Source organism: Podarcis pityusensis (genome assembly GCF_964106645.2).
Source record: "Podarcis pityusensis genome assembly, chromosome: 2".
In the NCBI taxonomy this organism is placed as follows: Eukaryota; Metazoa; Chordata; class Lepidosauria; order Squamata; family Lacertidae; genus Podarcis; species Podarcis pityusensis.
In genome coordinates, this window is record NC_138029.1 from 4,581,612 (window position 1) to 4,723,870 (window position 142,259).

The 142,259-nt window shown below is 45.6% G+C and overlaps 4 protein-coding genes and 3 long non-coding RNA genes across 13 annotated transcripts; 4 read left to right on the plus strand and 3 right to left on the minus strand.

The window, feature by feature from the left end:
* The first annotated feature begins 1,208 nt into the window (after positions 1–1,208).
* On the plus strand, positions 1,209–13,634 carry IGFBP6 (insulin like growth factor binding protein 6). The gene is made up of 4 exons (XM_080990526.1): positions 1,209–1,651; positions 11,355–11,506; positions 12,181–12,300; positions 12,698–13,634. Exons 1-4 carry the CDS (start codon positions 1,300–1,302, stop codon positions 12,809–12,811), a joined length of 738 nt encoding a protein of 245 aa, XP_080846652.1. The 5' UTR covers positions 1,209–1,299; the 3' UTR covers positions 12,812–13,634.
* Positions 13,635–14,980: 1,346 nt separating this feature from the next.
* On the minus strand, positions 14,981–30,407 carry NEMP1 (nuclear envelope integral membrane protein 1). Of its 3 annotated transcripts, none has more exons than XM_080990225.1 (9): positions 30,095–30,407; positions 27,497–27,612; positions 25,285–25,504; positions 24,020–24,092; positions 23,337–23,430; positions 21,727–21,841; positions 20,072–20,297; positions 18,068–18,244; positions 14,981–17,666 (listed from the first exon to the last, which is right to left on the minus strand). In XM_080990225.1, exons 1-9 carry the CDS (start codon positions 30,195–30,197, stop codon positions 17,474–17,476), a joined length of 1,317 nt encoding a protein of 438 aa, XP_080846351.1. In that variant the 5' UTR covers positions 30,198–30,407; the 3' UTR covers positions 14,981–17,473. The 3 variants fall into 3 exon arrangements, with proteins under 3 accessions (XP_080846351.1, XP_080846353.1, XP_080846352.1); XM_080990227.1 differs by having other exon boundaries at positions 27,497–27,609; positions 30,095–30,406; XM_080990226.1 differs by having other exon boundaries at positions 18,068–18,241; positions 30,095–30,405.
* LOC308468548 lies at positions 18,903–19,986 on the minus strand. The gene is made up of 2 exons (XR_013981709.1): positions 19,682–19,986; positions 18,903–19,648 (listed from the first exon to the last, which is right to left on the minus strand). It is a non-coding gene; the product is annotated as an uncharacterized lncRNA (long non-coding RNA).
* A 14,245-nt stretch (positions 30,408–44,652) lies between the features above and the next one.
* NAB2 (NGFI-A binding protein 2) lies at positions 44,653–61,314 on the plus strand. Of its 3 annotated transcripts, none has more exons than XM_080995548.1 (7): positions 44,653–44,820; positions 47,883–48,648; positions 49,590–49,723; positions 51,727–51,778; positions 53,884–54,010; positions 57,392–57,586; positions 58,733–61,314. In XM_080995548.1, exons 1-7 carry the CDS (start codon positions 44,750–44,752, stop codon positions 58,831–58,833), a joined length of 1,446 nt encoding a protein of 481 aa, XP_080851674.1. In that variant the 5' UTR covers positions 44,653–44,749; the 3' UTR covers positions 58,834–61,314. The 3 variants fall into 3 exon arrangements, with proteins under 3 accessions (XP_080851674.1, XP_080851672.1, XP_080851673.1); XM_080995546.1 differs by having other exon boundaries at positions 44,667–44,820; positions 57,386–57,586; XM_080995547.1 differs by having other exon boundaries at positions 44,667–44,820; positions 53,887–54,010; positions 57,386–57,586.
* Positions 60,290–115,633, minus strand: STAT6 (signal transducer and activator of transcription 6). Of its 3 annotated transcripts, none has more exons than XM_080995544.1 (21): positions 115,431–115,633; positions 90,868–90,998; positions 88,843–88,981; positions 87,959–88,039; positions 87,590–87,728; positions 85,987–86,039; positions 84,947–85,104; positions 83,789–83,908; positions 82,631–82,816; positions 81,107–81,194; positions 78,614–78,736; positions 77,034–77,126; positions 74,744–74,950; positions 74,552–74,646; positions 73,860–73,996; positions 69,198–69,335; positions 67,590–67,650; positions 66,113–66,208; positions 65,395–65,472; positions 63,131–63,298; positions 60,290–62,526 (listed from the first exon to the last, which is right to left on the minus strand). In XM_080995544.1, exons 2-21 carry the CDS (start codon positions 90,996–90,998, stop codon positions 62,430–62,432), a joined length of 2,388 nt encoding a protein of 795 aa, XP_080851670.1. In that variant the 5' UTR covers positions 115,431–115,633; the 3' UTR covers positions 60,290–62,429. The 3 variants fall into 3 exon arrangements, with proteins under 3 accessions (XP_080851670.1, XP_080851669.1, XP_080851671.1); XM_080995543.1 differs by lacking the exon at positions 115,431–115,633 and adding an exon at positions 106,802–106,864; XM_080995545.1 differs by lacking the exon at positions 115,431–115,633 and adding an exon at positions 97,129–97,151.
* Positions 115,634–120,298: 4,665 nt separating this feature from the next.
* Positions 120,299–121,598, plus strand: LOC308468654. The gene is made up of 2 exons (XR_013981779.1): positions 120,299–120,360; positions 121,456–121,598. It is a non-coding gene; the product is annotated as an uncharacterized lncRNA (long non-coding RNA).
* A 4,716-nt stretch (positions 121,599–126,314) lies between these two features.
* LOC308472124 lies at positions 126,315–140,099 on the plus strand. The gene is made up of 3 exons (XR_013983310.1): positions 126,315–126,772; positions 129,585–129,700; positions 138,096–140,099. It is a non-coding gene; the product is annotated as an uncharacterized lncRNA (long non-coding RNA).
* The last annotated feature ends 2,160 nt before the right edge of the window (positions 140,100–142,259 follow it).

The following is a 142,259-nucleotide window of genomic DNA, read 5'->3' on the forward strand; positions in this document are numbered from 1 at the left end:
ACTTCTATTGCATTTACCGATGATTAATTGAACAGAATGGGACTTTCCTGTGAACATGGGCGTAGCCAGTGTTTATTTAAAGGGGAGAAGGCTTTATGTTGGGGGGGGGGGGAAGAACCCAGACATCTGCAATGCAATCGGTCAGTTAAGTATTTCTAATTATTTACTTAATTTAAGGAGAGGCAGCTGCCCTCCTTGCACCCCCTTGGCTACGCCCATGCGTGTGAACGTGCAGGCACGTGGCGTCTCCGTGCTGCCTAGGTTCAGAAGTTGAGAAGTGTGCAGCAAGATTCGTGTCCATGTTTACTACTTCGAAATAAGTTCCTGAAAGTGGGGCAGGCGACCTTCCTCCGAAGCAAGTGTGCAGAAGGATGCTGCTTTGCAGGCCCATCCTAAACACGGTTCCTTCTGATTTAACCATTCCATCCCCTCTTCCCGCTCCCCGCGAGGTGGGCTGGGTCGAGAAAGAGCGCTTCGCGGCGTGTATAGGCAGGGGCGCAGCGAGCCGCTTGGGCGCCCTCGGGGCTGGACGGGCCACAATCACGGGGCCCGAGCCGCGCTCCGCTGCAGGCCCGCGTTGCTTTTTCGAGCGGCCAGGAGCCTGCAGGGAGTCCGCTCAGCTGTAGGGGCGCAGCGAGCCGCTTGGGCGCCCTCGGGGCTGGACGGGCCACAATCACGGGGCCCGAGCCGCGCTCCGCTGCAGGCCCGCGTTGCTTTTTCGAGCGGCCAGGAGCCTGCAGGGAGTCCGCTCAGCTGTAGGGCGGCAGCCGGAGGGAGAGGCGGCGGGCAGACGCCGGCGCCATGGTGCCCTCTCGGGCCGCGCGGAGCCTGCAGGCGCCTCCGGGTGCGGTAAGCGCCCCCCCCCCCCCCGCTACGCCTCTGTCTACGGGATTCTGAAACCGGGGTCTTTCCTCCAGTTCCTAATTGCGAGCCCTCCGCCGCGCAGGTTTTCCGCGGCTTGCTGGGAAGGCAGTTCCCAAGACGAGAAGCGGGCGCTTGGCGCTTGGCGCGCTTCCTGGGCCGGCCGTTGGACGGGGCTCCCGCGCCGCGCAGGGCGCCTGGCAGCCTCCCGCCTTGGAGCGGCGGGGCGCGGGGCCCCAGCTGCCCGCCAGCTCGCGGTCGCCCGCAGCCCCACCCCGCGGGCTGGCGCCCTTCCAGCCGGGCAGGCTGCGCACCTGGCGCGGAAGGAGGCCGGCAGCTCGGGGGCTGGCGCTGCGCGCTGCACGCATTTAAGGGCTGCCGCGCGGCGCTCCAGCCACTCTGTCCGCGGCTCCGGCACCGGGCGCCCTGCGCACCATCATGCTCCCGGCTTGCTGCTCGGAGACGGCGCTGCTGCTGCTCCTCTTGCTGAGCGAGGCGGCGGCGGCGGGTGGAGGGCGGCCAGGAGGCGGCGGCGGCGGCGCCCCTTGCGCTTCCCCGGCGGCCGGCCGCGCATCCTCCGCCCGGGACGCGCAGGCTCTCCGCGACGAGCAGGGCTGCGACGCGCGGGCGCTGGGCGAGCCGTGCGGCGTCTACACCCCGAGCTGCGCGCCCGGCTTGCGCTGCGTCCCCCGGCCCGACGAGCGCACTCCGCTGCACGCCTTGCTGCACGGCCGGGGGGTCTGCGTGGCCGGAGGCGGCCGGAACCGGACTGAGGCGGCGCCCGCGGCAGGTGAGCCCGGAGCAGAAACATGGAAGCGAGGGGGCGCGGAAGGCGGGAGAGAGTCCCGCATGGGGGGTTGGACTAGATGAGCCTGCGGGGTCCCTTGCAACTCTACAATTCTATCCTTCCATGAAATATCGCGGGGCCAAGATTGCCATGCAAGTGATCATAAAGTATGGAGGGTGAGGAAGTATAAAGGGGGGTTGGGAGCATATTGGATGCAGGAGATGACTGAACCTCCTTAGCCTTTCATCAAGATTCACATGTAAGATCCTCAGCGCAAAGGGAGCAAAACCCTATTGAACACGGTGGGATTTACTCCCAAGTAAAGAGCCATAGGATTGCTGGCAGTGATTCAAGTGTTCTTTCTTTACATTTCTTTAATTTTGTAAATACAGTAAAGACAAAAGAAGAAACATCACCAGCTCACATTAAGAATGAAAATAATCCGCACAGTCTGATTTAAACTTATATATTAATATAAGCAGTCCCTATGCCCCAAACAAAATTGAAGATTGTGAAGATGTACAATCAAGGGCAGAAAGGGAAGAGAAGTCTTTCGGGTGCTGGGTAGCGAATGCTGGCTGCTTCTTTTTCTAGCCTCGAAGCATAAAAGCCATAAGGGCTCATAGATTTTTTCCCCTGTGCTTAAACTACAAAATTTGAATCTGAATTAGTTACTTGATTTGGAATCATGTTTGTGCAGGGGGAGTAGGTACTTTGGAAATGCGTGTGCTTTGAGTTCTTTGCTCAGCCGTTCATGTTTTGTTCCAACTTTGGAAACATTTAATGCCTCTCTGGTAACTCGGACCTAACTATATGCATCCTGAGGACCAGAAGCCTCCATAGCCCCTCCAACCCAGATATAAACACCAGGGATGACCCCTGAAATGGTTAGGTCAAAAGGGTGTGAAAGGGCTGTTGTGAAAGCAGCTCCTCCGGTTTGGGAATGAATACCTTAAGAGCAGAGAGGAGATAAGTGTTTGCTGTCAGGAATGTTTTGGGATGGGATGGGGAGAATCTGCAGTATCTTCTTCTGTCCCTAGACTTGTGTGTGAGCTGAACAGACGCCACGGCCACCCTTGATCTCTCATGCCAGGCCTGAGTCCCCTTTTGCTCAGACTAGTAGTGGGTGCAGTGCCAAACCTTGTCTTGCAGGGAGAAGACTGCAAAATCATCTCTGCCTACCTGGAGCTGCACCTTCTCCTGTTCTCTCTGGGGAGGGTTCGTAAACAGTTCTTTACGGCTTCCCTTTGTAGACTGCAAGAATCCACTAGTTTGTGTGGTGGAGAGAGGAACCCTGGGAAGAAGAGCTTGGGCTTCAACTCTATAAAACTAATATACTGTACTGTGCAAGTAAAGTTTGGATCTGGCAGCTCCTTGTCATGAACCTTTATGAGTTGGATTTATGATTATGATTTATGATTAGACTTGTGATTTAAGGACACTGTGCCTCAGAACCCTTGAAATGCTAGTACTGGTCTGTGGCAACAGGAGAGGAGGGGATGTGAGCATGTCTGGCAGCGTGTCTGACTCTGCACAGGAGCACAACTCCTGAAAACACGTTTTTGCTTGCTTCCTGGGCACTTGCTGACAACAGTCTGTTTTCTTTGATTGCATGAAATGAGCCACAATCTGCAAACTGGATTACTTGCAAGTGTCCTTGGTTTTGCTTTTCCTCTCCAGCAAGCTGAAAGGAGCCATTCTGCCAGATGATGGAAAGATGCTGGGCAACTCACATGGGTACTTATTTTCACCAGCAAAATTTGGCTCTTATCCTTTGTGTTGTGACACAGAGCAGTGGACAAAGGGAGAAGCTGGCCCTGCATTTCCTTTTTCAAAAATCTTGGTTATGCTTGGCTAGACCTTCTTGCTCTTTTTGCCAAGACCAGTTGGGGTCTATAACTAGCCAGAGCAGAATCCAGATTTTGGTCTGCTATCCAACTCCCAGTCTCCCTGGGACAACAAGTAAAGAGTTAATCTGGATCCTGAAAGTGCAACAGGGACTGTTTCTTTTGACCAGGGATTTGACTTGGTTCTAGTACATAAGCCTGGCCTGGCCAGTCCAGAGGCTGATATTGTGCATTCTTAGTTCCTTCTGTTCCTGATGCTCTCTGAAGTTGAACACATCCAGTCCATGGAAACAGCCAAGGCTAAGTGTTAACATCAGGCCATGAGATTCCTGGCTTCTGTTGGCATCCATCTGTCTCGAGAGATGAAATCAACCGCTGCATTAGCAGCACGGATGTGACCTCAGGGTGCAAGCCTGGGCAGTGTGTCTGGAGGTCCTGGGCAAACTCCCTCTCTGCCTCACTGATGTGGTCCAAAGAAAAGCAGAGCAATATGTTTGGCACCAGCTGGGCTGCAGGAGTTGCCAGAAGGCATACAAGGCACCATCCAAATGTGGATTTCTGTAGGGGTACTCCATAGCCTTTTCTTCTGAGGATATCTCACAAGCGGGGGCAGAGCGTATGCCTGCACTGCATGGGGTGTGCTCCCAGTGGGGCTGGAGGGTGCCCTCCCGGGTGCCACAGTCCAGGGGAGAAGGGGGGGAGCTGCTGCCCACTCTCCTTCTGCTCTCCTCCTCTGGGTCAGACCTGACCCGGTGGCACAGCTGCTGGGGCTGGGCACAAGGCGCACCGTGGCCAAGGAAGGTGGGCCAGCAGCATTGCTGCCCATTCTCCTGCTCTCCTCCTCTGGGTCAGGTCTGACCCAGGGCTGAGCTGCAGACAGGCAAGAGCGCCACAGCCAAGGCACAGCTGCTTCTTGATCAGAGTCAGGCTCTGATGAAGGAGCCTGCTGTAGGGTGCCTGTTGGTGCCCCCTCACAAAATTGTGCCCAGAGCCACAGACACCCCCCCATGCCTCTGCTCAAAAGGCAGCAGAGCTTTAGGATCAGAGTTTTCCTTCTTCTAGATGGGCTCCCTTCCAGGTTTGACAAACCTCATCTGCCCCTCACTTCCCTCTTCAGCACTTGCAGAAACTGCCTCCTTGACCATTGGACCCACTGTCGGTCTCGTTCATTCAATCCACCAGAGCCTGTTTTCCCATGCAGGGGAAGTCCCTAAATCGCCAAGGGTCTGAGACCCATTGGCTCCCCTCACCTGGTTTAGCTGGCCAATCGAAGCCGTTCCCTGGGTGTGGCTGCTGTCACATGCTGACAGCTTCTAGGAGCCACAGGCGAGAGCTGAGTGCAGGGTGGGGACCAAAAGTGGGCAAACTAACTCAGAAGGAGCACGATGTGTCCCCCACCAGAGGTGCTATCCCTCTCCTAACATCCCATACACCCTGATTCCTGGCATATGGCCCTGACATTGCCTCCGCCCCCCACCCTGTGGTCTTATTTATTAAAACATGTATTTGCTGCCATTCAACTCATCTGGATTTCAGAGTGGTATACAATCGGTTTATAGCATAAAATGATAATAAAACAAAATTTTAAAATGCCTGTGTGAATAAAAATGTTGGTTGGCACTGGAAAGACTGCAGTGTTGGTGGAAACCGAGCCTCTATAGGGAGGGCATTCCATAACTGGGGTGCCACTGCTGAGAAGGTCCTTTCCCTTACTGTTGAATAGCAAATCTCTGATGAAGGAGGCATCTGGAGAATGAACATCAGCAGAAGATTTTAAAGCACAGACAAGTTAATATGGGAAGCCATGGTCTTTAACATTAAAAAGAATTAAGCATTGCAGATTAAAATCCTGCCATTCAGCTGTTTGGCAGGAAAAATAGCAGGTCTGAATCTATTCTATTTTGCTCTCCTGAACAGGTGATATGCAGAATTCTCACCTTTTTCAATAGAGCTCCATAGATGCAGGGGCAATAATGGTGGCAGAGCAACCAAGAAATACAGAACGGTTGGGGCTTGCCAGCCTTAGCAACAGCTGCCTCATGGACCACTCCTCTGTGCTGGTTGAGTTGAGGCTAGCACTAGGATTGTACTAAAAGTCAGACAATTTGCAGTGAACTAGGCCTATAAAGTCAAAAGGACAACGGCGAGAACACTGGAACAGAATTATGTCATACCAACATCATCTGGATTCTCCAACATTCCCAAGTGAGCAAGTTATGTCACTTCTGGAGAAAATAGCTATCTTGGTAGCCCTTCCAGTGCAATGGATTTCCAATGTAATGTCTAGTTGCTTTGTCATCATTTTGTAGAAGGTATGCAGATTTGAGCTTAGCTTGGCTCTGAACATGCAAAACAGGTGCCCCAGTTACGCTGGCTGATATAAAAATAAAAAGATCTCTTAGTTTGTTAATATGGAGAAGATGAAAACCACAGTTGGCAGCAAGGAATTGTGGTCAGCATGTCCCTCAAATGGCTTGTGCAATAAATTGTCATTCTCTTCTCAAAATAAAATCCAGAGGTAAGAAGGGATATTGGAGATGTGGAGATCATGCCAAATCCTTCCCTCTGCTGAGGGATTGTGGTTGGAGAACTACTTGTGTTGAGCTTGTAAAATTCACTCTGCTCCTGATGACTAAGAAGCGCTGAATGCCACTGCCCTGATGATTAAGAAGCACTGAGTGCATCTTCCTCCACCTCCTACTTTAAAATATTTTAAATGGCAACCTTATTCAGGCCTCTTGGAGTGAATTCAAGTATGTGCATGCATGCAGTTCAACAAACCCAAAAATGAGACATCAGTTTTTTACATTACAAATGTAGCACTGAACATTGTTTCATGAATTTATGACAGCTTTCTGTCCTTGTAATACACTTGTAGCCTGACATTGTAAGGAGGAGCAGCATCAAACCTTGCTCAGAAACATTTACTACAGCCAACATTGTGTGGAAATCAGAATAAACCTGCATTTGAAGCTGCAATCCTATGCACGCTTATTTGGGGAATAAAGTGTTCAAGGATGCTTATGTCCAAGTAAACATGCAGAGGATTACACAAGTGGTCAAAACCTAGGAACACTGGGGGATGCTGGTGGCGCTGTGGTCTAAACCACAGAGCCTAGGGCTTGCTGATCAGAAGGTCGGCGGTTCGAATCCCCACGACGGGGTGAGCTCCCGTTGCTCGGTCCCTGCTCCTGCCAACCTAGCAGTTTGAAAGCACATCAAAGTGCATGTAGATAATAGGGAAGGTAAATGGTGTTTCTGTGCACTGCTCTGCTTTGCCAGAAGTGGCTTAGTCATGATGGCCACATGACCCAGAAGCTGTCTGCGGACAAGCGCCGGTTCCCTCGGCCAGTAAAGTAAGATGAGCGCCGCAACCCCAGAGCTGTTCGCGACTGGACTTAACAGTCAGGGGTCCCCTTTACCCTTTACATGAGTTGTAGAAGCTGGCTTAGAGACAGCAATATCCAACAAATTCTTTGGAATACTAAAAAAAATTCAGCTTTTTAATATCAAACTTTTAGACACTATTAATGCAGAAGTAGTTTTTGAAAGATGAAAGCAGTGTAGAGTCTAGGCCAGTTGTGATCTGGATGGGATCTTCAGTAACTCATGCATACATCTCTCTTCCTATTTTGCCATTTTACCCATGCCTTGTTTTTGCAGTTAGGAAAACACTTAACCAACATCTGCCTGCTGTTTATGCTAGGCTAAGTGGGGCTTTGTATCTAATCGATTGAACCTTGATTCCATTTGATCAAATGACCTGGGTAAAGGTATAATTTATCATGTGGATAACTTGCAGATTGTCAGGGACCATCCTGAAAAGAGGTGCACTGAGGAGGAATGGTGGGAGCCGCCATCCCTCTCCTGATCCTGAATCTTCCCAGGAGCAGGAGGACAGTATAGCTTTGGAACGGTGGTTTGCAGAGGGGCATAGTTCAGAAGGCAGAAGCTGGGAAATACTGGATGGGGAACAGCTAGCAGATCTAACACTAGAAGAGAGAGAGTTAACAGATTCACAGTCTCTGGGTACTATCCACCCCCCTTCCCCAAAGTCCCAGATTGCTCAGAAAGTGGCAGAACAGAAAGCACAGAGGCTACAATCTCAGATTACAAAACATAGGAGTGACGTAGATTAATAGGGACGGAGGGGGGAGTGACCTTAATTGGGAGCACCGCCATTCTGGTTAGATGCTTTCTTTTGACCTTCACTGTGTTTATTAAAGAAACTAACTGGTAAGAATTCCCTTTCGTTTGATCTGCTCATTTACGGCCACGGGGGAGGAAGCCGATCCCCCAAAGCCTGACATCGGGTGCAGGATCCTGGATTTATCCATCACTGGTGAAAATGGTCCAGCATTTCACAGCCAGGAAGCCCCTGGAGTTTTCCAGGATAAGACTGCAGTTCTACTCATCCTTAGATAAGAAGGCAAGTCCCACTAATCACACTGTGAATTGCTTCTGAGTTAAACATGTAGGGCAGCCTACAAGCACCCCGAGTTTTTAGATTCATCATGCTCTCTAATAAATATGTATGTAGCCTCCAAAAACATGCTAATCTTTTATGGCTGGAACCTGTTCTGTCTTTTGGTACTGCATGGAACTTGTCATTATGGCCTACTAAGTAGGCTTTGCCCATCGTTCTTCCTGCTGCTACCATTTCAACAGCTTTAAATGGTCTCCACTGAGCCAGGGTGCTATATGTACAATCCAGACTGAATTGGAGCTACAGTGGTACCTCGGGTTACAGACGCTTCAGGTTACAGACACTTCAGGTTACAGACTCCACTAACCCAGAAATAATAATAATAATTTATTATTTATACCCCACCCATCTGGCTGGGCTTCCCCAGCCGCTCTGGGTGGCTTCCAAAAAAATATTAAAATACTGTAATACATCAAACATTAAAAGCTTCCCTAAACAGGGCTGCCTTCCGATGTCTTCTAAAAGTCTGGTAGTAGTTGTTCCTTTGACATCTGGTGGGAGGGCGTTCCACAGGGCAGGTGCCACCACTGAGAAGGCCCTCTGCCTGGTTCCCTGTAACTTGGCTTCTCATAGTGAGGGAACCACCAGAAGGCCCTCGGTGCTGGACCTCAGTGAAATAGTACCCCGGGTTAAGAACTTTGCTTCAGGATGAGAACAGAAATCTCGCAGCGGTGTCGCAGCAGCGGGAGGCCCCATTAGCTAAAGTGGTGCTTCAGGTTAAGAACAGTTTCAGGTTAAGAACAGACCTCCGGAACGAATTAAGTTCTTAACCCGAGGTACCACTGTACTAGTAGTACAGGACCTCACAGGAAATGGGTTGATGCAAGGAAGCTCTGCTTCCCCCTTGAGGAGCTGTGTGGAAAATGCAGAAGTCTCATGTGAGAGCTGAGCCAGTGGTCAGCTGTGGAGCAAATCCACAGGTTGTCACTGATCACAATCTGTAACATGCTCCACATGTGTCTATAGACGTAACCAGTGATAATCTTCAGGTCCTCTGTGTGCTGCTGTAAGGGGTAATAGGTATATGATTGTGTTTTACCCACATCATTCATGTGCAGAAATTTTTAGCAGAGCTAATTTTACATCTTCATTATTGACTACTAGAAGCTGTCTATTTCACTTGGGTCTCATGGATGGTGGAGCGAAACAGTTTTTTCAACTAAACCTGCCCACTGAGCTTTCCTTTAAGTCTGAAGTAGAAGCTGGGAAACCTAGAAGTTCCTGCCCACCCTCAATGCCATGTTGGTGGTGGTTGGGGGTGCATTAAGGTAAAGGGACCCCTGACCATTAGGTCCAGTCGTGACCGACTCTGGGGTTGCCGCGCTCATCTCGCTTTATTGGCCGAGGGAGCCGGCATACAGCTTCCAGGTCATGTGGCCAGCATTATTAAGCTGCTTCTGGCGAACCAGAGCAGCGCACAGAAACGCCGTTTACCTTCCTGCCGGAGTGGTACCTATTTATCTGCTTGCACTTTGACGTGCTTTCGAACTGCGAGGTTGGCAGAAGCAGGGACCAAGCAACGGGAGCTCACCCCATTGTGGGGATTCGAACCGCCGACCTTCTGATCGGCAAGTCCTAGGCTCTGTGGTTTAACCCACAGCAGTGAATTAAACATCTTTAAAAAGGGACTAACTTGCACAGATGTTCCAAACAAAGCCATGCATGCTGTGTCAGAAGGGCACTTAAGCCTGCTTCCTGGATCTGCCTTTTGGGGTTTTGTTTCTTTAAGTGTTTTCATTTTCAATTAACCAAAGCCTCAGGACAAATACATAGATCAACATGAAGTCAATGCAACAGCATAGTCACATTTGTCACCAAAGAGTGTCTTTCTGGAAGTATCCCTTTGTTGCTGGTGGGAAAAATCCATGTTCCTTCATGACTGCATAATTATTAAAACTGCCCCAAATGATACTAAAATCATCTGTCATTACTTTGCCACGCCTGGACTTGGTGAGTTTCTCCATTATTCCAGACTTGCTGATGCCAGTCAGTTATTAAATGAGCATGCAAAATTCTGCAGTTCCTGGGTCAGCTTTTGTTCGAAAAACCCAATGGGACTTTTTTAACCTTCTTCTTTCCCAATACGTTAAAACTGCCTGGAAGAAAAAGTCCCCCAACAAAAACAGCAAAAATATACTTCTTGGGTTGGTTGGTTTGCTGTTGATTTTTGTCTCGGGTGCTTTTTGTGTACAGAAATGCTCACTTAAATGGTAAGTGGCTGGAATTTGGGGACAGAAAGGCTGCATTATACATCTATTTCTTCTCTAAATTCTACAGTAAAAAGCACAACTGGGCTAAGGTCCTGAACACACCCACCCACCCACCCGGAAAAGCATAACTTGACAACAATATATATGGGCGTGAATTCAGCTAGCCTCCATTCTGGTTGAGGTCACAAAGGGAGAACTGAAGTGTTCAACACTTATTGTCCCAAGTGACAACATTATGGGGCTGGAGGAGATAGGGATAACTAGATTAGGATTTTTTTATATATTAAAAAAATGGGAAATGCATCTGGAGAATATTAGCTTTAAAAATTGTCCTTTGGACACTGCTAGTTCTTGGCTGGAGATGGACAAATGGTTATTTGAAATAGCTGTTGGGCGAAACAGGGCTTTCCAGTCTACATTTCTTTCCTACATTTTTATCCTACGTGCCTTTCAGGGCAGTGTAGCTTCATGGCTGAGGGTTTTTCTGGATGAGTTGCTTCTAATGTCTTTCTAGCGCTTTGAGTATGTCCCAGTAGCTGCATCCGGCAAAATACCAGGCAAGGGTAAGATTATCTGAAATGTCAAGGAGGAGAAACTAACCAAAGTCTTTAGCTGTATTGCAAATCCCACCATCTTTAGAGAGGTATTGCTCACTGATCACAACTTCCGATACCTGGCATAGAGGCACGTTTACTTTGCAGTTAATGCTAGATGGGTTTCACACATGTATTTTCGTGATCAGCTTCCAGAACAATGGGCAGATATGTTTCTTTCAACTGCAGGGCAGTTTAGTTAACATCCCTACTGTGTCCTGCTTCCCTTTTGCCCAGTTACAGGACTCGAGGCAGGGCTGGACTTCTCGGATCCCTCAGACCCCGCCAGCTGCAGCTCATGCAAGTGCATCCTTAATCACACCCCCTGCACAGGGTGGGTGGGTGGTGGTAAATGTTACCAGTTATATTGATAGAAATAACAGAGGCTGACTGTTCCATTCATCTTCTGTTTTCATGTTCTGTTTGGAAGAGAATGTGGATGCACCCAATATTTCAACATTGTTCTCTGTAGAGTTTGGGAACTGCCGTCCTGCAGCTGGTCCTCCCCCCCTCCCCTTGTCTTCCTTAAGAAGGTGACTGAAAGGCTGAAGCCTGTTTCCATCTCTCTAGGTGATGGTTGGGAGGAGAATCACCATGCTGGTCCATCAACAGCAGAGCCTCTCCTGTTACAGAGCCAGGATCCACTGCAAGAGGTCACCGTTGGCAAAACCCAACTACAGCAGCTCTCCCTGAGCAGTGATGCCAAAGTGGAGCGTGATATGGTACGTGGAGCAAGCAGCCTGTACTTTCCCACCCAGAGAAAGACTAGAAGGGACTGTGCTTCCCTGCTGGCATTCTGGCTTCCTGCTCTGTACAGACCTTGCTGCACAGGAAAGCGATGCTATAAGAACTGAGAAACCTGCACATTATTGCTCTTAACTGTCTGCTTCTATTTTTTTCTCTCTCCTTTTCACACCACCAAATTCCTACTTACAGAAAAGCATGAGGTATAATCTTTCTGGGATTGCATATTTTCAGTAAGCCAGAGAAGGATCTCGTAATTGAACACTTCCTCATGGTTTAACACATACTCACAGCCTTCCTCCCTATATGGGAAGCCAGCGTATCGCTCCCTGCCATGCTAGCACTTCGGTGCCTTCTGTATAAAACCCTTGACTTGTAAATCAGACCCAAACACTTGTATTTAAAGTACTGTTAAACCCAGGCTGAAATATACTGCTTGACTCTTCTGGCTTCTGTCCACCTATGGGTATCATAGCTCTTTTGTCAATCCAATAGCAGGGAACCTGTGGCTCTCCAGATGATGTTAGACTACAACTTCCATCATCCCTCACCATTGGCCATGCTGGCTGTGGCTGATGGAGTGATCTAATAACATCTGAGAGGCCACAGGTTCCCACCACAACTTAACTACTGTCCTATTTCTGTTTGGCAGGCTCCTTGCCGCAGGCACCTGGCAACCATCTTGCAGGAGTTGAAGGCCCCACTCTACCAGAATGGTCAAGACATCTTCATTCCCAACTGTGACACCAAAGGGTTCTACAGGCGTAAGCAGGTATACTGAAAAGTTGCTTACAGAGGCAAAGTGAGCTACTCTTGGGCTTTTATAGCAAGCCATAACTCTGAGTAATAAGCGGAGTAATTTCTCAGTTGGTTTAGTGTTCTGGTTCTTTTGGCTTCAACTTTCCTACCAGAATCTTATGTTAAAAATATCCAGTCTCTCCCACTGTGTATACAGGCAACTCCCCATATACAGAGAGGTTGTGCTTTGAGGCACTGTGTGTCAGTGGGATGCATGTAAGCCCACCCTACCCTGTCCAGCCCCATTGCAGAGCCGAAGTGGCTTGCGCATGCCGATCATGCACAAATGGGGAATTGCCTGGATCCATGGGCTAGAGAAGCTGCTGTTTCACAGTAGTCTTATCTTCCACTAACATCATTGCCCCCTACAGTGTCAGGCATCCAAGGGACAGAAGAGAGGCCAGTGCTGGTGTGTGGATAAGAGAGGCCGCCGGTTGGAGGGCATGGAAGAAAAACCCCTTTGCCTGCTTCCCAATGTCGACTGAGCGGTTGGGAGTGCTCCAGCAGCAGAGATGCTTGTCCAGGAAGAATCTCTCTACTAGAACTGTTGCAAATATTTGCTTTTAACTTATTGTGCTGTTGCTGCCTTGCTGGGACCTTGCATTCCCTGGAATAACCTTGGAGCAGCTGTTGCATCTGATAATTTACAGAAGGGTGGAGGAGCCTGGACTGGCTGCATCACAACACGGGCCAAGAGGAGGCTTCTGACTACATGACTAAAGATGTTTTCTTGGATAAGCTATCAGTGGTTGCACTGCAAAGATAAGCCGGCACCTAAGCCAGCTTTACATTTAGTAGATGTTGCGTGCATCCTATGTTCTAAGCCGGTAGGGAGACATGAGTAGCCAGATACTGGGTGTGGGGAGGAGAACCAGGGCTGATCTAAAGCTTTTTACCAAGCTAGAAGTAATAGGAAAAATGGGAAAGGAGACAACTTTGTAAAAACAGGTGACCATAGAGAGCCCGCAAGGGCACTATGAAATGGGAAAGGATGAGAACAGCAACCTCACACCATTACCAACACCTAGAATTATAATGAGATAGTGTGGAAGGGATAAATGGTACGGGGCACTGGGACACTTGTGGTTGTTCTTTTCCCACTAACACCTGCTTGGTCCTTAGCCTGCCCTCTGTATCATGTTGCCTTACAGCTTCCTCTCAAGCAGATTGTGGGGAGAGCTACATGGAGGGGGTCTGTGGTTGCCTGGGTTTTCCCTATTCTCTGCCATGTGCTTTAATTGGGCGGGGGGTGGATTCTGTATGTTTCACTGGCACTGGATTCAATAAATCTGAGGACTATATAACATGCTTGCTATTAGTCCTTAAGACTGGTTTTTCTTTGGCTTCTGAAAATCTCTTGGCACCAACAATGAAAAGGATTCAGCTAAAGAAATAAACCTTGTCCCTAAGAAATGCTTGGAAAAGATGAAAAGGTCATAATTGCATCTGGTAATTAGAACTACACCAGCATTTTTGTGGAGGATTTTAACCGTTATTATTGTTTGCACCTAAGCATAACCTGCCACATTGTTTACTCAGGAAACCTGTCTGCTAAACAATTAGTAGCAAATAAAGTAAGTGTGGAGGCTACCATCAGTTCTGAGAGGTCCAAGTTCTACAAGGAGGAGCCCTGTGGATGCTACTTTACATAATAGCATGCTCTGTTCCTTCATGCATTTGTGGCATCAGTCTCCAGTGAACTCACCGAAAAGGAAGCTGAAGTCAGGTAGGGCTATCCCAAGAGCTACTATGGTTACATGCCTTTCCTCTTCTCAGTAGTGACCACCCTTCTGCGTGTGACAAGACAGAAGGGTGTGGGATAGAGCTGGGCTGCTATCTACTCTTTTTCTCCCCCCCCCCCATGTGCTTTCTGATGAATGTGATTACTCTATATTACCTCACTTGTATGTTTTTTAAAGGAATCAAATTCAACAAGTGAACACTTGTGCCTGGCCTTCTGTTAGAACTGCATCTTGTCTCTAAGCTGAGTTGTTTAGAAGTTCTTTGTAGTCAATCTCTTCACCATGCTCTGAAAGCAGGGAAACTAGTCTGGGGCACAGAGTTCAGTCACCCAAGTTCAGTCTTGGGCTTGTGTGTGTTTTTTAAAAAGCAAGTTTCTCACCCTTAAGGTGACTAGAGGGTTGCTATTGCTACCCTTCCTTGGACACTAGTTGTGTGGGTGCCATTACTATTCTGCAAAACCCCTATGGCCTTGCATGCCTGAGGCACATTATTAACACCGTAACATAACTCCAGAAATTACAGCTTGACCAGTGCCTTCAGCCCTTGGCTAAAAAATAATGTGTAGAAGTTAGATCCACATAAATTGCAGGCTTGCTGTATAAGGAAGCATCAACCAGGCCTTTCTGATCAAGCAATAACAGCAATCACCACCGTCAAAATAAAAAAAATCCTTCCAGTAGCACCTTTAAGACCAACTAAGTTAGTTCTTGGTATGAGCTTTCGTGTGCAAGCACACTTCTTCAGATACAGATGTGGTATCTGAAGAAGTGTGCTTGCACACGAAAGCTCATACCAAGAACTAACTTAGTTGGTCTTAAAGGTGCTACTGGAAGGATTTTTTTTATTTTAGCAATCACCACCTGCAAGAAGATTCTCATGTTTGGGGGCAGGTTGTTGTTCTTCAATAAAGCTTCCAACTCACAAGTGGTTTATTGTACATAATGCTAGAGAGCAGTCCAACAAGCAAATAGCTGCTTGGAACAATCAAGAGGCAATTTTAGACAAAAAACAAAGCAGAGGTTTCTACTAAACCTTCCATAAGAAGGTGGAAAGGTTTATCTACCCCTCACACCATCACAAGTTTCATTTTCTACCAAAAAAGACTTTATTAAAAATCTTAACCTTCACTACACAACTGAGAAAGCATTGATATGGCATATCAGTACATTCACAGTCAAAAGTAACTTTTTTAAAAATACTGACCACCTCCTAGAAATAAAAGAGAAACACACACTTACTGAAACCTGTCTGTAGGCAGTTTGACCACAGTTAGGAGGTATTCCCCTCCACCACTACCCCAGAAATACGTAATGGCTTATATCCCCAATTTGCATAGATCAAGTATTTTGCTTTTGTGACAAAGTGAACTCAGCATTTTGTATTGACTGTAACACTTGGAGGAAGACATTTTACACATAATGTTTCATAGAATGTAGAGCAAAAACTCTTGTTTTGAGTTTTGAACAAGTGAACTTTGCAATATACAAGGTCAGGTGCTTCTGTCTGATCAGATCTGTTCAACTCTCAATATGGGGAAAGGGCACCAGCAATTTACTCCCCAGCCCTGAATTTGGAACTGAAAAAACTTAAGGCAGTGGCCAAGGCCAGCCCCATGACATTTCTTCTCTCCTGCTCTTCTAGTACAACTTGCTCTGGTCCCATTATCGTAATACTTTCTCATTTCCTCTCTGTGTTCCACATCACTAGCTGCAGCTAGTGGAGAAAGTACGGCAAAGTACATCAGGGCATGGGATAATTTGTACCATTTTGGATGCAGACAGGGGGTTGTGATTTTCAGTAGTCCCATGTTTCTTGTAACACTAAATTCACTCAAAATGTATACCAACAGCATGGAGTTCTCCCCATTTTCTGATCAACTAAATTGTTTTTATGATCTCTGAATATGGAGAAAAGGAAGAATTTCGATCCCAAAAATCCTGCTGACCAGGTACTGCCAAATATACTGGGCAGCATTTGCACAAGTATCAGGCTACAGAGAAGAAACAGAATAGCCAGAACACAGGACATGATAGCTCTTATCACCTTTTTGTGTTTGCTCATGTTGCTCCAAGACTAGGTAAATAAGGCACATATAACCAGTCAAATTCTCTGTCATATGCTGTCAACTATTTTGCGGGAGTTATTCCTGAACTTCATGGCGCCTCATGCCACCCACGCTTGGAAGATACAATTCAACTGATCTCTGGAAAAACAACCACTTTGAAAATGTAGGCCTTTGCTACATTTTTCTGTAGAAACTAATTTGAAAAAAGGCTCAAGAAATATGGTAATAAGGACCTACACCTAAGTGAATCAGGCTGCCATTATGTCTGTAATTCTTGATTTAGGAACTATCCCTGAAGTTAAAAAGGTGGTAGAATTTGATAGGCTTAGTCGCCTATAACATTTAACAGCTCTTTATTAGATTGTGCCAAGCTGCATCTGCTAAAAGGAACAAACCCCCAAAGATCCAACTTGGCTGTCAGAATTTTTAAAGCCAGGTGGTAAAGAGAGGGCCAAACAGGTGCTTGAAAGTAGCAAGGCATAAGTTAAATCCTGTTATAGTACCTGTATCAGTTAGTTGGTCTTTTCTGACACCAAACAGCAGCTTCAGAGTTTGCTATACAGGCAAACTTATGTTGGGAGGAAACTAGTTCAAAACAAACAAAAACATAGAAAGCAGCAGAAGGCCACCCCAAAAAATTGGTTGCATCTTCTTTGCAAGCAGACAAAATCCTGTTTGAGCTGAAACATGCATAATGTGGGTCATCTGTTGTTCATTAAAGAACTGTGCCAAGCACAGGATCAAGCCTGATAGCATAAGAAAGAGTTGCCTAACAACTGATAAGCACAGGAGCCACCAAGGGGGCAGTATCTCTACCAACCACCACAGACACCATGAAAAGTCAGACCTCGGACGACAGCATTCTGGGCTTCCAAGAAACAAAGTATGACACCAATTAAGGTACTTACGGCAAAGCCTAACTCGGCTGGACATTACACATTGGTGTAAGCCCTTCCTCTGGAGCCCCTGCCTAATCAAGGCAAAATAATTCATTACCGGCAGGTTTTAAATAGATTGTCACAACTCCACCTTGCTCCCCAGTTGCCTAGCCTCATTCACTCACAGCCCACAAGATACTGAGTCCAGGACTCTGCCCCACGTGTAGCTCACTGCACGTTCGGTTCACTGTTTAGTGTAGGCAGCAGGGCTTTAATAGAACCCCAGCCCATTTGCGCAGTCTGCCAAGCATATACACCTTGTTCTGTATGTGCCATCCACAGTAGACTAGGTATACATGTACTCACTCTAAGATGAGAGCAGCAACGCTGCAACTCCTACCCCATGTCAACAAGGGGCATTATCAACCAATCTATTTGCATGAATACTAGCCGGCTTTGTTTCAGAAAATTAGATGTCTCTGGGCCCTAAAGGTGTCCACACGTTCCTCTTCTTCAAAGCTGTAGTCTCGCTCTCCATCTTCCTCTTCAAAGAGCTGATCCTCCAGAAAAGAACCTCCCAGCCCATATTCCTGCTCATGGACAGAGACCTCATTGGGGACCACATGCGAAGCACCTTCTACAAAATCAGCAAATCTGGGGAAAAACCAGCAGAGAGCAGTGAGAGTACTGCAGCAACCAGCAGATGTCTGACTTTTATTTAATGGCCTGCCATGAAATGCATGTAACATGGGCCAATTAAACATTTGTCAGTCCAAACTGCAGGCATGGCCAGGGGAATAGCCCCCATGTATAGCATGCACTCAATAAAGCAATGCACACTTGGTAGTTTTTCCTGGCGTGTGGCACTAGCAGAGAAGCCACCTTCAAACCTGCATCTCATTCCCCCCCCCTTCCCTTAACTACCCCAGATCCCACTTCCCTCCTATAGCTGAGTTTGTAACCAGGCTGCCCTTTTGAAGGCTCCCAAAGGGTATAAGGATCCCATAGCACCATGCAGCTTTCCCCTCCCATCTTCTAATCATCTTGGACAGTACCTCTTGGGAGACTGGATGCGGGAGACTGCTTTCCAGGCAGAGAATTCTGGGCTGCTGCAGTACTCCCGCAATTCCTCCAGGGCTCTGCGTGTCTCCACCTCCCCCTGTATCCGGTACTCCTCCTCAGTTAGCAGACGTGGTGGGCTGGGCTTTTCTGGGGCTGTGGAGACCTTCCTGCTAGGATAGCAATGACATTAGTGGCAGCTGCAAGTCTGAACATCAAAGCCTGGTGCCTTCCAAGAACCCTTGAGCAGCTCAGGAAACAGTGTTTACTCTTGAGCTTCACTAGAATAGGTGCAACTGGGAGTCTGTACCAAAAGGGCACAAGACTGTGATTTTTGACTAGGACTAGACCTTCTTCAGAAAGATTCTATCCCACTAGTCTTACTGCATTATCTTGATGGTTCTTCCCAAGCCAGTCTTGTGATGCACAACAACTAAACACAAATTGGCAGTAATCTGAGTAGGGTATTCTTTGAGTTAATGAACACTAGGTAGACATTTGAACAGACCTCAGACCTGTGTGTCATTTTCTTACATCAGACCCAAAGAGAGACCTTTTACAGACCGATTGTCTTTTTAGGGCGATTCGCTCCCAGCCTCAAATTTTATGCCTTGAGCAGTCTTACGTCTCTTGTGTCTTACTGCTGTAAAGTTCAATTGAAAAGAGGTTTGCCAGGTATTGTAAATATATATGTTCTCATATGCTATGCTCATAGGCCCACCTGACAGAAGAAAAGACACAGAGAGCAGGAGGACCCAGGCATCTAAACATGATGCTGGTCTTTAGAGGGAGATAGAGCTTGCAAAAATCTCTGAAGGCACCATCTAGTGGTATGTTTCAATCCAGCAACTGAAATCCCAATTTTAATGGTTTCAACACAATATCCATTTGACCATATTTGCCACTCAACATCCAGAACAAGCTCACCAACAATTCAACCCAGCTTCCACCATACAGGCTACATGGATCAAAAGCATACCCATTAATTGGGGGTTAAAGCATTGGGTTAGCTATTCCCCCTCCCACAACCTGTTTCCATTAGCTACCCTTTCACCTGGCTTCACCTGAGGGAGGAAAAAAGAGATAATGGGTATGTTCAAACATCACTGTAAACCATAAGTAATGGCTTACTGTAAATATGTCTGCTTCATTCCTCCCCACTAGTATGCAAAGGAAACAAACCACAATCCCTGGCTTGGCATCACATCTGAACTGGAGATCATGTTTTGTTTTATTCAAACAAACCATGATGAGAAAGCAAACTTTGGAGTAAAACAAACCATAATCCTTGTTTGGATTCAGCAGTAAGCCAGGATCATGGTTTGTTTCTGTCCCACCTTACGAAGGAGGAGAGAATCAGGGAGGAGTAAAACGATGGTTTACAGTGGCACATGAATGCTGCGATTGAGGTCTGACTGAGCTGGCTGGGATCCAGTCAATGGGTCCTCCTTTTTGAACAGTGTCCCCATAGCACCTATTTCAACTGGTCATTAAAAGAAACTTTACCCAATTACATAACTTGCTATAACTTTTAACAACTGGTACGTGAATTTGCCTGCTTTCCTCTTTCCTTTCCTCTCCATTCCTTTACACTAGTATATTAAAGAAACAATATAGTTTTGCAATCTAATATGCTGCACAGCAGTTTGCTGCACAGTGCCCCAGAATTTTAAGTGTTTAAATGATTAACAACAATCATCTCATTCTGAGCAACTATCCTCTACAGGAGTGTCCAGACACTCCCTGTATATATATATGCAAAAGTATTCATTCTCCTTCTGATTATCCAGATATAAACTACAGACTTGGCCAACACTGAATGAAATATAGTAAATGATCTTTGAATAGGCAATCCTTGTTCTCTCGTACGTTAGAAATTTCACTGTGTTTTGAGTACATACACACAAACACAAGCACACACCTTATCTTACTAGTCTATTAATGTCTATTATTGGATTGTGCCTTCTAGGATGAGTAATGCCCTGCTTCCCATCCGTCACCTGTAGATAGCATAGGCCCACATGACTGGGTACTCCAGGTTTTTAGTGCAGAATGCAATTACGATCAGTGCGATGGCGATCTGCCGTATCTGGATGCCTGCGTAGAGGAAAAGCAAGCCAAGAACCTGCAAACCCCAAGTGAGAAGATTGATGCTGCGTTCGTTCTCCAAGGGCCCATATTTGTAGCACACTGCAAAGCTGATACACCCTACAACGAGCAAGTAACCTGCAAAGAAAGGAAAGGAAATAAAGGAAGAAACATAAAGAGATACTCCAAGAATTGTTTTTAATCTGGAGCCTAAACTATCCTCATGGTGAGTGACTTAATGAATGAAGCATCACCCCAGGAAGCAAAACAATGTGCTAAATCAGCCAGAAATAGATAGAAAACACTGACTATTCCCTAACAGCAAGAGAATTAAAACATGTTGCCAACAGCAGATTCCAGAAGGCAACAAAAGCCAAGAACTCAGGTCTTTTACACAGTCTGCTCTAGGAAGACTGGACCAAAAAGCCTTAAAATGAATGGGATGCTTATCTAGAAAGGTTGTATCATACCAAGTGTAATTAAATCAATGACTCCTGTGCTCACAGTGTGTGCTTCTCACATGGGATATTAAAAGGAAAAACCTCTCAAGATCAAAACCAAGTCAGGGTTTGGTACGGTCGAGAAGGACTGCATAACTAGAAGCCTGAAACATGCAATACAGTGGTACCTCGGGTTAAGTACTTAATTTGTTCCAGAGGCCCGTTTTTAACCTGAAACTGTTCTTAACCTGAAGCACCACTTTAGCTAATGGGGCCTCCCACTGCCGCCATGTGATTTCTGTCTCATCCTGAAGCAAATTTCTTAACCTGAGGTACTATTTCTGGGTTAGCAGAGACTGTAACCTGAAGCGTATGTAACCCAAGGTACCACTGTAACCAGTAGTATAGCTGATGCCATTATTTCCTCCATAACTCCCACCCCAGTGCCTCATCCCAGTAGGAGTCACCATCCAAATACCAGTTTCACTTAAATTTCTGTTTAAGTGACTCCAAATCATACTTGAGCAGAATTTGCTGAACACTTTTTAGCTGTCATTTTGGTGTGAACAAATATCAATGCAGCTAAATTCGCCTTAATTAGATCTCTAGTGTGGTGTAGTGGTTAAGAGCGGTAGTCTCGTAATCTGGAGAACCGGGTTCGCGTCTCCGCTCCTCCACATGCAGCTGCTGGGTGACCTTGGGCCAGTCACACTTCTTTGAAGTCTCTCAGCCCCACTCACCTCACAGAGTGTTTGTTGTGGGGGAGGAAGGGAAAGGAGAATGTTAGCCGCTTTGAGACTCCTTAAAGGGAGTGAAAGGCGGGATATCAAATCCAAACTCTTCTTCTTCTTCTTCTTCTTCTTCTTCTTCTTCTTCTTCTTCTCTAGGTACTCTTTACTCAAGCTAATTGGGAGCTGAGGATGAAGTGTGGAGGCTAAGCATTTCCCAAGTGTGAAGGCAATGGATTTCCCTGCATTACAGGGGATTGGACTAGATGACCCTTGGTGCTACTTCCAATTCTAAAATTCTATGATTCTATAATTCTAGAAACACTCAAAAATATGAAGATTAGCCTAAGGCACAGGCTTTGATGAAAAAGAAAGCACAGAAAGTCAAGAAATACTCACCCAGCAGATATTCCCAGTACAATTTACAGATCTCCTGCAGGTTTCTGAAGACCAGCTGAATAAGGTAAACAGAAAAAGACCAGCCTCCCACTAGCATGAGGTAGATGGGACTTTTCTAGGGTACAAAAAGAACAAGAAAGCTATTTTTGCATTCTTGACAGAGCAGACAATCCAGCTTGCCCTAAATTAGGCATACAACACTACTAGGTTGTTACCATATGCAAACTGCACAATTTAAATTCTATGGCTGGGTTCTGGCAGGCAGGCATATTTCAGCATAGCCTGGCAAGATAAAGTTAGGCCAGATTCTTTGGTTGGGACTGATGAGAAGCATTTGGCCTAGTTCTCACAACAGCAAGCAGAGTGGCAAACCTGTATGTAGACTGTACTATGCAGGTTGCAGGTGGGGGCTCACACAACACAACATGCCCTACTAGAACCCTTCTTCCCAGCACTCTACATGCAGGGAGAGGGTCTTTTTTTTTAATGGAAGAGGATTAAATCATTTGATGCATACCACTGAGACACAGGTTTACCCATTTTACCCACTTATGAGAACCAGGTCTTAGACTACAGTGGCCAATTTCGGTGCTGAATGAGGGATTGCAGGGGGCGGGGCAGCCATGGCCCTCTACTTAAACCCCACTGAACTGTGTATCTGCACTTGACTTGGTCCAAACGCTTTCACAAAGGACACACAAACACTTTTCACAACTCCACAATATGAAATATGAAACACAATAAGAAACAGGCAATTTCAATTCAAGCAGCTATTTAACTATCAGATGACTAGACTTGTCCAAAGATGGGCATTTTCATTTGCTGAATGCCATTTTTTTCTCATAGGGAAAAATACCATTTGAACTGTGAGGTTGATGCCATGGGTTTTCCTACATTGCAAAATACCACAACAGGGATTTTTAAAAGTAGTTGCACAACCACTAACATTTGAATTTGCATATGGTAAGCTGGCGGAATGTAGTCAAGCAAAAATGGAATATACCCACTAACACATATACACACACTGCCAAAAATTATTTAACTTTTTTCTAGTATATATGGCAACCACAGTAGTAAAGTATTTATCATATTAAGTTAGTCCAGATTCCAACAAAAACGTGCACTAAAGTGCTTCTGAGCTACTATATATCAGGCAAGAGCCATATATTGAGAAGGGTGCAATAAAAATCCCACTCTGCCATGTTCATCTGCCCACAGCAAGCAAATGTTTCTCTTTCCCCTATTTTCAATTATTCCCCTCTCTAGGGTCAATGATTATTACGTCTGTCAGTTCCTCATTTGCAAGGGAAAGAGCACCGCTGTACATCCTGCTTCCTCTCCTCTTGCTGCTGCCATCTCACTCATTCCTCTTGCTAACTTAAAACAGTGAAAGGAGGAATATGGACAACAAAGCTGTGTGGAAGACAATCCCTCTAGCCAAGACTGGGTGGTGAATGTGTCCTGCGTGTTCTTTAAGCCATGGACAGTCTGAATAAGGCACTTGAAATTAAAGCTTAAACATTTGGAAAGATGAACTCTGAACTCATGGCTTTCTGGATGCTTGTTGTCAAAGAGTCTAGTATTGTCAATAGAACAGTACTTTCACTCACCTTGGGCACCATTCTGGACATTACATAGATGACAATTAGCAATGAACTTAGCACACCAATGCTTATTCCAGCCGAATAGAAGAAAAGTGGACTTCTGCAAAAACAATTGTTATTTCAGTTGCTGTGCAGGAATAACATCTATACGTCCACAAAGGTTGTCAGGAGCAGCAAATATTCAACACAAGCCACAAGAACAAGGGAAAATGGCTGGAATACACCAAGAGCCAAAACCTTTGGCTGGCCTTTGGGTAAAAAGCCGGAGTTTACAGTTGCCATGTGGAGGTGGAGATTGTTCTCTCTGTTGCTTCTGGCAAAGCCTGCAAAGCCATGAGTCCACAGAGACACTGGGGGCAGCATAGCCATGATTTAGCAGAGCAAAAGGCAACTTTCTGTGGAACAAAGAAGCAGCATGTCCTTTGCTAGCCATGGCACAGCTGGAGACAGGCAGTCCTGAGTCCCGGGTCTCAAAGGCCAGACAGAGAGCCCTGGGATGGGGGAGAATATTTTGCTCCTGAGTCTGAGGTTCCCAACCCCTGCATTAGCCTTTCATTATTAAAACAAAAACCATATAACCTACTACCATTGCTTTAGACAGGAAAGATCAATCTGGTAGCTGTTACAGGCCAAGCAGATGGCTGCAGTAGATTATGTCTGGCATTTCTGCCGCCCATTACAGTGCTCACCTGCTCATCAAGTCAGCACAGAAAAACAGCAGAAGGCCCAGAAATGTAACCACGAAGAGCTTGGGATCAAATGCTGCAAGAAAATGAAACAGTTCATCCGTTGTGTTGAACTGACCTTTGAGCTGCTACATCTTTTGGATTAGGGTGTAAGGTGACCTCAAATGCTGTCAGACCAAGTGCCCATTTATGATGAGGCTTCATATAGCAATACTGCCAGACACACAACACTTGTGATGACCGCTTCCTGTCTTTCATAGGGCATCGCATCATCCCAAACTACCCTATACGCTTTGTGCAAATCTAGAATTAATTCAAAGGGCAGAGTACAAAGTTCCTGTGCAGCAACATAAGAATGCTGATCTACTGTAGGAACAAGCAGACTACATCCTAATGAAGGGACAGGTTACCTGGGTTTGGGTAACCTGTCCCTTCACTAACTTACCAAGAAGAAACAACACAGCATAGCACATAACTCATTCAAGCAGTTAATACTTTCCCTTAAAATAGTAGTTCTCACCATCAACATCCCTCCCAAATAAAATACAAAAATGAATTGAACAAATTTTGACTTTACTCAAACTTTGGTACTGTGAGATAATACACACACAGCAGTTCACTAATTGCAAAAGGTGCATGCATACTGAAATGGCCAAGCTCCTGTGCAATATATACAGGATCAGTGCATATGTGTCATTCACAAGTGATGGGTATTTGCACCCAAGTATAGAAGAATGAACCATTAATTGAAATTTCACACTAAGCAATAGGATCTACTTTTAAAAAACATTTGGGATACGAGTGTCATGTCTCCATTTTGCAATAGAAAATATTCTGGACACATAGGTTTTTACAAGGAATGGTAAGAGATCACCAAAACCAGAAGAATACCATATAAGTCAAGCTTACATCTCATTAAAAAGATAAAAAGAACTTTGGGTCACTGCGACTTATTTGACCCTCCCAAAATGAATCAACTTCTCCATTAACCTGACATAGTGAAGCCTCTGACATCAGCATGAAATCCTAGTATTCATCCTACTTATGGCACCACATGTAGTACAAAGCATCTAGATTACATAACTCACTTGCCAGCTAGTGTCCTGATATTCCTGCCCTCGCATCACTACTACATTTCTGTGCAACCAGAAGGCCTGCAGTTCACAGTATCAGGAAGTAAGCAGCTTAATCTAATTCATTTAGCAGTACTAGATGCACAACTGACAGCTTCCCCAGTAAGCCAGCAACTAAGGTAAAAGAGGACATACTACGAGCAACGATGATGGTGTAATTGGAGCCTTCTTCAAGCACATCAACTTTCAAGCAAGTTTTATTACTGTAGAGACCTACAGTAACATAGGTGTCATTGAGTTTCTCTTTGAAGAAGAAGCCAATGTAGTTCCACACATTGAATCCCTCCAGTTCCTTAAGCTTTTCCTCATTTTCCACCTGGATGACTCGGATCATCTTGCTGCTTTTTACTCGTATCTGCAAAAGACAGAGGTAGGAAAGGGTTAGCCACAAGGGAGATTCCAACATTAAAATACAGAAAAATCAGAATATCACCACTCAAGTGGTATCTAAATAAACGACACAAAACTTATGTGCCATTATGAAATGCACGCTACAAAGATGAATGACAGGCTGGTTCAGAGGAAAGTACCAAGGAAGAGAAAGGGGCTTTTGGAAAGCGTGCCAACAAAGGAAGCTAGTAAGATTGGTATAATGTACAATTATTATAAAGGAAAAGTATAAGCATTCACTTGAAGGAACAGGATCAGAAAGGGAAAAATCAGGATCAGGATGGGGGTGGGGGCGGGGGCGGGGGCAGGGAGAGAGAATGAGGAGACAGATAGCCAAAGTTCCAGTGCTGAACTTCATTATGCAAACAACTGAGCAGCAAAACAAGTTTACAAGAGACTGTGTCAGTATTCCATTCAATCAAGGCTGAGAGCCTTTCCAGACATGGTGGCTCAAGTGGGTGGGCAGGAGCAACAGTCATCACTAAATTATTGATCCTGTTATGGAGAAACTGCTGTTTCCCAGGACACAAGCAGTTAAGCACCGGTGATAGTAACTGCAATCATTGCTGCAACAAGTATGAATCTCCATTGTTCAAAGTGATGCGAGCACTTACTTGACCTTGCCTATGACATCACAAGTCCCTTCCCCTGGCTATCGTGCCATTTTCAACCAATCTTTTCTATTTTCCAACTTCTCTTCTTCAGTAGCTGCATAGTCAACCCTCTCCCACAAATAACAAAGGCACCCAGCAAGGAAGAAAGATTAACAGCATAATCCTAACCTTGTCTACTCAGAAGTAAATTCTACTGAATTCAACAGAGTTTACTCCCAGCTAAGTGGGGTTAGGATTGGAGCTCAAATATGCAACATTCCATTACCTGGGTATAAGAATACTACTCAGTTTATGTAATGCTGGTAAATACTGTGAAATGAATAGGGAAAGCACAGACATCTGCCAACCATTACTGTAGTTGGGTAAATCACAAATAGTGTATGGAGAGTTTGCATTACCCATAGAGATAGATAAGTAACTAACTAACTAACTAAGGGATAGGAAATCTGTGGCCCTCTAGATGTTGATGCACTCCATATGCCATCAACCACAGCCAGCATAGTCAATGGTCAGGGATGATGGGAGATATCATCCAACAGTATCTGGAGGACTACAGGTTCCCTATTTGTCAGCTACATCAATCTGCAGCATAACTGGGGCTCCAAGAGATGACCTTGTCTTTGACTTTCATCTCCAACCATGATAACAATCTATTTTTCTCAAAGCCTGAACCTATGAACATCATTCTATAACACAGAATGCTCTTTTGAATAAAAGTTTATTTTAACGACTGTATAATACAACTTGAAACAGAATGAGAAGGCACAGAGAAAACATTTGACTATACTGTACAGTGGTACCTCTGGTTGCGAACGGGAACCGTTCCACAGGCCCGTTCGCAACCTGAAAAGAACGCAACCCGCTTCTGTGCACGTGTGGGTCGCGATTCGCCACTTCTGCGCATGCGAGTGACGTCATTTTGCGCGTCTGCACATGCGCGAGCAGCGAAACCCGGAAGTAACCCGTTCCAGTACTTCCGGGTTGCCGCAGGATGCAACCTGAAAACGCTCAACCTGAAGCAAACGTAACATGAGGTATGACTGTATAAAAAACTAGCTTCACAGTAACACAGTAGAGCACTTCAACAGTAATCATGGCTCCAATTCTGAGCCTTGAGAAATGCATTACACAGCACCACATATCGTTCATCCACCACACACTCCCAACCAGTATGCTGAAAAACAAAAGACAATGGAGGTTTTTATGAAAGCTACATGTAGCTACTTAACAGAGATTTACATAATCTAGGATTAGTTCCCTTGATTTTTGTTAGCAAGTATGCAGACAGAAAGTTCGGCTGAGGTTCATCAACTGCCTGAAACTTAAAGGACTCAATTTCTTACCTGAATTCTGGTCCATATGTCATGCCATTTTGGGGTCACCTTGTTTGTGTAGCAAAACTGCTTAGAGGAATTCTCTTTTTGCATGCGATGATCTTCAAGAGGCAACACTCGATCTACTGAGTTCAAACAATAACCAAGGACTGCGTTAAAGACATTTGCAAGATCTTTGCCTGAAATCAGAGTTGCTGCCTGAGAATTGAGGGAACTGGATTAAGGCTTTCTGGGAGATGATTTATAATGAAATGAAAAGGGTATTTAAATATACCTTTCTGAAGAAACCAGAGGCCTTTCTCCTGGGCATGGTCGGCCAAATGGTGCCAAAGAAGGACAGAACTTTCTTTATGTATGCCACAACAGCAGCAAGAATACTCATTGCAAAGTATTGGAAGACACAAGACCTACCCACTCTGGAAGAATGGCAGATGAAGGTGATGGACTACATGGAATTGGCGGAAATGACTGGCAGAATCCGAGACCAGGGAGAAGAGTCGGTGGAAGAAGATTGGAAGAAATTTAAAGACTATTTACAGAAATATTGTAAAATTAATGAATGTTAGAATGAAGTTGGAATGAAGCTAGGTGGTTTAAGCAGTAATGTTATAAAGGTGTAGGTAAAAAAGGACTGATAACAGATGAAAATTTAAAGTTATAGTATATTAAGTTAAAGAATCATGAGAAAACAAAGAGGGAAAGAAATTGCTGACTTAACTAATTGAACTGGAATACAAAAAAGGGAGGTATGAGGAGGTCAGGGAAACAAGGATATGAATGTAAGTTATGGAAAGATTGATCCATTTTTCTTTTTCTTTTTTTCTTTTTAAGTGTCTTTTACTTTTTTTGTATTTTGTATTTTCTTGTATTTTTACTTTTTGTTTTTGTGTAATTCTTGTATTCTCTGAAATTTTAATAAATATCATTTTTAAAAAAAGAGAGAATTGAGGGAACTGGGTTGTTTTATACAAAATGTAGATCAGGATTAGTCTATTCGTAAGGTGCTGGAATGATGCTCTCTAGCCTACACCAAGAAAGCACTATTTCCGAGAGCAGTATTAGCAAGAGGACACAAAAAATTCCAAAACATCACTATTCATTTTCACACAAGTTATACCCCACCAATGAACTGCAATAGGCAACTTAAAAGCAGCCACTAACACAGGGTTTGGTGCCCCAAAATCTACACGTAGTGGACAATGAGAGGGAGCCTGCACATTCATGGACATGCATGTACACACGCACCTTCTACACATACCACCATGTTTTTTTCTCCTACGTTGAATTTGAAATTTTAAGATCCTCAGGGCAAGCACCTGATTGTGTAGATTCTGCAAAGCGCTATAAAAAGTACGTATGTGTGCTTGGCAAAGAGGAAATTTCAAACAATTCACAAGCATGCAAAAAGTAACTTGTGAATCCTGGGGGGGGGAGAATACTTTTATGAATATAGCACCCAACCTGGTGTCCTCCAGAAATTTTTGACTACAGTGCCCATCATCCCTCACCAATAGCCATGCAGGTTGAGGTTGATGGAGTTGTAGTCCAACAGCATGTGGATGGCACCAGGTTAGAGAAGGCTGCTTTGCAGAATAACTAAAAAGGTTCCTGTCTCAGGAAGTTAGAAACTAAATTTCACTATGGAGTGTGTGCATGCATGAAGGAAAGTGCAAGGATTAGCAAGGGACAAACAAGCACAATACAGTTAAATATACTTAGGTTTTAGAGCCACTGGAGATGCGGATAAAGCTATTGTTTTCAATTGTTTAAAATCATACTCTGTGCTGATTTCCTGCGCCTCCAGGAAATGGCACTGCTGGGGGGAAGCCTTATCAAATTCAGCTGGACTTTCTTCCAAGTTAGCAGGCACAGGACTGCGCTGTCAGTGTCAGAAGTTTAGTGAATCCTGCCTTTTACCAACAATTTTCACCTGGGCTGTTCAAATCTGACACTTGCCAGTAAACGAGTGCCATCATTTTCAGCTAAAGGAAACTTAATATACCCCAAATTCATAGCCAAGCATTTCTGGCATTTCCAGTTTGCTCTCTTGAGATTTGCTGGTAAATAACAGAAACGTAGTGCCTGATAACATTTATGTTTTTATATACAGTACATTGGAAGCCTCCCAGAGTGGCCGGGGCAATCAAGTCGGATGAGCAGGATACAATTAGTAGTAGTACCTTACCATATATAACAATTGTCATAAAGTTGTCTCACATAGAGCTAGGTCCCTCAGTTCCAATTCTTTGGTCAATTAATTATGAACATTTTGGGAAACACCAAACGAAAGCCTCTTATGTCAAAGCCCAGGAACAAATCACGTCGCCTTTCTGCCTTCACTTCCCAAACAAGACCACGGATAAATTATGCTGTCTAGTTTTGGGTGGCATTTGCAGCATTTTAACGAAACTGTACATTTCGTGTGAATTATTTTTATTAGTAGTAATGTTCTATGGTGCCCTTCATCCCAAGATCACGGGGCGCTTCAGGCTAGAAATGCAAAACCTGCCTTGGGAAGGGAAGGCAGCTCAGTCGAGACTCTGGCACCGTCCCTCGCAGCTCGGCGCCCCTGCGATTCTCGAGCCCGCCCTCCTCCCGCCCGCTTACCTGAGCCGCCCACCGGCACCGCGAGGACCACGGCCCCGAGGAGGAGGAGGAAGCGGCGCCAAAGCCGAGGCCGCCCCGAGGCCGCGTTCGTCCCTCCCGCCATGGCCGCTCCGCCAGCCCTTCACCCGCCGCCCATCCCGAAAGGTCGCTTTCTCGCCGCGGGTCCTCTCGCAACCTATCGGAGAGCAGGACTCGCCGCGACGCGCATGACCGAAAGGGATATTAGCCAATGGCAGGATGCTCGAGCGCGGCCGCTGTCGGGAGTTCCAACTCTCGAGGCCGCCTTGCCTGACGGTAGCGCTGAATGATTTGCCAGCAAGCCTATCGCTGCGGCGGCCTCTGTGAGGTAACGCCTCTCGGCAAAACGGCACATTAACTCTCTGGCCAACGACAAAGTCAAATCGCCAGACATTGAGCCCGCCCCCAGACTCGTATTGGGCTGCGGACGTCCCTTGTCAGCCAATCAGAGGAACGGTTTTTAAAGCTAAGCCCCCGCCGCCGTTTTCAAGCGGCAACAAGGGGGAAGGTCTGACGTAGATCGAAGCGACTTTCGCTTCAGGCGCGCGCTGCGCAGGCAGCTGTTGAACCTCGTTACTGAGCAACCGCCTGAGTGACAGGTGGCAGTTTCAGCTCTCGCTTTAGATTTCAGCTGTTTGAATTCAATATCTCCAAGTGGAGGGAAAGAAAACGACTCCACCTTGTGGGAATGTTCAGGGATGCAGGAGAGGATATATTGTTTGATATATTGTGTTAACTTGTGTTAACAAGTTCCACAATTTAGCAGAGTAACATTCCCCTTTTTAAACTTGCACAGCGGATGTGTTTGCTCAGGCTCACTAAAGCCTCTAAAATACGTTTTCCTTTTGGTAATTTCCCATTTAGTCCCTCATAAAAAGATAGACACGACACAGTCATCTATAAAAGTATAAAAAGAGTTTACTCACACATTCTGTTCACAGATGGATCCCAGAAGGCAGGCTTTAAATTACAAAAGTAATATACACCTGGAAACTGTCCCATAAGGAGACAGCCCCTTTGTAAACCAAGAAAATCTTTAATAAAAATTAAGTTGTATAAAACTCTGTAAAGTATAATTACCACAAGATCTAGATCAGGAAAAAGAGAGGGAATAAAGATCTGCATCAGAATCTGCTGTCCCTGTGGATCCTGCCGCCTGAGGTACACTCACCCAACTTGTGATTCCCAACAATGGCACAATGTCTTTCAATTGCAGAGAACATGGCATCATGCTTATCTTCCAAGAATTTATCTAATCCTCTTTCAAAGTTAGTGGCCATCACCCATCTTTTGAGAGCGAAGCTATGCGAAGAACAGATAAAGGAGCTCACTGTGTACCTGGTTTCTCTCAGCTGTACGCCAAGTGTGTTGCCTGTCAGCTCCCTCCTAACATGTACACATGATGGGCAGGATTAATATAAGGGACTCATCAGTGGAAGCCCTGCTTAAGAATATATGTATGTGCAAGAAGACTTGCCCCTTTTTCTTACCCCATGCCCCCTGAAATTAGGTCTAGAACAATATACCCATACATAGTGTATAAAGTACACATTTTCAAATGTGTTTGTTAAGGGCTGCTGGGATTGTAATTTCATGAGGGATACTACAATGCCCAGAATTCTTTGAGGGGGGAAATGTGCTTTGAATGTGCTTTGAATGTGCTTTAAAGGTCCAGTATAGTGTGTATGCAACCAACAAGTAGGTGAAACTGATGCATATGTTTGTGCAGGAGCATGACTTCCCTTTATACCACAGCTTTTCAAACTTTTCATATTGGTGACAGACTTTTTAGACATGCATCATTTCATGACCCAGTAATTCAGTTTTACTAGCAAACTGGAGGTTAAACTAACCCCTTTCCAGCCCTGGGAGGAGTGCAGGAAGCGTTTGCATGACACACTTACACACTGCAGCTGACACACTAATGTGTTGTGACACACAGTTTTGAAAGCTCTGCTTTATACTATAGACAAACAAGGAGAGTCCATATTTTTTCCAATGGCTGTGAAATATACTCAGAGTCGCAAAGTGATTTCATGCTCTTTATTCAGCTCATAGTGGTGAGGAGGAATGAATGAAAGTCCCCTCAAAGTATCTGCTTTATATACATTATTTACACAATGGGCTGCACATGATTGGCTAATTCTGGAATTCTACTGTAAGCCAATCAGGTTGTGGATTCACTTCTATCTGGAGCATGATTGGGTGGTTCCTGCCAACCAATCATACTGCTGCATTGTTCTAGGACCAATCAGACTGCTGCATTCTGAATCCTATTGTTCTAGGACCAATCAGAGTGCTGCAATTTGGATCCTATTGTTCTAGGACCAATCAGACTGCTGCAGTTTGGATCCTATTCAACTCAGTACATAACAGGCTGGATGTCTCCAATGTAGCTCTTAATATAACAGAACCCTCTATACATGTTTTGATGGGGAAGTTAGCTCACATCACAAAGGTTTCAGTTCTCATTTGTCAGCCAAGGCTGACACTACCCATTTCAACCCCCCAAACTCAATCAATATCTCACTTCCCTGTAGCTGTAACTGCCAGAGGAAATAAAAATGAGCACACTAAACTTAGAAAAAAGAAAGTTCAAAATACAACAGAACATTGTTACCTAAAAGTGTGGTTTGGGGTCATAGGCACCTGGTCTTGAGTTCTCCAGCTCCCATCACATTCCGTCAGCACTCCTGCAGCAAGTGCGTCCAATATCAGCATGCCCCGCTGACGTCGCACATGCACATCAGTGGGTATACTGACGTCAGACGCATGTGCGCATGTCGTGTGTGTAGCCCCAGGCACCCACTGACCCAGGGCCTGGTTCAGGGTCATTTAACACAAATGCTTCTGCTAGCCAGAGGTTATATCCAGGATTGTTCTTTTTATAGTTTGGGTACACTTTATTGTTTTTCCAAAAATATAAAGAGTGGTGGTATACTCCCTCCAGTGAAGTCAAAAATATGGATGCATGATTGAATGGGGAAATTCCAGTGTTTCCTGCAGTAGGAGGATGGAAAACACTAAAACAAATTCTGGAAATACTTAACCTGAAAGTGGGGAGTAAAAATGACATTATATTAAACCATTAAATGCTAATCGGCTTTGTTTCCTATTGCTTTTGTAATCATTTACAATTGTAGAAAGAAATTAATAATTTTCTGATGTAATGCATTGTCATATTGTCAGAAGCTAGGGCAATAAAAAGACAAGGTGAGGAGTGGAGCAAAACAGTAACTGTTGCAATGTAGAAATACTAGCTTTGCTGCTGTCTCTAGTGCAAAGGTGGGCTACCTTTATTTTGTGGGGGACCACGTTCCCCTGGTGGTGGCAATGGCAGGAGGGGGCAGTAATCTCTGTGGGGCTGCATGCCAATGGTGGGGAGAATCAGAGACAAAAGTGTTCTGGATTGACTAATCAGGAATAAAGATTGCCCTATTCCAATTTTCACCAGATTCTCAGATTAGAATTCCTGTTCTTATGCAAGTCTATTCAGAAGTAAGCTCAAATGGGCTTCATAAGAAACCCAAGAATTACTAACAGTAGAAGAATGGCAGATGAAGATGATGGATTTTTCGGGGCTAGCCGACCTAACCGAAAGAGTCTGTGACCAGAAGGAGGAGGAATATCAGGAAGAATGGGATAAATTTAATGATGATTTAGTTAAATTTGTTAAGTTAAATTAACTGGAAATAGCTTGCAGATACTTAATAGGCTTAGGATTTTGTTTATGTTAAGTGATGAATTAATATGTTTAATTATATAAGGTGAAGATTTAAGGATGTTAATGTTTAAGTTAAATTTCATAAAAATTGGGATTTGGAAAACCGTTAAAAGGATATGTAATGAAATTCAACTAAGGGGAAGCGAGGAAGTCACTTAACAAAGTTAATAACTGTAATTTTCAATAAGGCTATGATTTATGTTTGTTTGTCTTGTGTGTGTGTGTGTGTGTGTGTGTGTGTGTTTGTTTGTTTATAATATTGTGAAAGCCAATAAAATTTGGGGGGGGGACACAAATGGGCTTCATAAGACAAGCAGCACATGGTATTGATCACACAGAATTAATGCATGATATTGATTAAGGCTCTATCTTACACAACTTAAGAACATGATAGGATACAATAGTTATTTATTTATTTATTTATTTAGTAAGCCGTTCTCCAATTTTCATGCTGCTTATCAGTTTGCAGGCCATTATTTAAGGGACTGAGTGCAATTCTTGTTGTTGTTTAGTCGCGTCTGACTCTTTGTGACCCTATGGACCAGAGCACGCCAGGCACTCCCGTCTTCCAGTGCCTCCCACAATTTGGTCAAACTCATGCTGGTAGCTTCGAGAACACTGTCCAACCATCTTGTCCTCTGCCGTCCCCTTCTCCTTGTGCCCTCAATCTTTCCCAACTTCAGGGTCTTTTCCAGGGAGTCTTCTCTTCTCATGAGGTGGCCAAAGTATTGGAGCCTCAGCTTCACGATCTGTCCTTCCAGTGAGCACCCAGGGCTGATCTCCTTAAGAATGGATAGGTTTGATCTTCCTGCTGTCCATGGGACTCTCAAGAGTCTCCTCCAGCACCATAATTCAGAAGCATCAATTCTTCGGAGATCAGCCTTCTTTATGGTCCAGCTCTCACTTCCATACATCACTACTGGGTAAACCATAGCTTTAACTATACAGATCTTGTTTCAGGACTTTTTGGTGTAGGATGTGGGTCATAAATTTAATAAATCTAACCTGAGCTAAGCTACTCAGAAGTAAACCCCATTTGATTCAGTGGAACAGGCTGCCAAGTAATTATGCAGCTTTTCAGTGAAATCCTATGTTTATCTACTCAGTACACCCCAGTGACTTCAATGGGTCTTACTTCTCCTAGGTAATTGGCTCTAGGAGTGCAATCTCAGTCTCTTTCATTTGAAAGGGAATTATCAAGAGAGAGTGCATGAACTGTTCAGAGGCATAACTAACTTACTCACTTCAGGGTGAAATCTTCTCTTTTGCTTTGTTATGTTCATTGTCCTATTTTCATACCCTGTAAGTCTCCCCAGCAGGGATAATGACTTTCAAGGCTCTGTGAGAACAGCATGCTCACACTCACACTATCTAAAATATATGTCTATGGATCACCCTTGTTCCCGTGCCAAGGTCACATTGCCATCCTACCAGTCCAGCAGTCCAGCAGTCCAGAAAGAGAGAGACCCTGGCCTCAGAGGAACGAAACAGGATGGAAGTCAGATTAAGAGAGAAAAAGAGACCTTGACCAAAAAAAAGTGCTAGGGTAAGAGATGGGGATTCTTCCTTATTTTTTGTTTGCTTTGGAGCACAACAGACCTCACAAGAATTAAGGAGCACATTCTAGCTGAGAAAGGAGCCATTCAACCTGTTTTGATAGTCCAGCCTGATGTAATTCAAGATGGCTTTCTCAGAAATCCCTATCTATAACTGGTTTGCTGGTTGAGTTTATTGCTGCAAAAACTGACTTGACGAAAAAGGAGCTTGAGGTGCTCAGTCTGGCACGTCATGAAACAGATACCTGCACTGATAATGATCAGTGGCTACTGTTACCTGAACTTTCTGCTGGTGCATCCCTTTTCCAACAAGAACATACAGTATGTACTGTAAAAGCAAATCTCTTCTTCAAAGAAGAACCTTCAAAGGTTGCTATATAAGTGCAGGTGCTCAGGGAATAAAAAGGAACCAGGCAAGATTAACATCCTACAGTTAAGTGTGCAGTGATGGCTGAGACACCTTAAGCAAGGACAGTTGTGCAGCTCAGGGAGGCCTGCAGTCGAGTATCAGTGCTCCTGCTTTAAATGCAAAATGTAGCTGAGTGTCAGCGCTTGGAATGCATCTCTTGATACAGCAGAGGTCTGAAACACAGGAGAGCTGCTGTCAGTGTTGACAATACTGAGGTAGAAGGGCTAGTGATCTGACTCAATACGTATAAGGCTATATATGATGTTTTTTAACACTGCCAGCATCCAAAGTCCCAAGGTTTTCCTCTGGGCAGCTGGAGATTTCATGCAATGCTCATAACTGAGAGGCATAGGTACTCTATGGTGGGATGTAGTGCCACCAAGGCATCACAATGTAGCATGCCTAGATGGATATCTGACTTGGTTCTTTTGCAAAAAAGGTAGGCCTTTGTAGCAAGAGGAATAGCCTAAAGTGTGCCTGTGTGTGTAAAATTCATCAAAGCCAGAAAAGGCTTCTTTGTCTTTGGCTTCAGAGTGTGAGAAATTAAGCAAGTGCCTAAGAGCCTTTGTAAGGAAAGAAAGCAACAACCCTACTTCAGAACGGATCTCAATTGCTTTTCCTTTTTGATTCTCTCCGGGAGGCTCATATTAGTGGGAAGGAAAGGCTCAGGGGGTGGACGGCAGCCTTTTCAACAAGCCTATGTGGGATGCAAATGCTTCACAATCCCATCCTTTCAACCCACGTGACCCGGCTCTTTAATGCCAAATATTTTCTTAATAGCATAATTGTCAAGGCCCTTCCCACGTGCTGCCCACTGCTCTGCACTCGGCTTGCTGCACCTGGGTAGGGAATTTCACACTCACGGCGATAGTGGGAGAGGAGGGATAGCTTGTAAACTGAGCTGATGTGAAGTGCTAGGACAGTCCTATTGCACACCCCACGATTGGCCAGCTCTCACAAGAAACCATGAGCTTCTCCAACCTCAGTCTGACCTCAGTCTCTGAGCTCATCCACTTCTCTGTGTTATTCCGACTTGAGTTGCCATATACTCAAGCTTGTGGAAATGTGGCTGAAGTTGGTTCCTAGCTCCTTATTCAACACGGAGCTACGTGCATGAACAGCCCAAATGAAGAACTGATGTTTATATGCCCCTTCATCCTCAAAATAAACTTTAGTCTACCTACCGTATTTTTTGCTCTATAAAACGCGCCAGACCACAAGACGCACCTAGTTTTTGGAGGAGGAAAACAAAAAAAATATTCTGAATCTCAGAAGCCAGAACAGCAAGAGGGATCGCTGCACAGTGAAAGCAGCAATCCCTCTTGCTGTTCTGGCTTCAGGGATAGCTGCGCAGCCTGCATTCGCTCCATAAGACGCACACACATTTCCCCTTACTTTTTAGGAGGGAAAAAGTGGATCTTATAGAGCAAAAAATACGGTACATCTTGGGTGCATCTCAAAAGGAACAGTTTCTCAGTAGCAGAGATCAATGGCTGGCACTCTAAATTATCACTCTAATTATCAGCTCTAAAGAGTTGATAATTTCGGGGATAACTAACTGGAAACTAGTAATCAGATTAGTTGCTTTCATGATACAGTATTCTCAGGAAAGTCTTCATCTGACGGCTGGCCATTCAGATTAGTTTAGCTTCAGATGGGAACAGATCAGTTGGCATTACCTTAGCAAAGTTAACTGATTAAGTAGTTGGAGAAAGTACCTGCAAAACATTAAAGTAGGCTATCCGTGCAATCCTACACATTTACCCAGAAGAAAGACCCACTGTTCAATGAGATGCATGGGATAGCAGCTCTAATACATTGCCAAGTTGTACAAATTAATGTCCAAAACTCTTTGTCTGTAATTGTAGGATTGCTGCCCATATACTGTACATAACTACAATATGTGACACGTATGACTCTCTGGTGCCACATATACACTGCACCTATTTATTCCATATTCATCCAGAATAGTATGTCAATCCACTTCTACCACTTCCTTCCCCTCCCCCACATTCTATATGAGTGCACGGGGGTGGGGAAGAACTAGCCACTTCTGATTGTGGGTAACTACCGGTAATCCATGGTTGGTCATCTTGAGTGGGGCAGAGAACACAGAAGCCCTGCATTCCAGCTGTAAGCATGAGGCATTTCTTCCTCAGTTAGAACTGGCAAAAGAGCCCAAGGGTTCCTACATCACCCCCCCCCTCTGCTATAATGGAGTAGGTGATGCTTCTTCAGAAGAGCATAGGAACTGCTTTATCCTGAACAGGCTTTATAACAGGATTGGGAACCTTTTTTGGCCAGATCCTTCTCTCTCCTCACCTCCCTGGGCCAACTCTAACAAGTGGGTGGGAAAAACCACCTGCCAATCACCCGACACCAAATGATTGACAGGTAGGTTCTCCCACTCACCTGTCAAAGCTTGTTGCGCAGCTCTTCCCAAGTGCCCAATAGCCACATGGATGCTGGGTGCCTGGGAACCACAGCACAAGGGATTTTGCTGGCCGTGTGCTTGGTGTTTCCCAAGCACCAAAAACAGGGTTGGTAAAGTTGTTTTTTGCAGTGATCAGCTGCACAGCCAAGCCAGCCGTGCCTCTTTCTGTCCCACAAGATGTCAGGTATGGGGAGGAAGAGCATGGTTTGGCAAAAAATAAATAAATAAAGGCCTCACATGCCAAATTGGGATCTGTACCAGGGCCAACTCTGGCCCACAGGTCAGAAGTTCCCATCTCTGGTCTATACTGACCAGGATGACGATGACGATTTATTGAATTTATATACAGCCCTATACCTGGAGGTCTCAGGGCAGTTCACAGGATTTCAGGAAGGAGCTAACTAGCTCCTAACTAGATTTGCTAGCTAAGGAGCCCGGGACCTTCTGCATGCAAAGCAGGCGCTCTGCCACTTAGTAACTAGGGGGGCGGACTGCTCTGCTGGCACTTTTGGGGGGGGGCAGCACCGTGCAGCTCCACCTCCAGGTCCAGCTTGACCCGGGGGTGGGGAGAGGAGAGCGGGCAGCAAGTTGGCCGTCCCTCTCCTGGGCTGCGTGGCGCCACGCGAGGATGCTGCCAAGGCAACTTTCTCCGGGTCAGGCGTGAGCAGAGGGCGCAGGGGGCTCCATCCGCGCCCCGCCCCGGGCGGCAGGAGCAGAAGGGATTCCAGGGCCGCCCTCAAAGCCTGCCTGCCTTCCTCTTAGAAGAACTAGATGGTGAGCCTTCAGGAGCGGGGGGGGGGGGTTAAAAACCTCTCCTTTCTGCTGCTACTGCAGCTCCCCCAACCTGCAGAAATCGGGGAGGGGGGTCTGCAGGCCGCCTGCTATTACTTCCTTGCTCCCCGCCTCGGGGCTCTTTTCTTGAGCGTGGGCGTGGGGGTCTCTTTCGCGCCCGCTCCGCCCCGCGCCAACTTCCCTGCAGCGCCAGGAGGGGCGGCGAGGCCGCGCGTGGGCGCGCTCCTTTCTGCCAGCCCCGCGAGCAAAGCGCGCCGCGCGCCACTGGCCGCGTGGGAGGCAGGATGTGCGTCAGTCCCGCGCGGGGGAGGCCGACACGTGGAAGCGAGTCCGACCGCAGCGCTGGTGGGGAGGGAGGCGAGGGCCGGAGCCGGTCCTTTAGGGAGGCGAAAGACAGGATTTCTCGGCTTCCTTTTCAAAAGCCCTCAACTTACCTGTCGCTGGCGAGAGCGGCCCATCGGAGGCGATAGAATGGGAAAGCCAGACCCCCCCCCCCAATGGCGAGTGGCTGAGTTTATAGTTGTTTGTTTTTCTAGTTGCACTGGAATTGGAGAATTCCTCTCCCTAATATGATCGCCCTCCTGTATCGCGTGGAAGGCGCAGACTGAGAAACGTCGGGCCGATGGAAGGCTGATTGTAGCTTACAACAACCCTGTAGTGTCAGCCGAAGGAGGACGCTTTTTACCATCGCTGTCTTGCTCAGTTAGACATTGAACCTCGATTTAAGGTTCTCTTAAGTTAAAGCTGAGTTTCTGCCGTCTCATTTAATTATGGGACTCTTCAGTTTACCACAACATTTTCCAACCTCCATGTTCGCTGATCATCTACAAGTTGAAAGAAAGAATAACCGGGGAGCTAAAATTATTTCAGGACAGTACTTTTAGAAATGCAGCAACTGCTAAGTGTTACTTACTCAATGATATTAAAAAGAAAGAGCCCCCCCCAGGGTTATTGTGCTCCTGCTGCCTGTGCTCGTGCACACACCTGCCTTGGGGGGGGGGGAGGTGCTAGTCATTACAACCCCAACCTGTATTCCACCCACAGCAAAGTGCATCCCACACCACTAAAGGGAGCTTTCTCTGCCGCTGCTTTTCAAACAGAAACAGTGGCAACAGCAGGCTGTCCTTTAAGTGCTTCTGTAGTTGCAAGTCAAACCCCGTGGAATAAATACAGCCAGCGAGGGGCAGTTGCCAGAGTGATGGTCTTGGACCTGGAAGACCAGGGTTCAAATCCCTACTCCACTCTCAAGCTCACAGGCTGGATCTAGACATGTCAAAGAAGTGATTCAGTTAAACTCCTTGTAAGCTCATGCAGGGAAACCTGATAGGAAAAGATGGGACTCCACAGCACCAACTGGTGTCAGTGTTATATTATATATGCAGCACATATAAAATGCTTTTTCTTTACCAATCTAGACTGTGGTCTCTCTCAGACTAACTTACTTCACAGGGTTGTTGTGAGTATAAAATGGAGAATGGGAGAACCACGTATGGCATCTTGTGGTCCTTGGAGGAAAGGGGGGGGGATATAAACCTACAAATAAATAAGCAGCTACCTTCCAGAGTCTTGTTTCCACCCAGAACACGGCCAGCTGCAAAGCTTTGGTACTTGGCTGAGTCACTGATTCATAATGATGCCACTTAGGTTGTTGAACTGGCACTGTTGCACACCACCCCAGTCTCTGAGCAGTGTAAGATTCCAGGGGTTCCAGGCACATTTACCCAGGGCCTGTGTTTCCTTTTGGAAATGAGGCACAACAGAGTCTATGGTGTCTTTACGACATATGGTTTATATATTACACATATTATACAACCTGAGCCTACAATGGAGGGGCTCACAGCATTCACACGCCAAGAGGGTCCTGCTTCTCCCACAGCTGCAGCCCTGGATTCAGGCAGACATCAGCCATGGCTCTGACCCTCTCTCTAGCTTGCTGCATTTTACTGACTGCTGCCTTTACCAGACTGAAACCGTCTACTCCTGTCTTCCATCATGGCCAATGTTGAAAACCCAATCCTAAACACTACTCTACTTCAAACTCTGACCTTGGTCTTTCTAACTAACTCAGAGCTGGAGGAGGGTCTCTTCTCCTTGGCTTACTTAAAGGTCCATTACTTTCCCTTAGTTCTTGGTTAATGGCTCATCTCCCAGGTGATTACCTCATAAGGAAACTGGTGTGGCTCATATTTTACTGCAAACTGAATCCAGGAATTCATTGTCCAGCACTCAGTTTAATAACAAGCATTAAATTCTAAATCTTACTGGGCCCAGGAATTTAGGGGAGTCTGGAACCCCCTGAACTCATATTGGTATGTTAACGCAAATGCAGGTCCTCCACTGTCCTAGGGATGTGTGCATAGAATTGCAACCCAAATCCTGTTTCCCCCCCAAACACCTGCTTGTATGAATACGGCTTGCAGTTCTGACCTGCAGCCTAGCTCTGTAGCATTATTCACAACTGGTTAAAGAAATGAAGCTGGTGTTAGTTCAGCCCTGGTGGCAGATGGGGATTCAGAGCCCCTGCAGAGGTTGTGGGACTCAAGGATGGGATAGCTTGTGGGCCATCTTGAGGAGCATTAGCACTTTGAATCTGCCCCCACCTGGGTAGATGCTGTCACCATGCCCGTGGGAGGTTGCACAGTAGGAACCATATGTTACTGCTCAGGCCTCTCTGAATAGAAACCTTTTCTCAGCAGCTAAAGCTGGTCAGGAGGATCCGGCCTCCACAGAGGCAGCTCCCTGCCTACGCCTTCCTTTGCATGCAGGGAATAGCTCTGACTTCCCGGGGCCTCTCTTGCTTAGAAGCTGGGAGGTTTCTCTGGGCCTGGACACTGCGGAAGGAAGGCAGAAGGGGAGGGGCCCCCAAAATGCAGTGAAAGGGTGGCACAAAAAGTTGCTGAACTTCCGTTGCTACAAAACCCACAATGGACATTTCCTGGGCTGCAAAGAAGATGCAAAAATAAACCCACAATCAATTCCCAGCTGCATGAGGAAAATATAAATTTAGCTTTGGAGGGAGGTGGGAGTTAGAGCTGAGAGGCCAAAGCATGAGGGAGCTTATAGCTGGGGTGGCAGAATAGGGGAGGGGTGGCACAGCATTGGCCTTGCATGCAGGAGGTCCTCAGTTAAGCCCCAGGTAAGGCTGGGAGAGACCCCTGTCTAAAATCCTGGAGAGCCACTGCTAGTCAACTTGCTGAGTTAGATGGACCAACAAACATATTGCGCAGAAGACAGCTTCCTATGTTCCTATAATACTGTTGGTGGGGTATTTTATTCTGATCATCCTTTAGATGCAACTTTTGGGTCTTCAAGTTGTTTCTCTCCTTTTGATTCTCGGGGTCATCTCTATTGCCAAGTTCTCCCCCAGAACCTCTGTACTGTACATGCTCACCCAATTCAACTGAGCTATATTTACACAAATGCACATTCTTTTCATGCCATGTGGAACAGGCTGAGATGTTGAAGTGAAAGGGCAGGATTTGGCAACTGGCCAATCCCACCCACATATGGCTACACTTTAGGTACAGCGTTCCTCTTTTTGGTGTGAGTACATCTGCAGTGTAAAGATGCAGTCTGCAGGAATGGGGGCCTATTAAAGTGGCATTTATGCACTAAACGCATGTGGATATACAACCCATCCCTCTATGTTCTATGGACATTTCCTCTATTTCTGAACCCAATACACTGACTACTCATAAGTGTGAGTAGTCAAAGGGTCAACATTATAGCCCCTTTTACTACAGCCCCTCCATCCTAGGCCACGAACCTCCAGCAGTTCCCCTTGGGTTTTCAAGTCTGCAATAGCAGAAACTCTCCTTACCTGTAGTGAAGATGCTTGCTTTGCTCATTTAATTTTCATTTAGTATTTAATTTAGTATTTTCACTTTGCCCTGTGAAATGAAGCCCTAAATAGGTCCAAGTGTACAAGATCAAAAACGATTCAGGTACCTTTTCTATTGCTTTGGATTTGCTACAAGCTGAGTAGCAAGTTTCAGAATGGCTCAGAAAGAAAACTCACCAGAGTGATTGCTGAAATTCTGCACCTTGCAAGTGGAGAATGCATTTGTGCTATTCTATGGGGCAAAATATGAATTTTGAAGTGTACATCTTTACAAGACTCTGACGCTAGTCATCTGTCAATCCATGGAATCTCCAGGTAAAATGAAAGGCTTCAGTCAAAGACTCTTAAAGAGCTGTTGCCAGTCAGATTAGATAACACTGTGCTAGATGGACAAAAAGCCTATTCCTAATGGGCTAGCTATCCAATGTCTAATAATAACTAGATATTATTTATCAGATTCTGGTATCAAAGTCTCCACTGCAAATTTTCAGTGGAGTCATCCCCACTCTCCCAGTGTAATTCTTTGGTCACGATCAGGTCATTTTAAAAATAATAAAAACTTTTAAGGCATTGAATTTTGCTTTTAAAAAGGCAATCCAAAAAAAAATTGGAATGAAAGAATAATCCATTAAGCTTGTTTCCAGGAGAGTGGAAATTTGAATATATTCAACTATGGGCATAGTGGGGGGGGGCAGGACTTTGTTAGGGGGCAGAAACGACGTGATTGGTCAGTTAGTTAAGTATTTCTATTGTTTTACTGGATGGGGGGGGGCAGATGCCCTCCCTTGCCCATGTATTCAACTACAATGACACCACCACGGGGAGGCATTTTTAAACTAGAGGAGCATGTATCTCAACGCTATTCCCATTTCAGTTACCAAACCCTGGCTCTGGCCACTAAAATATTTGTAAAATCATCCAGCAGGATTTTGACAACGAATAATTTTATAATACGCCTCTAAACTCCCCCCCCCCCCCCGCCTCAGCACCCTTCAGTTAACCTTGGAAGCTTGTTCCCCATGTTTACACGGTCACAGGCACACTTCACCCCCGGACGTCCAGTTCACACAATAGCCGGCAGCACGCCCACCTCACCAGCACTTACATGCGGGACCATGCGCGTCACTTGCACTTCCAAACACAACATCGCACACGTGAATCCCAAGCACTCACGCAAACGCAAAGCCGTGCACGCCTGGCACGAAGGGCGGGCGGATGCGGGATACTGAGCACGCACATCCACCCACGAAACCCCGACCAGGCACCTCTCCCTTTCTCTTTGCCAGGTACTCCGAAGTCCTGCACACCAATTTCTCCCAGGCGGGGCGTAACGCACAACGCCCAGAAAAGGGAGCCGGGGCGAAGCTGCCTCGGCGCCGCCGGATCCTAAGCCTGGCCTCGGGAGGCGCGCGGAGGAGGCCGGGGACAGCCATGCGGCGAGGCAGCGGCAGCGGCAGCCCGGCGCGCTCGGCCCCGGCCCGGCCCGCGCGTGGGCAGAGCGGAGGGGCGCGCGCGCGAGGAGGAGGCGGCGTTTTCCTTCGCCGCTGCCGCTTTTCTGGTCCGAGGCAAGAGCCGCCTGCCGCCCCCGACGCCTCCCACGCGCCTCGGCACCAGCAGCAGCAGCAGCAGCTCCGAGCCGCCGCCGCCGCGGCTCCATTGTAAATCCGGCGGCGTGGGAGGCGATTCCGCGCCAGAGGCCCCGCGCCGAGGCGAGGAGGAGGAGGAGGCGGAGGAGGAAGGAGAAGAAGGGGGAAGGGGCCGAGGCGCGGCCGGGGACGGGCGGACAGGCGCCACCCGACGCCCGGCGCGCACTCGCCTCTCGCCCAGAAGAGGAGGAAGGCGCCGCCGCCGCCGCCAGCGAGGCTCGAAGGCCCGGGGTCCATGCCCCACCCGCCCGTCCCCCGGGACGCCTGCGAAGGAAGCCAGCAGCCCCTCGAGGAGCGCGCGCAAAAGTAAGCGGGAAGGGTCGTCTCCCTCCGTTCTCGCCTCTGCCCCGAACTCCGCTCCCGCATCTAGTCAGGGAATTGCCCGCTTGGGAGGCCGGAGGGGGGGGGCGTAGATCGAAGGGATCGGGGGCGCGGCGGAGAGAGGAGAGCTGCTGGGACTCCGGGCTTTCGCGAAGGCGCACCTCCCGACACGAGCCGCTCGGGCTCCCAAGTGGGAGATGCGCGGCCCGGTGCTTCTTCCGTGCATTCTGCACACGCTCAGAGACGCTTCTGCCTGTCATTTTTCTGCCCCTGTTCGCGGGCTAATATTGCCCTTTCGGGTCCATCAGAAAGGATCTTCCCCAGCACCCCCGCCCTCAAATCCCTGATCTCAAATTATGCCCAGGGGTATTTTTAGGTTGTGTTGTAGCATCCTGAATGCACCTAACCAGGGTTTGGACTGTGAGTATCTGGGGAGGGGCAGGCAGGGCGAATCGTGGAGCTAAATGTCTTTGGGAGATGGGGAAAGTGTCTCCTAGGCGCTTCAAAAAGGACTTGGAAGCCTTCCTGGTCAGCTGGAGACAGCAGAACGTCCCCATAAACTCCCAGTCCGAAATCCTCCTTCCCGAAGAGTATTGGCAGGAAGCATGATGTGGGAGGAGGGCAAGGAAGTTTGGAGCTAGCAGTGCCTTCTCCCACCCTGCCTGCAAGCTTCATTACCCAGCTCCCTTACACCCCCCCCCCAATCACTCACATTTCCACATTCCAGCACTTCCCTGTAGCGTTGCTCCAGGGAAAAGACACACATAAACACATATGGGGAGGGGGGAGTATGGTAGTTTACAGAACTATCCTAAGTGCCCCAATGCCTTTCATTTTGACCAAGAGGGGACAAGGAGTGGGTGTCTGCGGAGTGTGGGTGGGTGTGTTTTAGGGGAGACAAAGAGCATGTGTTTGTGTGTGGCCTCTTCCTAGTTTGCAGAGAAGATCCAAGTAATGTGAGTTTGTTTGAAATGCCCTTGGCTTTAGTGCAGACAGAAGGTCCCATTTCAGCTATTGGTAGTGCATCAGTGGTGGGGGGGTGGGGAGAGCTATAGGTGCGTTTTGTACCTTCCTTTTGAGTAATTCAGGGCAGGGACAGAGGACTCTCCCTGCATGCCATGGTCTGAGTGGAAAGTGGGTAAAGGGGTAAAGTAGATGCACTTTGCTGCATGGGGTGAAGAACAAGACAACACCCCCACCACCCATTTCCCATTCCATGCCAATTTTGAACAGGCTCATACCTGAGCCTTCCTTCCACACCAGGCTTTGCCCCACGACTGAGGGGGCCGCGGCCGCGTGACACCACCATGCTGTGCATGCATGAGCTTGGAGGGTGGCCCCTTAATTGAAAAGCCTTGGCTCCCTTGGCCCGCATAGATGGCGCACGTGTTCCACACTGTGCAGTGGGACAGCATTCTTCACCGCTCCTGAGGGCAACAGACATAGGGCAGGCCGCATGGCACACCTAGCATTGCCACCCAGTGTTTCAGCTGCAACTCCCCGCTCACCAGCACCTGCTCCCTGAGGCGTGTGCCCTCAAGCTTGTCTGGCCCTCAAGCTTAGGACTGTCTACATGGACTAGTCGTGGTTCTCTGGAGTTTTAGGCAGGGGGTGTGCCCAGCCCCACCTGGAGATGCCAGGAATTGAACCTGGGACGTTCTGCACACCCAGCAGTTGCTCTACCAGTGAGCTGCGACGCTTCCCCAGTTTCAGCGTGCATTTCGTGTAGATCTCACTGAATAGGTTCAATGACAGAGGAAAAAGTGACGTGGGGGGGCGAGCTCTTTGCTTTGATGGGAAGATGGCTGTGTGTTACGGTTGGAGGTTGTTGTGTAGGATGTGGGTACGCAAGATGACACTCACTTATTCCAGGCGAATTCATCCAGAGAAAATACCACCCTCTGGCCTCGGGCTCACAATCACTAATGATGATCCGAATCACAGTCACAATGTTTTACAGGGTGGCAAGGAGGTGGGAGGTAAACCTCTGGAGTGGGTGGGAGGGGGGGTCTCTTCCACCCCCTTCCACCCCCCTCACAGAATTGTAGAGTTCGAAGGGATCCCGAGGGTCATCCAGTCCAATCCTCTGCGATGCAGGAATCTCAGCTAAAGTATCCCTGACAGATGCCCAGCAACCTCTTCTTTAAAACCTCCAAGGATGGAGAGTCCACCATCTCCTGAGGGAGTCTGCTAACAGCACTTAGCATCACAAAGTTCTTCCTGATGTTTAGTTGGAATCTCCTTCCTTGAAACTTGAATCGATTGGTTCGGGTCCTACCCTCCAGAGAAAGAGAAAACAAGCTTGCTCCCTCTTCCATGTGACAACCCTTAAGATATCTGAAGATGGCTTTCCTATCTCCTCTCAGTCTCCTCTTATCCGGGCTAAGCATACCCAACTCCCTCAACCGTTCCTCATAAGGATTGGCTTCCAGGCCTTTGATCATCTCGGTCCCCCTCCTCTGTGCAAGTTCCTTGCTTAGGACCAGTTCACACAGATAAGTGGTGCTTGTTTCCTCTGCACAATTGTCTTCTGTGGTATGTTAACCACATGGAAAGACTTCAGTGTGAATTAATAGCTTACATGGGGACAGTCTAATCAAGGGAAAAGCCGCAGCTGCCTCCGTGTTAGCAGAGTACATAACCATTCACTTGCAGAAAACAAGCACCCCCCTTTTAGGGGCGAATCAGGCCTCGAACCAAACGGATTGTGAGTACAGGTTAAATTATCCATGTTTGTAGAGCATAAGACCCTTCATTTCAGGGTCGTAGGTTTGAGCCCCATGTTAGGCAAAAGATTTCTGCAATCCAAAGGGGTTGGACTAGATGACCCTCTGCGTCCCTTCCAATTCTACAGTTTTATGATTCTATCATTCCAAACCTGGTTGTGGGGTAATAAGCCCCAGCACATGCTCTCCATTTGTCCACCAATCCCATGCCTGCCTTCTCTCCCCCATCAACCATGGGGGCAAGACAAGAGGGTGAGACTTCATCTCTCCGTTTCGCCCACCCTTTCTGCCGGCTGACCGCGCGCTCTGTCCCTGCTGCAGGCCTCTGGCTATGGCCCTGTCCCTGCCTCGTACCCTGGGCGAACTCCAGCTGTATCGTGTTCTGCAGAGAGCCAACCTCCTCTCCTACTATGAGACCTTCATCCAGCAGGGCGGCGACGATGTGCAGCAGCTGTGTGAGGCAGGCGAGGAGGAGTTCCTGGAGATCATGGCCCTGGTTGGCATGGCAACCAAGCCGCTCCATGTCCGGCGCCTGCAGAAGGCCTTGCGGGAGTGGGCCACCAACCCAGGGCTCTTCAACCAGCCGGTGCCTTCCATACCTGTGAGCAGCATCCCTCTGTTCAAGATCTCTGAGTCTGGGGGCCGCAAGTCCCTGACCAACGGGCACACCAGCCCCGGAGAGACCCTCAGCAAAGCCAGCGCTACCTCCCCCGCCAAGAGCCCCTCGGATCCAAGAGAGAAGCTGTCCCCCTTGCCAGCAATTCAGTGGGGCAATCCAGAATCGGAAGAGGAAGGGGGGGCCTCCTCGCCCAGCGAGCACCCCTCATCCGCAGAGCACCTGGATCCAGAGCTGGCCCAGGCGGTGTCGGAGGGTGTGGACCGACTGCTGCGCAGCTGCCCCCGTGGCGGCGAGACCGAGCTGAGGACCCTCATGAAGCTGAACAAGAAACTGGCCAAAGCAGTGGGGCACATCTTCCGGATGGACAGCGGGGACCCTCGCAAAGAGGAAGAGATACGGCGCCACAGCGCCATCTACGGACGAGGCGAGACCCGGCGATGCGAGGGCAAGCAGCTCACGCTTCATGAGGTGAGCCAAGGAGGCTGGCTGAGGAGGCAGGATTGCTCACCATCAGGGGACTCCTCTAGGCCCAAGCAGAGCTGGCTCAGATCCAGAGTTTGCAGTGGAGCAGTGCCCCATGCAGTGCACTTGGGGCATAACACTTTATGGCAAGGGGAGTGCATGTCTGCTGGTTCGTATTGTTTTGTTTTTAAAATGGGGTTTGGGCACTCCAACTCTAAAGGGAGCTAAATTAGCTTAGAGCCAGGCTTCCTTTTCCCTGAACGAAAGGAGCTTTGATCCGGCAGACACTGCCAGTGGTGGAAGGGTTGTGGGAAGGAATTTCTCCCAGTCCCCTGCAGCTTTCAGGGTAGGTTTTCAGGGGGCTGAAATTGCTTCCTTCACCTTTCCACCCACTGGGAATATTGCATGAACAGAGTTCTACCTGGTGATCTGTATATCACAGGCATTTTTTATCCAAGAAACTGGTAATAAAATATTGATTCTGGGTTGTTACAGAAGAGGGGAGTTAGACTTGCTGTTGTTCTTTGTCTGCCCCCTTCACCCCTCAAGCGTCCCTCCAGTCTTCCCCACAGCATTGTTACAATGGGGAGCTTTCCTTTAAAAGAGACCTCAAACTGGCAAGCGATTGTGTGGGGTGTGTGCCTGGCACTCCTCACCAACGTTGCCCAGTGGTAAGCCATGCGCTGCTCTCCAGATGCCAGTGATTGGCTGCTCTTTGCTCATGAGTTCCCCAAGAACCACAGGGGTAGACAACATGGTGCTCTGTAGGTGTTTTTGTACTCCAGGTCCCACCTTCCGTGCTCCTGGGCCAGGCTGGGTAGGGTCGATGGGAGCTGGAGTCCAGCATCGTCCAACGTTGCCTCCCCTTGCTGTACCGCAAGAGCCCTGTGGACTCAGTATCCTCATCGCTTCCCCAGAGACTCACTCTGCCCTCTCCATCCTCCCAGCTCACCATCAACGAGGCTGCCGCCCAGTTCTGCTTGCGGGACAATTCCCTGCTGCTGCGAAGGGTGGAACTCTTCTCACTGTCACGCCAGGTGGCCCGGGAGAGCAGCTACCTGTCCTCACTTAAGGGATCCAGGTGAGAACCAAACCCTCTCGTTCTTGCTAGTGGTAGAGCCTGGGGGGGGGGTTACCTGAAAGTGAGGCTGCGGCCTCCTGCTGTAATGCTACTGTGGGTCAGGGGCGCCAGCTCCTGGGGACTGAGCCCTTCTCCTCCCCCCATCCCAGAAGGCAGAGGCGAACCGCAGAGCAGTGCACAGTGCAGCTCGTGGCTGGCTCTTCCTCCTCATCCTCCTCCTGCTGTGAAGCAGCCTTCTGCTGGTGGCAGTGCCAAGAGGAGGTGGATCAGGAGCCGCCAGCCACTGAAGTGACGTTGCCCCCCCCCATTGCCCTCGCAAGCTGGCACCTCTGCTGTGAGGCGGGGTGGGGAGATGGTTCAGCAAGCAGCCTAAAGATTCTCTGCCTGGTAGGGTGGGGAGCCTTTGCTTCTCTTTGAACCCTCCCCAGCTGTCCTTCCAGATTGGCAAGAAGGGAGGCGTCAGTGCCTACTTTAGTTAAAAGTAAATACAACCAAAACTGTTGTTTATCTGGAAACACAGATTTCTGATCTAGAAGCCCTGTCCCCTAATTCCTGATAGGTGAGGATGCTTTGCCATTGCTCAGTGACAGAAGAATGTTTCTAATTATTATTTTTCCTGATATTTTTGTGCCCCAACATCACAGAGACCTGGACTGAGCTTTGCTGGGTCCTGGGACAAAGTGAGTTCTGCCGAGGGATGTCCACCTGGCCTGTTTATCTCACCCCCTGGCAGGGCCTTTTCTGCAGTGACACCCCAATTTTGAAATACCCTGACTAGTGATGTCAACATTAGAATATTTTCAGTGCCAGATTAAGACTTCCTTGTTTGCCCAGATAGAGCAGTGCCTAGTGGGTGGCGCAGGTGGGCCTCCAATGCTCTCCCAGCTTCCCGAAACCTTAACCCGTCCCCCTCTTGGCAGGTGGTAGTGACTGAGTATTGGGAAGCCATGAGAGCAACAGAGCCCCCCCCCCCCCCCCCGTGCCTCCACACTGGCTGCTACTGCCCAGATATTTTACAAGGTCTATATTTGTATTTTATCTGCTTTTTGCCTGTTAGTTTGTTTTATGGTGGATTATGCTTTGCTTCAGTTGTATTTTGTTGTTGTTGTTAGTATTATATACTGCCTCGGGACCTGTTTGGATGAAGGGCAGAAACTTTAAAAATGAAGAGCTGCTTCCCCACTGCTCCAAATAGTAGTTTGGGCACCCAGTAAATGGGCTTGGCCCTCTTTGGCAACTGGAGCTGACCCAGCTGTGACTGCAGTACATGCACATTCTGCCACCCTTTCTGCTTATGGCCCTTGCTGCTGCTCTCACTCATGGAATGGCCTGGTTCAAATGTAAGAGGAATCCATTGTTTGGCACTGAAGGTCAGGGCCTTGCATGAGCCTCTGGTTTGCAAGCACTCCCTCCACACCCCTCTCCTCCTTCTGTGCATGTGCAAAGATATCAAAAGCTTCAGCGTTCACTTTTGAACTACAGTTCGCAGTTCGCAAACTTGAGGACCCATGGTTTGTTCTAATTGTGGCAAGTTATCAAACCAGAGCATCAAACTACAGATCACAGATTCCCAATGTAACAGAGAACTGAGATTAGTTCAAAAGGGAAAGGGGAGGGCACAAATCCAACACGTTCTTGTGGTTTCCCATTACAGTGGAATCAATGTGGCAGTTAATGGGCAAAAAGAGTTTATCTGTGTGATATTGTAGGTGCCCAGCGTCTCACTTAAACAGGCCCTCAGCTGCTGTGCCTGCAACATTAATATGCCTGCAGCGTCCCAGGCTGCAGAATCCTGTATGCGCTAAACTGGCATGTTAAGGTGAGGGGCTCAGTTTAAATGTAGGAAGGCATGCAACGTTATATGGCTGAGTTCCTCACTACCTGGCAGTATGTTTAAATCATTCTTGATACCTTTTTGACTTCTTCAGTGCCCAGGCCAGGGACGAAATCCTGGCCCGTTACCTAGCAGAGTGTTCTGACTCCATTGTGTCTTTTGTCCTCAGGCTGCATCCGGATGAGAGCGGTTCTGGGCAAGCCAAACGCTTCAAGCAGGAGGTAAGCTGCAGAGCCAGCCCAGTTGCGCCTGCATGAGATTGCAAAGATAATGAATGGGAAGCCCTGTGGATCCACAGAGAAACTGCTACATAAATGGTGGTGGTGATTCACGTGTTCACACACATAGAAACTGGCAAGTATATGGTACGATGGACCAGGGGAAAGCACTCACTTTGCATGCAGGAGATCCCCAGCTGAATCGCCAGCATGGAGGTCTCTTGCCAGTCAGAGCAGAGACAGTGCTCAGCTAGATCAGGGGTCAGCAAACTTTTTTTGGAGGAGGCCGGTTCATCGTCCCCCAGACCTTGTGGCGGGTTGGACCTCGCGTGCAGGCGCACACGCGTCAAAGGGAGCTTCTCTCCCCCAGCCCCTCCCCTCCCCCTGCTTACCTATGCTGCTGCCATCGGCACTGCGCTCTCCCAACCGCGGCTCCTGTGCCTGCCCTTGTGAGCGGTGGAGGGACGAGCAGCCCGAAAGGGCTGGCTGGCTCCGGAGAGGTGCTGCCCAAAATGGCGCTCAGCCAGCTCAGCCTAGCCCCCTTCCTGCACTACAAAAATGTGAGTCATTTTGGACTCCCAGCTGTCCATAGAGGCACAGGTTAATTCTGTGTCCAGGGCAGCTCTCTACCAGCTCCATCTGGTACGCAGGCTGAGACTCTACCTGCCCGCAGACTGTCTCGCCAGTGGTGCATGCTCTAGTTATCTCCCGCATGGATTACTGCAATGTGCTCTGTGTGGGGCTACCTTTGAAGGTGACTCAGAAACTATAACTAATACAGAATATGGCAGCTAGACTGGTAACTGGGAGTGGCCGCCGAGACCATATAAAACCAGCCCTAAAGGATCTTCACTGACTCCCAATATGTTTCCGAGCACAATTCAAAATGTTGGTGCTGGCCTTTAAAGCCCTAAACAGCCTCGGCCATGAATACCTGAAGGAGTGTCTCCACCCCCATTGCTCAGCCTGGACACTGAGGTCCTCCTCTGAGGGTCTTCTGCTCACTGCAAGAAGCCAAGTTACAGGGAACCAGGCAGAGGGCCTTATCGGTGGTGGCACCCTCCCTGTGGAACGCCCTCCCAGCAGATGTCAAACAGATAAACAGTTATGTGATTTTAAAAAGACACCTGAAGGCGTCTTTAGGGAAGTTTTTAGTTTTTAGTGTGATGTTGTATTGTACTTTTACAATTTTTTCTTGGGAGCTGCCCAGAGTGGTTGGGGCAACCCAGTCAGATGGGAGACATGTAAGTAAGTAAGTAAGTAAATTAGTAGTAGTAGTAGTAGTAGTAGTAGTAGCTTAGAGTTCATTTCATCAGATCTCTGAAATATTATCCTCAGTTGTAACATAAGCTGCAGCTGCAGGTATACATGTGGGGGTGGAATCATAAGCAGTGGGATTAGAGGATAATTAAATGCAAAAAGTACTGGTCATAGTGACAATTCAATTAAAGCTGGAGCCTCTGCCGAAATAAGCTTCCTGGCTCTAACTGACTTTTCCCTGGCAAGGTTCGAAGCTAGAGAGCATCCACCCGCCTTTAAACCTCCCCAGTTGGCCTCTCCTGCCCTGTCCCATCCTGGGCCTGCCTTCCAACACCCCTTCCCCAATCTGATTCAGGGCTCTGGGGGACACACAGGAGACAGTGGAGACGCTGTGACTGCCGTATCTCTTGCAACATCAGGAGATTAGGGGCCAAACTAAATGGGTCATTAAATATGTACAGGGGTCTAATGTGCATTTTTATCTTTCAATAGCAGCTGCAGTGTGGGGGGGGCGGGGGGCGGGCGGTTAACCCTTTCCATGCATCCATCTCTTCCCGTGAAGCCATTAGTCTCACGTGGGACGATTCCATTGTGTCAACTTTTGGTTGAGCATTAATTCCCTTCCCCAGACAGTCCCATTTCTGCTTGAGCATGGGGTATAGCTGACATTTGCAGATAAAATAAAGTGCACATTGAACAGTTGCATGCATTTCAAGTCACTTTTGAGTGAATGGTCTCCAGCATTGAATCTGACAAACCTAGTGGGGGATGTGTTTACGGTGGAGGCAAAGTCTTTTGCCAAAGGACTATACGCCCAGCTTTAATGCCTGCCTCCCTTGTCCTTCCAGCAGGTTGCTGAGCACAGCCGTCCTGAACTTCCCTTGGTCTGCGAACCCTTCCTTCCTCAGTACCGGTCCAGCGTAGAGGAAGACACAGCCAGCTTGTCAGGGGAAAGCTTAGATGGACACCCACAGGGTGAGTGGACTGAGCTCCAATTAAATGTTCCAACTGCATGGAGAAGTAAATTAGGGTGCCTCAAGACTGTCACTGTTTTGTGGGGCGGGTGCAAGTAAGTTTAGGTTTGCACTGTTTTGTTTTTTATTATTTTTATTTAGAGCATCCGTACCTTGCTTTTTAGCCAAAAAGGCTCCAAGAGTGGATTACATGCAGTTAATTCAAACAAAGTAGTACCTGCCTGCAGACTTACTATCTAAAAACCACAACAAGTAAAGAAACGGGCAAAGAGGGAAGAGGAAAAAAGCAAATTCGGGCACCAATTCCGAAATAGTAGTTCATATAATGATCAGCTGTCAGGGAAACAGCTCAGGGGCAGGAGGTCTGATGGATTAGAGTCCAGAAATGGCTGAAATCCAGAAAAAATAGTCTGTTTTCCTAGTGCAACAAATCCACTTTTTTTAAAAGTATGACTTTTTGAGGCTTGGAAAGTGACTGGTAAATGTATTGAAAAATGTGGGATGAACAAATGACGTAACAGAAGGACATATAAAACACCATGCCAGCAAATCAGGAAGAATGCAGGACGAATGTTCATTGCCATATAATAACCCCACAAACAAATCAGAACAAATGCTCAATAGAAACTGGATCTAGAATCTAACCTCCATGTAAGCTTTGGGTGAGCAAATTGGGATGAATGCTGAATAAACAGGCCCCCTGGATCTCATGCCCTTTGGCCATGGGGCCAGAAGAAGTCCCCTAGACTTACAGGCAGGCTCAGATGCCCTTCCTTTGTGTTGGAGCTCTGATTCTTTTGCCCTTTGTTTGTTTGCTCTTTCTAAACTTGGAACATGTGTTGACTTGTACATAATTTGGAATCATATTCTGTAGCTCACAGACTTTGCACAACAACACTAAGTTCTGTCTGATTTTGACTTCATCCTGAATGCTTTCTGCATTTTGCCACCTCAGATTCTTCATGTGCACAGACCTTTCCCTCGCCAAACAATACTGATATTTTGAGCTTTGATTTTTTTTTAAAAAAACCCTTGAGTATCAAAACCTACTCTTTTAGGCATATTTGTGTTTCCTAAAAGCTATCACAGTGTCCTAACTGCCGTTTTCCAGAGGGGCTGTGGATTTTGGGCAGAAAATTCTCAGTACCCTGACAAAACCAGCAGCCCCAGGGCGTTTATTAGAGGGATATGCAGCAGTAGGTTGGCTTTAAAACCAGCTTTTCATTTCTGTTGAAGAAACCTCCTGTGTTTCCTTCTCAGAACTATGACAACTTTCTCTCTGAAATGCAAACCATGTCATGTACATCCCTAAGACTTAATTCACTCACTTTATATTCCATCTTTCTGCATAGAGCAGCCAAGACTTGTTTGGCAACTCTCAGAAGATTCCAAGAGATTAGAAAGGGATCCCATAGCTCAGAGATAGAGTGCCTGCTCTCCCTGCAGAAGGTCCCAGGGGCAGCTGTCTTGCAGGACAGCCTTCTCAAATCTGCTGCTCCAGATGTTGTTGGGCTCACAGCTGCCATCATCTCTGGCCTCTGGCAATGCTGACTGGGGCTGATGGGAGTCAGAGTCCAGCAGCATCTGGAGAAGGCTGAGTTAGAATAACCTTGTGTAGCAGGACTCGTGCCTGAGATCCTGGAAAGTCACTGCCTGTCAGAGCAGATCAGCCTTCCCGTACTTGCCCCCCACCTGGCAGTTTTGACTGCGACTCCTTCACCCTGAACCATTGTCGTGTTGTCTAAGGCTGATGGGAGTTGTAGCCCTAAACATCTGGAGAGCCAGAGGATGGGTAATGCTAGAATGGACAGTGCTGAGCTTTGCAGATCTGACTCAGGGCAGCTTCACCCGTTCAGAGACGCAGCCAGAGAAAATAAAGACGGACACATTAAGACCAAAGGCTTTCTAACCTTTGGTCCTCCACATAGTGCTGGATTATACCTCCAGACCCAGCTGGCTGCGTCTGATGGGAGATGGGGTCCGACAGCATCTTTCAATACCACAAGTTCCCCCTTCCTGTTTTGCAATTTTCAATCGCCACTTCTGATTTGGCATTCCAGCAACTCCTCCTGCAATTCTGATAAGAGCACAGCAAAGCTTTGCAAGTCTCAGCACGGAGGTGCCCCCAGGTGCCATCATTCTGAGGTGCCAAACTGACGTCATTGACGGGATCAGGTTCGTTGGGCCTCATGTTGGCAGGGAGCTGAACAGCAGCCGAGTTCCCATGAACGCAGAGGTCTTAAAGGCATGTGATGTGCTCCTGACCCCTGCCTCGCGCAAGTCTCGGGGTGCTGCTCCTGTTCTCCTCAGCAGCTCCCACCATAATAGGGAACCTGCCTGGTTGCATCCCCAGCTTACGTGAATGGGTTTGTTTTCTGAGTAGAGGATAATGTGTTCTCTGGACCATGGTGGTTGGCCTGTGCCCTTCCCAATGTTACCACAGTGCCCTTTCGTTGTTTCTCCTAGATAATGCAGATGCTGTTTAGTTGTAGATTAATAGGTTTTATGTGACTAGATCAACTAACTACTATGCATAATTTAGGAAATACATGAAGTGCCAGTGGAAAACATGATTTAAATTATTCAAATCATCTGGGTCCACTCCCTCCCCCCTCCCCCCGTGATTTTAATTGATGTGCCCTGGTTGAATTGCATGCAAAAGTTTCATAATAATAGTACTATAATATTTATTATTTGTACCCCATCCATCTGACTGGGTTGCCCCAGCCGCTCTGGACAGCTTCCAACATATATAAAAACATAATAAAACAATACACATTAAAAGCTTCCCTATATAGGGAATTCTTTCTGACAGGATTGAAAAAAGCTGGAAGGTGTGTTCCCCTTGTAGTTTTGGTCCCACCAAACATAAATTGATCCAGGAAACAGTGCTGCCCGTTTCTACTCTAGGTATCTTCAACCTTTTTAGACTTAGGACCCACTTTTAACCCAAACATGCATTTGGGGACCCATTCCCTATGTTTGCATGGTGGTTAGCGTTCCTGTTGCGACCTACCTTGGATCAGGCTGCTCCCACCAGTTGAAGAACAGTGTTCTGCTCTGTATCTCACTTGCAGAATGCGTGTCCTTCGGAAGGGTGTGAAAGGAAGAACAGAATCCCTACTCAATCTGCCTCCCTCAGTGATTCCAGTCTTTAAGAACCTATTCTACGCTCCGTTTCTTGACCATGTTAGAGCAGGATAGATAATGGGGACTTGGCTTTTCTGTGTCTAGGTTACTCTTAGTTCCTAGCGTAGCTTTAGTTTGGAAGAGATTCTAAGTTCTGGAGTAGATTGGGTCATTCTGTTGACTCAATCCATTTTTACACAAGTTTGCACCGTCCTCCCCATTGATTCCTCCTCCCCCTTTTCTGCAGCAACAGGATCCTGTCCTCGGCTTACACCACCCCCCAACGCTGCCCCTGACACACTTCTGAGCCTCCCGCCCCATGGACTATGGAGTCGTCATATCCTGCAGCAGACTTTGATGGATGAAGGGCTGCGTCTGGCCCGGCTGGTGTCGCACGAGCGGGTTGGACGGCTCAGCCCCTGCCTGCCAGGGAAGCCCCCAAGCCAAGGTAAGAGGCTTCCTCCCCAGGACTTTATCGGGCAGCAAGAGAAGCCTTGCCCAGCAGCTTCGCTAAACTAATAAGTGGGCACCACAGCTAGGATAGCAACGGGCATATAGAACCAGAATTGTAGAGGTGGAAGGGACCCTGAGGGTCATCTGGTCCAACCCCTGCAATGCAGGAATCTCAGCTAAAGCATCCATGGCAGGTGGCCATTCAGCCTCTGCTAAAAAACCTACTTGGAAGGAGAGTCCACCGCCTCCCGAGGGAGACTGTTCTATAGTCAAACAGCTCTTGCAGCCAGAAAGTTTTTCCTAATGCTTAGTCAGAAAGGACAAGGAGCCTTCACAAACACTGCCTAGCTGGGCTTAGTCAGGAAAGACATCATTAAATCAAGAAAATGCAAAATACATGAATGTCTGGCAAGACTAACTTTGATGGCATCCAAAACGCGTTTTTGGGCACAGCAAAATCTCAGTAGCCACATTAAGCTCAAGATCATCACGCTACCTTATATTGGTTATAACTATGTTGCAAGGAGATGGCAGGAATAAAAGCAGCGTGTCATAGATTTTGTGCCTGCCAAATTCTTTTCATTTCATTAATTAAGGGGGCTTCCAGGCTGATGCTGTTTTAGGGTGGGATTCAGTCACATACTGGCAAATTCAGGTTGTGCAACTAAAGCCGATTTGGACCTCTTGCACAAAAGGTTGGATGTTTTGTGATAAGGAATGCGACAAGAAAATGCACTGCCAAGTGTAGGATAATGATTGGGTGATGCGATGTTGTATAACCTCCTCACAAACAAATCACAACGAATGCTTAAGAACAGGAATCTCTGGAAGCACCCTAAGAGTAAGCTTACAGGAGCAGAATAATTTTTGACAGCAAAGATCACCGTGTGGTGATCTTTCCTTGTGGTCACTGGAGAATGGCAGGGAAAACTGAGGGGATGGTGCTTCAGAGCTCAGATGCTAAGGGTATAACCTTTGGAACCACCCCAAAAAATACATTGTGCCTGTGGGGATGTGCAACTGAAGGGAAGCCCACAGTTGTGGCAGGAGCTCCTTGCTGCTTGAAGTTAATAACAACAGAAAAAGAGGCCAAGGACAGGAAATTGCATATTTCTGTCTGACTTTCAATTTCTCATTTTAGAGTTTGGGGAAAATCTTTCTGAGCGGTGCCAGCCCCCAGCAGCACAGGCCGAAGCTAGAAGAAACAGCATCAAGGTGGAACCGGATACCAGCCGGCAATGAGCAGCAGGTGACTTGTGGCTCAGTCGCCAAGCAATAACATGCCAACCAGCTCTGAACATCAGACTCTGGCAGGGGAGAGGGGCGCAATTCTCCCCATCACCACAAGGAGGCGTGCTTGGTTTCCTCAACAGAGCAAGGCTACCATATTAGCACAGCACATTTTATTACTCCTGGTTCTCGCCACAAAATGGAGAACCTGCCTCTCCCCCTCCCTATTAACTATGTAAGATGTTGGGGGCCGTCCTCACTACAGGCGATAGCCATGAGCTCAGGGAGACCCAATCTGTGGCTGGCTTTGCCCTGCGAAAGGCTACTGGAAGGTCAGCCTCACCCACAGCCTTTCGCCCCTCATGAAGCCTGGAACTCTGGGGTACATAGCCATAAAAACACAAAACCCCACACCAATACACTTTGTGCCCTGAACAGAAAGCTGATTCGATTTCTCAGACACAAGCGTTGATTATCTTTCTGCATCCAAATTTCTTATGATAACGCACTGACTTACACTTGCATCCCATACGTGTACATACAACACATTTTCTCCATTGCCCTTCTCTCTCTCTCTCTCTCTCTCTCTCACACACACACACACACACACTCTGCCTTGCATATGGACAAGTGGCAGACATGATATTCCTTACATTATTGTGTATCGGTTGTCACACTTTCAATTGTAGATTGCGTATACAATGCTCAAAATAGCTCCAGCATCATTACCTCCCTTGGTCTTGACCTTAATCTGGTGTTTATAGTCACCAATGGTACTGATTCACTGCTCAGTCGTGTTTTGGAATCCTGAGAGGTATTTGCTTCCATGCCTGGGGCATGCTGGTGAAATTTACAGTTCCATCCTGTTCCAGCAGCAGATTTGTTTTTTAATTTCTTATTTGACTAAAATTGTGTAGTTGCAGGAATTAGAATTGATTTTTGAAAAAGGCTTACCACGCCCACCCCAATTTTATGTGATCTGCAGTAGCCCCCTAAAGGGAGGGGAAGTGCAAGTGAGTCTTCTCTCTGTTGGATCCAGAAGGAGCATCAGGCTCACTCCTTCCCTGGGAGCAGCTTGTTTCTCCCAGCCGCCGCTTTCCTTTCCTGAGGCAACCAGTTCATACTCTTGGGGCTCATCTACTGCTTTTGCTCCTTGCAAGGAAGAGAAGCCAGGGGTCTCAGGACCAAGAGGTGGTGTTGTACGATACAGGATGACTCAGGACCAGTGTTGCTTCTGGTACCTTCAAGGGGAACGTGATGATTTGAATGCCCCTGGGTTGCTGTATGGATCTTCCATCTTGGAGCAGCTGCATGTAGGCAAGAAACTGGCGCACAATTGCATTTTTAAATTGGTATAACCCGCCCTGGGACCTTATGGCAAAGGCCGAGTAAGAAATTGAATAAATTATAATATTCTAGCAAAAGGCAGCCATAGAGAAACAGGTAAAGGCAGAAGGCCCCAAGTGCATACACTGAAAATGCCACCTATTTATTTGAGGTTCCCACTTTGACAAGAACTGACAACTTTTCAGTTAGTTCTGGAAGTTCTGTAGTAGTTTACCACTGTACCACTTGGAATCTTTCAATGGGAGATAGGAGACATTTCTAGTAGAGCTCAACCACTTCCGGGGCAGAGGATTGATTATAGTGACCTTTAAGGAGGCCAGGAATGCATGAACTGTACTGCTGCCATAAGGAAAGATTGTTCGGCCTCAATCCTGCCTTGTGCTGTGGGTCAGACAAGCCAGAGCTAATCCCTCCTTTCGGCTTTCTTGAATGCAGCCCCATCTCCCTTCTCCCTATGAATGGAGCAGAGGGGAAGGGCTGCCACAGGAAATGAGGAGGGAAGGGGGACGCCTCCCTAAGGTTCTGGGGTGGGGGTGGGGAATCTATCACATGTGGCGTTCTGCTTAAGTAGACCTACTGAAATTAATGGGCCTAACTTAGACACGTTCATGGATTTCAGTGAGTCTGTAGTCTGGGGTGGCTTGAAGAAAAGGCAACACAGTCCATTTCTGCAGTGCAAGGGAATATGGTGTTGCCAAGGGAAATGGATCCTCTGGATCTCCACACGCTGCTGAGCTGTAATTCCTGTCACCCCTGGCCCTTGTTCATACTGGCTGGGGCTGATGGGAGTTGTAATCCAACCACATCTGGAGGATCCCTGGCTCCTCATGCCTGGCATAACCACTGCTTGTCAGGATGGAGAACAAAGAACAGTGACTGCTCTGTATTTTGCTGACGATTTAAGCTAATTGTACTGTAGTGAGGTTTTGTTTGGACATACAGGTGCAAAACATGGATTGTTCAAGGAAGGCCATGAAATCCTGTTGAGGCAAACATTAGCAGCCACAGGCTCTTGCTTCCGGTTCCTCATCTTGTCCCATAGAGCCTTGGTGTCTTTTTAGAGAAAATTAGCACCCTTTCCTTTGTAATGTGTACAGTAGATTATTTATTTTGTTATTTTGAAATAAAGTCTTATTTTATGGCTTATTTTACCATCTATTTGCACCTCTTCACAGGCTGGGAGATTAAGGGGCACTGGCAAACTGGTGGGTGGAGCCCGAACAACAGAGAACAGAACGGGAAAGGGGGGGGGATCTCATTATTACATGGAGTAGCAAAAGACACTTTCCCACACTTCCCCAGGAATGAGAAAGGACAGGGAATTTTCACCCCACCTGGGTCTCTCACAGCCCAAAGGTCATACCATCACTGCTTGGGAATGGGATAGTTCTGGAATATGCACTTGGTAGTGGATCTTGGTCCCACCCAACCAGGCGAAAGTAGAAGGTCTGATGGGGAGAAGTGGCATTTGTGGGTTTTTAATTCTGGGAGTCTTCTGCAGCAGAAAAACAGAACCCAGGATAGAAGAGCCCATTGGAGTGATCCCACCTGCCCAAGTAGATAGAGGAAAGCTCCAGCAGTCCAGTGGAGGATCCAAGTCTCTAGTTCCTGAGAAAAATACCCTCTCTCTCCTGTCTGGGCTGCTGGTGGGGAAAGAAATCCACCCCATGTTTTGCAGAAGGAACCACTTCCATGGCAAGCAGGAAAGCATCCAGGGCTATATTGGCCCCTCCCCAAAGGACAGTGCCAAGCAGCAAGCAAACGTGAGCCTCAGCCCTGCTCCAAAGCAGTGGCAGTAGTGCAGTCCTAGCTCAGCAGTACAGCACCAGCTTTGGATGCAAAAAGTCCCAGGTTCAGTCACTGGCATCTCCATGTAGGACTGGGAAAGCCCTTTGTCTGAGCTGCTGCCAGTCAGTGTAGGAAATGCTGAGCTAGACAAACTAAGGGTCTAACCTGGAGAAAGGCAGCTTCCTATGTGACTTCCCTGGATAGGCATAATTGGCAAGAATCCCTTGACAGCACGTATCATTTCACGGATCTGGCCCAGCACAGAATCAAAGCTGCCCTTGATTAAAGCAAGGAGAGGAGGGTCCTGGGAGGGGGGGCACGCCTGGAGCCAGGGGAGGAGCTTCCTGTGCCCCATAAGGATTTAGGGGGCATCAGCCACCACTGCTCTGGGAGCATGTCCAGTCTTTGATTGCTGTGCGGTCCATAAAAGTCCCCACAAAGCATTAGATGTAAAGGCTATGAACAGATGCTGATCACCCCAGATTCTGATGATAGCGATTCATTTCTGACTCGGGATGTAGCAGATGGGCCAGCTCTTCGTCGGAAGGTGGGGAAATGTTCTCAGGCACCCTAGGGAGGGAAAAGAGAAGGTGGGCAAAAGCAGGATGCGGCCCTCTTGAAACATGTCCACACAGAGATGTAGCGGCAAAGCATCTCCTTCGGGCTCTGTCTCCATGCCCCACTGTCTGCAGAGACACTTGGCTTCACTAGGTTCCAGGACTAAGCATGGCATCTACTCTGAATCGCATCAGCAGCCAAGTTAGGCCCATCAAAGCTACTCCTGCTCTTCTTGGACCTATTCCCACCTCTCCCTTCCACCCACATCCTGCTGAATTATCCCATACACTTGAATTTCCAACTCACACACTTGCAACCATCCCCCTCCCACAACCCTCCTAAAATTGGAGCATGCCTACATTATATATTTAAACTACTTTTCCACCTCCTTAACCTTTCAGAAGCTCCCAGCTAAGAAATGCTGCAAACTGTAGGACAATGAAAAGGCAAGTAACTGATAGTGCTGCAAGCTACTAATTCCTAGGATTCTTTGGCCCTCAGACTCGGTCACCGGAGGAGGCAGCACAACAGGAAAAGCTTATCAACTGCAGGCAGTGGAGAGAAGGAGCCTTGCCCTCCTCAACCTCTATCCTTGCCCATGACTCACTACACTTACCTTATCAGATTTGGCAGCACTGGGAATGAAAGATCCCTAACGTAGGATGTGGAGTTCTCACTGTGCGAGCAGTCCAGTGGCATTTCCACATCATGAGGCATGAGGTAGGCATCCACTGAGCCAAGGGGTGAAGAACTTCCCAGGGAGTAAGGGCAGCCCATTAATTCACTATAGGAAGCAAAAGAAGAATTGAGTGGAAACATGTCCAACTTAAAAGAGGCATGGAGAAAGGAACAGAACGTGTGTGTGTGTGCGCGCGCGTGCATGCACGCACAATTAGATTCCAACCCCCATAAGCCTTAGCCAGCATGGCTAATAGTCAGGGATTACGGAAGCTATAGTACAACATCTGGGAGAGGCATCTAGCGGGTTAGAAGTCCTGTTCTAACTCTCCCACAAAGCAATAGCTTAAGCTAAAGCTGGCTGGCTGGCTAGTGGGGCTGATAATGATGCTCAGGGCCTTTGCCTTCTAAGCAGTATTGGATCTGATGTGTTTCTTGCTGGAAAACCAAAAGAAGCACTAGCTTAACTGGGCAAAACTCTAAGTAGCCTTAGTGCTAGGAAAATGCACACAGAAATATATTTATTTAATATACAGAATGTTCCCAACATCACTGTATTATGCTGAGGAGCCAAAATGCATTCACTGAATGCGTCGAATTGTCTCTTGATGAATAGATGAGGTATTTAAACTGGGTTCCACATATGCTAATATTGTGCATGGTGCTGTTTCGTTTACTTTAATATTGTATGCATTAACTAGCAGCCTTGCAGTCAGCATTGCTTGGAAATTCTAAAAAACAAAGAAACACAGCATGGTTTTGAAACCAGTGGTTAAAATCAGTGTAAGCTTGAAAGGTCCAGCCCATTGTGATTCAAAATGGCATCCAATTGTAGATGAAAACTTAATCTCAGGGACCATCATTCAAAATTTGGTTACAATACCTTCAGAGGTGTCCGAATGCACTGTTACCAAGCAGCTTTCATATACATACACAAAACCTAAACCTTAGACCTCACCAACCCTGCATCTCCCTCCCCTTGCAGATTGCTCTCCCCAAAACGTCACCCCTTATTTGCCCCCTGTCAGGGAACTGACATCGGAGCCAGAGGCGGAGGCAAGGCTCCCAAGCGATGCTGGAGAAGGGCCCAGCAGGGAGAGAAGCAGCTCATCAGCTGGGGAAGGAAATCAGCGTAACACCAGGGATAAAGGGGGGCAGATGGGGGAATCGGCGAGGGGGCTCCAGGACTCCTCACCGGAGACCAGCGGGGAGAGCACGGGTCCTCCGCTACCCACACCCTCCCTGCGCAGAAGACTTCCGCGCAGGGAGAGTAGGAGGAGACTTGGCGTCAAACAGCTTTTATGCTGGAAAAGGTTTAAGAAACGCCCACTGACGGATTCTGCTAGCGACTGAAACAGCCACGAAGTGAAGGTCTGTCCAGACAGAAAAGTTTTAACCAGGCAACCTAGCCAGGAGTGGCGGGAACTTACGCACGAGCAACCCCTATAATTATTACACCCCCCAACCCCACATCCTTTTCAGCTCATCCCCAAACCTCATCCCATTCGTTTCTGCTCACCCAAACTGTCCTCTTCATTGCCCTCCTCTCTAGCAGTGGCACTGTGGGAAGGCTTGCCAAGCTCACCCTGCAGTGATCTGGGCTCCTATGTTGTATTGTGCCCACCTGCTTCCATTTGCCTCCAGTTATCTCCTCCTTGCTCCCTTGCTGGCCTCAGACACCTGCCTGCTTGGTCAAACAACACCCCCTCCCCTAAAAAGCTCAGTGAAACTGCAGCCTAGACAAGCCAAAGAGGAACAGGAAGGACAAGACAGGTCAGCTCCTTTAGCAACCATCCTGCTCTGCTGCTGCTGCTCTCCTCCTCCTCAACCTCTTGACACTGCTGAGGCCAAACACCAACAATGGTGTGAAGTGTGTAGCAGCAGCAGAGCAGAAGTTCCAACAGCTGCCTGAGCCTGTCCTGTTCCTCTGCAGCTTCCTGGGGTCATCTGCCTGCCTGGGCTGTGAGCCTGCTGTCCTGTCATCATGCTGCAGTTTGAGTGGCCACATGAGCTGCAACATGACAAAGGACCAGTGCAAATACACTACAGACACACTACCCTGGATCTCTAGGTTTTGCCAGGTGGGAAGAGAACAGGGTTTTGGTGTGTTTGCCCCCTAGTGGGGCTCATTTGTAACATTCAATCTGACACTCATTCACACACACAAGGCAAAGACGTCTGCAATCAGGGCATGATTCTTACGGCAGCAAGTTCGGACTTCCATATGTTGTACTGATAGAGGAAGACATGCCCATAGGTTGCGCAATCATCAGATGAGGACTGTGGAAAGACAGAGCAAGGATATGTTAAACATATCCCAAAGGAACAGCAAATTGGAGATCCTATCCTATCCCAAACTCTGGAATGAACATGCAGAGCTGGGATCATAGAATCACAGAGCTGTAAGGGACTGCGAGGGTAATTAAAAAAAGAAATCCCACCCTTATTAATTTATTTATTCATTGCATGTTTATCTGTCCCTTCCTCCAGAAATCTGGGACAGTATCAGTGGTGGTGCTTTTGCTCTCACCACCCTGTCAGGTAGATTAGGCAGAGAGAGGCTGACTGACCCAAGGTCACTCAGGACAGTTGCTCTACAACCTCAGATCCCCAGATGTTGTTGGTCTCCAACTCCCACCGTCCCCAGCCAACTTGGCCAACGGCTTAAAATCCTGGCAACTATAGTCCCCCCCAGAGCTACAATTCCCAGTGCCCTGAACAAACTACAGTTCCAATGATTTTTGTGTGTGTGTGGGTGGGAGTCATGTGCTTTAAATGTGCATCAAGTGTATGGTTGGAGTGAGGTGCACGCAGGTCCTCCCCACTCCTAAAAGATGATGGAAAGTTATTGAGAGATTAGTGCTGTTTCACATGCACAGCTACTGCACGAAAATGGCAGGATTCATAGCAGAGGACTTACTCATAAGCAGGGCCAGATGGGATTCCAGGATTCATGCTAAGGTTGCTTGTGGAGCCGCCTGGGGTGTGACTCAATGAACCAGCGAATGAGCAAGGTCTGGAATTCAACATAGTTTTGGTATCAACATACATTTACTTGCTTGCTTATTTATTTAATGTTATTTAAATAACATTTATTTATTTCCCGCCCTTTAGGATACAAATCAAAGCTGCATATTAGGATGGCAGTTTGGAGACAAAATCAGGGTTTTACTATCTGACCACAGTTATCTGCCCATTGCCTTGTTTTTAACATCTAAATATAGTACCAAAATGCTCAAAAGAAATACAAGAGAAGCCAGAGACCAACTGTGGAGGTTGCTCTGGGCTCCCTCATTTCTCTTCTCCATGAATTAATTTAGACTACAGCTTATGCTGTAAAGTGATGAACCACAGTGATGACAACAGTGATGAACCACCAAGAACAATAAACTTCTAGTCAATACAGTAGCTGTTGCTCTCATTAAGGCGCTCTTAGGTGGTGGCCCAGGGGATGGAGTCCCAAGTCTCTTGCAGTGAGGCCTAGACCTCCTGTTCCCACTTTCCCCCTGTAAGCAGAGGGGCTGAGCACAAGGGATGGGAGAATTCGTACTTTTTTGGTTCTGTTTCTTATTTTTCCAGTATTAATTACACTTCTCCAGATTTCCACCATCAGTCTGCTTTTCTTTAGTCTTCATGGAAATTCAGCAGCCTTTTAGTGTTGATTTCTCTTACACGTTTGTATGCAATTCTGTCTAATACAAACATTTTTGCAGCGCAATTTCCAACAATATAATTCATTTGTGAATGTTATTTTCACTAATACAGTGGTACCTCGGGTTAAGTATTTATTTCATTCTGGAGGTCTGTTCTTAACCTGAAACTGTTCTTAACCTAAAGCACCACTTTAGCTAATGGGGCCTCCCGCTGTCACCGCATGATTTCTGTTCTCAACCTGAAGCAAAGTTCTTAAACTGAAGCACTATTTATGGGTTAGCGGAGTCTGTAGCCTGAAGCGTATGTAACCTGAGGCGTATGTAACCCGAGGTACCACTGTATATGCATTTTCATGAACACTTTATCTCAGTATATGCACTTTTGTAAACATTACAATTGCATTGCAACATTCAGAAAAATGCAAATTTTGAAGGATGGCTGTGCTCTGGTTCTCTCTGTTTCAAAAAGTGCAAATTAGGCCATTTTGTTTTGCAACATAAACTGAATCAAAATTCTCCCCATCCGTACTGAGCATATTGCTTGCCACCTACTATCTTTAGTTTCCCAGCTGCATCTATACATATAAATCAACATATTAATACTTTTTTGCAAATTTGTGCCCTGGGCCCTTTCACCTATTTAGGAATATCTCCAACACATATACACTGCAATCCAAGACAAGAAAGCCTCATGAGAAGAAGCAGGGCAGTTTTCACCAGAAGTGTAAAAATCCAGCCACTTACACATCCACGGTCATCTTCATCTTCGCTGGCTGGTACTCTTTATTCTTCTTTGGTGGGTCCACTGTGGGAGGAGACACACTCAGTGTTCATTCCTCTCAACACACAAATAGGTATCATTCCCCCCCCCCCCGTTTTTCTACAAGATGAGATTTGCAGCGATTTTTACATCCCTCTACAGGAGGGACGGGGAACCTGTGACTCTCCAAATGCCGCTGGACTTCTGCCCAACATCCCAAGATAACTCAGGCTTTTGACCCATAACTTGAATGGTACATGGGTATGTTCTTAGCCTCTTCCTTTTTTAGCAAAAAATAAATAGATTAGTTATTTAAATTTACATGTACAAACAGCAAGAATGAAGAGACATGAAAACAGGAAATAACCATATTGAGTAAAATTACATAAAATGGGGGGGGGAGGACATAAAACATCCTAACCTGTCTTAACCAGGGTCAATGGACTTTTCTTCTGCTTGTCTTTTTTTAGTGGGGTGGGCTGAGTTCTGCCCTTTTTTATATATTACCAATGAACATTTTGGGCTCTTGTTTTATTCTTGTTCTAATTCTTGGTTTAATTGTTTGTGTGTTTTTGGGAAACATTAAAAAATGCCCATTTGAGGCACTTTCACAAAGTAATAATGATAAAACAATCAACTGCTACTAGCAGAATAAAGATACCACCAATGAAAGGCCTGCTCTCCTCGGTGGAAGGAGGTCTCTGTTGTTTTAGATATAACAAAAGGGCTGCTTGCTACTGTCCAGGTTGGGGCGAAGGAAAGAGGTGTGCATTTGGCACACAGCTCTTCACCCCTTGCACATCCTGGGTGGGAAGAGGGAAAAGGGCAAGGCTGCTGGATCGTTGCCACATGATGAGGTGAGGAGAAGGTGAGGAGAAACTGCACACAATCCCACTACCTCAAGTACAGAAGGATTAAAAATCGGGTGCTCAAGTGGTCAGACCCAGGCAGGAAGGGCAGAGAGAGCAAGGCCAAAAAGTGGAAACTGCCAATGGGTGGCTCACCTGCCCCAGGAGGAGAGGAGAACCCACCCACTGTTCCCGTGCCCCAGGGACATGTGGTCCAACACCTGAGTGTGCACCGACAGTGGAAGAAAGTTGTTCAGCAAAACAGAAACAAAAAACCTCAGCCAATCCCCTGCCCACCCCACCTCAGCCCTGATGAAGATATGTTGGCCGGGGAGAAGAGAGGTAACCACGGGGGCCCTTCAAAAACACACATACAGAAATCAAGATTAAAAAAGTGCCTGACTCAAAAAAGTTGATGAGCTCAGCTAGTGCAACCACAACAGCTATGCCCCCTGGAGTGGATATTCTGAGGAGGAAGGATTAACTTGGAAGTCTGGAATGCAGGAGAAAGGCTAGTTTTCAGCTGTGACTTTTGAATGTGGCCATTAAGTTAATAAATACAAGGGAATACAGTTTTCCAATTGTTTTAGAATTTGGGATGCAAATACTTTGCAGCAATGAATGAATGAATGAATGAGTAAAATAAAGAAATAAATGAAATAATGGGCCTTCTACTGGCCTTAAAAAGCTGAGGCCAGGTCCCTCTGGCTGCAACCAAATAAGGTCCCCCCTGCCCTCACTCACCTCTCTTGAAAGCCTCGTGTTTAGGCCTGTCAGGATACAGGATCTCAAGCTGCGGCAGATCCAGAACACAGTCAGCAAGGTTACAGATGATCAGCTGCTTCGTTGTGAATGGCTGGATGTTCTCCACCTGAGTGGAACCTGAGCCAGGTGGGGGGAAAGCGGCACAGGAAGAAACCAGTCTATCAGTCCACCGCAGAAAGCAGTTGCCTGCTATCTTGAGCACTGTCATTCATCCCTTCTGTCAGGGGGCCAGCCAGCAATAAATCACATGCAGTAAGTGAAGTTAACTTTTTATTAGAAGAAACAAGGCCTGCACAGGGGAGCCATACCTAGTGGGCACAGCAACTCTTCTCGGTAGGTTTTGCCTCTATAAGGCAGTTGTGGAGACTGCAGGTCCCCGCCCTCCCAGAGCTAAGGCCAACATTTGGGGCCCCCTCCCAACCTCTCGCCTTCCATTCTGCTCAATTCACTACATCACAGTTGCAACGCCCTGCGGCACCCACTGAGATCAGCACCCAGGGCAGGGGAACCAGCCGCGCTGCCCTAAACCCACCTCTGACAGGACTGCATCTCCTCCACTTTCTGACCCGTTCTGTGTTTCACTCACTTAATGTGACATGCATTTTTGACCATGTACTTTGCATTAAACAAATGAATGCATTTAGCAGCTTCCCAGAACAAGAATTGTTATCTTACTTCCTTGGCAAATGTCCCTCACACGTAGCAGGAAGTTCTACAGTTTCAGACAGCAGAACTAGTCTCTTTCCCAAAGTGTCTCCAATTCAGCACAGAATCTCCTCTTACTCCGAAACCCTCCCTTTTACATGAATTTGGTGAGAGCAAAACATATTAACAGCTGGGTTTAGACAGAAATGAGGGCAATTTGAGCTCCAACTACGTACCTACACTCTCAAGTGTTGGATTCGGACCACAGACCTAATGGGTTTTTTTTATGCCTTGGTGCAAGCTTGGAAGCACAGAAGCTCCATTCCTGCCTCTTGGTCAGAGCTCCTACAAAAATACAGCTGTATTCCACTGCTCCTCACCCCTTGGGCCTTGGCGAGGTAATTTCTGATACCTGTCATTTCTTATAGCAGCAGGGGCATTTTATCTCTTTAGTTTGTTTGTTTATTTATTTATTTAGTATAAAGCACATATTTTAATTATTATTTTTCTTTTCCCCTCCTCTTGCTTTTATTTTTTTAATGTATCTTTATTAAAGATTTTCTTAATTTACAAAGGTATGTGCAATGTCTCTCATATTTTTTCGCCATGTAACTTTTTTTTTTTTTTTTACAAATCGGTTTCAATTGTTGAGACATTAGTAAGAATAGGGGGAAAGAGGTGGAGGGGGGAAAGATGGGTGGGGGTGGGGTCGGGTGGTGATGTTTCTATTTTACTTAATATATGTGGGGTTTTGTGTCAGCATTGCTTGTGCAGGTTATCTGCTGTTCACTTATGTTCCTTTGGTGGTGAAAGAGGTTGGGGTTGGCCCAGGGTGTGGCTGTTCATTTGTGGTTGGCTGTGGTGGTCTTTGTTTTCATGTGTGAGTGGGGTGGGTGGGTGTTTTGGATCAGGTTAGCCATATTGATTTGTATGCTGTTGGTGGATTTTTGTCATTGTCTTGTTGGGCTGTGTGTGTGATAAAGGGGAGCCATACCGGGGTGAAGGCATCTTCTTCTATATGTCCCCGTGTCAGTTTCAGTTTATTGGTTAATTTTTCCTAGTAAGGCTGTTTCCCATACTATTTGGTACCATTGGTCCATGCTTATTCCTGACAGGTCTTTCCAGTGTCTGGTTATGTTTCTGGCTGCTGAGGTTATGAGGTGGGTGGGTTATGAGTTCTTTGTGGTGTAAGTGGGTGTAGGTTGTCTTGGAAGATGTTTAGTAGGGTCAATTTTGGGGTGATTTCTAATACTTGCTTGGTTATTTTACATACTTCTCGTATGGCTGTTGTTCAGAATAGTTGGATTTTGGGACACTCCCACCACATGTGGAGGTATGTGCCTGTGGAGGTACACCCTCTCCACCATTTTGGTGAGGTTCCTGGGCATATTAGTGCTAGTTTTCTTGGTATTAGGTACTACCTGTAGGTGCTTTTCAGAGTGAGTTCTTTTCTTTTTGATATGGATTTAAAGTGGGGTTTAGACCACATTCTGGTCCACTGAGTGGGGTTAAACTCAGGGGCCAGAGGGAAAGCAGGTGGAGCTATGAATGCAAATATTATCTCTGCACATGAGGCTGCAAATATTTTCTCCAGCCACACAGAGGTTTCCACACCCAAATTTCTCCATCCTAGCATGCAAAAGTATATCAGGTCAAGGACACATTCCAGCCAGGCAAAAGCACTCAAGGAGGGCAAGGAGTAGGGTTGGCAAGGGGAGTGGCCTACAAAGAGTCCCAAGGGCCTGATACAGAGGAACATTTAGCCCCAGCCCTGAGTTCTTTCACCCACGCCACAGAAAGAGGGCCCCTGGCTGAATCTAGGCTGGGTAAGAGCAGCTTCCACAAGCCCTCCATGTTTTTTCCTGTGGTGTCACACTGTAAGCTCCTCATGAGGAGAGCTGGAAGGAGGGAAGAAGAAGAAGTAGAAGAGTTTGGATTTTATATCCTGCTTTATCACTACCCGAAGGAGTCTCAAAGCGGCTAACATTCTCCTTTCCCTTCCTCCTCCACAACAAACACTCTGTGAGGTGAGTGGGGCTGAGAGACTTCAGAGAAGTGTGACTGGCCCAAGGTCACCCAGCAGCTGCATGTGGAGGAGCGGAGACGCGAACCCGGTTCCCCAGATTACGAGTCTACTGCTCTTAACCACTACACTATACTGCAACCTACCCCTTAAAGATGGAGCCACTCTTCCCCAGCCCTTCAGCAAGAGGAAACCTAGTACTCCTTGAGATGTTTGTTCAAATGCTGCAGAGTTCAGAGGGAAGCAGCTTCCTCTTTAATAAAGGACACACCACAAACCAGGAAGTGAAGCCCCAGTAGTGGCCGTACCCCGGATGTGGTACAAACTCACTAGCTCATTCCCCTTGGCAATTCCTTCCGCAGCTGGAGGCAGAAATGCTTCTGAATGCCAGTTGCAGGAAACCACAGGATGGGAGAGAGATCCTGTGCTGAAATTCTGCTGGTGGGTTTCCCCCAGGCATCTAGTTGGCCACTGTGAGAACAGGATGCTGGACTAGATGGGCCATTGGCCTGATCCAGTAGGCAATTCTTATGAAGCTTTTAATGTTTGATGTTTTTTGTTTTATTTGTATTTTTGCTGGAAGCTGCCCAGAGTAGCTGGGGCAACCTAGTCAGATGGGTGGAGTACAATAAATAAAATTATTATTGCTATTGTTATTATTTTCTTATAAAAACAAAGCTAGAGAAAGCACACATAACCTCTATTCCTCACACCATTTCATTTCCAGCCACAGATAACTGGCCAGCCTCTGCTGGGTGTTGGGGGACAGGGACTGCTGTAAGGGACGAGTATTCGCTTTGCATGCATAAGGTCTCAAGTTTAATTTCTGGCATCTTTAAAAGATTTCAGATAGCAGAGCTGGGAATAAAACCATACAAGGCTGAATGGGCTGATTCTAAACAGAGCAACATGCTATATTCATGCTGACCTTGTGCTCCTGTAAGCAACCTGCTCTCAGTTAATGCAGCACTTGTAACACAGACCTGTGGCTCTCCACATGTTGCTGGGCTCCAGCTCCCACCATGCCTGACCATTGGCCATGCTGCCCAGGGTTGATGGGAACTGGAGTTCTATTACGTCCAAAGGGCGTCAAATTCCCCAGCCTGGTTCTGACACCAGTACTGTCTTAACACTGTGAGGACAGGTCAGAAATCAGCACAGGAGAAAGCCCACAACTGAAAGCTGACTGGCAGAAAGCTAGAATGCCTTCGGACCCCTGCCCAAATCAGAACCAGGGCTGAAGGCATATGTTCTTGCCTACCAATCCATTTCCAAACCAGAACAGCAAGGGAGAATGCTAGTTTCTAAAGCACTGGCAGACAAACAGCGTGAGCCCATCATATTGACTCATATGGAAGACCTAATTGGCTCAGTGGGTCTCACTCCTAAGTAAAGATGAACAGGCTTGCAGCCAAGGTGATTTTAAAAACAAAACAAACCCCTCTGACTCAGGGGTGGGGGCTTAGACAGGGGATCCTTAGGGAGGAGCAAATCTGTCAGTTTGGGTTTCTTTCACTTCCTCATTTTTCCAGTTCATTAAGTTCAGCTCTTTGTATTTCCACATCAGCTTGTGTGTATTTTTTAAGTCCTCATGAAAATTTAGCAGCATGTTAGTGCTCATTTCTTGCAATATAATATTTGTATGCTATTTTGTTGAATGCACATTTTTTTTCAAAACAATTTTCCTTTATGTAATGCTTTGTTGTATGCTGTTTTCACTCATATATGCATTTATACACATGTTGCCATGGTGGGCACATTTTGTGGTTGGAGAACTATATTGCAAAATTCAGAGAAGTGTGATTTGCGAAACACGGTTGTGCTTCAGTTTGTTGCTGTTTTTGTTTCAGAAAGTGCAAATTAGATAGGCCCGTTTATAAATGCAAAGTGAATCAACCCCCCTCCCAACAATCCCCTACTGCTCTAGCTGAGGCAAGAGCAAGCCAGCCCTGCTGCCCTACGCGAAGCCGTACCGTCCGGAGCGTATGTGACGTAGGCAATGCTAATGCCACCAATCTCGGAGTCACTGAAGCGCAGCAGGAAAGTGCCGGCTGGAGCATTGCTCAGGCAACTGAAAACATACTGCTTGCTGATAAAGCCCATGATGAGTCTGTGTGGGACAGATGGACACAAAGAGAGAAAGAAGGGCGGGGGGATAGGGATTTAAAAGATCAGCCTTTTTGTGATAAGAAAAAATGATGGGAGGGGGGAAGCACTGGAAAGTGTGGAATATCACTTGCTTTGATGAAATGTCATCTAATCTCCCCACAAGCGAATCAGAATGACTGCTCAGTACAAAGTCAGTGTTGTCTAATCTCCCTGCAAATGAATCAGGGTGAATGCTGAACAAACAGATCACCTGGAAACACCCCAGTCAGAAGACCCCTGCTGACCTTGAGGCCTGTGAGTTTCCTCAGCTCTGGGAAAGGAAAGGAAACAGCAGCTGTGACTGACTGACTTTCAGCTTAGGGACCACTTGTTAAGAAGTGGTGCCACAGACCCTTCTCCTAACACCCTGGAGGACCCTCCCCCTCATCTTCTTAACAGCCCTGTGAGGTAAGCTAAGCTGAGAGATAGTGACCGGCCCAAGGTCACCTCAGGCCTAGTCCAACACTTTTACTGGCTAATTACACCACACAGTGGCTCAGTCCAGTTGCTTTCTTACCGGTCAGACCAGTAATCCTTCAAGTGCTTCTTGGTGAGGTAGAGAATCCCATCAAACCACTGCCAGAAGGTGAATCCTCGGCCAGGAAGAATCTCCTGTAAATGGAAAAGGTGAGTGAGTAAAGGAAGGAAGGGAACCAGGGAGGCCCCACTCACCGCCATCCCACCCTCCTTACAAAACCCACTGAGGGACCTTATTGAACTGGGACCACGAGACTTGGCGCTTCTGGAATTCCTCAGGACTGGCGTTGCTGTCACCAAAGATCTTCTGAGCCAAGAAGTAGTAGTGCTCCTTGAGCAGCCCTTTAGTTGTCTCCACCTCAGCCATGAACTTCTGGTTGAGAGTCTCACACATGGACTCCCAGCTGACACGCTCGGCTACCATGAAAGGGATGCGATTCTGGAATAGGCCAGAGAGACAGAACCTCACAGCTATGCAGAAACACACACAGAGAGAACAAACCACCGGAAGCAGCAGCCGGAGGAGAATGCACATTCATAATCTCTCCCACTCTTTGGTCTTCCCCGCCCGCCTCACAATGGCAACGGCACACAAAATAACAGCAAAGGAGTAGCCCAAGACTCTAAGAACAGACTCTGTTATGTCCTACCTACAAGCTCCCCCTGCATAGCCAATATTCTCACTCACTTTGCACCCATGGGGGCAGGACTAGGCTTCCACGTTACATTACTGGCCTGGAATGAAGTTTTTCTCCCTCTCTCATCATATTGAGAGGTGGGGACATCCAATAAAGCTGAATGCAGGAAGATTTGGGGCAGGTAAAAGAAAGTCCTCACATAACTGAACTATGGAATTCTCTCTCTCTCCTTTACAAGAGGATTAGACAAATTCATGGAGGAAGAGGCGGTGGGCCTCTGAACAGAAGTGCACCTAGGAGGTGGCTAGGTTAGCCTCCACCAAGGACACAGGCCCCAGCCCCCCCCTCCCCAAATATCAGACCTCCACTCCGGTATATGTGGGATATAATCCTCTGGAGCAGTCAAGTACAACATTTCCTGTTTGCCTAGAGTGAACATGCATGGGGAATGTTGGTCAAGCCAGTTGAACTTCCTGTTACACCTGGCTGGAGCATCCTTCCTTTTGCATGTGACTAGTAGGTGGGCGTGACCTTCCCAGACCGGGTGAAAGGCCAAGTCGTGTAGCCACCTCCCTTTTTTCCCGTCCTGCCTGCTTCCTGCTTCACTTCCGACTGCACAGGTTATCTCCCATATGGGGTAAACCTATTTGTACATATTTGTAACTTTAAGCCTAAAGCCTGCCTTCAGGGATCACACTGTGCTCTGCCTGATCGTGGGTAAAACTACTTTTTGTTACTTATGAATAAGACTGTTGTGTCTTTAGTCTTTTAGGAGGGATTCAAGGGATCATACCAGTAACATATCCAATCAGGGCAAGCCAGATTGAATTGCTTATGACTCACACGAGTCTGCAACCAGCTTCTTGCTGTGTAAAGGGGGAATGCATTCTGCTGTATAAAGAAACTTGTTAGTGCAAGTTAGGAAGTATTATATTAATCAATATATCCTCTCCTGTTACCCACAATATTCCCACAATACATCTCCTTGCCAAGGGTGCAAGGGAGCCTAGGTATGCCTCTGCCTGTGAATACCAGTTGATGTGAATCACAAGTGGGGAGAGTTTTTCTGCAGTGAGGTCCTGCTTATGATCTTCTCATAGGCAGACCAGAGTGCTGAACAAGATGGGTCTTCGGTCTGAACCAGCGGGGTTCTTCTTTCGTCCTTAATGTGAGAAGCTATGGGTCATGTGGAAGAAGTCCATGCACACTACAGATCACCCTCCCAGAACCTGGGATAATGCTGGCATGGGGAGGAGTCACAGCCTGTGATGCAGAGTGCTTCATGCTGCTTCAGTAGCATGGACAGCAGTGGTGCAGCAGTGGGTCCCAAATCACTGCCATAACATGAGAAGCATTTTGCTTTGGTTTTGGTTTCATCCTAGTGCCCCCTCCCATCTGAAAACGCAAACACATTGTGCTGTTACCAAACCTCTTCACTTTGAAAAAGCCAGGTGTTGGGCATCTCCTTGTTCAGGTGCAACTAATAATGGAATCACAGAGTTGTAGAGTTGGATAGGACCATGAGGGTCATCTAGTGCAAAGTTTCCCAAACTTGTGTCTCTAGCTGCTTTTGGACTACAATTCCCATCATCCCTGACCACTGGTCCTGTTACCTAGGGATGATGGGAGTTGTAGTCAAAAAAATAGCTGGAGACCCAGGTTTGGGAAACCCTAATCTAGTCCAACCCCCTGAAATGCAGGAATCTCTGTCCAAACCGGGGCTCAAACCCACAATCCTGAGATTAAGAGTCTCATGCTCTACCAGCTGAACTATCCATTTCACTTGATGTCACACCGTACTCTTCAATTCTGCCCCAACAACAAGTGCTTCTACACCTTGGGGACACAGACAACTTTATATGTCAGCTTATGTCAATCACTTACAGCAGCGGCAAAGGCATTGTCCCATAAGATGGTGGCTTTGGCATTGTTCTCCTGGTTGCCATGGACGATCACCACAATGGGAAGTGACAGAGCCTGGAACACAAGAAGTAGAAAGAGGAAGCACACTTTAGCAGGGGGGTTGCTTTCTTTACAGCCAGAGCCCTCTCCCTGCCCCTCGTATCTCTCACAGGAGCACAAGAAGCTGCCTTAGACAGACTCAGACCATTGGTCCATCTTGCCCAGTGGACTGACTGGCTCTCTAAGGTCTCAGGCAGGGAGCTCCCCCAGCCCTACCTGGAGATGATGGGGATGGAGCCTGGAACCTTCTGCATGCCAAGCAATGCTCTACCACTGAGCCACAGCCCTTCCCTTGAGTTACAGCCCTCTCCAAATTCACTGCCGAAAACAAAGAATTTCCAATTCTAGAAACCAAAAGCGGTGACCTGCAACAAAATGTTGCACTGTATCCCCAAGTCCCTAACAGGAGTGCTCCTGTTTAAGTGGAAAATGAGGTGTGTAATATAGAGTTGGCTTCAGGAGGGAGGAGGAAAAGGAGTAACACTTTTCCTTCCCCAGGTACCTGAAACTGGGCTATCTAGTAGTATAATTCAGATGTGGGGCTCATTAAAGATTTATTTACAAGATTTTCAAGAAAACTATTGCTGCCCACAGCTCCCTCAGCTCATCTGAAATTGCCTCCCATACAGGGCTGGCCCAAGACATTTTGCCACTTGAGGCAAAACAGAAAATGGTGGCCCTCCCCACAACACCAGACTGGAGGCAGCCTGGGGAAGCCCTGGCACACTGAAGATGGCATGGGGGGGGAGAGGCCATAGTGCCCCACTCATTCCAGGCAGTGGCTGTGGGTGAGAAGCTCAGGATGCGACCAGTGGTGCGCTTCCTGGGGGCCTTTACAGCTCGTTCCATGATCTGGTTCTGAGGTGGTGGAGAGATCCTTCCCCTCAGGGGATGGCTGAGATGGTGACAGCTCCTATCCACAGCTGGAGGGGGAGCAGCAAAGATGTGCAAGGACACCCCTAACTTTTCTTTCCATACCTGCCTGAGGCAACTGGGCAGGCTTGAGGTGGTATTAAAAAAGGCCCAGGCTGTAGTTTTGGGGGGTTTCAACATTTCCACCAAGGCCACCTTGGTTGGGCGGGATTGGGGCTTCATGTCTACCATGCAGAACAGCCTGTTGAGACTTAGGAAGTGGGTCATCCCTGGAGCCTTTGTGGAATCCATTTGTGCCCTTCCAGCAACAAAATCACCAACAGGCCACAATCTGCAAGCCAAATAAGCAGTAGTAGTTTGGATTTGATATCCCGCTTTATCACTACCCGAAGGAGTCTCAAAGTGGCTAACATTCTCCTTTCCCTTCCTCCCTCACAACAAACACTCTGTGAGGTGAGTGGGGCTGAGAGACTTCAGAGAAGTGTGACTAGCCCAAGGTCACCCAGCAGCTGCATGTGGAGGAGCGGGGAATCGAACCCGGTTCCCCAGATTACGAGACTACCGCTCTTAACCACTACAGCACACTGGCTCTCAAATAATGAGATAAACCTAAGCTGTAGGGCTGTTACCTGCAGGCGGAAGATGGTTTTGTTGGGACCAAGGCTAACACTGGCACTGAAGAGGATAGCGCACTTCTCTTCGGTCACAGACTCAGTGCTCTTGCGGTCACAGCGCTTGATCTTCTTTAGGAGCTGAAGGAAGAGAAAGGCAAAATCACACCTGGCTAACCTAGAAACTGTCACAAATGTTGTGGGGTCAAAGTAACAACTTCAGCTACTGCTTGGGGAAGTTCTACTCCATACTTCAACCTCCTTTTTATCTGTTTCTGATCCAACAGCCACCTTGAATCATGAAGCCACAGTGGTCCAGTTGTTCATAGAGTCCAAATTCAGAGACTAGAGTCTACAGCTACATCTAAACACAGAGAAGAACAAGGACAAAATGGGGAAGTACCGTTCTGACATGGAAGATCAGAGTGCCTTACTTCAGAATATAGGAAGCTGTCCTTCTTCTTTTTAAATACTCCCTATAAGTAGAAAACTAGCACAGAGTTTTTGTATTTTCTTTTTTTCGTTTTAAGTTTTGCATTTTGATTTATGTATATCAAAATCAGTAAAAAGAAAAAGAAAACTAGCACAGAATGGCAAGGATTTAGCTAGAACTTTTCTCCCTGCTGTGCCAATTTTCTTCTTGAGGCAAGTATTTTAATTTTTTTTTAGTGGAAAAATATTCTTCCCCTGCAATCTGAAATGGAGCAGCCTATTCCTATCATCTCATAACTTGGTCATCCCATCCTGCTGCAGGTGTCTGCGGCATATGCCAGGTTCTCAGCCTTAGAGCATTGGCAATGGACTTGTGGCCCTCCAGATGCTGCCAGATTACACTCCCACCATCCCTGACTGTTGGCCATTCTGGCTGGGGGCTGATGGGAGCTGGAGAACTGCAGGTTCCTCCCCCCCACCCAAAGCTATGCAATCCCAGTTAATGGTTTGAAGGCACACAATGCTGTGACAATTCTAAAACTCTGTGTGTGTGATGCAGTCTGCTCAAGGCCTGGACGGAAGATTGCTTTAGAGATATCTTCATAAGCCAATTTATGGTTTCTGAAGGAAAGTAGGGTGTGTATAACATACAGTCATACTTTGGTCGTCAAATGCCCTGGAACTCGGACATTTTGGCTCCCAAACGTGGCAAACCCAGAAGTGATTGTTCCAGTTTGTGAACGTTCTTTTGGAACCTGAACGTCCAACAGGGCTTCCGCGGCTTCTGATTGGCTGCAGGAACTTCCTGCAGCCAATCAGAAATCACGATTTGGTTTTCAAACATTTTGGAAGTCGAATGGACTTCTGGAACAGATTCTGTTCCGACCTACAAGGTACAACTGTACAAACAAAATTATCCAGAGTCAGGTATAAAGTCTCAAAGCAGCTTTCTCCCAAACATACAACCTAGGGGAGAAGCACCAACTTGTGAGGGAGGCTCTGTTAGGATTCTTGCTCCGTGCTTGCAGTCATGGGATTGTTTTCTATCACATGATGGTGTATGTCTTCATCCCACATAGTGGAAGTGATGGAGACAGGAAGTTTTGTATTACTGTGTTCTGTGAAGTGGGACTATTGTCCTTTGTTCTTTCTCTTTGCTGTCTGATGAGAAAGATGAAGGAGCTAAGTCAGAACGCTCCAAGTGTATTATATGTAAACAAAGGAGATTAGCCAAAATGCCGTGCTACTGAGTTTGTTACGTGAACCGCTAACACTCTACAGGATCCCTAAGTGTGCTGATACTTCTTGGTACAGTGGTGCCCCGCAAGACGAATGCCTCGCAAGACGGAAAACCCGCTAGACGAAAGGGTTTTCCGTTTTGGAGGTGCTTCGCAAAACGAATTTCCTATGTGCTTGCTTCGCAAGACGAAAATGTCTTGCGAGTTCCTGCGGGGTTTTTTTCCTTTCCCCCCCCTTTTCCCCAAGCCGCTAAACCGCTTATCAGCTGATGGCTAAGCCGCTTATCAGCTGATCTTTAAGCCGCTTATCAGCTGATGGCTAAGCCGCTTATCAGCTGATCTTTAAGCCGCTTAACAGCTGATGGCTAAGCCGCTTATCAGCTGATCTTTAAGCCGCTTAACAGCTGATGGCTAAGCCGCTTATCAGCTGATCTTTAAGCCGCTTAATAGCTGATGCTAAGCCGCTTATCAGCTGATCTTTAAGCCGGCTAAGCCATACTGTAGCGCTAAGCCGCTAAACCTCTAATGGGCTTGCTTCGCAAGACGAAAAAACCCGCAAGACGAAGAGACTCCCGGAACAGATTATTTTCGTCTTGCGAGGCACCACTGTATCAATCACTGTGATGTTCGGGCTGAAGAAAGCTTTTGAAGCTCTCGAACAAACGACCAAGAGGGAGAGAACATGTCAGTCGGGCATGTGTCTCTGCCAGGGTCCTACATGTGAGCAGGATGATCCTAAATGGCTCGGGAGGCCAAACGTCACCAGTGGTTTCTCCTCCTCCCATCGCAAGCATTCAAATGTATCCACACACACACACACACACTCCACTGCTGTAGTTACCATATTCTTAAAGAGAGCACAGCAGGCATTGCTTGTTGCATTTGTCTCCAGAGGTGCTGTGTTGTTCTGAATTTCTCCAGTGTTTTCACTGAAACCAAAAAAGAGAAAGTGCACATGAGTTATGTACTTCCATTCTGAGCCAGGGGTTAATAATTGTGGGTGTATCAGGCGAAAAACAACATTTTCAGAGTGACTTCCATGACACCACAATCTGATCTTGGAATCAGACCAACAAATGTAATAAAGGTGACCGAGAGCTTTGCTTTCTGTGGAATCGCTATCCCACAAACCCACACCACCCAACTCCAAAACAAGGGAGGAGCCCGTGAAAAATGTCCTCTGCCTCCCCCACCACCCCGATCCCTGGCATGGTGGCGATCAAGCAGGAAAACGTGCTGACGGACATGCTCTCCAGCGTCGGGGCACCTGAGAAGGCAGCCCAGGAAGGCTGTGCGCCGCCTTTTGCCAGGAAGCAGGAGGAGGACAACAACCGGGAGCAGGGCCGTCTTTAGCAGATGCAGAGGCTTCCATCCTAAGCCTCTGCGGGGATAGGTCTCCTCCTGCGGAGACTTGGGAAGGAAGCTACACGCCCGCCAGCCATATACAGTGCTGCCCCGCAAGACGAATGCCTCACAAGACGAAAAACTCGCTAGACGAAAGAGTTTTCCGTTTTTTGAGTCGTTCCGCAAGACGAATTTCCCTATGGGCTTGCTTCGCAAGACGAAACGTCTTGCGAGTTCTTGCGAGTTTGTTTCCTTTTTCTTAAAGCCGCTAAGCCGTTAATAGCCGCTAAGCCGTTAATAGCCGCTAAGCCGCTAATAGCCGTGCTTCGCAAGACGAAAAAACCGCAAGTCGAAGAGACTCGCGGAACGGATTAATTTCGTCTTGCAAGGCACCACTGTAGTTGGCGGGGCGCAGCTGGCGGGCGTGCAGGGAAAGGTGAGACCACCGGCAAAGCCACACAGCTCCCCCACTCGCTGGGGCATCCCTGAGAGGCCAGCGCCTGGGCGTGATGAACCACTAAGACCAATGGGAAAGACGGCTCTGCTTGCAACCCTTCAGGAACTCTTTGTAGTGAAGGGCCCCTGCAATGTGGAAGCACCACTAGATATAAGCCTGTTCAGTGAACTCTCGCCCTAGAACTCCTTTAGGAGCTATGGGGAAGATTTCGCAAATATTTCCTGATGCTGATGCAGAGGGTTCTCCCCACTGATGCTCAGAAATAGGACTTCGGAATATGTCAGACACAGAACGGAGTAAGTCGGGGGGGGGGGGGGGAGTCAGGGGCAGAAAGTCTGGCAGGATTGTTTTAACTGAAATGCCTCCCCTAGAATGGCTCACCATGTCTCTTGTCTTCTATCTCCGCTCTAGAATATGTCAGATTCACCTTGGGAAAGACATTTGTTCAAAAGGGCAATCAGACCTCTTTGCTGCGCCTAGTATTCAAAACCTCAAAACGTTGCTAAAACCGAGAAATAAAGCAACAGGGAGAGTGGCATGTTCAGCTGCAAGGGTTCTGCTCACCTGAGGACAGTCTCCAGGTGGCTAGTAGCTAGCTCCCGTGCCTGTTTCTCTGTCACAATGTCAGCGGTGACCATGAAGGAGTGTGGAGACTTCAGCAGCTGTGGGCCCAGCAGGAAGCGTGTGGTGGCTTGAAATTTGGTTTGGGTCTTCAGAACTTGTAAGGGCTGTTTGTCCACCAGGAATGAGCTGAAGGGGAGACATAAGCAGTGGTCAGAGAGCCAGGGAGCAGTGAGAAGGATTGGCTATTAGCCCTGCTGCAGTCAGCCTCATCATTCTCCCTGCTCCCCAGTCAGTATGATGGACAGAAAACATGGATCTAAAGGAAGAATCAGCAACTGAAGGCTCCAGGGACAAAACTAGCCCCTAGAGTAGGACCAATCCGTCTTTCCCCAGTTGTCAGCACAGAGACAAGAGTGATTTATGGAGGAATGTTATGGCTGTGGCAATGGACTTGCCAGTAGCCTACCTTGGTGTGAGTGGCCTGCAACTCTCCACCCCCGCAAAGCAGCCCTTCTTTAAAACTAAATTCTGCTGGCAAATGTATGGAGACCCAAGGGTAGCGTTTAAATGGCAGTGATGGGGAAGAGGAATGAGAAGAAAATGGTGGAAGCACAGATTTCAAGGCTGAAAGGACTTATCTGAAGAGTCCTGTCCCAGTCTCCAGGAGGCAGCAACAGTTATTCCACATTTACATTGAGGCCACATCCACATCATACACCTAAAGCACTATGACAGCATTTTAGATGGTCAGGGCTTCCCCCAAAGAATTCTGGGAGCTGTAGTTTGTTAAGGGTGCTGTGAGGTGTTGTAAAGTTACAATTCCTAGAGTTCCCTGTAAAGAGGGACTGGTTGTTAAACCACCCTGGAAATCGAAATTCCGTGAATCTTGGGGACTGTAGTTTAACTCTCACAGAGCTACAATTCCCAGCACCTTAACAAACCAGAATTCCCAGGATTCTTTGAGGGACGCCTTGTGCTTTAAATGTATTGTGTGGATGTGACCATACGCTGCGTTGTTTAACCTGTTGGGAATTGGTAAGGGGAAAGCCAATCTTTGAGATGAGGGTATGTGGGTAGGGGGCAAGCAATTGCTCTCAGTGCTCTTCTGATTCTCTTCAGATCTATGACCTTGGTGCTTCTGGCAGAGATTCTCCTTACTTTTTGACGAGGGAACTAAAGACATTATCCAGACGTTCCTGAAGCTCAGAGCTCAGCTCAATTTCAGCGGCTACCAACTGCAGGCGGAGCTGGAAGCAAATGTCCACCAGGCTTTCAAATCTGCCAGGAAACACACCAGGTGAGGGTTAATTTCCCCTGCCACCAACCAAAATCCCACAACAACTCCAAGATTACACAAGCTTTAAGAACTGAACAGACTGGACAAAAAGGTGCTGCAGTCACCCTCACACCAACCGGCAACAGTGTCCCTGCCTTTAAGCCTATCAAAAGGTTAAAGCAGGGGTAGCCACAGGTTGAGGGCCACATTCCCTTCTGGGGGCCACATGCCGGTCGTGGGAAGGACCAGAGACAAAAGTGGGTGGAGCAATGAATTTTAACTTTGTACAGTGGGCTAGTGTTCTACATACACTTCAAAACCCCTCGTCAGACAAGTAAGAAGCATGATTGGAGTTCAAGGGCACATTCCAGCCAGGCAAAGATATCTGAGGGGCAAAGGAGGCCCAGTGAGGAGTGTGGCTGGAGGAGATTTGGGAGTGACCCGAGGCAAATTCTAGAGGCCAGACAGAGAGGCCTGGAGGGATGCATTTAGTTCTGGGGACCCGAGGGTTAGAGAAACATCCAAGTTGATCAGCAAGGGTCCAGACAAGGGCTGTTCTGGCTATATGTATAGTTGCAGTGTTTAGGCAGGGCTGCATGTTTGCGGGATGCTGCAATTTTTGTGGGAGTATGCAGCGTGGTACTAGGTGAGGAATTCATCCTCTGGAGTGTCAGAACTTTTATTTTAAGGCTCACACACGTACATTTCTAGCACTTGTGACTGCTTTGCTCTAGCCACAGGACATACACAGTCCTGCATATGGTGTAAAAATAATTTAGAACACAACAACTACATACCAGGCTCGTCTGGACACAGACTGGTCCAACAAGGGAGATTGCTTTGCCCCTTTTATATCTTAGGGGTTTGTTTAAGCAGCACGAAAGGGCCATAAGCACATTTAGACCTCAAGCTTCCTCGCCATCAGCACTAACAATATGACTGGCTTTGCAACATGAGTTGGAAGAAACTCCCAACAGTGCCAAAATAGTAGTTCCCCAAATGAAGTTATGCACTAACTAAGTTCTCCCTGCACTACTCACCTTTTCTGGAGTGGAGCCAAGTCCTCATCAAAGGGAGTTCCATTCCCAGCCAGCTGTTGCTGCCTCTTCCAGATCATAAGTCTCATCAGCACCATTTTCTTTGCACCTTCTAGTTCATTAGCTGTTTTCAGGAACAGATTTTGAAGATTTTGGAGAGACTGAAACAAGAGACAAATAGGTTGGTAGGCATGAAGAAGACAACAAATGCTGTTGAGGCATAAATCAGATGTGCCACACAACAGGGTGGTGGTCTCAAAGAAAGGGAACCAGGCAAAAAAGATCTTGGAGTGTGTTCCCAGTAGACTACTTCCCCCAACCACAGAGCCATCTGCCACCAACTGCCCTGTGGGGAGAGTCCTGGTGACTTATGGTATGATGGTATCCTTTATTGTGGCTTTAAAGAATGTATCTGAAAGTTACTTGTCACCTTCACAGGACCTGTATCCTAAAAGGAGGGATATAAATAAGTAAATGATTCGGCACCAATCTGTTTGCATGTTGTGTGTCCAGGGGTTAAATCAAGGTGGTTTAGGGCGTGGCCCAAAGGGCTGCATGCGGCCACTGAAACCTTTTTTGGAGGCTCTCAGAAACATTTGACTCCTCTTCCTCAGCTGGGCTTTGGGAAGGAGGAGTGAGCGCTCTGACAGGGTCCCAGAGGCTTCCTGGTTCTTCCCAAAGCCTACTTAGCATTTTCCCAGCTTGGGGAAGGAGATGGGAGGACTCTAGGACCTTGCCAGAGCCTCATGCCTTCTTCCCAAAGCCTGGCACCTCACTTAGCCAGCTTTGGGAAGGCTGTGTGAATGATGGAGGGGGCATCAAATTTTGGCCTCGCTCCTCCCTGCGCCGTGTGACAAGGCAGTGTGCAGCCCATGACTTCCATGGCAAAGTACTCCTGTGGCTCACTTCTTATGAAGGGCCACAGGTTCCTTCTCCCCAATCTAGGTGATGGAAAGATATAAATCTTTTAAACAAAATCCATTCATCAAACAAGAATGGTGTCTGCAGAATGAATGGACCACCATCATGAATGGGTTACTCACACTTTCTTGCAGGTTCTCCTGGGGTGAAAATTGCAGGTTCAGCTGCAAAGGAACTGAAGACCGTAAAATCATATTAGCGTCTGCAGAAGAACTAAGTTAAGTTATCACAGAAGGACAAGGCAAGGACTTACTCCCTTCCCCCAGCATAACCGGCATATATGATTGCTCTGCCCAGCCACTTCCTGTTCCTAATACTCTGTGGGCAAAGCGTAGCAGTTTTCTGCTGGGCAAGCAGAAAAATGTGTGGGTGCATGATGAGGTTCAGAATTACATTCTGTTTCAAAAATATACCTTTGTGGCAGGGAAAGGCTTGTGCAGGTCAGCAAAAAGCATCATGAGATATATTTTACAGAAATCTAATTATATTGGAATTTTGCTTGCTATCTCCATACTGACCAAAAAACCCACGCCAATTCCCTAACTAGGAGCTATGGTTACTGCTCAACAATTGTGCCCTGTGCTCTCTCTATATATTTAATAATCTAAAATAATGTGGTATTATTTGATAGCCAGTATTATATTTGTTCACAGAAGATCACAGGGCCTGGAGACAGACAGCAGTGACCAGGGGAGGAATGGCTGCTGAGAGCAGAGCAGAGAGAAGAAACGCCACGGTGCACCTGTAACAGCGAAACCTGATGCTTTCATCTGCCCCAGCTGCAACAAAACGTGTCACTCCCGTATTGGTCTCTACAGCCACAGTAGGCTCTGTAACCTCCCAACAGTTTGACTTGCCCCTGAAGTTGCACTCTTCCACTGTCTCTGGAGACAGATGGATGCCAATAATTTTTTTTCACAATAAGTCCTTGATTTCATACAGGTTGAAAGGGTAGCAAACCTTGCCACAAAAGAAGATCTGGTGAATTTTGTGGTCAAGCAAGCACAGCTAGAAAGGGAAGCCTCTCTCTTGCAGTGTCTAGGATCTTCAGTAATTTGTTTAAATCTCTTTTTACTGTTCTATTTTAAAACTGCATGTATCCTTATGGTGAAGGGGGAGTAAGAAATCAAAATCAGCACTGCCCATCCTCGCCATCCTTCCACACCTCTCAACAGTTTTATCTCTACAATTGTGACATTAAGACTGACTACAGTGGTACCTCGGGTTAAGAACTTAATTCATTCTGGGGGTCCATTCTTAACCTGAAACTGTTCTTCACCTGAGGTACCACTTTAGCTAATGGGGCCTCCCGCTGCCGCCGCACGATTTCTGTTCTCATCTTGAAGCAAAGTTCTTAACCCAAGGGACTATTTCTGGGTTAGCGGAGTCTGTAACCTGAAGCATCTGTAACCCGAGGTACCACTGTATAGTGATCAAGTCCAGGACTCTTTGCATCCCAGGGTGTTCCCATACAGCACAGAAAGCCAGCAGCATTAGCATGGAACAACTGCCATTTTAAGGTAAGCCATTTCTGGCCCCAATGCAAGAGTGGCAAGTTTGCTCAGCCAACCTTTGGGGTTGTGGGGCCTATGAGGGCACTGGAGCAGTGAGGGGGAGGCATCAGGGGGAGAGAAGAAGAGGGTGGCCAAAGTGAGGTGATGGTGGAAGAAGGCACCTGTCCCTGTGTACCCTCAAACCTGGCAGCGTTCATCTCTACCTCCTCACCTCTTGCGTTGCCGTTCATCTGATTCAAGCTCTCCCGGAGCGCCTGAATCTCCTGCACTCTGTATTGCAGCTTCTGCAGACTGAATATAAACCTCAATTCTTCCCGTTGGCGTTGGATGAAGAGGGCCACATTCTGAAACTATAAGAAGCAAAAGTGAGACGTGGCACTTCCTGCTTCCATCTTCTACATTTTTAATAGCTAAATAGCTATTGCTTCGTGACATGCTGAAGAACTAGGGTAAACTGGGCAGTGAAGCTGCAGTGATCCTACAAAACAGTGGCCACAAGCAATCAGAAGAGTCTCAGCCTGAGGGCCCAGATGTAAAAGAAAGAAAGGACCAGCCGCCACACGTTGGCCATTCCTCTTACCTGTTGGGCTGCTGCTTGCTCTCCCTCTAAGATTCTTTTTATAGACCCCACCAACTGCAGCGGCTCTCTCCGGTATCTATTCTAGAATTATTGGGAAGAAGACAAATGTTGTTAATGCTTGTGCCTCAAGCCACCTGTGAGGTTGTCCCATGGTTTATCCCCATCACAAGAATGGACTGAAATTGCTGTATAGACAAGAATGGGGAACCTGCGGCCTTACAGATGTTGTTGGACTACAACTCCCATCATCCCTGGCTGTTAGGCAAGCTGACAGAGGCTAAAGGGAGCTGGAGTAGAGCAACATCTGGATGGAAGGCCACAGGTTCTCCAGCACTCCCTTAGCGACCCTGGGAAGGAAGGGCACTCGGAGGCAACAAGCTGGGGTGGGTCATGTTCCCCAAAAGTGAACCCATACTGCAAGCTGTAAGCCCACCATTGTTTATTATGTCACACCTTGCCTAAGAAACTGGCTCTCAAAAGCCTGGAAACTTAGCACATAATTGGCAAAGGGTTGTATCCAATGCTAGTCATGCTCAGAGCAGACCCACTAAAATGGCTAAGTTAGGCTCATTTATTTCAGTGGGTTTACCTTTCCTTCCCCCATGAGGGGGAGGTTGCTTGGGGAGGTATTCAGCAATCCTAAGACAGCAATCCTTTTCAGTCATCAAATCCACCCTGTTCCTAAGTTACCAAAGGCTAACTTTCCTAAAGTTTTGAAAAACACACCTTCATTAGGTGTTCCAGTATAACAAACTGCTGCGTTGTCCACGAAAAGGGACAAGAAGGTAACGTAAGAGGATAAAATTGGCAGAGTGGAAGGCCCTGTTTTGATCTGCCCCTCTCCAGCGCGGGCCTTTTTCAGCAGACATCAGTCTCCTACATACCTCGATATTGGCAATGACCTGAAGCATTGGGCCAGCCTGGCAGTTTTTGTTGGCTAGGTCTTGCAGTCTCTCCACCATGGCAGACAGGAGCCTGTCAGCAAGAACCGCACAGAAGGTGTCTGAGCTGCTGATGAATTCCCTGAGGAGACCAGGATAGTTGGGGCAAGCAGGAGTGGGGACAGGATGAGAAAGAGAGAAGGAGAATTGGAGACTTGTAGGTCATTATTCCACAGCCAAATCCACCCACTCCTTCCTTTTCAAAATTTTGTCCAAGCCACCGCATCACCTAATAGGCCCCATTTCTCTCAAGCAACAAAACATGAAGAGTTTTTGTTTTTTGCCAAAGGCATTCCTACACAGCCAGCCACTGGAGAAAGGACAACTCTCTGAGGCTCTGTACACACCATAATAAACCACATGGCTTCCCCCAAAGAATCCTGGGAACTGTAGTTTGTTAAGGGTGCTGGGAATTGTGGCTTTGTGAGGGTCCTAGGATTCTTTAAATGTCCTCAAAATTATTAATCAATTATCTAAATTTGTATACCATCCTTCATCTGAAGATCTCAGGGTGGTTCACAACATAAAAATACAGAACACCACAAAGTAAATAATAAAATCAATGAGAAAAACAACCCCCCCCCCCCCAATTATTGCCCTCTTTAGGCTCAAGTAGTATTATTCCTGTCAGGTCCTCATTTCCAAGGGAAATGTATGATGTGTACACAGCCTAAGGCTACACAACACTAACAGTATGCCTATACCTGTCTACTCTGAAGTAAATCCCAGTCAAAAAAGGACCAGTATGAAAAAAGTGTGGTTTCCTTTTTCAGTTATGTAAAAATGAACATGTTATTTGGGCCTTCCTCCAGCATCGCATGTATCTGTGGGGAGAGGTTCTGGACCTAACAGCCCACCTATGAGGGAGGATGATGTACAACGGGGAGCTAAAATGACTGCTTTTTTTGTTTACAGGAATGTAATTTTGATAATGCATGTTTTTGGGTTTTTTTAAAAATATATATATACTTTTTAGGTTTATACATTTCACTAATTTTACAAGCATTATGACATTTCAAAACTTAACTTCCTTCCCCCTCTTTCTGTGGTTCCTTAAATTTACTCTTAATATCTTCTGCATATTCAAATTACGGTAGTTTAATTTGCTCATTTATTCATCTTCTTTGAATATATACTCTTATGAAACTGCAGGTTATTACAATAATCCTGCCAATGTTCTTATCTGTTTACAATTTATCTGTAAAAATTCAATAAACCATTACCATTCTTTTATAAAAAGTTTTACAATGTATGTTTTTTGGAACTGGAGTACTGCACTTTGTTGTTCTGCTTGCAGTTGCTTTATAACTGTTATTTGTTCTGAAAATCAATTTTAAATATTTTAAAAGAAAGAAGAAAGAAGCCCTCCCCCTTCAGTTCAGTGGGACTTGCTCTTAGGTAAACCTGTATAGCATTACAGCCTTTGTCTGCTGGCCAAAGGAGCAGGTCTGGAGAAGCTGGACCTGCATAATGTTCTTGTGCAGCTGAAGAGCCATTTCAGCAGACTTCCCCAGACTTCCAGATGGGGACTACAACTCCCATCATCCCTGACTACTGTCCATGCTGACTGCAGCCAATGGGAGTTGGGAGTCCAACAAGATCAGGAGGCTACTAGGTTGGGGAAAGCTTCTTTAAGAAAACTGACCTAACCCCTGGTACAGGGATGACATCACATTGCAACATCTTACCCTGAGTTAATTCACTGATGGTAAAACTACTGGTTTTTTGTTTTTATATTGTTGTAAAACACTATGATATATTTTTATGACACAGCAGTATACAAATATTTCTATAAATAAATAAAATAATAAACTGCAAAGAGGGAAAGCCCTACAAGGACACGTCTTCACTTCAATCTGTATATGAAGAACAGTTGTGCGGGATGAGATGAGGGAATGAATAGCAGTGCTGGGAGTTTGTCTGGAGAAAACAAAGCTGTTTTCGAACAATGCTCCTCTGTAGACTTACCAAGGCTGGTTTTCTAACCAGTCCCCCAGTAGGCATCGCAGGCTTCGAGGAAATTCTTCAAAGAGGCCACTGAATAGCTCTGGAGGCATGTCAGAGACAAGGCTCCACAGGGACATCTTGGAATTCGTCATCTGCAGTGGGAAAAGTAGAAGTTGGCTGTCACCACACTCAAGAGAAGCTACGTCACACTGGCCAATCTGAGAATGTATTGTTTACTGCTAAAAAAGGGCCTCTTTCCCCAACATCACGCGTCCCCCCCCCAATAGGCCATCTATGACAGTGTTTATATCCACAATAGGAACACGGGAGGCTGACTTATACCTGAGATGTCAGTTTTTGTGCACCCCCGGACCTGCACTGTTGGTGGGGGCCAACCTGGCCAACCCCTTGGTAAGCCCCTGCCCAGTGGGAACAGAAACCTGATGCTAGCATTCTGTCCTATTGTAACTGAGAGCTGGTCCACATTTCTGCTTGTCTCATGCCTGGAAAGCACGGGGCCAAGTTTTCCACTTGCTCGCTTTCTGGCCACGGGATGATTGGTTTTGCTTTTGCCTTGCCCCTTTCCTCCAGAAAAGTGCTAAATCGGAGCTAAAGGCAATCTGTTGAAAACCCAGTTGCTAAGCCGCGGGTTTTCCCAGAGGAAAGCAAAGGGACAAACAGAGATGTGGATAATCCCTAAGCTGTTTTTAAATACAGTATATAAGTCCCTTTAGTTTACTGTATTTCAGTCTCACGATATCAATGCATTTATGTAAACTGTAATCTGAACTACTTTGGGAAAAGGACACTTATTATGATAAGGTGACTGACCCTGTGTTTAAAAATGGATCAGTTTACAAATCCAGTGCAAAGTCTTTCCAAGGGATGTTTTATGGAGTCACTAACAATATCAGCAAAGTCTGTAAATTTCCTAGTTGGAAAAACAAATCTGTCCAGTTTATAACACTTGGCAGTAACAGAAGTGGAATGTCATCCTTTCCCTCTCCTTAGAAGTTTTTCAACAGCTCAGACTGAAAATAATAATAATAATAATAATAATAATAATAATGCTGCATACATGCATTAGTAGGTTTTCAACTATTTTTTATCCAGTTAACTTCACTCCAACCCTTTTCCCTTCTAAGAGCCATTTTATAACCTCCTTGAAGGCTGTACACAATGCTAGTATAACGCAGAGGAGACCCACTGAATTGAATGAGCATGACTAACTTAGATCCATTCATTTTTGTGGGTCAACTCTGAGTAAAACTTAGTTTGATTTTGTTTTTTGAAAAACCCCATGAAGAGTTTTATCAATCTTTTAATTATCTTAAAAGATAATTAAAGATAATTATTACTTTCCCACGTATAGTATAACACTATAACACCATACTGGGTTAATGTTAATGTTAAGTTATTATGTTGCTATAGTTTGATAATGCTATATAATGCACAATAGTGCTATAGGGTGATGGTGTTATAGTACTGTGTGTGTATGTATGTATGTATGTATGTATATTTGCCAGAAGAGCATTCTAGAAATAGTTAAAAGACAGGTTAAAGAAACCAAACAACAGTTATCAAATGGAAACCCCCCACCCCACCCCCAAAATGTCATACTGAATTTGTGTTGAGCTATGATGAGTTCACTTTCTGAACAGGCCACTGCCCACGTCAAAACCTCACCTTTTAAAAAAGGCATGAGTAGTGCTAAAGGCATTTACACTTGCACAGATGGTGCTATTCTTCCATTTGTCTGTGATCCAAAAAAGGAGGAGGAACCACAGGAAAAATTCAGGATGATATGGACGGGGGGGTGGGGGGGGGGTTGGATGCCCTGCAGAAAGCTAATGAACAAAGCACAGCAAATCAACACAACTGCACCAGGTTCACCACTGAGCCCAATGCAAGGTGCCAATGTGTAAAACCCTAAATAACTTAGGATCCAGTTATCTGAAGCAGCACCCCCCCCCAATATTATCCTGCACTGAGATCTGCTGCGGAGGCCCTTTGTGCCGTGCTGTTGCCCAGCAGAGTCCGAATGACTGGGAATTCATTTTTAAAATGATGGAAAACTGCTGCTGTTTGTGGTCTCTGGGGTGAGTTAGTGATATCATGAAGTTTACAATCAGCTGGTTTTCTGCACCAGGGTGTGGACAAATCTGTCAATTTCAGATTTTTTAATTGTTCTAATCTTAAACGGAGTTCTCCGCATTTCCACATCAGTTTGCATTGTTTTTAAAAAGCTCATGAGAACTCATCAGCATTATATTGTTTATTTCTCTGATACACATACTTCTGTATACAATTTTCTCCAATATACACATTTTTGCAAGTAATTCCCCATATGCAATGCAGTTTTGTATATTATTTTCACTAACATATGCATTTTTATGCACCCATTAATAATAATAATAATAATAATAATAATAATAAATTTTATTTATACCCCGCCCTCCCCAGCCAGAGCCAGGCTCAGGGCAGATAACACCAGTAAAATTACAACAAACATAATAGGGGGGAAAAGACCAATTTAAAATGCAGCCTCATTTTAAAAGTAGCCCATAGCTCAAAACCGCAAGGGGAGGGAAACATAAGGGTCAGACTGAGTCCAAACCAAAGGCCAGGCAGAACAGCTCTGTCTTGCAGCCCCTGTGGAAAGCTGTCAAGTCCCGCAGGGCCCTAGTCTCTTGTGACAGAGCATTCCACCAAGTCGGGGCCAGTACTGAAAAGGCCCTGGCCCTAGTTGAGACCAATCCAACCACCTTGTGACTTCGGACCTCCAAAAAGTTGTCTTTTGTGGACCTTAAGGTCCTCTGCGGGGCAGACCAGGAGAGGCGGTCCCGTAGGGATGTGGGTCCTAGGCATATGCACCTTAGCATATGCATTTTTGGACACATTCCTTGGCTGGAGAACTGCATCACAAATTCAGACAAGGGCAACATTTTAAGGATAACTGAGTTTCACTTTGCACAATGTTCCAGAAAGTGAGGATGAGGGAATTTTGTATTAAAATGTGAACTGAACTGAATCCCCAGCATCCCTATATGCACAGCTAGAAAAAGCTGGTTTCCCTGAAGCTGGATCTAAGAGAGAAGACTGCACATCTAAACAAAACATGGCAAGCTGGATTCCACAGTGGACATTCACCTCTCAAATTATGTACATCAGTAGGCAAAGTTCCACACCATCCCTCAGCTGAAGAGCATTCAAGCTCACACTGCAGCTCTTGGAAAGGAGCACGAATAACTCCTGGAAAGACACCTAACCAAACAATTCAGTACTCCTGGAAAGAAGTTTAGAACTAAAGCAGTTTTTTGTTTCTCTCTATGGAGCAGGGAGCAGTTCTTCCCAGTGTAAACAAGAAGAAAAACTAGAGTAGAGCTGCCAGGTTGTAATCTGGAGATTTAACAGATCAGTACCAGCAAAATAGGATGCAGCAATAGTCTCTCCTGCCCCACCATCCCCCTCTGAGCCTGTTGCACACCCTTGCCTAGGGGAGCAAATAATAAAATCAATTAAAATACTGTAAAATAAAAGCTCTTGTTACTGTCCTGTAGCAGATCTCTTAGATTTCCTGCTTTAGCCCACTAGAAACTCTAAGCGGGGGGTGGGGGGGGAGGACTAACAAACTAGGAATCAAGACTTTAAGAGGATGAATAGTTAATGCAAATGGAGTGTTAAGTGTACACTCTGTACATGAGGTAAAGGGCTAAGGAAAACAGGTCTCAGTACCCCACTCCTTCAGCCCCAATATAGTAAGACAGAAAAAGGAGAATCTAGGATTATTTTCTTCTGGGTTAGGATGTCAGGTGACTTGCACCATGCTACTCACTCATACATACAAGGTTATAAGCCTAGAATCCAGAGAGATCTGTCCTGTACATTTAAATCCCCCAAATGTATCAGGAAAGCAATGCAGCGAAGTCTGTTCCTCCTCCGGTCTTGTCATCTGCACCTCTCCCCCACCCACTTCCACCCTACTCCTCCCTCAGCTGCTGCAGTGAGCAAGTGTCACACAACAGGAAGGAGACGGGGCGGGGGGCGGGGGTGTGGACAAAGAAACCACAACATTTGCAGGCTGCATGGCAACCCTATCTACATAAACTTCTGTAACTCTCCAGTCTGAATAGCTTATTGCACTACCTTGCCTCATCTCTTGCCTCCTTTGCTCTGAGCATAGGAAGAGCCCTGCTGGATCAGGCCAAAGGCCCATCTAATCCAGCACACTGTCTCACACAGCAAACCCCGTGCCACTCCGAAACCCCACCTAGTTCCCACCCTGGAGAAGCTCCTCCCTCCACCGCCAATGGCTTCAGTTGGCTCAGCGAGAGTTGGATGCTGTATTGTTTTTAACACTTGATTGGAAGCCGCCCAGAGTGGCTGGGGAAACTCAGCCAGATGGGCAGGGTATAAATAAATAAATTATTATTATTATTATTATTATTATTATTATTATTATTATTATTTATTATGGTCATCTGCCATGGATGCTTTAGTTAAGATTCCTTCCAACTCTACAATTCTATGATTCTATGAAGCTAGCACCTTGCTGAAACTAAGCAGTTCTGGGTCTGGTCACCCAGCGCCTGGCCCTGAGCATCACATACATGCCACCTTGGGTCCCATGATGGAAAAGATGGGATGCAAATAAGTAAGAAAAGAAAGCAAGACTTGTAAGGAAATACCAAGGATTGCATATTCCATGTTACACCGCAACCATGTGCCACAATGGGCTGCGGAACACAAGGAGCGGAAGAAGGAAATACTTAACCCAGAACTGGGGAACCCTTGGCCCTCCAGTTGTTGCTGGACTATCAATGCCAGCAAGTATAGCCAACGGTCAGGGATGATGGGAGTTGAAGTACAGCAACAAGCAGGGGAAGGCTCTCCATCTCCGACTTCCCTCCCTACCCATTTCCCCCTAAAACTCCCTGCATAAGCTGCTTTAGGGTTCTGGACCCATTTGGGAGGAGAGTCTCAGAAGGGGAAGGGTTAAGCATTCCCTCCCCATGGCTTTTTGCATGAGAGATACTTGTCCTGCACAGACTTATGTGGGTCTGTGGCTGGATAGGGACACATACATCAACTGTGAAGCGTGCAGTGGGATGGCTGGGTAGAAGAGCTCACTCCATTGGCTTTGATGCGGCAGACCAGCTCCACCAGACCTCCTCTACTGTCAGTTGCCAACTGGGTGCAGGTGCACCTGCTTTTAAAGGGACTGAGTTTGCATGATTAAAGAAAAAGGTCAAAGTGCAGGTAGGGCAAGGCGAAGCTCCACCCAAATCAGGAAAAGAAAGCTGATGAAGTATGCCAGAGCCAATTCCTTAGGGATGTGGGTGGAGGGACTGATGGTTTATGGCAGGGAAGTCAAAAGGTTTTCAGAGGACTCAAGAAAATAACAAGCCCGGCATTTGACTATGTTGAGCCTAGAGCTTCCACAGCTAATGTAGGTTCCCCCACTTCCAAAAACCAACCCCTGCACTGAAACCCAAGATGTACGTCTACTCCACTGGGCATATCCAGTGAACAAATTTCCTGCCTTTTATAAATTTGAATGATGTTTTAGTTTGATGAGGATGCACACCACCATATTTTTCTATGAGTTGGTGGTTTATACTCCTATAAATAAAGCAGTTATCCTGCCAAGTGGTGAAGGACTTCCTTGCCACCCTTCTGCATTTCATCAGAAATCCAAAAGAGGAATGGCAAAACCCTTTTCCAGTCCTGGTAGGCAGTTTGGGAATGGGGAGGGGAGCTTTCTGGCAGCCCTTCAAAAAGAGAACTGCCCTTTGTAAAGCAGGACTCATGGCCACCCTAAGCGCACCACCCTTGATGTCTTCTGCTCAACCTGACAGCCTCCCACAGATACCTTTTCAGCTTTAGAACTTCCACTGGGAGACATGCTCAAGCATTTCCTTCTAACATCGAGTTTGGCTCAGAGATAATCCATTTGCTGATCAGTTAAATGTACACTGTGGAAAGTTGTCACTTGGCAAATGCTGTGCATCCGAATTGCATACACACACCTCCCTAGCCCTGATTAGGCTCTATACACTTCACCCACAAATAGCCCCTGACTTGAGAGTACATCGTGATGTTACAGCTGTTCTATGTTAAAATTATCTTGCCGACGTGCCCTTCCTCATGTTTTCCAAAAACAAGCCTTCCCATGAGAGTTAAGCAGAGTTCTTTTCAAACAACCCAAAGTAGATTTAAGAATCTGTCGTGCTTCTTAGTTATTTTTAGCAAGCTTTTCTGATGTATTTAGACTCAACTTACTTAAAACCCACTTGCTAATGATTCTCCTCCTCCTCCCAGGTCTATGCTTCAAGTGTGAATCTTGAGGTTACCATGGCACAAAACCACCACACACACCACAACAAAAAAAGTGTTAATAAATCAAGAAAGCAGCTCAAGATGAAGCTATAGCAATAATATATTTATATTACGTCAATGTGGCAGAGTAGCCAAGCATTGGGCTCGAATGGTGGAGACCTGCCCTTCAGCTCTTTGCACAGCTATGAAACTTATTTGGTTGCTCAGCTGCCACCCATAAGCTGTGGGGAAGGAATCTCTTGGTGAGATTGCAGCCGTAGTTCAGGGGTCAGCAAACTTTTTCAGCAGGGGGCCAATCCACTGTCCCTCAGACCTTGTGTGGGGCCAGACTATTTTTTGAAAAAAATATGAACAAATTCCTATGCACAGTGCACATCATCTAGTCCAACCCCATGCGATGCAATTTGTGTTGTTTTTAATCCCTAGGCTTTTTACCAACCCCTAGGATTGGAACAGGGCGGAAACAGATAAAACTGCCTTGATAACTATGAGCTGGACCAGGTTGGGTTTTTTGGTTTTTTGTAAGATTTTCTCACGGCTCACCCTACAAACTCCCCCCCCCCCCCCGCAGTTGCTCAGCTAGTCATCTACAGTAGTTTGGTTTGTGCGAGAAGAACGAAAGTGAGAAAAGGCTGAACGCCAAAATTAAATAGGAATGGGGATGCCACGGCACACGGGTTGAAAACCACTGCACTAAGGGCTCAGCCACACTTACTGTCTGCTCTGTGCTTTCTAGGCACAGATCTGAGATTTCCTGGTCCATGTCCAAGCACTCCCCCCGCTTCCCCCAAGAAAACCCACTCTGGAACGTTGAATCGGAGCAAACAGCAATTCAGGTTTTCTGCAGATTCCTGTTTGCTCCAGTCCAGCAGTAAACAGCGGGTTTTCACAGGGAAAGCGCTGGGGTAAAAAATAAATAAAAAATGGGGGGACCTGGAAAGCCTGGACCTGTGTCTAGAAATGTGGAGCAAAGGTACAGGTGGATGAACCCTAACACAGTTACCACTCGGATAAAATTTGCATTTGATCCTGTTATTTAAAAACACATCTTTCAAAAAAAGTAGAGGGAAGAAAAATTTACATGAAAGGGGTCAAAAGAATGGATCTGCAAGAGATCCTGTAGAGCAATTATGTTATTTTAAGCACTGACTAAAAGTAAAAGGGGAAGAACCACAAACACCTGAAAGGAGCAGAAATCTCACACCAGGCAGGTTTGCCACAGCAAAAGGCAAGATGACTTGATGATTTAAAGGTACAATTTCTGACCAGCGCAAGTGTGTGGCTGAGGTCTTTATCCTGAAGATTCAGAAGTTCTTGTTTCTCCAACTAAGCTCCTCCAGACAACCTATTTATTCAGCATTCTAATTTGCTTACACATTGGTTAGATTATGGATGGTCCTTACTGAGCATCCAATCCAATTTGCTTATGGGGTGGTTAAACAACCATTAGGATTTGTCTTGTATCCATCCCAATTTGCTTGCAGGACGCTTACATGTCTTCCCAATAATCATTTGTTCATTCTGCACTTTTCAATCATTTCCCAGTCACTTTCCAAACCATGCAAAGTCTTTTTTGGTTTTTTTAAGTGGATCTGTTGTGCTAGGGCAACAGAGCGTTTTAATCCACTTTAACTGTGCAAACATAAAGTTCTGCTATGCACTTTAATGCCCCTTGCAATATATTGGCTAGAAGTACCCTCAGACAGGGGCAAAAGTAGGCTTTATTTCACCCGGGTCAAAGACCCAGTTTGGCACCCCCCCACACACATTTGCATACACACACACACACACATGCTGGGAGGCTTCATCCGGGGCAATAAACCTGGCTAGCCCCATCCTCCGTAGCTATGGCTCTGCTCTCAGAAGCACACATTATTTTAGTTTACGCATATGTCTGAGAATCAGTGTCAGCATCCCAGCTGCGGGAATGGGTAACACATGCTACTCATCAGATCCTGGCAATTTCCCGACAGCACTAAAATCTCTCTTCACTGCCAAAAAAGCCTCCAATGAGCTAGGCCTCAGCCCACTCTTTCCCTACAAAACCAAGAACTGTGACAAAAAAACTGATCACACCACAAAGAATAGAAAGTCTTTTCTGCACTTTTTCCTCTATATGTGTGCCAGTTTTCTCTGGTGTGTCAACCCAACACTGCCCTGGAGTTTATCTGCCAATTGCATTAGTTTGGCTGGTTGAAAGTCAGCTTCACTGCTTTGACAACTAATTCTAGAACTATTTTGCTATCATATATGGCAGGGCCAAAAGACATGAGGACCTCCAGGTGGTCATGGACTGCAACTCCCATCATCCCTGACTGCTGAGTTTGCTGGCTGGTCTGATCAGAGCTGGAGACCAACAACATCTGGATGGCCTCAAATTCTTCACTCAGTGTAGCCAACATTAGTCTGAGCAGAACAGTTGAAATTAATGGGAGTGACTAAGTTAGGCTTGTTAATTTCAGCAAGTCTTCTCTAAGTAAAACCACTGAAGTGTTCTATTATTCTATTGCTGCAGTTTAGACGCCCAGTTTCCTCCAGTCTGGCTCCTTCTTGACTTCCTAAACCAGGTACCTGCTTCTCTGAAGATTCAGGAACAAGAAATCAGAAGCAGGGTAGAGGAGTTTGGATTTGATATCCCGCTTTATCACTACCCGAAGGAGTCTCAAAGCGGCTAACATTCTCCTTTCCCTCCCTCCCTCACAACAAACACTCTGTGAGGTGAGTGGGGCTGAGAGACTTCTGAGAAGTGTGACTGGCCCAAGAGCAGCTGCATATGGAGGAGCAGGGAATTGAACCCGGTTCACCAGATTACAAGTCCACTGCTCTTAACCACTACACCACACTGGTTCACCAGAGGTCCCTGGAGCCAGCTGCTGTACCACACTAAGAAGAAATGCAGGGCTCCCCTATCCAGAAATGACCAAGGAGAGTACAGTGGTACCTCAGGTTACATATGCTTTAGGTTACATACGCTTCAGGTTACAGACTCCGCTATCCCAGAAATAGTACCTCGAGTTAAGAACTTTACTTCAGGATGAGAACAGAAATTGTGTGGCTGTGGCACAGCAGCAGCGGGAGGCCCCATTAGCTAAAGTGGTGCTTCAGGTTAAGAACAATTTCAGGTTAAGAACGGACCTCCGGAACGAATTAAGTACTTAACCCGAGGTACCACTGTATCTGAATAATTTGGTCCAGATTTTTCAGTATATATTAGCACTGTATTCTAGGGAATGTTTTTACACTCTTGTGTCTCAGAGTTATTTCATCCTCAGCATTCTGACCTCTTCACCTGAAGCACGGCTGGTCCCTTTGCTGTCTTCCTTCAACTCTGAGTAACACGAGGCAGCTGGGTCTAGCTGTCCTCCAGCTACTAGAAATAATGATTGACTATTAAAAAAATATGTCAGCCTCCCGATGACGCATCTGAAACAATCAGGATGTACTTCAATGTGTGATTCTGCCTGTAGCGGTTTCAAGCTTTTACAGTAAGTCAAGCCACTACATTTACTCATTAACTATTACAAGGGAAAGGGTCAGAAACCATCTAATTTAGATAGTTGGGGCAAGACTGCAGTTAAGAGGTACTTAATAAAGAGCCATTTATAGCACACTATTGCAACAGCTATTATCACTTGTGCAACAAAATCCACCATCAAAAAGGCTGGAAATATTTTTTAATGAAATGAAATGAAATGAAATAAAGGTTTGTTGGCATAAACAAGGAAATCTTGAGACAGGTAAACATAGCTCTCATTTATGCCCAGATTTATCATGGGGCAAATGGGGCAACTGCACCAGGGCCCCTCCCTGTAGGGGGCAGAGGTTCTGAACTGTCACTAAAAAAGAAGCAGAAATAAGACTCAAAGCCTACTAGAAAGTTATAAAGGAAAATATGAAGGCACCCTTCTTTTTTCCATACACACAAATATTCATGTATTCAATTTTAAGCAAGCAAACAAAGAAACAACTAGCAGCCCCTCACCACCACCTAAAAGCCCCTTCCCACCATCCCAAGCAGACAAACAGATTGCAAATACTCTAAATCACATTCCCGGGTGCAGGCAGGCCCACAAAAAGAGGAGTAAGTAATTTAAAACAAAGTACAAATGAAAGGTCCTTTCCTTGTCCTTTCCACAGATTTAAAAGTTCAGCATTGGAATCTCTGGAATACAGTCATTTCTGGAAACAAAAGTGCAGACACCCTTCTAAGTAATTTCAAAGAGATAAGGCAGCCTGGCTGTTTCTACATTTCACTGCGTACTGGAAGAAGCAAAGATCACCAATGTCGAAGCAATGATTCTTCAACATCAACTTGGACTTGGACTGGTGCAGATGCCTGATTATCGTCTTCCAAAGCAACTCCTCTATTCCGAACTTAAAAACGGAAAGCACAATGCTGGCGGACAACAAAAGAGGTTTAAAGACTGTCTCAAGGCAAATCTAAAAAAAATGTAGTATAAACACTGACAACTTGGAAACACTGGCCAAATGGAGGATTTTGACACAAGTTGAACTTACTAGTATTTATTAAGAAAATCACATGAACAAAAGACCTTTTAGAAAAGAATCAGCACTACACCTAATACTGTTTTGTGTTGGGCGTTGGGGGGGGCAGGGACCAAGCAGTTGGTAGCTGGTTTAGGGAATCCAGGGCATGGATTTTAACTCTCTGAAATTCATTTCATCTGTCCAACACCTCTCAGTGTCACAAACTCTGTCTTTATTGCTTCTTCCGGCAACCAACCCCTCCAACAACAGACTGCATTAAAAAAAGATAAAAGCCCAAATTCAAGCCATACATGTTATCTTCAAAGAGGGGGGAAACCAAGATATGACAAATGCTCACTTGCAGGCTTCCTGTTAATTAGCATAAGTGCAGAAAATGTATTTCCCCTCCAGTGAACCCAAACAGTGTTTCAGACCTCTCTCTCACATATCCAAGGTACAGAATTTTAGAACAGCCATTTATTAGGTTTTTTTTCCTTTATAGGAAAATGCATGATGCCTCTGCAAACATACAGGTTGAGTAGAGGGGCAGCAAGCTTCCAAGCAGGGTGGCAGTGCTCGTCTCAAAGCAATATTGATCAAGCTCCCCCAAACCCTTTCTTTTTTAAAATAAAACTATAACAAATTTAACAGAAAAAAAGAAAAGGGAAAAACCCACATCAGCTCACATTGAGAATACATATAGGTTAAGAAGATGGGGAGCAAGCTTCCCAGTTCCAAACAACATCAGTCAAGCTCCCCAAAGCCTTTCCTTTCTTTCAAAAGAGTATTTTATAACAAATTAACAAAGGAAGGAACACAGAGAAAACAAAACAATAGTGAAAAGAAAACACACCCACCAGCTCACACTGAGAGAATATAGTAACCATCAATATACCTATCGTAATTTGAACGTATAAGATATCCAAATGTCCAAATCCACATAGAATGCTTCTATCCACCTTAAACCTCTTAACAATCTTTTCCAGAAAGCACAAAACACACAGATTGTTCCCCTTTTTTGCCCACACTGAAACCACAAAAGCTGCTTCTTTTTCAGCCCCCACTCAAGCACGAAGACATGAATTCTAGCATCTTGGCCATAAAAATGCATTAATCAAAAATCTATTGTCTACCAGGAAGTGCCAGGCTATGTTTAGGGAGTCCCGTTCTGCAAATCGCAGAACATCTTCACGAGAAAAGGAAAACAATCACAATGTCATTTGTGATCCTTCTGTAACAGATCTTGCTACTGCACTGAAAAGTGCCGATTTAAACTGTCATGTCCTTTAAGAATCTGAACACTATCAAATGCCAGATGTCATTAAAAAATCATACTTGCATCTCTTTATCTTCCTGCCTCTCCCCCTGCCGCCAATGTTACCAACTCCCTTTGGGAGGTAGATTGTACTGTATTATAAAGTACTTGCACGTAATGCCAGTAACAACAACAAAAAGACTTTAAAACTTTGCAAACACCAAACCAGAGCAGCTGGGGGAAAAACATCTCCTTTGCAAAGCAACTAGCAGCCTAAACCTAAACACAATAAATTATGGAAGTAAAATATATTCTACTGAAGCCAACAAGATTTCCAGCCAAGACCTGTGGAAGTGCCAAGTAAAGTTTGATTGGCCATGATTTCAATTTCTGTTCATTTCAGTTGAACCCTAAAAACAAAAGAATACATTTTTTTGCAGATGGTTGTAGAAAATGTTTGTTAACATAAGAATGTAATTCCGAAGGCAATTGGAGAGGAAGAGAAACGGGATTGCAGAATGACCTCTCAGTCTGCTCTGCGGAAAGACATGCAACTTTTGGATCCTCCTTGAAATCTTTGCATCTCAATTGATTATTTCAAGAACTCTGTAGTTTCATACCTGAGCTTTCTTTTTTCCTCTGCCCTCCCAATCCCTTTCCCTTTTGTGTTGAATCTTTTAGATTGTAAATCTGAGGGATGGGACTGCTTTATCACTGACATTTATAAGCGCAGTGGGGAGCCACTTTTGGTTGAAGAGAAGGACTGGAATGCTTTAAATATATACATAAATAAAAATTAATGCAAATATGATCCTGCAGTGCTGTCAGGATCAGGCTCTGATGGAGGAGGAGGAGGAGGAAGAAGAAGCTTATCGTGCAGAATTGTGGGCACCTGGATTGGAGGAGGGAGAATCGCCCCTTTCCACTCGGACTTCAGTTGCTTTGGAAGCTGGAGGTGCCAGCTCTGCTGCCATGTGGCGGTGCAGAAAAGCCTCAGTGGAGGCTGAGTTGGCCTTTGATCAGCCAAGGAGGAAGCTGCAACTGAACAGGATGAGCAGGAGGGTGGAGCCATGATGCCTAGAACCAGGTGTTGCTTTTGTGGATGGGAGCAGACCCACCCGCCCCAAAGGAGGGCATGCTTGCAATCCCAACATTCTCATAAGGTGAGGGAGTCTTGCAAGCCCAAAACCTTGTAGGTTAAAGCTTAGCAGGAGGAGTGGGGAAGCTTGTCGGGACACCTTTGTTGCTTCTGTCCAGTTCTCAACTTCTTGCCCTAATCCTGATCTGCAACTGCAAAGTGCTGCATCTATCTCTTTCACACTTCCAAGAGCCTCTGTCTGCAAGCGTTGGGAGGGAGCCAGGAAAGCATCTCCCTGACAGAGGAAGTGCACAAATCACCAACTAGGATGTCACTCACACTTCCTCTGTCTAGCACTTCCTCTGACACAACACCCAAAAACCGCTCCATTTCTCTCTCTCAGAACTGCAAGTTTCACTCTCTTCTGCACACCAGTGCTCTCCAGGGTTTCAGTGCTACCTGGAGATTGAAGCTGATACTTTTTGCATTCAAGCAGTGATGCAGGCCAGAAATGCATGCAGCTATTCAATGCCAGACAGCCACAAAAACACCTGCTGTCCTAGAACTTCTCCGAAGCTGCCGCTCTATATAAACAGTGCAGGTCGTCTGAAGCATCCATGTGATTTTATCAGCTGATAAGCTCTTAGAACAAGGCAAGCATGTAAGAATAGTCCTGCTGGATCAGGCCAGTGGCCCATCTAGTCCAGCATCCTGTCCTACCAGATGCCCATGGGAAGCCCCCAAGCAAAACCTGAGCACAACAGAACTCTCCCCATTTGGGATTGTCAAAGGCACACTGCCTCCCAGTACCTACCAACAGCCTTATCCTCCACAAAGGGAGGGAGAAAAGCACATTGTCCAGTGAGTTAATGTTCACATTGTACGTTAACTAACTGAGCAAATGGGGAAGACAGCAGCTGAAAGTTATAATCTTATTCAAGAAAGGACATTTTGGTAAACAATGACAGCAAGCTTCTTTGCACCCTACAGACTCGGGACTGCCTTATCCAAGGTCATCCAGAGAATGGAGCACGCTTCCCCAAACCAGGATTTACCGGCATCATATGAATCACATATATTGTATTAGAGCAAGGTTAAGGTGTACATCTCCAGCCTTTCTTTATACTGTTCTGAGTGGATTGCATACAAGACATTTCTCATCCAAGCAGTTTACAAGGCTAGATCTGTTTAGCTTCAAAACCATAATCGGGGCTGCCTGCAAAGGAGGTGGTATGCAGACCAAGCTATTTAAAAGGAAGGGCTAGCTCTCAATATTTATTAATGTGGCAAAATGATTGGGACACACAAGTGAAAGGTTGCAGCGTTTCTTCACTTCCCAATAGAAGTGTCCAGGATACTTTAAGCCATGGCGGGGAGAATGTGGCCCTCCATGTGTCATTGGATTTCCATCAGCCCCAGCCAACGTGACTGGTGGCCAGATATGATGTTGGAAGCTGCACTCCAGCAACCCCTGCTATAAACTGTAAAGAGCACAAACAGGGCATTCCTCTTCCCTCCACCTCCGTTTCGGGATTTCCTATCTGACATCAGCTCTCCATAGTTACTCAGAATGCTCAATCCTCAGTGAGTCGCTTTTTTGGGTGGGTTGCCTCCTTAGGTTTTTGTAAAGGCTTTTTTTCTGGAGGGTACATCTATAAACCTTAGGATTCCCCTAAGAAACAGCTACCTCCCTCTTGTTTCTCAGTGGCCACATCTTGGCTCCATTCAGGTTGGCACTCACCCTCTGAGTCTGCTATTATAGGGAGTGATGTAACTTCTGTGTAGGGGAAAACAGGTGATTCTGCTCCTATTCAATGTGCAAACTGAGCACGCCACAAGGCAGAAATAATATTGCTTTATTCACGAAAATGAATGGTACGAACACACACAAATATTGACCAGCTTTGCTAAGCACACACAGCTACATTAATGATTTATGGCACAAGACTGATAGCTGGGGAAGGACTGGAGAGCAACCAATCTGTTCCAGTTTATTAATGATTCTCTACGACATAAAACAGGCAAATTTAACTCAACTGCAAGTAACCACACACCTGAATATTTACCCACCTGTTTAACTTGAGGAAAATATTGTCAGCCTCAGAAGGCTTTCTAACTGAAGTCTACACATGGAGCAGAATCAGGTGGTAAGAATCCTGAAGGGGTAACGTGAACTGGACCAAAGCCACAGTTGGGGGGGGGGCAGGCTAGCTGGGCTTTTTACCCCGGGTGAAGCCTGCAGAGGGGTACCATTGAAGCTCCTAGACTGTGTGTGTACAAAATGCATGTGGGGGTGCCAAACTGGGTCTTTGACGTGGGTGAAATACTGTATTTACTCAAATGTAATGTGCACCTTTTTTTGTCAAATATGTCGTGAAAATTAGGGTGCCCATTAGATTCAATGGCACATCAGATTCGTGTAAATGCAGTAAAGCCTAGTTTTGCCCCTGGACTGGACTATTTCAAACTACAGGAAGGGGCACCCATTTTTGATGATCCTTCACATAAATACAACCCATTGTAAGATTGCACAACAGGGACAAAAACAGGAGCCTTGTTCACTATTGAGGGGAACACTAAAAAATCTCATCCCACAGATGCAGTCCATTCTAGCACCACATAACCTGAGAATATTACAATATTGGGGCAGCATATAACTTTTAAAATTATAGAATGAGAACAACATTAGCAAAAGCAAGAACTCTACTCCCTCATTTGACTAGGCCTAATTCTGGATGGCAGGTTATAGTACTAAAGTAACTGAAGAAGTAAAACAGGAAAGAAAGCAGACTTACCTCCCTATTACCATGCCTGAGAAGCGCCTGCCATGACCTGCAAGGCATGTCAACATGGTCTGCTCCAGATATTCAGGACTGCAACTCCCATCATCCTCAGCCAGCATGGACAACGGTCAGAAAATATGGGAGCTGTAGTTCAAAATATCTGGAGGGAATTATGTTGGTGAAATGTTTCTGATGAAAATATAGTTATGAAGCAAACCAGCCCTTCCTTTTCCCTTGAAAATGTAATTACAATACCTGCCATGGCAAAGCAAAACACTAATTGATCAAAAAGTGACGAGACAAAGCCAAACTCCATTGGCCGCTGAATTTTTGAGACTTCCAGAGCTATCTATCAAATGGGTTTAAAACAAACAAACATTTGATGGTAAAACTTCAATGGTGCCATAAAATCCCCAGGTAGCTGATTAATGAGATCAGTAAATTCTTAGAGGGGGAGAGAAATTTTAAGACCAAAGATTAGGATAAATAAAGAGGGTAAGGATTTGCTGAACCAACAAACTGAACTGGAATACAAAAAAGGGAGGTATGAGGAGGTCCGGGAAACAAGCTAAAGAAAAATAAGCAATGGAAAATCTGAGTGTTTTTAATCATTTTTATTTTGTATTTTTTCTTCTTTTTCATTTTTTATTGTAATATTTTAAAAAATCCTAATAAATATCTTATAAAAAAAAATTGGGGGGGGGTATTTTCTGCCACGGGTTCAAAAATGACATGGTCGCCCTTGGTACTATGGCCATGCTTCTCAACTTGGAGAACGGGAGAATGAGGAGAGGCAACATTTGCTGTTTCACCTTGTTAGGAGACCCCTTACCCCTCAGAGTTACAATTCTTAGTTTAACAGTCAGTCCCTCTTCCCAGGGAACTCTGGGAATTGTAGTTGTGAGGGGAACAGGGGTCTCCTCACAATTCTCAGCACCCTTAACAAACTACACTTCCCAGAATTCTTTGGGGAAAGCCATGACTGTACAGTGGTACCTCGCAAGACAAATGCCTCGCAAGACGAAAAATGCGCAAGACGAAAGAGTTTTCCGTTTTTTGAGTCGTTCCACAAGACGAATTTCCCTATGGGCTTGCTTCGCAAGACGAAACATCTTGCGAGTTCTTGCGAGTTTGTTTCCTTTTTCTTAAAGCCGCTAAGCCGTTAATAGCCGCTAAGCCGCTAATAGCCGCTAAGCTGCTAATAGCCGTGCTTTGCAAGACGAAAAAACCGCAAGACGAAGAGACTCGCGGAACGGATTAATTTCGTCTTGCGAGGCACCACTGTATAAGGTTGTGTGATACTGCTTTAAATATATAGTCCAGATGGGACCTCAGGCAGAAAAATTGTGTAGGCCAGCTGTGCCTATCTGGGTAAACTAATAGAATTTTTCAGTATTCACACAAAGGTCATGCAGTACAAGTGGCTCACATCTAAAGTCCTGGAATTTACAATCCGATGCATGTTACATAATATGTGGTGGGGGTAAGATTTAAAATCTCTGCAATCACACCCACGGAAAGCTGTTACAACTTCCTGCCAAAGTTTCCTTCTTGGGGAGGAAGAAAGTTTATACCACCTGCAACCTTTCATCCTATCAGCAATATAAGGTGTGTGACTCTTACCTTTGTACCGGAGGGTACAGCCCAGCCATACAAAAGGCAACGTTTTCCACACGCATCTCTCTGTCCCCCATCCAGCTAAGCAAGAAGTGTTACCAGAGCTCAAGAAAATGTTCCAGCCGGGCAAAAGTTCTCAAGAAAGGAACAGAGCCGGACCCGTCTGGGCTGTGGCCTGGAAAAGGGAGTGTGACCTAGAGAAAGTTCAAAGGGTGAGGCAGAGAGGTCTAGAGGGCAACTCCCAGGCCCTGAGATTTCTCCCCTCTGCTCTAAATGCACAATGATGCTTTGCTTCACTACAGAAGTCTTTTACCGTAATTTGGCATGAAGGAAACAGGCAAGACATATCGCAAGGAAACCTGACAGCACTGTCTATTCAGGAGCATATTTCACTGAGTACGTCACAGCGAGTTCATCCTGACTCAAACATCCTTCTTTCAATTTATTTGAAGTGCAAGATGGCTGTGTCACTGCTTCTGTTATTCTTCAGAACTCATTCAGCGGTTTGAGAAAGGGATCCCTGCCCAGGATCTGTAAATTCATCCCGCTTCAGGTAAACAGATTTTGCAGGTTTTGTTATTGTTTAAAAAGGCCACAGAACCCTGTATGCTCAAAAGCAAACGTGGGATCTATGAAATATCTGTTCTGTGAACACACAAAGCTAGACAAGAACAGTGCTGCATAGCCAAACCCTCAGCATCAATGTGAAGATAAAGGCAAAAGACCCCTGGACGGTTAAGTCCAGTCAAAGGCGACTCTGGGGTTACCGCGCTCATCTCGCTTTCTGGCCAAGAAAGCCGGCGGTTGTCCACAGACAGCTTTCCGGGTCATGTGGCCAGCAGGACTAAACTGCTTCTGGCGCATGGAACACCGTGACGGAAACCAGAGCGCATGGAAACACCGTTTACCTTCCCACCACAGCGGTACCTATTTATCTACTCGCACTGGTGTGCTTTTGAACTAGGTTGGCAGAAACTGGGACTGAGCAAAGGGAGCTCACCCGGCTACACCCCCTTGGCACTGTATAGTGGCATTTATGTCGAAGGGGGCCAAACCATGTAGAAATACACACACTAGACTCCTTCTACACAAGCAGGAAACCGGATTGGCTGTCAGGGGGTGTGGCTAGCAGGGATATTCCAACTTCCCCCTCCCATGTTCACTGAATGGGGGGGGGGAGGTAGTCCATCTGTAATGTTGTTCTTTCAAACCACTTTCAGCTCTCTGAAAAACTATTGTCCATCTCCAGCCTCAAGTCTATACAGTAAACTGACACACAAATATCAACCGACTTTGACCCAAGAACAGCAGCACATGCTTCCTCTTCCTCTCTCTCTTTCTCTCCAGTAGATTCACTCCATTTCCACTACATGTTGCTGCCCTGCCAGAGATCCCCAAACACCTTCTGACCAAATGCAACCTACTGCAGGCACTGAGCCTCTATTAAAGGACCACAGGCTCTCTGATCACCTTGGTTTTAGAACACCCTCCTGCTGCTATCAGATGCCACATTCTCCACATCCTCTAGTCACAAATCCCAACATGTTTTGATTTTGCATTTCCTTTGACCATAATTGCTAATCATAACTGATTTTCAATTTCAACCTAGAAATGCTAGGCTTGGCTCCTATCAGCAGCACCCAGTGATGCAGGCAGCATGGGTGGCGCACCGTTGCTCCCATGTCTCCCAACACTGTGAGCTGCAGGCATTTACCAAGTGGAGGTGGGGCGGGAAGAGACGTGTTTGACCTGGTGTGGTGTGTAGCAGCAGAAAGAGCAGTTTGGCCCTGCCATCACAGGCCACACCGGGCCAAGATCCCTGCCTCTCGCCCCTTCCAGTCAGAGCCAGCAAACACTGCGTTGGGCAGCTGGGAGAGCAAAGGTGCCCCACTGGTACCACTTCACAGGCAACTGCAACTGTCTCCTGTGTGTACAGCCATGCAATAAATCAACCATGAAGCAGGTGGATCATATCCACACCACGCCATGATCCTCCTGTTTCATGGTAGCTTTACTGCAGTGCTGCTATACACAGAAGCTAAGCCCAGGATGTTTGGGTATTTTTAAAAATTGTTGAATTGACTACAGTCAAACCTCGGTTCCCAAATGCCTCCGTTTGGAAACGTTTCAGCTCCCGAACACCGAAAACCCGGAAGTAAATGCTCCAGTTTTTGAATGTTTATTGAAAGCTGAACGTCCGACACGGCTTCTGCTTGAGTGCAGGAAGCTCTTGCAACCAATCAGAAGCCGCACCTCAGTTGTCAAACGTCTTGGAAGCCGAACAGGCTTCCAGAACAGATTATGTTCGACAACTGAGATTTGATTGTATTTGGTTCTAAATATTTAACTGTTTAATTAACTTTATAATTTTATTAAACAATTCCTATATTATTTTAAAAGAAACAGTTAAATCAATTAAAATACCAATTACACCATGCAAAGTGCATGATATATAAACCAAGAACCCAACCATCAAGTAGCCCAAGTGTTCTTTCTGCACTGAATTCAGAACTTTGAAAGCAAAATTCCAGCCCATGTTCTTTACAGGAAATGTTAAATTCATCTGAAAAACATGTTTGAATTCTACGTTCTCTCAGTTCAGTTTAATAAAACTTTTCCTCCATGATTGTGACATCCCAAGCAACTTTTAAACAACTGGTACCCTACATTCCTTCCAACATCGACTTTTTCTTTCATTACAGAAACTAAAACACATTCTGCCAAATAACATTATAACATTCTTCCTGCTTAACTATTTCTTAGGCATTTCCTTAAACTAACATTAAAAGGGAAAAAAGCTTCAAATAGGATAGTGTGTGAAAGTAAGAAAAGGGGGCTTTGAAAATGAATTAAGGAATTGTCCATTTTCTTTATACTGACTCGTCAGATTAAAACTTCAATTAAAGGAAAAAAATTAAATCACTTTATAGTTTAGTAGTCAGGAAATTATATTGTATTGCAGGATTTTGGCAATGATAACCCAAGACCAGGAAAGGAAGGAAATCAAGGCAGATTATGCAAGACCAACTCTCTCTCTCTCTCTCTCTCTCTCTCTCTCCCCTTGCTCCTTGGATGTACACAGCAGACAGAATTCCTAACACTGTGCCTGCCCTGTCTGGCACAGAGGGTCCTAGGAAGGAGGTAGCCAGCAAGAGAATGAGGCAAAGACTTCTCTGGACCCGTCTCTTGTGGTAGACCAGACTTTGAAGAAAGTTGAAGACCTGGGTGGGAGTAGGAGGACAAAGGAGGTGCCTGATCTTGGTGCAGCTGCGGACACTACCCTGGGCATTTCCAGTGAGCAGGGGAGGGGAGGGGAGGGGAGGGGAGGGAGGGTCTGTGCAGACCAAGGCCAGACCTTTTGCCTCCTCTCTCCTTTCCGCATTTGGGGAGGGGGGAATGTTGAAACCAGTAATTCTGCTGCACTCCAAACTTATCACCTGGGCCATGTGCCTCTTTAATTCCCCCTGCCAGATTCAGCGCTGCAACAGCGCTTTCTCCACTTGCAATTCCCAGAAAATGGCATTCAGACATATACCGCCTCCAACCGTGGAAATAAGAAGGCAGCCACCATGGCTAGTAGCCACTGACGGCCCATTCATGGGCAGTAAGGCTATTACTACATACTGTGCAAGCACATTCCATAGTTTAACTCTGCACAGTGTGAAGAGCTACTTCATTCTGTCTACCTTCAATCTTCCAACACTTAGGGGCTATCCACACTGTACAATTGAAGCACATTCAACACACATTTGAAGCATATGGCTCTCTCCCCCAAAGAATCCTGGGAGCTGCTGTTTATTAAGGGTGCTGGGAACAGTAGCCCTGCGAGTTGTGAGGTACAGCCTTAAGCTGTGGGATTTATTGTCCTAAAAATCCAAGCTTCTTTGAAAGAAGTAAACCACAATCCTGGCAGCATTTTCTCAGACTTTTCCTGGACTTCCTTATGATTTTGGCAAACACAATATGCTGTATCTTACCATTTGCACAATATACCCACCGATATTCTGCTTCCACTGTATTACACCACACGACTTGACACGGATCTTACTCATCTTCTGAGCAACCAACACCCACTGTCCCCAAAGCTGCAGGCTGTACACATTTTGCTGGTTAGGCAATCCTCCCCAAGGAAACCAAGTGAATAACGTATTTGAAACACTTCCCCTTTATTACAGTCTCCACTGCCCCTTAGACCTTAGTACAGTTTGACAGGATGCCTCGTTGGGCAAGATTATGATCATGATTTCTGATTTTTATACCACTCTTCAACCAGATTCCCATAGTGCTTCACTACAAGGATAATACTACTATTATGCAAGTACAAATGCCTTAATTTACCAAAAGTCTCAAAATCATAAGCTGTATAAAAACAGTAGGATTAAAACTGTGTCTAAAAAGTTTGAGAAGATACAACAAAGCCTTTACTTGGCCCCAAAAGGACATTAAAGTAGGTACAGGCAGACCTCTCTAGGGAGAAAGGTGTTGAGATCTATCCTTAGCACATGGGGAAGGACATAAATAGGCTGGCTGTCCTTCAACCACCCTCCAGCCCAAGATGTTAAGTAATAATAATACATAACACATATGCATTATCTTGCCATGATTCTGGTATTGCATGCGGAGGAGTGGAGCCTGAGATAAAAGCGATGAGACAACAATAAAGATTCATAATCAGATCTCCGGAATCAGGAGTGGGAAATTTTGTTCAGTTGGAGGGTCACATTCGCTTCCCTTCTCAGAGGACCACAGGCCAGTAGTGGGCGGGACAATGGCAAAAGTGGGTGGAGAAACAAATATAAATGGTAGCTTTGTACAGCTGGCCAGTTTCTACACATATTTGCACCCCTTTCTCTATTCTTTATCCAGACAAGTAAGAGGCAAAATCTGATTTCAAGGACATGTTCCGGTCATGTAAAAATCTTTGGGGTGCAAAGCAGGGCCAGGGCAGGAATGTGGCTTAGGGAGAGTTGCAATAGTCAGATAGGAGAGGTCTGCAGGGCTGCATTTGGTTCCTGGGCCTAAGGTTCCCAACCCCTGCTTTAAATGTTTGTAAAAAGCAGCCACAGTGGGCATGCACACAGACCCTAATCTCAGATTCAGGTTAGGGCCCTGATGCTTTGGAAGTGAGGTGGTGGGGATTAACACTTTCTTTGGTGCTTTCTGCAACTTTACAAAGCCGTTTTAAAGGAGATAAACCTGTAATTAGGCAATATGCCAGATGGGCATTTTATGCTAAAATATTTCTTGCTAGTTTGGATACATGAATTGAGAGCTTTATGCTACCATTATGGTGCACCAAAATGAACTGTTGTTAGAATTGAGCATTATTGTATTAATTACTAAACTTGACTATTCTAGGAGTTTGGTCAATTATTTGTTCCTGTAATAAACCTAATTGCTATGAAACATTGTCAGGAGCAACACTACTGTGAATGTAGTGGTTCCTAACCAGGAGGCGTCACACCCACACAGACTGGGTCCTGTATTCATCGGGTTGAATTCTGTGCTCAGCTTATCACTATGGTATCTGTATCTCTTGTGTTGACTTGCCTTCTACAAAAACAAATCAAAACTGAACTCAGGGGGAGAAATGAGATAGATTTTGTATATATACTCCATTTAGGTGGCCCCTGGTTCATGAATGCATCTGATGAATTACACTTTTTAAAAATTCCTGCACATTTTTAAAATTCCTGCTTTTAACAGCCTTTTATGGGCAATTCTAAAGTTTGTTTTATTTTGTGTAAACCTCTGAGAAGTTTTGTACGTTACAAACCAACAGTATATAATTCTTGTAAAAGGAAAGAGAATGGAACGCTCCCTAGGCCACAGAGGCACAAGCCACAGAGATATAGTTTAAGTCTGTGTGAGCAACACACGCTCTCTCTCGCGGGGGGGGGGTGTGGGTGTGTGGGGGGGGGGTGTGTGTGTGTGTGTGTGGCGCTTCTAGGTGCAACATCCTGCTAACAAGTTTTCTGGAATTCCCCAACATAAATTTGCACATACGCTGCAAGCACATGCACCACGACACACCTTCAAAGCACGTTTGTGAGCTGGGATTTGAATCTATTAGCAGTGAACTTTTTAGGAATAATGTTTTATTGGGTTTTATAAACAAAGATCATAGGAATAATAAATGATACAAATAAATAAATAAATAAATAGACCAAGTCTTCTCATGTGATTTGTAAATCACAAAAATAGCATAATAAATGTGCAGCAATATCTACAACATAAGGTTCATCATTAGTGGTCAGCGTCTAAGTTCTTGGTTTCTGAAATGGTTTAAACAAAAACAATGGGGGAACAGGATAGAACAGTTAACAGATAACATTCAACATCACATAGCTAAATGCCTAATCAGGAGCTCTTGTGATTGTGCTTAGATTAAGTGTGAATAATGTCGTTTTTATTTTACTTTACCAATGAAATAATATAAAGTGTTGGCATATTGATAAACGGGAGGGGGAGTGTTCAAAGAGAAGAAAATATTTTCTGCTTGAATTTAAATTTAGACTAACCAGATTGAGCCAAATGCTGGTGGGGATGGGCTGCTCGTTTTCTGGAATACTGGCAATATGTTACGAAATTAAACTGGAGTAAAGTCACCCTTCTTGATCTGTCCACGTGTCAGCTGTAGTTTATTTGTTCATAGCAGTGGCCCTTTTTAAAAAAGGCAGGGCGGCGAATTGCAAATCTGGAACGAGACCCAAGCGAGCCTGGCACTGGCAGCTCCCAAACTTATTTCCTTGGAGTAAGACCCGCTGAAGCCAGCATGTGCTCGGAAGCGTGCGCAGGATCGCCCCTCGTTTCGAAGGCGCCTTTTTCCCGGGCACCTTTTGACGCGGACGGGCTCCCCGGCGCCCCCGCAGCCTCTTTTCCTCCCGCCCGCCCGCTAGGAAGCCACCTGGGCGCACCTGGGCGCCTCTCCTCGGCCCCTCGCCTCGCTCCGCCGCCGCCCCGGACCCGGCAGCGCCCCCCCCCGGCCGCCCCCCGCCCCGCGGCGCCTCCAAGGCTGGCCAACCTGCTCGAAGCCACCGGGGTCCCTTCGCTCGCTCGCTCGCTCCTCGCCGCCTCCAAAGAGTCGCCTGCCTCGAGCCCTCGAGTTTTTAAATCCACCTGCTTTTAATCCCAACTTTCGATCTTCGAAGGGAGGCGACGCCGCCGATCCCAGAAGCTGGGGGTGGATTTCCTACTTCGGACGCGGCGCTTGGGGCGGGGCGCGATCTGGCGGGCGTCGGAGCCCAGCCCGGAATCGCAAGCGAAAGGAGAGCGAGCGAGCGAGCGAGCAGCACCCCGTGAACCAGGAAGCAGGCCGGGGCGGGGCGGGGCGGGGCGGCGGCGGCGGCGGGGCCTCCTCTCCGCGCGCGCGTGGCCCCCTTTCCTGGCACATGTCCGGCAGCCCGCCAGGCGAGCGCTTCCCAAACCCCTTTGGCTCGCGCGCCGGGACAAACCCCGCGCTGCATTTTATTGGTCGTGTGGCTTTTGCATCTTCTGCTGCGCTGCTTAAAGTCGCCTCCAGACCCTCGTGGCAAAAGATGATGGATAAACTTAGGAATGACTGTTAACAGATGGAAAATATTTCTGTTAAAAATATTTCTTCCCTGTTCAGGGAAGTTTTTAATATTTAACGCTGTGTATTGTTTTTAACACTTGCTTGGGAGCCGCCCAGAGTGGCTGGGGAAACTCAGCCAGATGGGCGGGGTATAAATAATAAATTATTATTATTATTATATGATGACTTGCCCTTTATATGCAGATCCAAAGTGGCGTTTTAGTCTAAAGTCCCTGTTTGTACATGAAAGCCGGTTCTCCCTGATGGAAAGGGCTCGGCGGCTGCGTTGAGTAAGAGCAATGCCTTCATGACACCCAAAGGGGCCTTTTGGCTCTGGATGGGTTTGGAAGAAGGAACGGGATTAAATGGCTGCACATTGTAAGGGGGGTTCGGAGGTCTAAACTGAAACTCAGAGTAGCCCTGATGGTATCCCTGTTATCAGTTATCTCACAGTATATGGTCACTGTTTGTATTTGCAGCTGTTTAAGTTTATTTTAAACTGATTGCATGGATTTGTCATGACCTTTGGCTAGTATAATAAATTTATTAATGATTACAGTGCTTTTAACATAGCAAAGATGGGGCACGTGAAGATCTGCATGAGGGGCTAATAAAGATCTACATCGGGATCTGCTGCCCCTGTGGATCCTGCCACCTGAGGAGGTCACCTCACCTTGCCTCATGAGAGGCCAGCCCTGCTAGCCCCTTCCTGCCAAAGGAGCCCAGGGGGGAAAACACACCGAGAACAACCTCATTACAACAGTTTAAAAGCCTTTCGGAATGCCGAGGAACCTTCTGCAATGCTGGGGACAGAATTGTTGCTCCTTTTCGCCGCTTCCCTTTTTGCGCTCTCCAAGTGTTCACTTAGAGCCTCCCCTTGGGAAAAGGAAAGGGGGGGGGAATGCAATTGCCAGGCGGGCCTGGTTCAGGACCCTGGCGGGCCAGATCTGGCACACAGACCGTAGTTTGAGCCCCCCTGCCCTAGACTCGCAGGTAGCAGGGACTGTACTTTTTAATGGTAGCACCACAACTGAGGAATTCCTGCTCCTAATTATTATTTATTTGTACCCCACCCATCTGGCTGGGCTTCCCAGCCACTCTGGGCGGCTCCCAAACGAATATTAAAACATAATACAGCATTAAACATCAAAAACTTCCCTAAACAGGGCTGCCTTCAGATCTCTTTTTTTTCCACCTTTTTTTTTTTTTATTAAGGATTTTCTTGTTTTACAGAAGTGTAGTGCCTCGTATTTTTTCTTTCCATGTAACATTTTTACAAATCCATTTCATTTGTTGAGGCATTAGGGGGAGAAGGAAAAAAAAGAAAAAGAAAAAAGAAAGGGGGGGTGGAGAGAGGGAAGATGGATGGGGGTGGGGTCGGGTGGTGGTGTTTCTATTATGTTTAATGTATGTAGAGTTTGGTGTCAGCGTTGCTTGTGTTGTTCACTTGTGTTCCTTTGGTGGTGAGAGAGGTTGGGGTTGGCCTAGGGTGTGGCTGTTCATTTGTGGTTGGCTATGGTGATCTTTGTTTTCGTGTGTGAGTGAGGTGGGTGGGTGTTTTGGATCAGGTTAGCCATATTGATTTGTATGCTGTTGGTGGATTATTGTCATTGTCCTGTTGGGCTGTGTATGTGATAAAGGGGAGCCATACCGGGGTGAAGGCGTCTTCTTCTGTTTGTCCCCGTGTCAGTTTCAGTTTATTAGTTAATTTTTCTAGAAGTGCTGTTTCCCATACTATTTGGTACCATTGGTCCATGCTTACTCCTGACAGGTCTCTCCAGTGTCTGGTTATGGTGTTTCTGGCTGCTGAGAGCAGGTGGGTTATGAGTTCTTTGTGGTGTAAATGGGCATTGTTGTCTTGGAAGATGTTTAGTAAGGCCAATTCTGGGGTGATGTCTATTACTTGCTTAGTTATTTTACATATTTCTTGTATGGCTGTTGTCCAGAATAGTTGGATTTTGGGACACTCCCACCACATGTGGAGGTATGTGCCTGTGGAGGTGCACCCTCTCCAGCATTTTGGTGAGGTTCCTGGGTGTATTAGCGCTAGTTTTCTTGGTGTTAGGTACCACCTGTAGGTGAGTTTCAGTGTGAGTTCTTTTCTTTTTGTTGATATGGATTTAAAGGGGGGTTTAGACCACATTCTTGTCCATTGAGTGGGGTTAATCTCATAGCCTATGTCATTCTCCCATTGTTTTTTGATTGCGTCTAGGGGATTTGCGGGATTATGGAGTAGTATTTTGTATATTGCGGATACTGTCCCTTTACCATTTCCCTTTGTTGTTAGGAGAAGGTTTTTGAAGGTTGTCAGGGGCCTAGTTGCTGCTGATTTTACTGTTGGGTTGTTTAAGAGGGCATGTAGTTGGTGTTGTGTTAACCAGGGCATTTGGGTGTCTTCTAGTTTGTCTTGTATTTCTTGTGTTGACAAGGGTTTGTTATTTTTATAAAAGTCTATTAGGCGATATAAGCCTTTGGTTTGCCAGGTTTTTATCTTGAGGTTTTGTGCTGCATGGTGGAATAATGGGTGGTACGCCAGGGGGATTAGTGGGGATGGGGTTGGGGATAGTTTGCCTATTTGTGTTTTCCATGCTTTGAGCATGGTCTGTGTGTACCTGTTAAGTGTTGTGGGAATTTTCTTTAGTTTGTTTGGGAGGAGTGGGTATGTTGTGGTGCAGGTGTTTTCAATTGTGTCCCTCTCTAGGTGTACCCACTGTTTTGTCTCATCTTCTAGTATATATGGGATTATATGGCGTATTTGGTTGGCATTGTAATATGCTTCTATGTTGGGGATTCCCCATCCTCCTTCTGAGGTGGGGAGGTGCAGGTATTTGGGGCTTATTCTTGGTTTTTTATGTGAGAAGATGAAAGAGTGTAGTTTTCTCTGCCAACTGCGAAGTTGGGTTGAGGGGATCCAGATTGGGAAGGTTTGGAATAGGTAGGTTATCTTCAGATCTCTTTTAAAAATAAGATAGTTGCTTATTGCCTTGACATCTGATGGGAGGGCGTTCCAAGGGAGATCAATGTGGCAATGAGGGTCCATTTAACCATTATTCTAACAGCCTTTTAATGGATGGTTTTACTGTTGTTTAAATTGCCTCCCTGCTTTTTTCTTTTCTTTTTTGTTGCTGCTAATTACAGTGGTACCTCGGGTTACAAACACTTTGGGTTACAGACTCCACTAACCCAGAAGTAGTACCTCAGAAATTGCGCTGCAGCGGGAGGCCCCATTAGCTAAAGTCATGCTTCAGGTTAAGAACAGTTTCAGGTTAAGAACGGACCTCCAGAACGAATTAAGTTTGTAACCAGAGGTACCACTGTAATTGTGTACAATGAAGTGTAATTGTTTCTTATTATTTCAAATTTTGACTGTTATAAACTGTGTATTTTTAAAAAGCACAAAACACCAGTAATCAATGAAGCACAGAACTTCCCTGAAAACATTGTTAAAAGTCTTTTGCAGGGGGGGTGGGGGGAGTTGAGGCCTCCATTTATAAAGAAAAAACATTGTTATATAAACCAAAAAACCCCAAGCAAACCTGCAAAAACTGCAAGATCGCACAATAACCTACACCACGATGTTGCCTTGACGTTTCACTAAGCAGAGGGAAATTTCTTGTCGTATTTCACAACTACTCATCCGGTTTCAAATTCATAAGATATTTACTCGCTTCCATGCTATCATTTGGGCCCCCCAATTTTGTATTTAAGGAGGCTTATGTGTACAGTGGGAAGGAGAGGCAGGGATGGGTGGTAAAAACTTGATGCAAAACAGCCAAAAGTTAAATAGAGACCCTTCTGTGCTATTCTGGATACTGTATCTAAAAGAAGCTGAATGTTGAAAGATTTAGCATAGATAAAACAAAGCACTTCTTCAGTGCAGAGTTAATCTATGGAACTCACTGCCACAGGAGAATCAGACAAATTCATGGAGGATAAGGCTGTCAATGGCTGTGTTCTCCCTCCAATATCAGAGGCAGTGTGCCTCTGAATACCAGATGCTGGGAACTGCAGATTGGCCACTGTGAGAACAAGATGCTGGACTAGATGGGCCACTAGCCTGATCCAGGAGGATCACCTCATATTCTTATTTATTTGTATTAAATACTATATAGCATACAATAGACTACTTAAAAAATAAGTGTCTATGAATGTGTCTTATGGCAATATCTTTGCAGCCGTTGGCCAGAAAAGAGGTAAGTAGGTGCTGAGTTACTATAATTTTCTCAGAATTTGGGTAGAATACGGCCTTCACATACCTAACCTCCTTTATCTTTTCAGGCATTAGGGACTGGCTTTTTTAAAATATAAAACTGAACATTCAGAGAAGAGGCACAGAATATCCACAGCCCGCCCCAAGCATGCATACCCCCCCCCCCCAAATCTGGGCTTCACAAACCAAGTGAGAATTACATGATTTATTATATCATTGTTTTTTTAACAATATTGGGGAGGGATGAGAGCCTAGGCCAAAAGCTTTGCTTGTGGGAGGTGCCCCGAATCCTGGAGAGCAGCCCTGGGACAGAATAAGTAGCAATACTGGATTACATGAAGTGGGCTGACTCAGAATAAGGCAGCTTCAAAAATAAGTCATGCCAGACCACTCTGATTTCTTTTTTTGATGGAATTACAAACTTGGTGGATCAGGGAAATGCTGTGGACATAGTGTATTTTGATTTCATGATACTGATGCACCAAACACTTAGGCAGAGCCATGTCCCATATTTTGTCTACCCCCCCCCCCTTTCATGGTAAACTCCAAAGTTTCCAGTGTTGGCCAAGCATGCTGCTACAGGTGAGAAGTGCCACTGGAGAACTGTCTTACAAAATTTGAGAAGTACAAATTTTGGAGGATGATTGGATTTGATTTGCGATTGGTTTTGCAAACTGTTAATTAGGTAAGCTTGAATTTAAATGCAGACTGAATCAAATTTCTATCCCTGATCCAGTCCGAGTGAGAGTGATTCTCCAGATCCGAGACAGAAGTACTTTCTCTTGTTTGCTCCCTGAGCCTTTTTACTGGGCCGAAGCTGCTCACCAAGGCAGACTCAAAGTTGCCTTTTAAAATATAATTTATTAATGTAAATGATAAGAATCAAGAAAAAAACAGAAACACAATACAGTGGTACCTTGGGTTACATACGCTTCAGGTTACATATGCTTCAGCTTACATACGCTTCAGGTTACGCACTCCGCTAACCCAGAAATAATGCTTCAGGTTAAGAACTTTGCTTCAGGATAAGAACAGAAATTGTGCTCCAGCGGCAGCTGGAGGCCCCATTAGCTAAAGTGGTGCTTCAGGTTAAGAACAGTTTCAGTACAGACCTCCGGAACGAATTAAGTACTTAACCCGAGGTACCACTGTATACATGTTGAAAAATAACCACCTCCAAAGTCAACAAGATCAAATACGGCAACTGCACTCAAACAAATGAAATATATATATATATATATATATATATATATATATATATATATATTTCCTGTTTTTCTTCAGATCATGGACCAGAGAACACTTGTGTAACTGCTAAACATTCCTTAAACCCACAACATTGTACAAGAAATTGAGGAACCATCTTAAATTTACCATTCTAAACCTCAGGCAAGTTGTTAGTTTCAATAAATCAACTTGTATGCCAACTTGTATTCATTAATCAGTACTTTGAAACAATTATCTTTCATCTCCAACCTTGTGCACCCAATATTCTTGCTGAAACTAGTACATTAAATATTGTTTCAGTCTGTATTTGAATTTAAAAATTTAGAGGAAAAATGTTAGTTTATAATTGCTCTTTTTAACATGGGCTGAGTATAAAAGAGATATCAAAATAAAATTGATATCTCTCTGCCACACTCAACATAATCTGAATATATAAGGGCTAACAAAATTATATGGATGTTTTGCCAGTCATTAAACTGGAGTAGCCAATGTGGTACCTTCCAGATGTTATGAACTGACTGTTATCTATCTGTCTCAGGAGGCCTTCAAGAGTAAAGTCAAACTATCCGAGAGTTATAGTGCCTGTTGTGGCTGTAGAGACCAATACAGGAGAGACATGTTTTGTTACAGCTGGGGCAGATGAAGGTGTCCAGCTGAGCTGATGCATGTATACCATGGTGTTTTTTCTGTCTGCACTCCTCCCAGCTGTCTTTCCTCCTCTGGTCATTGCAGTGGATACAAGACCTGATTGTCTCCAGGTGCTGCAGTTGTCTGCAAGGGATTCCCACATGGGGTTCATGTTGCCAGCCTTCTTGTCATGTTTGCAGACACCTTTGATATACAAAATTGATCTGCCAACAGACCTGGTGCCTGAAACCAGCTCCATGCAGAGTACATCCTTGTGAATCCTGCCATTTTCCATTCTGTGTGTGCGAACAAGCCAGTGTAGACATCCCTGAGACAGGAGTGCGAACAAGCTGGGAATGTGGGCTTGGGACAGCACATCTGCCATGTGATGCCCAAAGTCTTCCTGAGGCATCATTCCTGGCAGGCGTTATTAACACAATTTTAATAGAACAAAACAATCCCTTCCTCATCTCATAGAGAAGATAAGGGGAGTCTAAAGTACAATGTAAAAAACAAAAACAAAGTAAAAATATTAATCTGTCAGTTTTTTAATATTTTATTTTGTTTTTATATATGTTGGAAGCTGCCCAGAGTGGTTGGGGCAACCCAGTAAGATGTGTGGGGTATAAATAGTAAAATTACCATTATGGAATGGGACGTCCCTATTTTCATCAGAGAAATGTTGGAGAGTATGCCACCATCCTTCTCCAAATCACTCCCCCTCAAAACGTATTCAAAATGCCTGTCAGGATTCTATATATGTGTTTACATGTAACCAGCGAATTAATTAATTAATGCAAAGTATGGATAATCATGATCCCTGTGTGATGCAACATGGGCTATAAAAGCTTTTCTTCTTGCTCAACAACTGCTGTCTGGGATTGCTGGAGCTGACAATTAAGTTCAATTAAGGACATTGAAGGTCCCTGAGTTCATCACTTTTTGTTCAATCTGTTTTTTGAACAGTTGCACAGTTGCTGGCAAGCAGTAGAATTCACCCTATAGACTTCTCTGTAATCCTCAGTGCCTCACGCCTATTCGCTCAGGATGTGCAATGCAAGGACTGCCTCTTAGGGTGCTAACGATCAGGGGTGGGTCTTCTCATAAGGCTAGACTACAACTCCCATCTTTACTGGCCATTGGCTACACAGGCTGGGATGATGGGCTATGGTACTACACCTATCTGGACAGGAGAGCTGTCAGAATGCCTGTGAATTATTGTTTGTGTATCTGTAGCCAGGGAGAGGTGGAAAATATTGTCCACTACATTATGTATTTTCTTGTATAATTCTCCTAGGGGTAGATTTCTCAAAGGAATTCCCTAGATAGTTTCCTTTTAAGCAATGAGGAGAAAATTGGTTATTTGCTGATGAATGAATACACTGCCTGTAAGGTTTCTAGGTTCACCTTTGCAGCTCAGCAAAGGCAGGATTTCTTTGCACAAAATGGGTTGCTGATTTTATTTGGCACTGTTGCACTGGAGTCACATTCACATAGATAACTTATGATTTAGAGCAGTTTATCTTCAGGCGTCATAGGACTGTCGGTATTTTGTGGGAGTGATTCAAGTGCACACTGGGAAAATTAGGTTTGAGCCAAACAAACAGAGCTGGAAGAGGGAAGACACAACTCAGACCTCCTACACTTCAGAGCATCACAGAGCTGGAGCAGAGGCAGATTTAGGGAGGCGCAACCGGTTAGGTTTCCCTGGGTGCAGAGTCTCGGAGGCGCCACAGAGGCCCCGCAACTATGAGGTAGACTGGAAGGCAAGAGACAGAGGGGCACCAAATTTTGGCATCACACAGAGCGCTGATGAAATGTGAGATCCCATCATGGTCCGCCACTGGCCATAAAACTCGTCCACACTTCCCCTTGTCCTGTGCCTAGAAAGCATAGGTCTGGGTCCATGCAGTTTCCCCTGACCTCCTTTCCTGGGGGAAACCCGAACTTTGGTGCTAAATGGGAGCAAATGTTACTCTGGGGGGGAAATTGCTGTGCTCCGACTGAGTGCTAAAAAGTGATTTTCCCTGGGGAAAGCAGATGATCCCAGAGGCATAAGGCACGCAGGCTCAACCTGCATGATACATATAAAGCAGTCTCAAAAATAAGGAGGAGGCTGCAAAGAACCACATCGAAAGCAATGTTTTTTTATACGCTTCCAGATTACACGTGATTTCTATTCACCACCCCATGCTAAGCCCCTGCTAATTTTCCTATTTGTTACATGTTTTCCAATATCCTCTTTTATCTGTCTACAAAACAATTCAAGATCAATCACAATTGCCATGCTTAGCCGATTCTCATTTCATTCATACAACGGCCACCAGAGATTTCTAAGAGATTATCCTTTCCAGTGTTCCAGAACGATCATTCACTACCTAAAACCAGCTAGTTCTGTACTGTAAAATGTGGGCAGACACGGGCCTTTTTGGTTTAGGTAGGTCATAGACTCCAAAGAAAATGGAAATTATACTGTTTTATGACATTATTATTATTATTATTTCCATCCGCTAGGGTGTGAGTTGCGGATAGAATTCACTACACTCCCATGGCTGTAGAAGTGGAGCTGAGAATTGTGTTGTATCTGGCTATCCTTCCTATTATAGTTCTGAGATGACAGATGTTAGCAGTCACCAACTATTGTTTTTTAACCACTTTCATTCTTTTGATGTTTTCTGCATCTGTAGATCAAATGTATATTCTTCTGTGCTGATTTTAGCTTTGTGTTAACACTATTCAGTTGGCATGTGTCCTGCTTGGAAGTCACTAACATTGCCTAGGCGAGGTTTCCGGTTTCCAGTAATCCTCTCCCTTCAGCACAGTTTCCAGGAAACCCCTTATGTTAAATGAAAAATGGAAGAATAGCACTCGAGGTGATTGCTCAAGCTCATTGTGGCTTTGTGTGGGGATGTGCGGGAATGGAGGGGGATGAAGTGTGAGTGTGGAGTAAGAGAAAGTAGCAGGGGCAGGGCAGGGGAGCGAGAAGAGCCCTGCAATGCAAAAACTGCAAACTCACATTCTCATTGCAAAATCTAGAGAAACAAAAACAAGCCTTCACTGTGCCTATCACTGTGGGTTTTTCAGTAACGCACATTTTACACCTGATTCTGCTGTAGATACCACCTCTTCATTTAGCTGCACCTGCCATTTTTTCACATATTTGTTTACCATCCCCATTGAAATTGGAAGGGCAGCTGGTGCAGGTAATAATTTTGCATAAGATTCATGGTTCATAACATGCAGGGCTGCCAGTCCAAGGCAATGAATTCTGGTCAGGAGAGGGAACGACTCAAGGGCACATCCACAAAGGCCACCTTCCTGAATTCCTCATTCAGTGTTTTGTTGCTAAGCTTGGGAACACCGGCATCCACACGTACCGCTGCACAATGGGTGATGGTGTGAAGTGGGTATTGCTGATCATCAAGTTCTGTAGTCAGAGATCTCCATCTGCTGTGCAGCTGCAGTGACAGAGCTGAAACTCTATGAAGTTTGGGTGAGGATGAGTAGCAAAGGAATACACCAGGTCTTCTGCCCAAACCTTGTGCATTTATTTTTTAATTATTCTATTTATTTCTGAAGGTCTTTCCCCCTATCTAAAATATAAATCAGGCAGGTTTTTCTTTACAAAAGAAGAAGAAGAAGAAACATAGGTCTCAAAAATCCAAAACCTGTGTGTTCAAGAGCAGACAAGGAAAAAGTGATGGGGAGGAGTTAGCAAAAAAGACAGGGTTTGGGTGCACGAAAGTCCTTCTGAGGGGCATAATTTGTCTGCACACGCAGTAAACAGATACCTGTGTGCATGCCCAGCCCACAATGGATCTCATGTTTCTGGGAGTCGGGGAGAGTGTGGAATTCTTGACTGAGGTGAAGGGACAACAACACACATTACATCCCATCAAGCCCCACCCAGTAATGTGGATGAGGAACAGCATTTAATTGAAGGCGCTCTTTTCATGTGTGTATGAAAATACACAACGGCACACATGGAAAAACTAGGTCTGTGTGACCCACAGGTGCATTAGCAATCTGGTGTGTACATAGCCCCAGAGCCACTCCCACATACCAATGCTGGCCTCCAAGGCAGCTTACAAAGTTTTATAAAACCGTTCTAAATATGCAATTAAAAAAATCTTGAAACAAAGACGAGATTCAAGGGACAAAGCTGACTGAAAATATTATGTTTTAATTCATCTATAAGTTTCTGCGAGTAAAATTTGTGAATGTTAAAGTCTGGACATTGGTTTAATTTCCAAAGAAGGGTGTCACACATATATATGATTTAAGCTGCTTTTCTGCATTTTCGCTACTCTTACTTCAACAAGGGACTGAACAATAGGTGACGTTTAATGAGCAATAGCCAGTAAAATTCAGGAGAGGTCCTGTTTTAAATGTGTTTGTTACCAAAAATTTATTTCCACACCTTTCTGGAGTGCAATTCTAACCCAGTTTCCCATAGTTATGAACAAAAAATAAATTTGCCTTCCCTGAGCGCTGACTGAAGTAAACAAATCACTGATAAGACTTTCTGGGAACCATGACAAAGCCAGAAGTAACAGAAAGTCAGGTGATCAAACCATATTAAAGGAAGCCCTGTTTGAATGCTGAATGCTTCAGCCAGAACTCATGCAAATGCACAGAAGACAGGAATGCTTACTCCATGCGTTCATTTCAGCACTCTCTCCTAATCCCAGATGCTCTCTTTCTTGAGATGTGGAGATTTCAGAAGGCATGGGATTGGCGACCTGGGGTGAGTTTTGACCCAAATTAACTCAAGGAGTTAAGAGTGCATGCGACAATCAATCAAGATCTTTGAATCTTACTTTGGATCTTGTGGTGCCTCTTCAACCTCATACTCAAATTGTTGTTTCTTTCTCCTTTTTCTAACTTGTCCTATCTCAGAGTTTGGTATTATTTTGGGTTGCCATATTTCGAAAAGTGAAAGTGAAACTTTTGGCAAACTTGTTGAGCTTTTTTGGCAAAATCACAAGGAAATTGGACATTTTTGAGCTTTTTCTGAGGAAAATTGGCAAAAATGGCACTGCCAACATGGGCTGCCATATGTCTGGACATTTAGCCAATTTCCACCTGGACACTGCTTGCGGCTGCAGTATTCCAATCCTAGTATTATTTCTCAGAAGCATAGATCAAAAGTTGAGTGTGTTCATCTCACCTGCAGCCCATATGGTAATTCTAGGTGACTTGTAGCTGAATTTAAATCTTAACCATTTTGTAGCAGCTCGCTTGCTAGATATTCTACAAACGTCAGAAAAAGTCAATTGCTAGCACTGTACAACATCTTCCATTGTGCTATGGAATGCCAAGTTTTGCACGCCAAAAACTCTGGCCAAAACAATCAAGTGTTCCAAGATTTGTCATCCATATTGTTCTTCTGATGCAACAAAACATGTATGTCCCCAACTGCATACCCTCCAACATTTCTCAAATGAAAATAGGGACATCCTATTCAACAACATCAACGTTATTTATACCCTGCCTATCTGACTGGGTTGCCCCAGTCACTCTGGGCTGCTTCCAACATGTATAAAAACCTAACAAAACATTAAACATTAAAAAATTTCCCTATACACAGATGACTTCTAAAGCTTGTATAGTTACGTATCTCCTTGGCTCAGGGGCAACTTGGTTGTCATCCCATACCCTCCAAGATTTCTCTGATGAAAATAGGGACGCCCCATGCCATAGTGATAGTTTTACTATTTATACCCCACACATTTTACTGGGTTCACCCAGCGAACCTGGGCTGCTTCCAACATTAAAAAAAAACATAACAGAGCATTAAACATTACAAAACTTCCCTAGGCAGGATTGCCATACCCTCCAACATTTCTCTGATGACAACAGGGAGTTCCTAAGGAAAAGCGGGACATTCTGGGATCAAATCAGAAACTAGGATGGCTTCTTTAAATCTGGGACTGTCCCTGGAAAATAGGGATATTTGAAGGGTCTGGTATTGGTGTTTACAGCTACAGCAGGTGCTTTAACCTTCCAACAGCAAAAATAAAAACTCGCCTCTTTTGAGGTTGAATATATTAACCACTGATGGCACATTTTTCACCACTTACTGGTCTTCTCTTATAATGTAGAGGAGAAAACACTCAGTTACTTGAGTCTTTGGAGAAATCATGTGATACAACCTGCTGTGATCCATGCTGCTGCAAATTATCACTGCAATAGTCCAGTTAGAAGGGTTACTGTAATTTAAGTCAGACACAATACCATCTTCTCTCACTTTTCCTGACCACCTCTTTTTCCTCTCTGTGTTTGTGAAACTTCTGTCCTGGAGCTTATATCCTTTGTAGTAGGAGCACCGCATCCCTTGGTGCTAGTTTCAACCCTGTACTTGTTCTTCAACGTGTTGTGTGTACAAAGGTATTTCAGGAAGAACCCCTCTTGCTTTGCTTGCTCCTTAGCTTTTCCTGTGTTCTGCTTATGGCACTGAGCTCCGGTACCAAAACCATAACTCAGTAGAAAATGAATGCATTTTCTAAATAAGATTGTGACTGTGAAATTTAAAATTAAGTGGTGTGTGTGTGTGTGTGTGTGTGTGTGTGTAATACGATAACCTCCACTCTACAGTTGGTCTATTTTTTATATATATATATATATATATATATATATATATATATATAATTTATATAAAATATAATATATAAAATATTATATTATTGAAGTAATTCATACATAAGATTTGTTATATATTTTATGTATGAATTACTTCAATAATGATAAAATACTTCAAAAGTGAAATATTATCAGAAATTTATAAGATATAACAAAAACAATCTATATAAAACTGTGCCCCTCAAAGGTCAGCACTGTACCCCTCAGAGGTCTGTGCCCTAGATGGCTGCCTAGTTGATAGCACTGGCCCTGCTTTGCGGTCATGAAGGGGAATAAAGAACGTGTTATGTGGAGGAACTGTCTGTGGTACTTCAAGGGACTCTGCAGCCTGTGCTGGAAGGAAGGAAGGAAGGGAGGAAGGAAGGGAGGGAGGAGTCCCTGCTGACCTGATCAGTGGCCAGCACAAAAGTGAATATTCTCACTCCACAATCAACTGAAGAACATTAGGAAACAGTCACTGCTGAAGCCCTCCCATTAACCTTCCTTAAGACACAGAAAACTGAACTTTTAAGGATGAATATGTTTCATATTTCTGACGGATGAGCAGCTCCGAGTTGCTGTGGAGACTGCAACTTTTATAGATGCCCATCAATATATTTGACATGGCTTCTATATGAAAGCTTGTTTCTGAACCTCACTATCAATATATGCTCCAATATTTAGCAGCATGGCACTAGAGGAAAAAAAGTTAACAGCTTCTCTGTTTTTTCAATATATCTGAGAAATCACATCATGAATGTAGCAGAAAGCTGGATTTTTATTGTTCTGCTATTATTTATGAGCATGAACATGTGGACTCATTCATGCAATCTGTCATCTTAGGGATACAACTTCCCACTCGTCATCAGTGACGCAGTATGCTTTCTTAATTCTCTGTAAATGTGGTCATACTAAATTTAAATATTTCTTCCACATAGAACCTCATCTGACGCATCAACTGAGGAGGTTGGCATTGGGTGGGAAGTGCTTGGAGACACAGTTGAGGAGGCGGAAGAAACTCAGCCACATCAGTAAGCAGAAGCGGAGGGGGCAGGTGAGTGAATGCTAGTTTCTTTCTCATCTAAAGGCCTACGTCATTAATTGCACCATGAAATGCCTCATCTGCTGATGCACAGAACTGATGCGTCACGGTGAATGTACACAAATAACTGGCTGCAGCACAAATTCACTTAACAAACCTAATCACAACAATTCTGACTGTGTACTCAAATGCAAGTGTGTACACTCTTGAAGCAAGGTCCATCATATCCCTATTCTGGCCCAAGTAGGTAGAGGAAAAGAAGATGGTGATGGGCAAGACATGCACTTCACAGACGGCATATTTAATAGAGGCACCCAAGTATCGAGGGTTGATGCCTTTTTGGCGAGGAGGGGCATCATAAGCGTTCCAGTACAGTAAGTGCTGTCAAAGCTGTATATTTGCAGCACCACATAGGGCTCACCCATGTTTATATTTTGCCCCACACTTTTTAGGCACAGTTCTGTGCTTTAAAGCTCTGTCTCCGAGTGCTTTTCTTTGGTCCTGTTGCCATTTCTAGAAAAACCTGCTCTTTAAAGCTGAATTGGAAAAAATGACAATTCAGCTTTCTTGCCATATGCTGTTTGCACTGATTCAACATTAAAGGGTGGGGTTCCATGGTGAAAGCAAAAGGATGCAAAAGGAAGTCTGGATGAGCCCTTAGTAACACACCACCATGTACAGCACTGAGATCCAGTGCCAAGGGCCTTCTGGTGGTTCCCTCACTGCAAGAAGACAAGTTACAGGAAACCAGGCAGAGGGCCTTCTCGGTGGTGGCGCCCGCCCTGTGGAATGCCCTCCCATCAGATGTCAAGGAAATAAACAACTACCTGACATTTAGAAGACATCTGAAGGCAGCCCTGTTTAGGGAAGTTTTTAATGTCTGATGTTTTATTGTATTTTTTATCTCTGTTGGGAGCCGCCCAGCGTGGCTGGGGAAAACCAGCCAGATGGGCCAGGTATAAATAAATAATAATAATAATTATTACAACATTGCCTAACCAAAGAAAAGAGTTGCAGATGTCATGTTGTAGTCACCTGGAGATGCCTGCAGCCCTAGTTGTTTCTAACAATGGCATTTATGTAAATACAGTGGTACCTCAGGTTACATACGCTTCAGGTTACATACGCTTCAGGTTAAAGACTCCGCTAACCCAGAAATAGTGCTTCAGGTTAAGAACTTTGCTTCAGGATGAGAACAGAAATCGTGCTCCGGCGGCGCGGCGGCAACAGGAGACCCCCTTAGCTAAAGTGGTGTTTCAGGTTAAGAACAGTTTCAGGTTAAGAACAGACCTCCGGAACAAATTAAGTACTTAACCCGAGGTACCACTGTAAGTGATATATTTACTTGTATGCACCATGAACAGCATGGCATAGTGATTATGCGGATACCTGAAATTATCTCATGACAACTCCCTGAGCATTGTTACCCTAAATGAAATATGCCATGTTAAGAAAGGTAAACCTGGGAGCGGGGATTATATATATTTTAAAAGTGGGCCGGACTAATCTCCACAAGGCCTTTGGCTTGGAGTCAATTTGACACACCCCCCCTTTCTTTTTCCTTTCTCCCCCTGTGATGAGGCTGCATTTTAATTGTTTTAATGTTTTAATGTTGTATTTTATTATTGTTTTTAAGTTGTATTCATTTAACTCGTTTTTATTATTGGTTGATAGCTGCCCTGAGCCCGTGTCTCACAGAGAGAGAGACAAAAAAAAAGCTCTATGTTTGTACTTTGTGGTGGGTGTGTATTTAAAAATGTATTCCATAAGTTAATGTTCAGATAAATTTTAAAAATGTTTTTAAAGGATCAGCACGTACTAATATACACACTACTGCTTACAGTTCAAAAGCACGTCAAAGTGCAAGTAGATCAATAGGTACCGCTCCGGCGGGAAGTTAAACGGCGTTTCCGTGCGCTGCTCTGGTTCGCCAAAAGCGGCTTAGTCATGCTGGCCAAATGACCCGGAAGCTGTAGGCCTGCTCCTTCAGCCAATAAAGTGAGATGAACGCCGCAACCCCAGAGTCGGCCACGACTGGACCTAATGGTCAGGGGTCCCTTTACCTTTGCCTTTACTGCTTACATCAGTGTGCAGCTGGTTTCTGAGCTTTTACCTTTAAATCTGGGAGAAAGAGTAGACCTTCCTTGCATAAGAGCATATGAAGAATGTTTGGCCACAAAACCCATCCCCTGAGCAACATATGCATGTACAAACTTGCAGGAAGCTAACAAAAAATAATGTTGAAGTGCAACTTAGCAGAACACAATTTGCACACAGCCAGCCACACCCCACTTAAGGCTGCTATTGCCCTGTGTGGCACCAGTTTACAAATGGCACCGGAGTTTCTGGGGCACCCTGGAGTAGACCAAAAGTTCCCCTAACTGCATGCAGCAGCTGTCTGGGACAGCAAGAATTGGTATGAGTTATCCTGTCCTTTAACCTAAGTTGGGGATGCTACTTCCTTTGTGTGCAGAATAACGTTTTTGCTTGATGTACCTACTGGGGTGCCCCTTTCACAATTGCTCTGGAATTAAGAAGCGGCAGTCCAGAAGACTTGTTACACTTCACCAGAGACATATTTGTTGGTGATAAGCAAGTACATTTCCTTTTTCCGAATTTCTAGTTAATGCATGTGCTAGTTTAAACCACACAAGGGAATCTAGCCAGTATTTGCAAATTATTACTTCAGTGATAAATAAGTACTGCTCCGGCGGGAAGGTAAACGGCGTTTCCGTGTGCTGCTCTGGTTCGCCAGAAGCGGCTTAGTCATGCTGGCCACATAACCTGGAAGCTGTACGCCGGCTCCCTCAGCCAATAAAGCGAGATGAGTGCCGCAACCCCAGATTCGGTCACGACTGGACCTAATGGTCAGGGGTCCCTTTACCTTTACCTTACTTCAGTCTAATTCACTGAAGCTGCATGATTTGCTAACCACATTCTCCTTCTCTGCCTTTCTTCTACTGCTGGTTACCACACCATTATATAACCTCTATTTTTTCCAATATCTGGCATAGAAATTCCTACTGTAAATGATCCAATGCTTCTTGGGCACCCAATACCAAAGGTTCATTTGAGTTATGAATTAGGTGTATTCCATTCACTAGGATCCTGGGGAATATACTGCTGTGTTACAGTATGCTGAATTTTTAAACTTTTGAATTCCAAAAATAAAGGGTGTTAAAAAAATGTAGCATGACAGGAATTCAAAAGATATTTTGGTTTTACTAGTATAATTTAGTTTTGCTTGATAAATAAATGCATAAAAATATTGACATTTTACGTTTTGTGGAAATTTCATTAATTTTAAACTTATTTTTAAAACTTGTGAAAATGTGTGTTAAGTTGCATAAAAATCATGACAAATGATTGCCAAGTACTTGCAGTTATATTATATATGGCTGAGTATAACAGATAAATCAAGAAGCAGAAACACCAAGCAGACAAGGCTTGCTGAATATAAGTAGAGAAGTAAGCAGAATGCTTCAATAAAATAATTTCTCTGCTGGTGAAAATGAATAACAAATAGCTGATGCCTAAGATGGACCTGATGGAAGTTATGAACTGGTATTAGAAAAACAAAGTATGCATTCCATTTCTAATAAAAAGACAACTACAACACATTAGAAAGACACCACTGCTGCCTTCCTGGATGCTGGCTTGGTCACTGAAGAAGACAAGAGACATGGCTCACAATGAAGTCAAGCGGGTTGAAGAAAAAGCCATAAAATCCCTGGATCAGGAATTTGATGATTTTTTTAAAAAATTATTTAGATTTTCCGTCATACAGTTTAAAAGAAAAGGAGAAATAATACATAACAGAAAAGAAGCATTAAATCGTTATACATTAAGTCATTATGCAATATCCAAAAAACCCCCACCATAAACAAAATAAGATAAACCCACCACCCTATTTAACTTCCCTCCACCACTACTCGTCTTCTCTAGAATCAATTTTACCCTTATCATTGCATTCTGATTGTTTTTACTTTCTCTATATACATATATATGTCATTGATAAATTATTTGTTTTGATGCATTTACATTCTTAGTCTAAGCATATTAGCGTGTCTTTTTTAGAGCAGTAATGGATGCAGTTAATTTAGCCAATTTTAAATATTCGTTTAATTTGAGAATCCATTCCTCCTTGGTAGGTAGTTCTTTAGGTTTCTATTTAGATGCTATTACTATCCTAGCTGCAGTGGTTGCATATAAGAAAATTCTTTTTTTCGATTTCAGCATTTCTTTTCCTAATAAGCCCAGTAGGTAAGCCTCTGGTTTTTTCATTAATGGGATTTTAAGCATTTTTTTTCAACTCCTCCTGCCTTCTTTGCCTCAGTCTTCTCCGATAAAGAAAACAATGCCCGACCTGAAGAATTTGGAGCAAATGATTCAGCAGAGGAAACACAGCCCAGCATAACTAAGGAGATAGTACAAGAATATTTGGCTAGTTTAGATGTATTCAAGTCTCCAGGGCCAGATGAACTGCATCCAAGAGTATTAAAAGAACTGGCAGATGTGATCTCAGAACCACTGGCAGTCATCTTTGAGAATTCCTGGAGAACAGGCGAAGTCCCGGCAGACTGGAGGAGGGCAAATGTTGTCCCTATTTTCAAAAAGGGGAAAAGAGAGGACCCAAATAATTACCGCCCAGTCAGTCTGACATCAATACCAGGGAAGATTCTGGAGCAGATCATTAAGCAAACAGTCTGTGAGCACCTAGAAAGGAATGCTGTGATCACCAATAGTCAGCATGGATTTCTGAAAAATAAGTCATGCCAGACTAACCTGATCTCGTTTTTTGACAGAATTACAAGCCTGGTAGATGAAGGGAACGCAGTGGATGTAGCCTACCTTGATTTCAGCAAGGCATTTGACAAGGTGCCCCATGATATTCTTGTAAAGAAGCTGGTAAAATGCGGTCTTGACTATGCTACCACTCAGTGGATTTGTAACTGGCTGACTGACCGAACCCAAAGGGTGCTCATCAATGGTTCCTCTTCATCCTGGAGAAGAGTGACTAGTGGGGTGCCACAGGGTTCTGTCTTGGGCCCGGTCTTATTCAACATCTTTATCAGTGACTTGGATGATGGACTCAAGGGCATCCTGATCAAATTTGCAGATGACACCAAACTGGGAGGGGTGGCTAACACCCCAGAGGACAGGATCACACTTCAAAACAACCTTGACAGATTAGAGAACTGGGCCAAAACAAACAAGATGAATTTTAACAGGGAGAAATGTAAAGTATTGCACTTGGGCAAAAAAAATGAGAGGCACAAATACAAGATGGGTGACACCTGGCTTGAGAGCAGTACATGTGAAAAGGATCTAGGAGTCTTGGTTGACCACAAACTTGACATGAGCCAACAGTGTGACGCGGCAGCTAAAAAAGCCAATGCAATTCTGGGCTGCATCAATAGGAGTATAGCATCTAGATCAAGGGAAGTAATAGCGCCACTGTATTCTGCTCTGGTCAGACCTCACCTGGAGTACTGTGTCCAGTTCTGGGCACCACAGTTCAAGAAGGACACTGACAAACTGGAACGTGTCCAGAGGAGGGCAACCAAAATGGTCAAAGGCCTGGAAACGATGCCTTATGAGGAACGGTTAAGGGAGCTGGGCATGTTTAGCCTGGAGAAGAGGAGGTTAAGGGGTGATATGATAGCCATGTTCAAATATATAAAAGGATGTCACACAGAGGAGGGAGAAAGGTTGTTTTCTGCTGCTCCAGAGAAGCGGACACGGAGCAATGGATCCAAACTACAAGAAAGAAGATTCCACCTAAACATTAGGAAGAACAGTAAGAGCTGTTCGACAGTGGAATTTGCTGCCAAGGAGTGTGGTGGAGTCTCCTTCTTTGGAGGTCTTTAAGCAGAGGCTTGACAACCATATGTCAGGAGTGCTCTGATGGTGTTTCCTGCTTGGCAGGGGGTTGGACTCGATGGCCCTTGTGGTCTCTTCCAACTCTATGATTCTATGATTCTATGTATTTCTCCCCAGAAGTAATTAATCAGAGTGCAGCTCCACCACATATGCATTGTTGTTCCAGCTTCCTTGTTGCATTTCCAACAAAGGTTGGATTTCAGTTTATAGATTTTTGCTAATTTGACTGGTGTTAAATACCACCTGTAGAACATTTGATGATCTGTGTCAGAAGGGTGACATTGACTACATCTACTTTGATGGCCTTGAAGATCCAACTAAAGTTATGCTGAAAGTTGACAATTCAGATCACCAGTTTCCCAATATCATCACAGAACAGCATCATTCTTGTGAAGTAAGACAGGTGGAAGATATCTCTACCACTTTATTCCAAAAAACGCTGAAAAACCAGTTATTGCTAATATTGTAATACTGTAGCTTTCATGAAGAAGAAGGGCATGACCTGCTGCAAATAAATGTTTCAAATGTGTTGTAAAGTGCAATATGCAAATGTGACACTAGATGGCGATGGTGAGCTATGGCAAATTCAATATATTTTTCAAAACCTTTTTTTAAAAAAGGATCTTCACAGCATTTTTTTTTTTTTAAATGTGTAGATTACACCCCTGTCTAACAGCAAGTGGACAGGTAGCATTGGCAAGATGCAAGACACTGCTACAGAACTTGAAACTGAACCTTCATTCACCAGATTCTCAGTTGCAGAACTTCTTACTTCACTGAGTGACTGTGTCACAGAAGATCTGTTCACTGATTTCAAAGCATGGCAAAGGCAAAACCCTCAACCATTTAAGACTCAGAGTGTAATTCAGCATTTGTGTCTACTACCCTGCTGGTTTAACATCAAAATAAAACACTCTTGGGTGGAAGGCCTATGTCATATCTTGTTTTAGCTGATAGACTGGTCTGATGTGAACCTCCTTTGTATAGGAGTCAGCTCCTAGGACCGAGGAACTTCGCCCTCCCCCAATAAAATATTTGAGGGGCCTCCCCCCCCCCGTTAATGGGCATTGCCATTCAAATGGTGTGTGTGTGCTTTGTCATGTGATCAGTTATGTGGGGCGGGCTTACCTCCCCTCCCCCCCAGCAATATTTCCTTTGACATGTAAGCATACTACAACTGAAGTAAAGAAGTTCACTGATGAGCCCATGCAAGTTCCACAGCTGCCCTGCCCTGCTCAGTCTAGAGCAGGGGTCTGCAACCTTTAAGACAAAAAGAGCCACTTGGACCCGTTTCCAAAGAAAAAAAAACTGGGAGCCGCAAAACTCGTCATTATAAAAATAACTTTTTTGTCACTTTTTTATTATTTCTTTGTTTGACCCCTCAGAATTACTCCTCCTCATAGAAATAAACGTTAAATTAACAAGTTACCTTTTTGTGTGTGTGTGTTCTTCATTCCCCTTTCAATGCAGTGACCAGCGTACATGCCCCTTACAATGCAGCGGGCGGGCGGGCGGGAAGGTGACGTCGGGACGTTGCGTGACTAACGCACGCACCGCCCCCATGCGATGTCACAGCCAGTACAGCGCCCGCCACAGTGGGGAGTGTCGGGGCGCACAATGCGCCTCCTCCCCTCACTAGTATCCGCCCCAGAGCCGCGGTAAAGGTGTAAAAGAGCCACATGCGGCTCCGGAGCCACGGGTTGCAGACCTCTGGTCTATAGCGAGATGTGCGAAAAGTCACATAGGCAGAGGGCTGGGCGTAGACACATGAGAAATGTGAGGGCTACTTCAGAGTACAAGAAGCAAATCACTGGCTGCTGTCCAATAACAAATCAAAACAATACTTGATGAAACTTGTTTCAATTTCTTATTAACTGATGTCATGATTGTCTAATGTTGTTTTATGATTACAAGGCAATGTATTCTTAGTAGGATATGTTTTATGTAGAGAAACTATTTTAAAAAAATAGTATTATGATTATCTGACATTTTCAGAAGGTAAAATTAAAATTATGTGGTTTTCCATAGATTTACCAAGCTAAACGTTGTCCTGTAATAAAAATAGTAGATTTGAATTTCTCACACCCAAAAACATATTTCTAAGACCCTGACTGAAGAAAATTTCAAAAATTAAATTTCACCCCCTACAATGACACACCTTAGAGCTATGTGTCTGTTCTGTGCTGCCTCTGTTTCAGGCTCCCCTCCTGTGTCTCCTGACTCCTGTCCTCTGCCAAAAGTTATTGATCCATTCCCTCTACATTTTTTGAAGGCAAATGTTGACTTTGCCTTATTTTCAAATCTGCAAGTTTTTTACTTGCAGGAAATAAGATATTTTTTAAAATGGTATGTATATAACCTAATTTCATACACATATAACAAACAGCATTATCAGTTATTAGGTATATTTATGTATGCTTCCATTACTTTTACGTTTATGAGCTAAATGTAAGATTATATAAAATCATGTATGCTAATCTATAGGGTTGGGCTCTGTCTTGAAAATTTATGTTCCTCCTTGCAGATGAGCAAGCGGGATTTTGAGAAGGCTGTTCGACCATCGACCAATGTTTAGTTCTTCAACATCTAATAGATAAGTACTCATCTAGCAATATTGCTTCTCTCTATGTGGCCTTCATTGACTTCAGAGCAGCCTTTGACTCTATCTTCAGAACAAAGTTATGGGAAAAACTGGAGACCTCCACAATAGATAGATGCTTTCTATACCTAATATGCAGGTTACATGAAAGGACCTCATTAAAAGTGTATTGTACTTCTCAGGGCCACTTAACCAATGTAATAGAAACCGAGAAAGGAGGCAAACAAGGAAGCATACTGACTCCATCCTTGTTCAATTGTTATATAAATGATATGATTCCTTATCTTCGCAATATAAATTTCCACCCTCCAAAACTAGCAGGAAATCATAATTCGGTGCTGCTATATACAGATGCTGCTGCAATCCTCTCTAGAACACCAATAGGCCTTAAAAGAGCCATGAAAACACTAGCTGCATACCGTGAAGAGAGCCGACTGAACCTCAATGATCAGAAAACCAAAATCATGGTCTTTGCCAAGAGACCTAAATTACATGTATGGTACATTGACGGTCATAAGATTGAGCAGGTTACCTGCTTTAAATACTTGGCTATAGCCCTTTACTCTTCAGGAAGTAGAAAAACCCATGGCGACTACATTGCAGGGAATGCTCAGAGAAGCGCTAACGCTATCTTTAGGTACCTCAGGTCCAAAGGTGGACACTACATACCAGCAGCCTCAAATTGCTTGAGGCCAAATCGATTGCACAACTGTTATATGGTGCCCTATTAGGCACCTTCGCCAACTGCGCTCCATTAGAATTGGTGCAATTCAAACTATTAAGATCTGTCCTAAAGGTAAAAGGACCCCTGACCGTTAAGACCAGTCGTGGATGACTTTGGGGTTGCGGCGCTCATCTCGCTTTACTGGCCGAGGGAGCCTGCGTACAGCTTCCAGGTCATGTGGCTAGCATGACTAAGCCGCTTCTGGCAAACCAGAGCAGCGCATGGAAACGCTGTTTACCTATTTATCTACTTGCACTTTGACGTGCTTTCGAACTGCTAGGTTGGCAGGAGCAGGGACCAAGCAACGGGAGCTCACCTTGTCGCGGGGATTCGAACTGCCGACCTTCTGATCGGCAAGCCCTAGGCTCTATGGTTTAGACCACAGTGCCACCCACGTCCCTTATAAGATCTGTTCTTCAAGTACCTAAATATGTCTCCAATGCACCTCAAAACTGGATTCATAAGAATCGAGGCCAGAGTGCGGCTCGCCACTCTTAATTATTGGCTGAGACTAGCCTCCCTTCCGAGCAGCCTTGCTTCCTTGACAAAGGAAGCTTCCTTGGACGAAATCGTCCAAAGACGATTTCCAATTGATATGGATACGAGCAGTGGATAATATAATAACAACTAGGATTCAATCCACAGTTCTTACTTAGCATGTGGAATGAACAAGCAAAGAAAACATTATTAAACAGTGTGTGGTAGACATAGAATGACAGGCAGACCTAGCCAGGTCCCCCAAAAATTTAATTAGCGAAACTAGAAGATACTCGACTTCCCAAATGCCATACATAGCTAATTTTGAAATACCAAAACAACGAAGGGCTTTCACGTTGTCAGGCCCTCCCTTCAGCAATTCGGGAAGACCGCTATAGGAAGATACCATACAAGGAGAGGAAATGCCCGTGTGGCTCTGGGCAGCAGGAAACAACAGAGCGTGCCCTTCTTCACTGCCAGTATTACATAGACATTCGAGCTGGTTTATCCAGCCCATCCTATATAAGTTCCCTGGGTGTTCAGAACAACACTACATCTCCCTATTACCACAGGACAAAAGCCCAGAAGTCACATATTTAGTCGCCAGATTTTGTGCTGCCATGATAGATATTTGTTGAAGGATGGTCTATGCTACAAATCAGTCCTAAATAGAAGGCCCAAATTGTTAAATCCACACTTCTGAAGCCCCACCCCATACAGCTGTTCTTTTTTAATTTAATTTTTTAATTAAGTAATTTCGTTGTCCCCGAAGGGGGCAATGACAATAAAGATATTATTATTATTATTATTATTATTATTATTATTATTATTATATCTCCTTTAAATTTTCCTTATCGGTTTTTATTCATCCATTATCTATGCTTAATCAAGCATATGTATGTGTTTTAATCTACGTTTGGTTCTTGCTCCCAATTAATTTAATAATTATCTGCTTAGAGATACTGTTATGCTATTTATTTAGATGTTTTGCTTATGCTGATCTGTGACCGTAATAAAGTAAATTCATTCATCCATGTTCCAATTATTAACAAAAAAAATCAATGAATTTGGCTGCTGCACATCCTTCAATATCTCTTTTATAGTACATGTGTTAATAATGCTAAATCCCACGCATCATATATCTTTTCAATCTTGCAGATTAGTATCTGCTGTTCTAATCAATCTTGGCTACAGCTCCAGACTTGAATGCTGTTTCTAGCAATCCAAGATTCCTTCTCCATGGGCAAGTCATCTATTGCTCAACACACAGAAAACCTGATATGACCCAATGCAGAAACCTAGATGTTTGTCTTGATATGGGATGGGAGTGCTTTCCAGAAAGTTCTGATGTCAAAATGTTGTACTGTTTCAGTGGATTTCTAAAAAGATGAATGCAAATATATAAGGAGTACATGGATGGTAACAGCTGTCTGGGCATGGAAGAGCCTTGCTCTATTTTTAAAAATCCAGTCATTTCCTTAAAAATAGAGACCCGGACAAATGTCGGCTCTCTTGGCCAGTAAAGCAAGATGAGTGCTGCAACCCCAGAGTCGTCCGCGACTGGACTTAACTATCAGGGGTTTCTTTACCTTTACCTTTGTAGTCTTAGGTTGTGCACGGGGCCACCTGCTCAAGTTGCCTGCGGTGACATTTGCACTTGACATCTTCCAGGGATTCCCCCCCCTCAACCGGGCATATGCCCAGAAAAGAAGAAAAAATTATATCCTTCAAAAGAATACCTCCCGCTTGAAAACAGCTTTCCAAACACACACAAAATACAATCAATAAAAATAGGTCAGCAAGAGAAAAACTAACTCAATAAAAACAGCATAAAACTAACTTAGTCAAGAATGGTGATTATGTCATTTCACTGGCTTTGTAATGAAGGACCAAAGCTCCGTGGTGGAGCAAGAGCTTCCCGTGTACAATCCCAGACCTCTCCGGGTCGGGCTGAGAGAGAGACTCCCTGCAGAGGTGGGTTTAGGGGAGGGTGACCGGTTCAGTTGCAGGGATGCCATAACTTTTATTTAGAATTTACTTAGAATGGAGGGTGAAAGGCAGGGGGCACCAAATTTTGGTATCGCACAGCAAGCCGCTGAAATTTTAGACCCCAGGGCCCACCACTGGTCTCTGCCTGGAACCCTGGAGAGCCACTGCTGGCCAGTGTAGACAATATGGAGCTAGATGGATCAATGGCCAGACCTAAGGTTGCTTTTCATGGGTAGCATTAAGTTAAAATAACTTAGCGCTAAATTTGTTCACCAGCAAAAGTGTTTTGTCATATTGCTGGTAACTTTGCTACACTATACATTGCACAATCTCTTGCAAACTAGTTTGTGCTACGGCAACGGTTGCAATGGATTCTTCTGTTGCGTAATATTAAAACCCACCTTGTGCTTGTGGACAGACAACACTGGATGCAGCCCATTGCTCCTAAAGCAACCTTACTGGGGTCAAAATGCTCATTTCCATTACAAATGCTTTCTTTCCCTTTTCTGTACTGCTTTAGCACGTGGCCTGCTCTTGCAGAGGGCAGGAAATCAACAATTTGCAGTTGCCTGACAATTGCAGGAGCTGCTCCTGGTCACCTAGACCAGTCTTCATGATCTCATATTTGGACTTGCCTAGGTGTGACATGGAGCATATCCTGCAGTTGCCAGACAACTTTGATTTGTTTACTTCCTTCCTTTGCAAAAGAGATTAGCTGCTGCATCTGAGCCACAGGGACATGATCAGCCCTCTGGATCTGAATGAAAGACCTGTCCAGTCCAGCATCCAGCTCTTGCCGTAGCCAACCAGATGTCTATCGGAAGCCCGCAAGCAGGACTGGAGCTCATCAGGGCTCTTCCCCTTCAGGAACTCGTATTCAGAGGCATATTGCCTCCAGC

What these genes read in the sequence shown, in the direction of transcription:
- STAT6 (XM_080995543.1), bottom strand. Translation starts at nt 106,849, where the DNA reads ATGCCTTGCAGGTCATGGCAGGCGCTTCTCAGGCATGGTAATAGGGAG. An exon ending in ACACGAGGCTTTCAAGAGAG is followed by an intron (nt 67,651 to 69,197) that starts GTGAGTGAGGGC and finishes CTCCTCCCACAG; the next exon opens with TGGACCCACCAAAGAAGAAT. An exon ending in CCATCTGGCCCTGCTTATGA is followed by an intron (nt 65,473 to 66,112) that starts GTAAGTCCTCTG and finishes GTCTTTCCACAG; the next exon opens with TCCTCATCTGATGATTGCGC.
- IGFBP6 (XM_080990526.1), top strand. Translation starts at nt 1,300, where the DNA reads ATGCTCCCGGCTTGCTGCTCGGAGACGGCGCTGCTGCTGCTCCTCTTG. An exon ending in TGAGGCGGCGCCCGCGGCAG is followed by an intron (nt 1,652 to 11,354) that starts GTGAGCCCGGAG and finishes CCATCTCTCTAG; the next exon opens with GTGATGGTTGGGAGGAGAAT. An exon ending in GGTTCTACAGGCGTAAGCAG is followed by an intron (nt 12,301 to 12,697) that starts GTATACTGAAAA and finishes TGCCCCCTACAG; the next exon opens with TGTCAGGCATCCAAGGGACA.
- NAB2 (XM_080995546.1), top strand. Translation starts at nt 44,750, where the DNA reads ATGCCCCACCCGCCCGTCCCCCGGGACGCCTGCGAAGGAAGCCAGCAG. An exon ending in CTCGAGGAGCGCGCGCAAAA is followed by an intron (nt 44,821 to 47,882) that starts GTAAGCGGGAAG and finishes TCCCTGCTGCAG; the next exon opens with GCCTCTGGCTATGGCCCTGT. An exon ending in CTTAGATGGACACCCACAGG is followed by an intron (nt 54,011 to 57,385) that starts GTGAGTGGACTG and finishes CCTTTTCTGCAG; the next exon opens with CAACAGGATCCTGTCCTCGG.
- NEMP1 (XM_080990225.1), bottom strand. Translation starts at nt 30,197, where the DNA reads ATGGCGGGAGGGACGAACGCGGCCTCGGGGCGGCCTCGGCTTTGGCGC. An exon ending in CACCATCATCGTTGCTCGTA is followed by an intron (nt 24,093 to 25,284) that starts GTATGTCCTCTT and finishes ATTTTCTTGCAG; the next exon opens with CATTTGATCCCAAGCTCTTC. An exon ending in TGTGCTGACTTGATGAGCAG is followed by an intron (nt 23,431 to 24,019) that starts GTGAGCACTGTA and finishes TTGTTTTTGCAG; the next exon opens with AAGTCCACTTTTCTTCTATT.